This window comes from Syngnathoides biaculeatus, chromosome 12, assembly GCF_019802595.1.
Source record: "Syngnathoides biaculeatus isolate LvHL_M chromosome 12, ASM1980259v1, whole genome shotgun sequence".
Taxonomy (NCBI): Eukaryota; Metazoa; Chordata; class Actinopteri; order Syngnathiformes; family Syngnathidae; genus Syngnathoides; species Syngnathoides biaculeatus.
The window spans coordinates 16050203-16175098 of NC_084651.1; the positions used below are offsets into that span (position 1 = coordinate 16050203).

At 40.6% G+C, this 124896-nt stretch overlaps 1 long non-coding RNA gene across 1 annotated transcript; it reads right to left on the reverse strand.

Annotated features, from left to right (window-relative positions):
• Positions 1-19750: 19750 nt before the first annotated feature.
• On the reverse strand, positions 19751-101569 carry LOC133510226 (uncharacterized). Its single transcript, XR_009797552.1, has 3 exons — positions 101474-101569; positions 76523-76581; positions 19751-20332 (listed from the first exon to the last, which is right to left on the reverse strand). It is a non-coding gene; the product is annotated as an uncharacterized LOC133510226 (long non-coding RNA).
• Between the last annotated feature and the right edge of the window lie 23327 nt (positions 101570-124896).

The following is a 124896-nucleotide window of genomic DNA, read 5'->3' on the forward strand; positions in this document are numbered from 1 at the left end:
ATGTTATACTTAGCGAAAGAAGGCAAGATGGACATCTTGTGATTCTGATCACATTACATTTATATCTAAACCCAGGTTCGCCCATCCATCCATCCATCCATCCATCCATCCATCCATCCATCCATCCATCCATCCATCCATTTTCCATACTGCTTATCCTCACAAGGGTCAAGGGCACATGTGATATGAAATGCCAGTAGTACCTGACCAAAGGGCACAAGGTAAAATCCATATCCATACCACATAGAGCTATTCAATGTGTGCGTGCACATTTGCACGATTGTACAGTTGCTCTACCTGTAGTCCATTTCCTTCGCTACATTTGTGTGGCCCTGGTAATGTTGACTGTCACGGCCAATCGCCCGAGACATCCACTGATTTACACCAGTTGGCGCTTTGGGTATTGTCCAGCTGCCCTGACCTCTGACCCCTGACCTCTGAGCGCTACCCTGCGCCCGAGGTAGAGGAAACGGTTGGATTTGTTGCTGTGAGCAGAGGCAGCATGGGGATTAAACTAGCCTGAGTACTGAGTGGTTTGTGTGCGGAAATGGATACTCCCGCAACTTCTGGGCTCCTAACCTCAAAACTCTTGGGTTGATATTCATGCATCTCAACAACGCTGGAAAGGTAAGCAAGTACTGCTGACACTGTCTATGATCCACAGATACTTTATTTTGGGTTGAACAATTACACTGCAGTGGATTGTACTAAAAGCAACTTGAAGACATGGCTGCTAGTGAAAGCTGTCCTCGAGAGGATGTCGGGACTTGCTGTTAAAATCACTCATAAGTACACTTGCTGTGTAGTACGTCGTTCCTCTGGCAAAAGAATTATTCATCGTATTCATACATCTCGCCTGGGTGATCATAAACGAAAGAATCACTTCAGGTTCTCAGTACACCAGTTTAGCAAACAAATCGCTCAGTTTGCATAAGCCCCTCCCCAGAATGAATCACTCTTCAGTTCGTCAGCTCCTCAGTATAACAGTTTAGTGAACAAATCACTCAGTTCCTCAGTACACAAGTTCACTTAACGAATCACTCAGTTCAACGGTACACCAGTTCAGGAATGAATCACTCAGTTCACATAAGTCCCTGAGGCCAAGGAAAAAGAATGAACCATTTTAATGAACTGATTCAGTTCAGTTGGTTCACTAAGCTGATGTGTTCTTCTGAACAAGTTATTTGTGAATGTAACAACACGACACAGAAAGTGAGAACTATTTTGTGTGCTGAAATCTGAGAGCTAAGTATAACTTCAAAACAAAAATGGATAATTGACAAAATATAGTTCTTAAATGCAAGCATTTCTAAGCAAATAGCAGTAACCTTGGATATGTAGGGGTTTTAAATATATTGTATCTATAACAAATATTTATTCTAATAAATAAAGCGTTTTTTTTTTTCACACACACACCCCCCAAAAAAAAAAATTGGGGAAAAGTACAGACATCTTGGTATATTGTTGGAAGACGCGCAAGATTGATCCCTGGCTCGACATCGACCAATGAGACCGTGTGTGGATTTATTTTGTGAGCTGATTGGCTGCACATCACCGAAGCCTCACCTAGCAACTTCCGTTCCACCCTTTCCCTTGTCCTTTCTTTCTGCCATTTTCTATGGTGTTGGCTGTGTGATAACCTCTCGTGTTCACAATGATGCCAAAGCGCTGTGCTGATGCCAAAGCTTCCTTCAAAGAGGAAGAGGAAGATGGTGACGGTCAGCGAAAAAGTCCAACTTCTGGATATGTTCAAAGACAGCGGAAGTTACCCTTTTGTTGCGAACCATTATGGCGTGAATGAATCCACGGTGCCCTACATAATATCCGTAAAACCGCTTCAATAACTTTTAATAAAGACGCGAAATGAGTGGTGACTGTGAAATAATAGGATTGTTCCAATGGAAGCTGCATTAGCTAGGGGCAATTTCGAGTGTCCAATTAATGCATGTTTTTTGGGGGATGTGGGAGGAAACCGAAGTACCCAGAGAAAACCCACGCAGGCATAGGGAGACCATACAAACTCCATATAGGCGTGCCGGGATTGAACCCGGGTCCTGAGAACTGTGAGGACAACATTTCACCAGGCCCCCCTTTAATTTACAATTATATTGGGAATTTATAATACTGTATATATTATATTTATATGGCTTTATAATTAAAGATTTAACTAAATACTTGCTTTTGTCTCAAATATGCAAAATACAAATACTGGTTACATATTTTAAACGTTCTTGTACCCACATAAATATCCATCCTCCGCTACTTTGTGGATTTTCACTATTCAAGGGTGGTTCTGGTCCCTATTAACCGCGAAAACCAAGGGATTACTGCATACTATTACAGTAGTAATAGTAATTAGTTAACAGTGAGCAATGAAAATGCAAAAAAAAGGAACATAAGCGAAATTGTCTCTGTTATCTGCTCTGTGTTTGCAAATGGTGAGCAAATAGCATGAATCGGCTTTCAAAGTACGTATTCCAAGGCCAGGTGTTTGTTTGTCAGTGGCTCAATTAGTAAGGATTTTGATGTGAGCCTGAGGGCTAAGAGTTCAAATTCCATTGCAGCTAAAAATGAAAATGGAAACAAAAAAGGAAATTTGGATGCAGAATACTGTCGAGCTACCCTTGAGCAAAGGATTCCATCTCCCAAAATTAATTCAGAGTCACACAACAAGAACCCCTTCACTCTGGCATTCCTCCTTTCCTGCTTTGTGTGGGTTAATTTCAAGGTAGTTGTTAGCAAAGCCATTTCTCGGTAAATTTGGGGTGTTTAAATTGAATCCCAGCACCCCTACAATTGTAGATTTTTTTAATTATTTTTTTATATCCTTTGTTTAACAAGCTAGAAAAGTGGATAAACCTACAGTTCTGAATAGAAAGTATTTAAACAACAAAACAACACCATCCCCTTTGCTTTAAGAAAAAAAAAGGGGGGGGGGGCTGTTCCACCTAATCCCTCCCACCTTTCCCAGATCTTGCTATCCTGCCTTAAACCAGGTTATGTGGAACATATTTTAATTTGTACAACTCAACACTAACACGCTTATCATTACCATTCCTCATTTTTGCCATTTAATCAATCATTGACTGTTTTGTTCGCGTCTGACTAGATGCCCATGAACATTATAACTCGTATTAGAGCACAAAGAAGCAGGAGCAAATACTGTAAATGGTTTTACACATTACTATCCAAAGTATTCACAAAATCCCTTTCTGTTAATGTGTTTTATGTGTCGTGCAGTGCATTTCATATAAAAGTCTCAAAAATAGGTCCAAAGGCCATTTTTGGTATTTTGAATTGGCCCAGTCACTTTCGATGCCTGGCTTACTTCAGGGTGGAAAAAAAGCAGAATGTTATGTGTATGTAGAGGTTCTGATGTACCAAAATAAGTTATCCTCAGATTGAAACAAGCAGGGTGATAATTTTGTTTTATAAATCAAATCCATTCCTCTTTTGCTGTGGCTAAACATTCAACCTTTATCAGATTTGACTGTTTAGTCACAGACTTTCCCAAAAAGTGTTATGACACTTTTTTTGTAAAAACTGGTAAATGTACAAAACTGTGAAATTTATCTTCCCTGGCCAGGAGCTTTGCATGCCTAAACCTTTCATCCTAGAATTGCCTTTGGTTGACAGTGACAAGATCTTTCACAGTGTCTCTTTATTTGAATATCTTTCAAATCAAGCTCTGGGTTTGGCTGGCGACAGTTCAGGGCGTACCCGGCCTCCTGCCTGGAGATAGCTGGGATAAAATCCAGCACGCCCGCGCCACTAGTGAGGATAAACTGTATAGTAAATGGATGGACGGATAGAATCAAGCATTAGACCTACCTACACATGGATTCACGCTATTTTGCAAACTTCAAATCTGTAGCAATGTTTTTGGGACAGCTTCTTCCGCAGTGTGCTCCAGGGATGTTCATCATGGCTTAATGCTTGACAAATGATCGATTTGTCAACAGAGATGTTAGCATGTTGCAGGGATTTCTGTCTGTCTCGAGCCAACACTCGAGAATCTTTCTTCACTTCATTAAGCATTCTGAAGTGGTGTGATAGTCATATTTAGAGGGGAACCACACCCAGGGTAATTCACATTTCTAAAGTATGTTTCATTAAAAAGAAATTCTCAAAGTGCTTTATTCATCAGTAATCTTAATTTTAATCTCTTACCATGGACTGTTGAATGATTAGGCTATTAAGGATGACATTTTTTTTTTATAACGCTTTAAAGCTTCAGGCAAGTGGACAATTCTCAATCACTTCCTGAGAGAGCTCTTCTGCGAGTCATGCTTCTTGAGAATAAACAACTCAAAACATGTGTTTTTATGGGAGTGGAAATTTTAAACCACACATATTTACAACTCTCCATGATACATATTTGTCATGTGTGTCAAATTAAAGCATAGGAAATTGTCTGGAGAGTACAATTATACAGATCCGTTTGAGCAGACTGTTGTTGTCACTTTGATCAATATTAGCTCACATTTCATTTCCATCACCACGTTTCCTGGCTAGGGTCACGGTCCCACTGACTTTGGGCAAAAGGCAGACTCCATCCTGAACTGGTCGGCAGTCAGTCCCAGGACACATTGACACTGTCACTGAGTGGGAACTAAACCCATGCTGCCTGCACCAAAGATAGGTGAGTGTACCATGACAACATCAGTGACCAATATCAGATCACATCTGATGACCGATTTATGCCGAAATCCAGGTCACTTCTAAGGGTTCACTTTTTCTTGTAACTGTATTGCTCAATGTTATTCGTATTGAATCCAAAGCTTGTCTGTGTTCCCTTTGTCCCTCTAAACACAAGAAACCTAAAGTTATACACCTGACCAGATGTATTTGTCAAGTGACCTTGTAACAGTCAAAAGACCCATGGCATGCTTAAATATAGCTATTGTGTCATGTGATTAATGATTGGCGATTCTGATGCTCTGAACAAGACCTGATGAAGATGTGATATTTGCAGCAGCTTCTAGTTCACATACTGCATGTGGTGACCATAAAGAAGCACAAGAACAATAGATCTTAAATTATTTTCAAACAACCTGCTGACAAAGCACATTTTATCAGTTGTGTCTAGACTAAGTAATAATTTTGTTTTACATACTTGCAGTCATTAATAAATTATGTAGGAAAAACCAGGAGGTCAAGCGAGCATCTGTTTGGAACTCAAATTCCTTTCAACATTCACAACATTTCACCGTTTGACTTGTGCAAGATATTTATATCCACCTTCCATTCACATGCATGGCCAAATGGCTCAGCACTTGGTGTGAGGACCGTGTCGGTACATGATTGGAGCTGATGACGGATTGTAGGCAGACAGACAGCAGCTGTTAGTCTGGTTTGGTTACAGCCAAACATCAAATCCAGTGATACAGCTCACCAATACCCTTGTGTCTATGTCTGGGTTAGGAAACTCCAGAATTCTTCACAGTGGGCTTTAAAACCAGAGTAGTAGAAACCAGATTTAACAAAGATGTTTTTGTTTTGGATTAACCAATCACACTATCATTTTCTAATCAAAATATATCTTACCTCTGCCCCAGGGTAGTCACCTAGCCTTTAGTATCTCTTAGTCCCTACACGTTTGCTCCTGATAATGATTACCACTGATCCATTCCTGGATGAGTGTTTTCATCATCATCTTTCATCTTCAATGGGCATGACATGGTCTTGATCTCACCATTACTCAAGCTCAACAACAGTAATCCATCCAAACTACTGGGACGTGATGGAACCTGATGCTTTGGATGTGAGTCAGCAAATTTATTGTAAATTATGATAATGTAATGATTGTTAGTCCCACATTGGGAAAATTTGCATTCCTATTTTTTGTTTTTTGTCACCCTTTTCACTCAATGTGAGGTGTGTGTGCCAATTTTGGCACAGCAAATTGCTGGAGTGTCGGGCTTTTGGATCCACAAATGATCAGAGCCTGGGGGTGAATGCAAATTTGCCAAGACTAAAGTCGTTTGCCGAGATCATTTCAAACCGTGGTCTTACAAGACAACAGAAGAAGCAAGCAGACAGGATTGGCAGCTTTGGTCCAATGGTTGGGATCATCACCTGCCACTGTGTTAGACCTAGGTTCAAGACCCCAACTGGATCATCCCCGGGTCTCACGGCTGTGGTGTCCTTGAGAAAGACATTGATCGATACCCCAAACTGATCCCCGGTGCCTCAGCTTCCCTCTCTATGTGTGTTCATTGTGATAGGTAGAATGCAGAGGGGGAAAAAATTGTATGTATGTTCATAAAAAATAAAGGTGATTCTTCTTCGATAGGCTCCAGCAGAAAACAATTATCTAATATGCTGTCCTGACTAGTTTTGGAAAAAAACTCATTAAAAGACAAAAGTTGACAAGACCACGAAAGGCAAGAGCTGGGAGAAGCTGTAAAGAAAGCAATATAATTGAAGTTGTCTAATGTAGAGATGACAATGTCCTGTGCCAGCTAGACTAACACTTTATTTGGCTTGTATTTTAGCTTTTGCTTACTGCAATGTAATTAAGTGACAGTGTACATGCATGGAACCACAACAAAGTACTAATTATTGTCCTGTGTCACTCACAGGTGTAACTGCATTGCTAGCTGTACTACAGTAACGGTACTGTTAATACCTAAAGAAATGAGGCCATGCTGTTGGCAACATGATGAATCTTAAAGGGAAACGTCAAAGTACAACAAACACTGATTACCACGTCAGGGTTTCCATTTCACACTTAGTGTACATTGGCTTGAATGAGTAAAGGCATATAGCCCAGAGGTGGGACCAAGTCATTACTTTACAAGTCACAAGTCAGTCTCGAGTCTTTACCCTCAAGTCATGAGTCAAGTCTCGAGTTGAGACAAGCAAGCGCAGGTTCTCAAATTTCGAGTAATTATAACAACAAAGTAATAATATATTTGAGTATATTTAATGTTTGAATATTAAACACATTTCAAAGTCTTTGTTCTTCAACAAAATTAGTAGCAATTCCACCAATAGTAATGAGCACACATTACAATGATAACTGTAGGACAACAAAAACAGACAGCTTGTGCTGATCATTCACAGATCTGACAATTGCCATGTGGAATCCTTTAGATGCCCGTGCATGGTGATGCATGTTCACGTTTTTCTGTAGGCACACAGCAGCTGGAACCCATCCAGTGTCTGCAGCAGCCATGTTTGCACCATAAAACCCCATGTTACTTCCACCTTAAACATTTCCGTCCTTGTGAACAATTCAGGATGCAAGATCTAAGTATAGTGAGAAGACTTTTGCCGCCATTAAGTATGTTGGCGCACCTCTTTCTTGTGCCATTTTCATTATTTTACATTGTCATGTTAAGTAGGTCTATAGTGCCCTTTTTGATTGTTAAAGTAAATTGCCAAAATAAACTGAAACTCATGACCCATTACCTTTAAGTCATTTATATGCTAAGGATACAAATTTGGAAGCTTTACGGTACATTGCAGCCTGACAGTTTTACAATCTTTCTCTAACCAGACTGCAAACCAGTCCTTAACTCTACACACACCTTCCTCTAACACTAGGGCTGTAATTCAAAAGCCCCTCTTTGTGTAAATCGGTTTCCCCAAAACTGTGATTGTCTCATTGAAGATTCTACTATTTTTTTTCCTCTGTTTTGCCTGACTGGTAGAGTGTAGACATGGACCCACTGTCTGACTGGCAAAACAAACTGGTTAGAGAGCTGGAATAGATGTGCACTCCATCTCAAGCAGCATTTGGTGGCTGTTTGTCCCCTCTAACTTGATTGAAATAAGTGAATTATCATCTACATCTTTCTTAGGGGTACATTAACACATTTAGCTTTCAGGGTTACTGAATGTGCCAAAGGCAGAGACTGGTGCTTAAATAAAAAAGTGGTAATGGAAGGGGTTGTAAGAGAGATGTCTGGAGCAAAATAGGCTGCGAACATTGCTGTGTTTAAAGGCCAACAGGGGTTCAGATATGAATGGATATGAATCTCACCCAAGCATGGTGACCTATGACTTCCTCCCAAAAGCCCTGGGGGATGCAGAGCAGATTTATTGTCTTCATCTTTTTTTCCCAAACTCCTCTTGACCTATGCTGTCTTCAGTATGAAGAAGCCCAATACATCCATTTATTTCATTGCTAAATGTCTGAACATAAACTTCTTTTCTCCTCATATCTATTCACACTCTGCTGTTTTCACTCATTCATGGCTATGAACAGAGTCGTCGATTCATTTGCCGGATGTGACCACATTGTGTTAGAATGTGAGGATGAGAATAAGAGAAAAAAACTTTTGACCTTTTGGGTGATGTCAAGAAATGGAGAGTATTTCTGAGGTCAATGCGAATGAGAGAGAATGAAGAAACTGGGATCAACTAGCTGCTCTGTGTGTTGCAGGACATTCGGTTCCTTCAGGACATTGATGATTATTTGAAAGGACTGCATGCTCATTTAACCACAATCAATCCTGCACTGTATAGAATATTACATGAATGTAAAATTGTATTCTCTGTTTGTCATTCAAACACACAGCATTACTCAACTATTATTTGCCTAAAGGACATTAAAAGAATTCATTGTACGCCATTGTGAGAACATGTGGATAGACATACTTGTAAAGTACATTCTTTTTGTCACCACTCTATGTCTTCGCTTTTTGTTCTGTCCAGGCTGCTGTATAATTGATTGAACACACTGGAACAGACGCTATTAGTTTATCTTTTCAATGAATAAATGAATGATGAATATAAAATTAATGCAGAAATACCAATAGATTAGAATAGTATTTGAAGTCCAAGGAACCATATTGTCGTTAATAAAATATTAGTACTTAGATAAGAATGGTTACCATTTGACTCTTGTGCATATCTGCAAACTATCCTAGAAAGAGTAGAAGCAAAAATTCAAACATTTTTCACGGTCAGCAATCAATCACATTCCAATTGTATCATGAACCAAATGGTGTTAGAGCCCAATAAAGATGAATAAAGGTGAATCACTAGGAAATATCTGCTGATGTAAAAACAATGCACACCACCTTAAGAGTCCATTGTCCATGTTGAAGAAAAATGTAAATGGTTTGCAATCCCCATTGAAAACCATTGACATGTTCAAACAGTTGGAAGGGCTCTTAATGATGTGGTTCTGTTTTTTTTTTTTTTTCTTTTCTGGGGTTGGATGACAGGGTTCAATTTTAAGTGATCAAAAATGTTATGGAGGTCAGGGTGTGGTCTGTGTCATGTAATCCACTGGGCATCTGTGATTTGACGACTGACAGGACGTAACGTGTTCCTGCCCTAAAGATTCCTACGTATGGAGAGATGCATATGTACAAAGGTGTCTCAAAGTCTGCCAATGTGTTGACATTTGACAAAATTGTGTTACAGTACTGTGTTATCATGTTATTACAATGCCAAAATTATTTTTCTTTTTATAATTTGTATGATTTTTTTAATCTGTCCTGTATAGCTGCATGCCCTTGCAGAATGGTGACGGTGTATGCCTTTTTTGTTGGAACAGTTTTGCTGGGAGTTCGATAGTCCCTCTGTTTATTTATAAATATTTGAGATATTCTGATATCTGCTGAAAATGCACCTGTACAGAAAAGGGTTTAAGGGGACAGATAGAAGGACAGAGTGGACAAGAGCAACAGGGGCTGTGAACCACAGCACAGCAATTTTGAGACAGTCTTGATATTTGGGCACAATTAACATTAGAACAGACAAACCGTGCTCTTACAGTATTTATAAGAGTAGGGGTTATATTGGATCTCATCTATTCATATATTGGAAAACATAATAAATTCCACATTAGGACAGTGTGATCACAGTTTAAAAAAAAAAAGAATCATTTTTTTGCAATGATTTGCTGCATCACAAAACAACCAAAGAACACATTTTGGCGGTTGTCAAATGCAGTGGTCATCCCAGACTTATGAAGGCTTGTATTTAGTGCTTTTTTTCCCGGAAGAAAAACCTGGCCCACTTGCATGAAAATGAACATGTTTTTCAATAGTTTTCATCAGGGAGAAAAGAACGAAATTCATTTCATCTTTGCCCAAAATATGAATTAGTGCATGAGCTTTCATTCATTGAACACGTTCCGGTACAACACTGGTCTTGTCATTCAGCTCGTCCATTCTATGTACAGCCCTTTTTCTCTTTGTAGTTTATATGCATTTAAAGCAGAAGAAACAATATTGGCCTGAAGCGACTACGTAAGACCAGCCTCACATAGACAGAAACTCACCTCCCTCCGTAAAGGACCTGGTGCAGCCCGTGTCTGTGAGCCAGAGGCTTGGTACTAATGAGACTAAATGAAGCTGGAACCTCTCTGTGAAGAGGTCAGAGCATGTCAACAGTCAGCCATGCAGCTGGTAGCAATACGGGTTGGAGCACATGCAATCCAGTTTCACAAACTGCCTCATCAGTGAAGGAGCAGTGGAAACGGAAAATCTGGTTTTGCAGTCAGGTAACTTTGCGTCATTACTACAGGAAACTACTAGTTTGCTTGCAGCCAAAGATTTTAGTGGCTAGATAAGCAAAGAAAGACTTGTTCTACCCGTCAACCAACCTACCTGTCAGTTGCTAATAGTGTAGTTGACTTCTGACATGGATGTGCTGATTAAAAGCAGTGAAGGAGGGGGTCAGGACTGGGCTTATGAAAGGCAGGAGGGAGGCCAAGCAATCGTGACACAGGCCAGGCCTTGGTTTTCCTCAGCATGGGGCAGAAATGTGCTGACCATGTCTCATGGGGTGATTGGGTATGCGGGGGTGGGGGGAGCGGATTGAAAGAAGTTTATTTGCCTGTGGGTTATATAGGCTTCCTTCAAAAACAAACAGAAGTAATTTTGTTTGCCGCGTGTTTTAGCAGCTGTGACCCCCTATATGACTAAAGCTTGACCTCATCCTTGCAGCCTTGGGGGATTTCAGCTCCTTAAAAGTTCAGCAGTGAATGGATCCCATGTTTTCTTGCAGGTATAATTTTGGTGTCTTTATAATTACTATAAATGCTGTTTTGGTAAAGTGGGTAGGAGGCAGGACATGATGTAGAAACTTATTGTTGTCATTATTTAGCAAGTTCTTGTTTTGGGCCTAACACCTGTACCCGTGCATTCTATCTTTCAGGTGGTGGTGGTGGTCGTGGTAAGATTGAAATGCCAACAGTGTGCTCACTAGGCCATCGGACCTACGGATCAAGTACAGCTCAGGACATAAATGAGTGAAATCAAAACCTCAGTTAAGCATCTACTTGGACTGATTAAGATATTTGCTCTTTTGGGTGATGAAGGAAGCCGAAGTTTTTGGATGCTTTGGTTAAAGGGGTTTCCTTGATCAATTTAGACATTCAAAAAGCGACAAGGGCGAGAAATCTCTTTTAAAGGCGAAACCAGTATTTAGACCGGTCTATTTCCATGACTCAAGGGCTGAGAGATGATGATTGTGATGTTGCCATAGAGATTAATATACCCAAATATTGTGCATGAAAATTATGACAAAGTTTTGTAACAGATGTTCTGTGACAACAAACTTCAAGTAGATGATTCTTGACATTCAAGTTTTTTGTACCGAAACTCCTCATTTGAGTGACGACTGAAATAACAGGAATGACTTTTTAACATAATATTGGCAACTACACAAAAGACAGCCACATGGCATTTACGATCAGAGTAAGTTGACACTAAGCACAATAAAGTGATTCAGCATAGTCAAAATAATAATTTTCAAAATTGGTCTGAGCCAAGATTTCAAATCCTGCAGTCACGTATGAAGGAATGAGATATTTATTCATTTATTTATCTGAGTAACAGAATTTTATTTGTAATACGGATCTGGCGGGGAAAACAAAGCAAAATAAAAGCAAATACATATATTTTACTGTAGAAAAAAAAACTGTTCAATGTGACATATTTATATCCATCCATTTTCCAGGCTGCTTATCCTCACAAGGGTCACGGGAGTACACAGTTACATGTATATGTAATATATTCTGAAATATCAAATATACAGAAAAAAGTCTTCCTCTGAAGTGCAGAAACTCTAAATGGTGCAACTTCATGTGGATCATGTGACTTTTCAGAGGCGGTAATGTGTTAGGGTAACAGGACTCAGTGAAACCCCAGGGATAAGACTAGTATGTTGATTTAAATTTAAAAAAAAAAAAGAGAGAGAAAATGTAGCTTCAAATCCTGGCCAAAGCTTTGTGGAGTTTGTCTGTTCTTCTTGTGCCTGCTTGAGTTACCCCGGGTTCTCCAGTTTCCTCACACATTCCAAATACTGTATATGCATGGTAGGTTAATTAACTGAAGACTTTAAAATTGCCCGTAGGTGTGAATGTGAGTCTGAATGGTTGTTTGTCTCTATGTGGCCTGAAATTGGCTGATCAGTTCAGGATGTACTCCACCTCTTTCCCAAAAATAGCTGGGATAGGCTCCAGCATGCCTGTGACCCTTGTGGGGATAAGCGGTACAGAAAATGGATGGATGGATGTCTCTTTTAGAAAGCAATGTCATTTTATGATGCATTTATACATTGTTTTCCCAGGGGACACGGATGGCGCTGGATTCGGTGGATTGGTCCAGAATAACACAGTATGCAGGATTCTTCAGATTGAAGGCATTTGTAGTAAAAAAAAATAACTTTACATCATTACTTAAAAGCAAGTGGCTTGATTAAATATATAACGATGAGTCAATTCAGTGGTGTAGTAAGCTCTTCATCAACTAACAATACAGTAGATGTTTTTTTTAACACAGCATCACCTACAGTGACTGCTGACATTAATTTCGAAAGAAACAAAATACAGTTCAATCGTTCCAGTTTGCATTTTTTTTAACGGTTGCAATGGAAAAAATTGTTTATCAGTTAAGATAAAAACAAAACAAAACAAAGACAGGCAGCAAAAGCCGTGAGTTGATTTTGTTGTCCATCAATTTCCGCCTTTCCTTTGCCTCCTTTCTGCTTTTTTTTCTTCGAATGTGATTTAATTCAACTTCTGAGAGGCTCACGCAATACCACACCCTCCCACCCCACCCCCATCTCCTCAACTTTCTCATATGAAGCATAAAGGCTATGAAGAGAGTGTGAGTGTGACTGAACAGAGGCAGAATTCATGGTGGTTTTGCTCTGCTTCTTATCAATTTCCTGGGTCTCTGAATGCAGCTCTCAGAGGAGCGCCAAAGCCACTTAAGACCTGGAGAAAATCCCCGACAAGACAAAAAAGAAAACAAAAAACACTATCCACTGAATCTTGGATTTCACATACACAGGATAAACAAATATGTACTGATCTATCTATCTATCTATCTATCTATCTATCTATCTATCTATCTATCTATCTATCTATCTATATCTATCTATCTATCTATCTATCTATCTATCTATCTATCTATCTATCTATCTATCTATCTATCTATCTATCTATCTATCTATCTATCTATCTATCTATCTATCTATCTATCTATCTATCTATCCATGATTGGGTTCAACCCATGCAAACACGGTTAGAATTTGTTCAGGGGTGCGCATTCAAGTTTGATGTGAGGACACTTTTTCGAATAAACTACAAACTAGGGGAAATAAACTGAACTTAGACAAACTGGGGGACGTTTTATAAAAACGTCCGTTTGGAGACCTCGTTCATAAGTCATTGTTGAGTCATTGTTTAAAATATGCATACAGTAACCCCCAGATGAATTAGCATCCACACACCACCAAGAGAAAGTAACTGAAGCCCAGCCTAGTTTTTTTTTTTAAATCACGGAAATGCATATTACTAAGTTATTAACTTAAAATCCTTATTATATTGTGAAGTATGATCCCAAAACACTTTAATATCATTTAAACTCATTTTAAAACACCACTCTTGAAATAAATCATGGCTTGCAGATCATTTTGAAAAAAAGAACAGGACCCTGGTGTGTATGTTGTGGCTTCCCAACCTGTAAAAACAAAATCGCTATATTTTTCTTTTCTATCCCCATTTTATTGCATCTTTGTTTAAATATATATACCAAAAATGTTTAGCTTCTGTTTTCTGCCTTGCATTAACCCATTCATGGGCAGGGTGGCAATAAGGCAAAAGCCCTATTGAGATAAAAGTCTCCTAACAGGCCACAATCAAGGAAATAACTTCTTTTTCTTTTTCGTTTATGCTTAAGTTATGTGATAACTTTACTAATTTATAATCGTGTCCCAAAAATGGGACACTGTCCGCGAGAGGGTACTTGGGTTTTCATAGTAGATCCTCCCAAAAAACAGAATCAGAATTGGATTAAAACACTTAAATATTTTTGATATACTGAAGGATATCTTTTTCTTCTTCTTTTCCTTTCGGCTTGTCCCGTTAGGGGTCGCCACAGCGTGTCATACTGAAGGATATAATGCGTGAAAATCATGATGTCCTAAAAATGGGACGCTGCCCACAAATGAGTTAATATTAATTTATATAAGATATTAATTTCCGCTACTGTTGATTCAGTTTTCTTTACATCATCTTTGGACGTTCCCCACCCTGGTTTCTCTGGAGTCAACCCCACAAGGAGCCTCGACTTCCCGTAGATTGGTTTTATTGGAATCTTGCATCACAGGTCTTTTCGCGCTCAAGATGGCAGGCTTACAGCTGGTAGCCAACTCTAGGTACTCCTCTGCTAACGTGCCAGCATAAATGAAGCAGGACATCCTGGAAGCATTTTGTGGCCTTACAGAAAGCGCATTGTGAGTGACTTTATGAAAAGTGAACAGTGAATGGGAAACGGTTTACCATGTATTATGACAGCCTGTATCAAATTTCTGTCGTTAAGATGTGCTGATTTTCATAAAGGTCACTATTGAAAGAAATAATCTTCTATAAGTTTTATCGTTTCCCCGTTCTATTGTCTGTGATTCAAGCTTAACATGACTAAAGCGTCTACATATTAATGGTTGAGTATGAGTATGAACCAAATAAGGCCTCACTGTGAAATGTATGCACACTAGGATAGTTAATCATATAATCACCGGCATATATAATCGATCCAGATCCATGGTTCTTCCAAAAAACAATGCCACAATACTAGAATTTCCCGTAAGTGAACGAAGCCAATATGATTTTGGATTTCCTGATGCTCTCGCAAAGTCTTTATTGATGCTTATTTATCCAAATCACAGTACCCCGTACTTAGTGGCCTGTCTATAATGACGGGGCCCTAGTGCAGTTATGCACTGGTTAGGAACGAATAAAAGAGGAGGGATATTGGGTATCAGAAGTTATTTGTGGTGCAGGTAGCCCCCGTCTCCATCCCCCTGATTGTGTGTTGGGGACGGGAGGGGAGGTATTACAGGATATTAAATGGTAATGGAAGGCCAAAAGCACTACGGTCCATGGGAAAATGTCTCACTGCAGCCCAGCATTGGTCTTGGGACTCCGGGAGGCAAAACGAGGTCACCCTGCCGCAAGGGATCATTATAGAATTGGGTGAAGTGGTTATGGACAGAGTCGGGGGGTGATTAGGATGCCAGACCCACTCTCAACCACCTCCCCCATCACCATCCTTCCAAAACCAAAGTTTTCCTTGCTCGCTTGGTCTGTTGTTTTTTTGGGTAGAGCAGAAAAACACAAATGAGAAAAGAGGTCACCAATATGGTACCAAAATGCTTTAGTTTTCAACTGAAAATGAGCAGAATTAAATTATTGGTGTTTTTATGTTTCTAGAGTAGTTACGATGTGCTTACGATGCAACAATTGACCTTTGAAGCACTTTTGACAATGTAAGTATAAAGGCAACGTTGTCAAAGCAGACCACAATCACATGGACCCGAAAATCATAGCTGTAATACAGATGCCAATCACGTGGCTGTTTTTTTACTAGGTGCTACAAATCATACTTAAGTGGAGAATCACTTTAAACACAAACAATCCACCAGGGCAATGGTCCACCTCTGTTGTTTTGCTTCTGACATCCTCGCACATTCACAGACTGATGACCGAGAGTGGCAAACTGATTCTGTGTATGGCACTTTCACTGCCACAGTGTTTTCTATTTGTGAAAACAGTTGTTTGTTTCTACAATATGTGCCCAATTCAGGGTGTACCCTGCTCAAAGACAACTGGGATAGGCTCTAGCACAACTGCGACTCTTGTGAGGATAAGCAGCTCAGATAATGGATGTCTGTACATCAATGTGTGTCCACATACATGGGGTGTTTTTTTTTTCCATAAAAGAACAAAGTGCACACGTATACAGTACAGTATTTACAATTTTCATCACTAGTCCAGATTTGGCCTCAGAGTCAAAATTAGTTACGCTGCAGATTAGCTGAGCAAAATAAGGATTCATCCAGACTTGAAAGAGGTGAACAGCGAGACAGAAAAAAAAACTGCCGGGGACTAACTTGGATTTCACTACATTCCTTTTATTGAACTGTTCTGTCAAAACCCAGAATGAAAGCTACCAGCAGAGATGTAAGATCATTAGCCATCCACATTTGTAGTTTGGCTTTGTGTGTGTTGCAGACACAACAGTAGAGAAGAAAATGTGTTTGAATCACTCTCCCATCGTTTTTTTTTTTTGTTTTGTTTGTTTTTGTAGGATTTGGATTTAAAGCCCTTGTCTGAAAGAGGTCTTCTGAACAATAAATGTTTAAAATAGGTAGGAAGGTACAAAGGCAGACATTTTAACTCCATGACCTTTCCTACCCTTCATTCAGCAACCATAATTGTGTCATTGTTCCCAAAGTTTCCACTGTCACCTTGCCTCAAAACTATTGTGTTGTTCAAAATTTTTACATCATCAATGAAATAATAATGTTTTTTTATTTGTCCGTGCTATATAAAAGTAGATGTTCCCAAATACACTCCCCTTGCCTTTACCATCAATCGCTTTTTGGATATTAAATTCAAGATCGCAGGTATTTCCTGGATGAGACAAGTGACTGACTTAGGGAAAATCCTCAAATCATGTTCCCTTTCAGTCAAGACCCCCTCAGCCCCACCCATTCACCTAACACCACCCGTGACCCGTTCTTCCACCCTCAGTCATTTATAAAAATCCCTGCTGGGAGTTGAATAGAAGCTCCAAATTTCCACATGAAGAAAGCAGCCGTGGCACGTTTACTTGTCTCCTAGCTGTGAGAAAACTTGGTGGGGCTGCAGTTATGAATATTCATGCCACTGAGTTCCTTGTCAATCAGTCAAAGAGAGCTGAGGAGGGACTTTTCTTTTGGCTAAGTGACATGCTAACGGAGTTGCCAAATGTTTATTACTATTTTCAAAGTATATCTCGACCTAAGGATCAGCTTCACCCAAAAAAATAAATAAATCAAGCAAACTACAATTCCACCTTCTGTAAATGCAAACATTCATCCTTATAAAATGTGTGTGTCAAAACTTATGTCCTTTCGTTACATTCATAATATATTGCTTGAATGTTGACTGCAAGGACCTTCATGGTGAGCGTGATCTTTATCTCATGTGGGGCTGGCCTTGGAACACAAGAGCTTAAGGGGGTGTGGTGGGGGGGAGATGAGAGTAATGAGAAAAAGAATGGGTAAAGAGACAGTCAGGAAAAAAAGCTCTGCTGGACACCCCTCACAGAGGCATGATTCCAGCTATTCACAAATGGATTCAAATGCAAATCCAGAAGTGAAGACCCTGTGGCAATCCAACTTTTATTCGACCAAATGTGCCTACACCACCGAAAACGTGATCCACAACACAATTTGTCACTTAATGTGTGTCATATTGTGTACAATCACCTTTAGTTTCAAGTACAATGTAAAAAAATGGAAAAAAATTCACTTTTTGTGCTGTAGAACTCTTCAGAAGCATTGATTTTTTTCCAAGTGCTTTTCTTCTTTCGACTTTTAAGTGCAAATTGCTGTGTAGCCACTGGACATCCGTCCCAAGCCCAAATAAATATGGCTGGGTTGCGTCAGGGTGGGCATCAGGCATAAACTGTGCCACTCTGTAGCGACTCCTGATGGGGCAAATGAAAAGTCACAACAAAACAACTTTGGGGTGTAAATTATGTGTCATTTATAGAGGGTGATAACTGCACAATAACCTGCACATCCCACCGTGCACACTTTGGCTCATCCCTCTTTTATTTTTTCTGTTCCCACCTCCTCGCCCCTCCAGCGAGGGAATCAGAAATGAACCTGAACTGATTGGGAGTCAAAAGCAGTTGCTAGGACAGGTTCATTGGAGTAGAAGGAGTTGCCGGGGTAGCAATGGTTGCCATGACAGAGTTGGGGCTGGCTGGGCTGGCTGGGCTGTGTGGCTAGTCCCGTTGGTTGCTCGGGAGTGCCGAAGAAATTGCGTGAGTGCTATAGCCATTGGGGAATCCTTACCATATGAAAGGCGGAGGGGGTGTGACTGGCTAAAGATGAGTCCTGGGAGGGTAACTCCACCGTCAAACAGCAGGAGTCCAACAAAACAACTTTTCATTGGCTACTGCGCCACCCACTCTTCCCCCACACATACGACCTCCGCTCTGTGCTCTCGTCCTAGCTGAGCTTATTCAGACTCAGCCACTGAGACCAGAAAATAAGGGAATTCCCCCTGAAGTAATGGAATGACACCATGTCCAGACAGAAGACTAAAGAAAAAGACAATGTAAAACAGACTGTACTGAGCTCTGTGGATAGTCTATACTGTTGTGCTTTAACTGGTATTCAAATATATTAATTCACATAACTAGAAGTAACAGCTAACAGGAAGAACAAGCAAAAAGAAACCAGTGTGTCTGATTGTGTGTGAAGACACAGACCCATGTATAGGCAGCAGCATGGAGAAGGAAGAAGTGATAAAAGCCAGCCTCGGTTTCCTGTTCCTATAACAGGCTAATGGTGGGGATTTACTGGCCCTTTATTATGATTGCATCAATTAGTCGTAATACTCGCCAGTCCTCTGACTGACTGACTGACTGTCTCACTGACTTCTTTGTCTTCTTTGTCTCCCAGAGGACAACTGGTTTATACTGGACCCAAAGAGGAAGTGGATAGTATAATGCAGGATGGAATAAATAGTGTTCAATTTACAACCATTAGGGAATTAGCTTCTTCAACACCATAGCCGATTGTTATGTGTGAGTGTGCTAAACAAAAGATGAGTAACAAAAATACAATAGGTAAGGTGTATAGAAGAAGGAGGGGGGGGGGCATTGATACCTTCATCGCACTTGGTGACAATCACTGTGTGTTTAAGAGTTTGTTTTTTGTTTGCTTTTAGTTGTTTTTTATCCATATATGTGGCACTTGATCATCCCAAATCAAACCATCAACAATCTAAGCTGCTGAGGTCATTTTGTTGTACTAGTATTTTAAGGGACTTTGAAGTTCAATGATCTGCTCCAGCTGCAGCTCTTCGTGACTCACCACCGATGGCTGAGGTGGTTGAGGATTATTGGTCATTGGCGACTGGCTGATTTTATGGATTCCTCTCAAAGAACCATAAAATGGTTCTTTCTGTAAATGCAACAGCTGCTTTTTTGACACAGATGTCCTCACCTTACCTTATATTGATGTGAAACCTGTAGAACTGTTTTGTACTGACTATCAGTGTAGTATAGTACAATTGTTAGGTTTCATGCCATTTCCCATGTAGTATGTCGTGGGGAGTAGGGTGGTGGAAGCATGAAGTTAAACCCCGAGATTTCATTGTTATATTTCCTATTTTTCAATGTTTCTGCATGTGTGGGTTGCAGTCTTGTGTTATTTAACGTTTAAACCACCTCAACTTTGATTTATTGATTTTTTTTTTTTAGCTCATTTACAGTGTTACAAATTTGGTGTCAGCATTATGCTAATGGTCTTTGTAAGACAAAGCTACGTGATTGGTTAAACAGAAAACAAAATATATTAAATGTGTTTTTCGTCTTACAGTCAAATTCAACAGTGAGTGTCGATAAACAGCTTGAAGCAAGCATACTTTTTTAAAGCTTTTTTTCTTTTTGCAAAACTGCACACAGCATGGTCAAAGAGGGCATAACAGATTGCGTGGCCAGCTTTTCTCTTGTGCTCCAATTTGCTGTTCACATGGTTAAAAAGCTCTAGGTCCAACCACATGATGTCCATCCGTGTTAGTGTGACTAAGAGAAATTCAACTCAACACAATTTCTGTTGTACTAACGGTGGGTATACAAATTTCCATAATAATATCCACGCTGTCTCTCACAGGACAGTCCTGATTCGATGACAGACTGGTCCAATTTCCATATTTCCTTCAACAAGAGGATTCCAAATGTAGGCAATAGATCATCTGTGGCGCTTTTGTTGTGCCAGCGCTGGGTAGTGTCCAATTGCGTCAGTTAAAGAACCCTGACAACAATGGTGACTGTGTGGCAACAGCTCCTCGAGCAACCTGAAAGGGCAGTAGACAAGAAAGACATTAATTTGGAAAGATTAAAGATTTCCCAGGCTTGTATAATTCACATTCGGCATTTTTGTCAGTTACATCATCTCATGTTTTTAAGTCAGCAGTTTTTGTCTTAATTTGACCACGTTTCTGTTGCATCAAAAAGCATCTCGTCCCATAGAACAATTTACTCAAACATCACAATGTCTTGAATTCTTTTTGATTTGAGGTTTTCTTATTGTTTCCAGCAGTTGTTGAATTAGTTTTGTGACTCATTTATAATGGCATGTAATGCAAAAGAGAAAAACAACATCTTTTATAGTTTCTTTATTTTTCTTTTAAGTGACCGCTCAGTAATGCAATGAAGTTGCGGTCACAACTGATCCAACTCGCTTCTTTCCCGATTATGAGTCAGCAGTGAGGTCGTGAATGACTCAGTGTGTGTGGGACTAGCGTGGGCGTAAACCCTGCGGTTGGGAGTATGACTAAGGGGCGATTTAATAGTCTCCGGACGTTTATGTGAGTGTCAAGAGGGTGAGCAAGAGGGGTGTGTTCCTGATGCTATCGTATGATTGGTTGATGCCAAGGGAGGAGCCAAAGACAGATGTTGGTCATAATCGAATATAATAATTGCTGTGTTGGCAATATATGTAAGGTGGACATTATATGTGATCAAACTTAATGCTCTATGTGGTCTAGGTCTATTATACGTTTGTTGGCTGCTGGATTTAGATGTGCAAACATTTTACTTTAATCATCAGAATCATTTCATCCACATTCCAGCAACAACCATGCAGGTTGTGACAGTCTGAGGACTTCCACGTTGTTTTAGGTGTTGAAACTTATTCAGGCTTCAAATAAATTTGACTGGAATGTGATTCAAAATGCATTTTGTTTTAATGTATACATACCTCCGGCTCTATGGGCTGAAGTATGTGCCGGTAGGTTGAACATGATTTCCAAACCATCGTACTCTGTTTCTATTTATACTGAATACAATGTCACAACTTAATAGGAATTGGGTTTGTTTCATAAAATGTTTTTGTCTGGATCTAGGGTGTTTTTGCACTGGACTCGAGAGATCCCCTTTGGCACCTTCACTGATTCATATAGACACACAAGCATATGCGCACACACACAGCAGCAGCCAGAATGATTAGTCACGGAAGAGTCCCGTTCCCTGACTGTGTTTATCAATTAACACTGCAAACGTGGGAAAGAGAAACAGAAAAAAATCCAAGGGGATTAAACGCGAGACTGGCAGCAGCACATGTTGCCTGACTCTGTCCACATTCTCTTATTTTCCTGCGTTGTTGCCTTCCTTTTGGCATGTTATTTTTTTGTCCTCTGGCTTCTCATTTGTCCACCTGTCCATGGGTTCAAATCCCTCCCCAGACTCCTTGCCTTGCCTTGTTGCCTTGTTTTATGGCTTTATGTTCTTTATAGCTGTGGAGACCACAAATGAATTCTACTCTGAATTTTCTTTGCACTCACTTACTTGTATGAGACCATATGATGTAAAGATGATGTAAACATCGATGCAGATGTTTTGTGTTTTTAGCCCGAATAGAGGTTTTTGAAATGCATACTGTGGAAGCTCAAAATTGAATGTTCTGAAGGTCATCCAAAAAATTCTCCAATAATTTGACTCAAACCAGACAAAAAACCTGGAAAATCAAACGTTCCTCCTGTGTGATGTTATGTGGAATATCAGAATATCTCACTAGACTTCTTTTTAGCCAGCAATAAAGTTATTGCTGAATGTCTGTTTTGCTTTTTTCTCTGGCTTTTGTGGCACTTTTTTTTTTTTTTGCAACTGTTGAAGCTTGTGTCCCGGTGTCCAGAATTGAGTATTTCAGTGCTCCTCTATCTGGCGATGATGCGACTAGAGTTGGTGACCAATGAATGAGCCCAGTATGTTGAGAATGTCTGTACTTATAGTATAAAAGGGAGATTTCCATTATTTCCTTTCCTGGAAATCTGAACACATCAGAGGCCATCTGTGTCCAAGAATAAATTGTTTGGGGGATTTTAAGTTCCACTCTTTCCTTTACAATGCCTTTTTTCATGTATAAGATTAGAGATGAAGATCTGAAACCAAACTGAAGTGAATCATTATGTACTTCTTGGGGTATTTACCAAATAATGGGAAACTATTGGCTCAATGGTGCATCAAAAATCAGCTGTTCAAACTTTGAACCGTTCATCATGATGCAGAAATGGAGCACTAACAGACCCGTACAGGGTCAGTGGGCTCTTCCACTTACGGTTCATAGAGAAAGCTTCTCCATCAAGAATAATGAACCCAAACTTAATTGTTCTCATTTAAATACAACAAGTGAGCCCGACATTTCTGTTCATAAGATGCCGGCTTTGTTAAAATAATGACATTTTGATTAAATAGCAGCAGGTTACCATCCTCCAACATTGTCAAATGACCGTCAACCTACTCAGACATCCACACCAAGGGAACCAGTTTCCCTGTAACTTCAACAAGAATAACATCTCCATGTTTAGCCTGCAGAAGTCCTTCTTTTGTGTGAGACTACTTGAGACCAAGACTGTGGGAATGTTGTGGAGTTTGAGCTTCACTACTATTGTTACCATTCAACCATTTTGGACACATAAGGCCCCACTCGTAGCCAGCTGTTTATTCAAGCCCATCTAAGCTGTTGGTATTCGAATCAAATTGACCCACGAAGGGCCAATTGGGACTGAGTTAGGAATCAGGCTTAGATCAGTGGAGCAATTAAAAAAAAAAAAAAAAAAAAACAAGACAGCAGTGAAATGTTCTGGAATTTCTGCTGGTGGAAACAGAAAAAAATATTTTTTGGGTGTGTCTCTTCATCCCCATCTTAGTTATTAATTTACCGATTTTGAACATGTTGTTTTATAACCTGAGTAAAAGACAACTCAGACAGCCTTTGTTTGTCCAAAAGACAAAAGCATCTCAGGGGCTTTTTTCTGGCTGCTGCTGTGTTGTGGGGATAGAGTGTCATGCATACTGATGTTGTTTGAACTTCTCCTCACTATTTATGCACAGCCTGTCTCACTCTCAAAACTGGGATTAAGCCCCTCTGTCTCTCTGTCCGTCTGTCTCTCCTCTCTCTCTCTCTCTCTCTCTCTCTCTCTCCCTCCCTCATTCTCAGAAAGTTTAAAGAACAAAAGCAAACAAAATGTTTGTTTGTCTCCCATGATGACAGTGAAAGCAAACCTCCATGCTGTTTTAAATATCCAGATTTTATTGGCCTGTTAACCGCCATCTTTTTTTATTCAAGAAAGTACCTGTCGGACAAAGTATGCTATGCCATGATCCAAAGATATTTAATGACAAATGAGCTGGGATTGGCTCCAGCACTCATGAGGATAAGCGGCTCAGAAAATGGATGGATGTATGAGAAACCGTGACTGAAATCCATCAGTCTGGAAATGGTTATGAAGCCATTTTCAAGGGTTTGAGACTGTAACAAACTACTGTTATTGTCCATAAATGGAGAGAACTGGGAACACTGGCCAAATAAAATTACTCCAAGAATGAAGTGACAACTCATCCAGGTCACAAAACAATCCAGAAGGATTTCCAATTAACTGCAGGCTTCACTGGCATCAGGTAAAGTCAGTGCTCATGACGCAACCTTAGGAAAGACACTGCGCAAAATGGCGCCCATGGGAAAGCTTTAAGGCGAAAACCACTGGTGAAAAAAAAAGAAAAAAAGATTTATGTCACATTTGCAAATAAACACCTTGATTTTCTCCGAGACTTTTTGCGAAATATTCCTTGGCCTGACAAAATAGAAGTTGTACTTTTTAGAAATTCCATCCAGGTACACTTTGTGTTTAGAAAAAATAATAAATAAAAATAACATGCCCAAAGTCAAGCATCATGGTGGCAGTGTTATGGTCTAAGATTGGTTTACTCTTTATCCACTTGTGGTCAATAGTACGGGGTCTTTTCCGTTGTTTAATGTAACTGACGCTAGGATCTATGTGACTGACTGATGAGTGGGGTGACCACCCCCTAATGATGCCCCCGCCCCCTTCCCCAATATGATTGAGACAAAACAAATATTGCATAGAAAAGTAGGCCAAAAAGCAAAAACCTTCTCAGTAATCATCCCAACTGATTGATTTCAGTATTTGCTGCCAATGCCAACCAGATAGATTAAAGGACCAAGACAAGGTTAGATAGATTTTCCCCTTTGTAAATAAAATTGTTTACAATCCGCATTTAATATTTACTTTGGACATATTTGTGAGATATTAAAATCTCTTTGATGTTCTGAAAAAACGAAGGGTGATTTTAAAAAAGCAAAAACTTTCATGGCACAGTAGTGACTTTCCCACATCCTTAAATAGTTTCACAGTGTAAGCATCAAAGTGCATAGATATCTCAGGAAACTCTTTAAAACCTTGATGTCCCTCTTTGTCCTTATTTTGGGCCCACTACAAACACAACTCCTTTTTCCTCTAACCATCTCTCTCAGGGAGTAAAGGCACGTTATCATTTTCAAAGTATCAGACTTGAATATCGGATAAATAAGGGCAGGGAGCAAACACAATGCCTTCCTGCGGTAAAAAAAAGTCAGCAAAGATTGTGTGTAAAGGGAGTTGTACTATTATGTTAACCTCATTTAGGCCTTCCTCTCTGCACCGGGGGTCAGGGACCACAGTGATGAGCACAGATAAGTAATAACATGGAAGAGCATGAAATGGAGTGGGATACAAACAGCATGCAACATCCCTCATTGGAAACGTCTCCCACTTCCCTTGGAAGAATGAAAACAAAAACATGCTGATAAGAAAAGAAAGAATGGGACATCTCATCTTCCTGTGGGTATTCAGAACAATGGCGGTGATATGGCATAGTGTCGGAAGAGGAACACGTCAGAGATTGCATCTGGTAGTATCAATTGTAAAATAAAAGATGAAATGAGAGGATGCCTTAAAAGGTGAAGGTGGGGAAAAGTTTTGTGTGTGTGTGGGGTTGGGGGTCTTTCCTGTATGTTGATAAAGAAGGACAGGAAGGAAGCGTCCATGATGACCAGTAAACTCCATTTTCTGTGCCAGAGCCATTACTGCTGCATTGTTCTCCATCAGCTGCTGTTCTTAGCCCTGTTTTCATTATCTCATTGCTATTGTTTCAAGAGCTTTAAGTGATGAGCCACATTCACATGATAACATACACACACACAAAGACAGATGTGCGCACGCACACACACACACATAATATTGACCATGGATTGTGTCTTTCCTATGTTGTACTACAGTTGAAGCTGGACAGATGGCCACTGTTGAGTCGTGTTATTTTCCTGATGTATAGTTTTCATTAAAAAAAGGAAAAAAATCCTTTATCTGTTTGTCTTCTACTTCAGTGATTCAATTCTTTATCGCTGACAAAGTACCCAACAGACTTTCACAGAGGTTTGGTTTGTGATACTTTTCTGATCACATCAACACTGCTTTCAACCAAGCAAAAATGGAAACGCCAACAACAGCACATAGTCATGTAGAATACTCATTGTTCTGCCCACATGACGGTCAGGGAACTCAAAGCTGCAAAGCCTATGTCATTATGTACATTTTTAACAACTTGTCCCAACGAAGGGCCATATTGTCCTGTGTTTAAGTCAGAAAAAGCAGGCTGCTGCATGCTTTTCTGGCTGAGCCCCTTCTCCCGCTAAGTCAAATCTGTCATTTACCCACCTTCCCGCCATATACACACTCCGGGTGTAGCAAACCCTGAAATGTGGGCGTTCTCTGTCAAATTTAGCCATGCGTGCATTCTCCTGTGGACTTGACCATTTTTCCTCTTACACACTCTCAAGACTGTTGAAAGTCTAGTGGCCCGTGAAGGAGCGACATCATATTGCACATTTTAATCCCGCTTATTGCTCTGACGACTGGTGACGCGACTTTGGTTAACTAAATTTGTTTCAAAGTACCGCTCACATTAACTGCAGGCATCAGAATGGTGAAATGATGTATTTGATTTTCAATAATCTGTTTTTATTTAATCCAAGGCAGTCATAAAATCTGTTCAAGTGACTCAGCTGCTGTGCCGCAAGCTGGTTGCAGGGCACGGCTGACAAACAACGGCTGGCTCAATCGGTTTTGTGTGATGGAAAACCAAATATGTTCAGTTATAAGCACAGTATTGTGATTGCACTACTTTTGTTGGATTTCTTTCTTACTAAATCAAAAACGTGCTCTCCTACAAAATGTGTTGGAGTGGTTTTCACGTAAAAATCTCACACGCCTCAGTAGTGATGATTAGCTTCTCTATCCACTACAGAAGTTAATTTCACATTTTATGACAGATTTTCAAAATGGATTTCTATGGCATTCATAAATCTCAGGAAAGCTCAATGCTCCAGGAGTTACAGCCAGTCTCAGACTTCAATGAGTTCTACCTCATGGGCCTTTGTGTACGCATGAGCTGGTTATGCGTGGTAGGTGTGTCAAGTCATTTCAGGAATGTGCATATTTTGAAAATGTGCGAGCCAGGTGTGGGAAAAAAAAAAGAATTATTGTTTGACAGGAGAATATTGCCCAAAATCATCATGTACGCTTACCAGATATACCAAATATTGTACTCAAATAAGAGTGCAGTAACTGTACATTTGCTGTACTCAATCATTTGACTCCAGTTAAACTAAAAAGTAGTCCTCCGAATAATTACTTGAGTAAGAAAGTATTCAGTGAAAAGAAATACTCAAGTACTGTGTAACTAATGAGTAACTTCCATCCAGCCATCCATTATCTGAGCCACTTATCCTCATAAGAGTCGCAGGGTTGCTGGAGCCTCGACCAGCTATGGTCGGGCAGGAGGCAGGGTACACCCTGGACTTGTTGCCAGGCGATCGCACTAATGAGTAGCTTATGATTATTTTTTTTTTTAATAAGATCGTGAACATCAAATCAAATAAAAAGAGCTAAATAGAAAAATGTGAAAATTCATTTGCTGCACAATATCACAATCTAAACTATAATAAATAAAATCCTTGGAAAACCACAAATGTACTTTAATACTTAATACAACTAATACTTTAAGGTTGACCTAGAAATGAACTGATTTATTTTTTATCTTTTTGAGAGTGGAGGTGGAGTTGAAATAAACTTGCATGTGACTGACTTGGAAATGACATTTAACTTGCTGCCAGGTCACCCAATCCGTTGAGAAACTGTGTGTGAGTGTGTGTGTGTGTGTGTGTGCGTGTGTGTGTGGTGTGTAAGTGGGTTTGTGTGTGTGAAGGAGAGAGAGAGGGAGAGTGAGAGAATGAAACGGAACATACTTCAGAAGATGCATAGTTACTTATGATTATAAAATAGGGCTGATGTTTCCATATGAACAGCCAAAACAACAGCAAAAACATCTGCAACAAGGTGTTTTCTTAAGTTCGACTTGGGCTGAAATATGGACGTTTGGGCAGCGACTAAACTATGCTGCACGTTAAAGCTGTTATTTTTTGTAGTCTGGAATGTAAATACGAGCAGCAACCACGGCTCACGAGTTACCTTGATCGGTCTCCGAAGCCCGATGGAAGACTTTAATTACAGATATGTCTTTCTTGTGTGCTTTGTTTGGTGAACTTGAGTCAAACATCACTGTGGCAACGCTGGATTGGAGCAACAGCACCCGATTGGAAAGTCGAAAACCAAATTCTAAAAATAGATTGCACATGCAATTATTGATAAATGCATCCGCATCGGTCACCCGTAATATGATTGTGAATGTTTTGCCGCCTACAGGGTATTTGCTCTGTGATTGGCTGCTAACCAGTTCAGGGTGTACCTCTTAACAAAAGTCAGCGCCACCAAGCTTGCAACCTAACGGAGGACAAGAAGTGCGCAAAATGGAGGTTAACCTATTTGAACCTTCAATTAGCTTACCATGCATCTTTCTGGGATGTGGGAAGAAACTGGAGTACCTGGAGAAAAACCACACACGCCCGGAGAGAGCATGCAAACTCTATGCAGGCGAAGCCAGTCTTGACCAGTGTCCCCAAAACTCTGAGCCAGACGTGTGACTCTGTGGGTCATCGTGCCGCCTGAGACTGACTCATTATGAGATTTGGTTGATCTCGTAAAGCCCTGAGCTGAGATTTGAACCAAAAACCTCAGAGCTCTAAGAAAGCTGTACTAAGCACTAGAACAGTGACTCTCAACTTGTGGGTTGGTACTCAAAAGTAGACTTTTTATAGGTTGGTCACGGATTAGCATTTATAAAATAATAGGGGCTCCTCAGTTGACCACATAAAACGACATGCAGAGATGATGAATGGTGTCCGGTGAACGAGTTCGTGATTTTGATAAGCATGCGTCACAAAATTAATTACTGTATGTATGTATTTGCATTCAGTAGGTCTCTGAGCCCTACCTACGTGGTATTAGGTAAGAGATGACATGTACAATAAGTGCTTTATTTTCTATCCACAAGTCGACTCCTGGAAAAAGACATTTTTAACCATGTATTCAGCAACTGATGCATTGTTTTAGAAATAAAAAGCACTCATTCAAAAAAGGCACACAGACTTCAATGCAAAGTCCTAATACAAATAATAAATTACAGTCTACCTTATTTTGGCACACTTATGTGAGTGTGTTAAAGGGACAAGAGTGTGATTGAAGGTCACAATGTGCACATGAGTCAGTCCAAGAAATGTTTAATGTATACGGAAAACTGCTACCTTGACCCTTGTGCCTTTCAATCAGATTTTTTTTTTTTTTTTTTGGTCCCACGAGCAAAGTTTCCTGAACGTTTATGCGGTGCAAAACCAAAACCACTGCTTCTCATTCAGTCTCATTCTGAGCGTCGATGTGACTCTAATTTAGACATATATGAGTGTTTCATTATTTTTTTTTTAAGTTTTGGAGGAAAAGGCCTTTCAGAGAGCCACTGAGATGAAGATTTTTGGAAAGTAACTTTAAGTAGGGAAAAGAAGCATTTCAGACTCCCTAGTCCTCCCTAGTTTCTATCTCTACTGTATTTCTATCAGACAAGGAGTAGACCACAGAAGGAAGGGTACTGATGTTTTCCATGTAGCCATAAATAAGTCCATCCCTGGTCAAGCTTTATGGAATCCAGAACCTCTTTATCTCTTCCATGTGTTGCCCATGAGCCAGGGCCCTGAACTTTGACCTCAGAGCCTTTGACTCAGTTATCGAGAGCCCAAGGGAGACAGTGAATGTATGTGTATGAATGTGTATGTTAATAGGTGGAGTTCATCCAGGGTTTATTGTTCACCCCCTTGTGCATCACCTTACCTTCCATCCATGTATTATTGGCTATGAATGACACATGCACATGGACACGCTTCAGCTGACCTTCGTCAACTCACACTCTTTCACTCGCACGCCAGATTTAGGAGGGTCATCTTTCCTCTTAAAGAAAAACAAAGCTTAAAAATACATGCAAACACAAACATTTGTTTTCCACTACATGAAGTCGCAATAAACTGTGTGTTCAAAGTAATTGCAGTCCATTGCGACGAACCAGATTAAGCCACGTTTTCAGTATAATTTTTATTGCTGCATGTCAAACCAGTTGCCAGTCGGTGCAGGAGACCCAGCATTCAGGAGATACAAAGTCTTAAGACTGTGGAATTGGGCAATTTGTTGAAAGTGGTGTGTTTAAAAAAACACCATTGACTTTACAAATTCAAAACAATTTTGTACATTTTTTTCTGTTTGTAGGATTTAACAATCCCTTGAATCACTACACAAATATTTAGTTGTATGACCACAGTTATTTATAAATCAATCAACTTGTGGCACATTTCAGCTGTTATTCCACTTCAAGATTTCTTAAACAACATAAAAGCCACAATTCATTTACATTTCTTGGTTTTGCTTCAGAAACAGCATTTTTGATGTCACCCACAAATTCTCGATTGGATTTAGGTGTGGGGATTGGGCTGGCCACTCCATGACATTAACTTTGTTGGTTCGGAACCAAGACTTTGCATGTTAACTAGTTTCAAGGGCATGTCCTCCTCAGCATAAGGGAACAGGACTTCAAGTATTTTGACATATGCAAACTGATCCATGATGCCTGGTATGCGATAAATAGGCTCAACAACATAGTAGGAGAAACGTGCCCATATCATGATGCTTGCACCCCCATGCTTCACTGTGTTCACTGTGAACAGTGGTTTGAATTCAGAGTTTGGGGGTCATCTGTGACCCCTGGACCCAAAAAGAACAATTTTACTCATATCTGGCCACAAAAGGTCTTTGGCAAATTGTAGCCTCTTCTGCACATGCCTTTTTTTCCACATAATGACTTTGCGGGGGATTATTGTTAATAGATTCACTTTACACAGACGTCTTCTCACTGTCACAGTACTTAGAGGTAACTCCAGACTGTCTTTGATCATTCTGGAGCTGATCATTGGCTGAGCCTTTGCCATTCTGGTTTTCCTGCGTTCCATTTGGATGGTTGTCTTCCATTTTCTGCCATTTGTCTCTGGTTTTGCTGTCCATTTTAAGCCATTACAGATCATTTTGGATTTAGTTTTTTTGAACACACCCATTTCAACAAATTGCCCAATTGCACACCCTTTCGAATGTGTATATCATGGATGCTGGGTCTTGTTGGTTTTCTGAGAGCCTACTATACCTACTAGTAACTTGCTTGATATGTGGCATCAAAATATATACTGAAGAAGGGATTTATCTGGTTAGTCACATTGGAGTGCTGTTATTATGAACACTGCTGTATGTGGATGCCTTTGGAAATACGGGTACCTGGATTTTTGTATCGATCAAAGTCACAAGATTAGACAAAGAGATTTCTTACAAAAAACACACAATTCATATTTTACACTGAACACACGTCAATATTTGCAATGCCATTTGGGAAAGTGTATGAATCTTTAGATTCAATTGCTACTCCATTAACATCAGTAGCTTCAACAAACATTTCCCAAAGATGTAAATTCGACTAACACAACAGTTAAAAGGGATTTTGGAACATTCCTCTTTTTTAAAACCGTTTCAGTTCAGAAGTATTCTTGTAATGTCTGGAGTGGATTTCTCTTATGAGGACAGAACTTTGACTGGCTTTGGCTGAAGCCATTCTGTAGTTGATTTATTTCTATGCTTTGGATCGTAGGCTTTTTGCATAACCTACATACTGTTGAGTTTCAAAAGGTCTGTCTGAGCAACCATGATGCCCCCTTGCCCATGCCTCACAGTTGTGGTTGAGGTTCTGATGGTGGTGTACTGTACTTTTTTTTTTTTTTTTTGTCCACACAATGTTGTGTGTACCTTCCAAACAACTCAACTATGGTTTCAGCTATCCAGAGAGTGGTTTGCCACTGGCAATGTGCAACATCCACATGCTCTTTCGCAAATTTCAGACATGCAGCCTCCCATTACTCCATTCTTTGTTGAGATAAAGTTAATGGACATTCATTCGATTGGTAGGTTTACTTACTGTATCACTGATTTCTTAACAGGGAAGTTAGCATATGTCAGAGATTTTTGATTGTCTATAGCCAAAACACTAGGGTTCTTTTTTCCCTTAAATGTTTATTCTGCTCTGCTCTAGCACACCTCTTCACCATTTTAAATTTTCTCTTCATCAAAATAGTTGCACCACGGATAGATCAAAATCGAAGGTTTAGCGGGTCTTTGTAACTGTCCAGTTTCATGAAAGCCAACAATTTTTAAGTGCAGGTCTTTTGAGTGCTCATTAGTGAGGAGTGTGGTCCACATCAGGAAATGCTTTGAAATAAGAGCAAACTCAAAACCGGTTTTGTGAGTGTCCTGTTGAGCAGGGCAGCTTTAACCATGCCTCAAATCGCATCATATTGATTGAATTCCAGGCTAGCAGACTCAGATTAGCTATTAGGGAACCTAGTCTTCCCCCCACTGTATGAATACCATATGTATTTGTATGCTACTTGTGTTTGCATGTATTACTATGCTGAACTATATAATTAATTCAACACCGCATTATATAATTCCTTGAAACACAACCTCATATTGCTAGCTACACAGAAAGAAAGTTCCCATTAGATCCAAAATATTTCAGTTATCTGCGGAGGTGGTTAGAGTTGCCATCTAATGTACTCAAGTACTCATGTACTGTTACTTTGGAATGAGACTCAATTAAAAGTAAAAAGTAGTCATCCAAATATTTACTTGTGTAAGAAAGTAATCCATGGGAAAAAATACTTAAGTGAAAAGTAACTTGTGGGTAACTTAAGTTGTTTTTTAAATTGGAGCATGAACATAAAATAATAATAATAATAATAAATGGGAAGTGGTGGCACAATAAAGTGACCGGTTAGAGGATCTGCTTTACAGTTCCGAGGAACGGGGTTCAAACTCAGGCACGGGAGGAGTTTGATAAGGCCATGGAGAACGACTTCCAAACGACTTTGAGGAAATTCTGGTTCAGCATCTGGCATCTCAGGAGTGAGAAGCAATCCACCATCAGCACTGTATATAGTGCAAATGGGGTGCTGCTGATCTCAACTAGCGACGGTTTGTGTTAGTGGGGAGAATACTTTTAAGACCACCTCCATTGCACCAACACGCTTTCTCAGGAGGAGGGAAAGTCTGGGTTCTCTGAGGCAGGATCTCCTATCTCTGGGGTTGAGGTCACCAAGGTGGCTAAAAAGCTCTTAAAATGCCTAAAAATAGATCAACTACCCAATTGTTGATAAATGAAAGTACCATGGAGCAGGCCAATATTTTTCACAAATATTCAAGTAAAAGTACAAAGTATGCTTCATTAATACTGCTCTGATAAGTACAATTTTTCCCAAATGCTACTTGAATGAATGTAGCATGTTCTTACCTGTAAATTAACCTGGGGCTGATTGTGTTTCACAAAGGTTAGGTCAGACCACACCTCATACACAAACAGAAGGGGAAAAGCATGATGGACTCAAGTAAGGAGGCAAAAAAATATATATTTTCTGACCTAGAGACTGACCTGTTTTTTTACATAATTTCACTGGCACGTTAATAAATGAAGGCTGTAGGACCTCGAGCGATGCGGCTGATCCCGTTTGAACAAACAATGTGCATGCTTTGGGAGGTTTTTTTTTTTTCATGAATAACAGATCAGATCAGTCTCCAACTGTTTTTGTTGGGATTTAAAATTTTTAAAAGTTGCATCATCGGTGCACGCTGTTAGAACGTTATGGATTAAAGCCAACCAAAATGTACATAGATTTCACTCACGCTAAAAATACATTTCTGGGTGTTGACCAAGCAAGTCACCGAATGGCTGCCACATTGCCCCAAGCTAAAAAAAAAAAAAAAGTGGACTACATAAAGCATCAAATATTGCATTTTACTTAAACATATGATATTTGTAATGTGTAATGTACCCGTGGATGAAAAAGCCAAGCTTGTTACGAAAATGTGATAAGCACCTCACTGTGATTATTCAAATGAATGGACTCAGTAAGACTCCTTTCAAACATCCACACCATCACATCTCGCTCACGTCCACTTTTTTGGAGCAACCTGCTTCTTCCTTAATTGTTAATCTATATTAATGCAGTTTAAGAAATGTGATAAATACAATATACAGCATCAAACGCCTACACAGGCTTGCCTAACACAAACGTAAAACAGTACATTACATGTGGAATAGATAGCAGCCTGGTGGAAGGACACATTTTTAGGCTTTGCAAGGTTTATGTAAGACGGTCCTCATTCATCTTTGTGTGTTTTCTCTGCATGTAAATGAGCCCCGCTTTTGTCATCTGCCGGCCCCATCGCACGTCCCGGGTGGCTGCAGACCTGCGGTCCATAGAAAGCTTTCTTTGTGTCACTACGGGGCTGACCGGCCGCTTCTGCACTCTTGGCTCCTTCTCAAGCCTTGGCTGACCCACAGACCCCAGAAGCAGGCCAAGCTTTGCTCCTCTGTAGTTCATCGCAGACAAAGAGCCTCCACAGTGCTTTGACTCCTCTCTCAACTCCCTCCCCAGTTCTACTCTCTCTCTTCCATCTCAACATTTCAACATGCCATTTATTTGACATCAATACCTTCCATTGATCCAAATGAGATTTTCCCTGTTGCATGATTTCCAATTGAATTATGTAATTTGCCATTCAATTTTCAAGTAGAACACTGACCGTAATAATTTAATTGAGACGTGTTGTTGTGCCTTCACTCGTGCTTTTCTTGGTAATTGTCCTCCCTTGGAAAACTAAGCATGTGGTCAGAATAAAATGAATAAATCTCTTTGAAGATTTTGAAAATGGAGGTACAGAGAGACAGTGTTCTTTTCTAAATCACTGACTGTAATTGAAATGTAGCCAACTGAATAATAGTGGTTGGGACTAGGTCAGACACATACAGTATGCACACAAATGCACACATACTGGAGGAAGGTCAAAGGTCATTTGTGTTTTCGAAACATTGGCATTTCAAATGTGGTTTAATATTGTAGTGACAAAGGAAAATCCTTATTTCCATCACAAGCTGCTCATATTTTAACTCTCTTAACTGTCTTATGAATACCCATCCACCCATCCTTCCATTATCTGAGCAACTTATCCTCACAAGGGCTGAGGGAGTGCTGGAATCTATAAAAAGGGAAAAACCTATGTCAATTGTTTATTCCGTGAAATCTTTTCAGCCACAGCGAATCCTCTTCTTCCAGCTCTAGGTATCCTCCACATCTTCTGCTGAAACTCCTGCTGTACAACTACTGTATAGATATTTTTCTTTTTTCTTTTTTTTTTACTTTTGCTTCCTCCATTTTCAGCATTTTCTACCGATATAGCCACAGTCCCTCCTTGCATATGTACAAACCTCAATCACAATCTGGCCTCCAGTTATTTAGTTTTGTCTCCAGACCTTTCCCTAGCTCTCTGATGAGTTGTATTCATTTCATGTCCATCCTTGTGACTCCCAAAGAGAATCTCAGCATCTTCAATTGTGCCACCTCCAGCTCAGCCTCTTGTCTTCTACCAGTTGTAATTGCTGCCATCTGCAAACTGCACCTCATGGCTGGTCTCACTTCTATTTTAAAAACCCTTGCTTGTACTTTATCTCAGCATTATCTATACATTTTCCTCGGGCAGCTGCAAACAGAAAAATCTAAATTTAGCAAATTTTGAAATTCGTGGACTTTTTTTTTAATCCATCCATCCATCCATCCATTTTTCGTACTGTCCCCAGCTTCGGTAGAAAGGTGGGGTAAACCCTGGACTAGTCTCCAGAAAATCACAGGGCACATGGAAACAAATATTCACACTCACATTCCCCACATTGTACCAAGCAAACCACACAGGAAAAGCCAAATTAGAAACCATCCTCACAAATGTGATGAGGATTAGCTAACCAGTCACACAACTTCCCACAACTTTTTTAAACCATCTAAAATCAATCGATCAATCAATCAAGTAATTGTGTTGTTTTTGTTATTACTAGTTATTTTGAAAAATTATCACATTTAACATTTCATTTAATGTTCACTTTTATTTTTCCAGATTTTCAGTATAAGAGTCAGAATCTTCTTTATTTTGCCAAGCATCTCAAAAACACACAAGCGTTTTTTTCTCTGGTAGTTGGAGCCACTCCAGCACGAGAACAAACAAACAGTTGACATAGAACCTATCTGAGAACATAAAACAAAGTAATCATAAATAAATGAATAAACGGGCAGCACGGAGGGGTGACTGGTTTGAGTCTCTGCCTCACATTTCTCAGGACCGGGGTTCAAATCCCGGTTCAGCCTGTGTGGAGTTTGTATGTTCTTCCCGTGCCTGAGTGGGTTTTCTCTGAGCACTTCAGTTTCAGTTTAACCTCCCACATCCCAAAAACTTGCATCAATCAACGACCACAATCACTATTAAATAAAAATTAATTGAGGGCTGTTCACAATAAGGTTCATCAGAAAGGAACTAAGTTCAGTTCCCATTCGCCCAAAATGTGAATTAGTTCATGAAGTATTGTTTATTGAACTTTTTCAGGTACAACACTGGCCACCTGACACTTCCCCCACCTGCTGCATTTTGCTTCTATTCTCTTCATCTCTCTTCCAGACTCCCTATTGTGCTGAACAATTGATCTCAAGTAATTGAATTCCTGTACTACTTGCAACATCATTATTAACTTGTTTCACAATCAAAATGAATAAGAGTGTGAAAGTGAACACAAAAGAGTGGTAAAAGGGCGTGGTATGCTGAGTGCAGCTTACTTCTTGCATCATGGAGTTTAACATTCGTATCCATTACATATAACACAAGCAAGCGAGGGCAAAGTGTAGGCCGGTCACAACTCTGGATAAATGCAAAGGGTTGCAGCAGGAAGGGCATCCGGTTTAAAACAATTATAAGTATTCATTCAAAGAATTTCATAGCTGATCGGTCACAGCACCTAAAGGGTTCCAGTGGAAATTCAACTACTGTGTGTCGAAGAAGAAGGAGAGCGTGAAAGCTGGTTCTTAGCAGAAAGAGAAAAGGAAAGCACTGACCCTAGAACTGATAATTGGGACTTTGAATGTTGAAACTTTGACAAGAATATAGGAATTGGTTAACATAATGATTAGGACAAAGGTTGAGATATACAGTATATATAGTTAAACTGTCTAATTGTATTGGTCAAAACCGTTTTAACATAATTTGCGTTTATGTACAGGATGTGAATTACTACTCAGAGAATGTTCTGCACTCTGTGCGCTAATGCCATATGATATTATGCAGGTGGGGGTGCGGTGGAGGTGGGGGGGTGGTTTACTGATGAATGCACATCTGGATTGGACTTTACTTAATGGAGTTCATGCAGTAACTTGAAAAATTCTTTTATAGAGTGAATATCCCCTTGTGTATGCCTTGTGGAGCGCCTTCTGCATTCAGCAGAAATTGGCCCGCCGGTAAAGGCTTTACTGCCTCAAATTCTGTCTCAAATTGCTGCACCTCAATTATTTGAGCCAACCAATAATTAGTGTGCCATTAGTGTGAGGCGTGTCACACCTTTGGTGGGTGTTATGGCAGGCTTATATATGTTCTTCCCCCTTCAGCCTAATTTCTTGCAGTGCTACAGCTTACCATTGTGGTTTGCCCTTCATCTTTCAGCGTGATTTACAAGCATGTACGCCCACACACAGAAACAGCCTCAAGACATGCTCAATCCACTTCAGCAACCACATACTGAAGTTCCCTCGAGCAAGAGGTTAATGTCAAACCACCTCCAGATGCAGTGAGGGTAAGGTGCAATTTCAGCCACATTCATCACTGTGAAGATGTGTTGCTACAGCGACTGGCAGCCACATTAAATGGACATGCGACTGACAGGAGAGTGAACTACTACAGATCTGTGCTGGGGTTCATGAAGAAAAAACATGTAAGAAACATTCACGTACAGTAGAGCCTACCAGGTAACTTTGAAAAGTACTCTCTCTTAAGTCACAGTACAAACACTGAACACATTTGGGTTTTTTTCTCTTCCACTCTGTGGGAGTCTCTACCATAGACTTGTACATCTGGTTTGGTCATTTGGTACTATCAGCTCAGTTACACTGACTCAAGTCATGCGTGTGTAAAAATGAAAGCTTTCTTGTGTTTTTTTTTCCCCCCCTCTCAACACACATGCACGCACGCACGCAGGCATCCACTTTCTGAACAAAGAGTGTGAAGCCATGGAAAATCACCCCATACAATCACAATTCCACACAATCCTTGAAGATGTAATGCCTGTCAGAAATGGCTGTCAGAGGATATAGTCAGGACTTGTTACGCTCCATTGTAAAAAAAAGATAGGGGGCCCAGAGGCTACACCTGCACATCTATTCTCTGTTTTGCCAAACAGGTTCTCTCACCCATCACATTGCCCTTTTCAACAAGGAGGCCTGCTTTCCCTCCCAATAAAAAGCAGCCTACACAGAGGAGGGGATGAGAGAGGATGAGACAAACACACAAAGTTGGATTCAAGTTACGCAAAAGCACAATAAAAAACACTATCGTTCGCCACAGGGTCCGGAAGGCACAGTGAATGTGGGTGACGGGTTATTTTTTTTGCCATTCTTTTAGGCAAGAACAATAAGGAATGGTTGACTTGTAACATTATCCCTCAAAAGCTTTGATGAATTATAGAGTCACTCTTGTCAAGAAATACAGAAAATATGAAAATTATTAAGAAACGAATGTCTACACCTACGCACTTACCATTAAGCATTATGCGTCCCTTTATAGGGCAGAGACCACTAATTTATAACTTTAAAAAATGTCTCACTAAAACAACAAGAACCCTCCCAGCCAATCAGCAAAGAAAATTAAAATAATGAACTACTAGCATTACTTTATTATATGGAGTTACTAAGTGGTTACAGGTAAAAAAATTTGAATAAATTGCCTACATACATTTTACTCAAAACTAATATTTCACAACTTTTCACATACTGTACTAACTTCAATCAAAGAGTTCATTCATTCATTCATTCTCTAAGCTGCTTATACTCACAAGTGTCACAGGAGTGCTGGAGCTAATCCCAGCCATCATCGGGCAGGAGGCGGGGTACACCGTGAACTGGTTGGTTGCAGGCCAACCGCAGAGCGCATGGAGATAGACAACAATTGCACTCACAATCACACCTAGAGGCAATTTAGACTCTCCAATGAATACATGTTTTTGGGATGTGGGAGAAAACCCGAGTGCCCAGAGAAAACCCATGGAGGCAACATGCAAACTCCACACATGTGAGGTAAGGATTTGAACCCCAGTCCTCAGAACTGTGAGGCCAACTCTCTAATTAGTTGATCTACCATGCGGTACATCAAAGACTTTATTTGATATGGACATAACAAAGACATTAGACAAACTAGGTTCATTGCAAATATTCATAATCTGTTATCAAACGATTTCTGAGAGGTAAAGAACCGACAATCACTGTTACAGTTTAGCAGATCTTTTTCTGATTGTTTGTTATAATCCGACTCAACCAGGGACTGTGTACAGCCAAGAACCCCCGCCCAGGAAAATATTCTTGGCTTTCATCTGAGGCGTATTATACTCATCCTTTTCGTTCAGTCATATTGAAATGTATGCTAAAACATGTGGATGTGCGTTTGTCAATTAATGGGGGGCCCTATCCAGTGCATGTGTGTATTGCCCAGGTCAAATAAAGACCTGGAGGTGGGTGTAGCTAACTTTCCCTCGGGTCAGTTGCTTCGCAGAGCAGCATTCCGTCATATTCCCTCATTTGGGGGCCATTAGAGAGGAAATAGGGCCTCCGGCGTTCCTCCCCTCTGCTTTTCCACCTCTCCCCTAACTACCCCCCATGCTCTCAGTATCCCGTCCTCTCCCCTTATTCACGCTGTCCACTCTTTCTTTCTGCGCTTGTCACAGTGTTAACAATCAAGCAGTGGCCCCAAGTGTTCTGGGGCCCATCAGGTCGGCTGCTTGTGTTGATTGTGATGGATGGAGGGGGCTGGTACCGGACCCACCGTACATGCGTATTCATCTGCTTGCTGTCTCCTATTTTGTAAAAGAATGTATAAGAGTCAGTTGGAGATGTGTACCAGACCACATGCTTGGTTTTTATATTTAAGCCACCTCTTTTTCAAAAGCAAGCCAAGTTCGCACTGGGGGAAAAACTGAATTTAAATGGCCTCTGTGGACGATCTGCATTCCAGGACGTTCTTGGTCTGGAGTCTTCATTGTATGGAAATACTGGAGTTGGGGGTCACAAAACATGCAGACAGATTCTTATTTTTTTATTGAACTGAATGGGAGGTCAATATACCAAAGTCAACAGTCGATAGCTGTCTCTTGCAAGACGTGCAAGGGTTAGATCATAAACTCACCACATCAGGTATGAGCCCACTTGAGCCTCAGCAGTAACTAGCAGTTAAGAGAGAATGCTTTTCCATGTATAATCAATGTGTAAATGTGGAAGTACAGTCGAACTTTTAAGAAAACTATATTTCAAAAAGAAGCAGGTAAAAGCGTTTGCAATATGCATTGAAAGGCTATGACCTCCGTACCATATTGACACGAGAAAATAATGCAATACTACAGCAGATTGATCAAATGCATAATGATCACGGAGCTCAAGTGAAGCATTTTACTCCTGGCTGTATACAATACTACTTTTCAGCATCACAGAAGGCGAATGGGCCTCACATTTTAAGAAGAACTACAATCACAATCAACAATTAGCATTTTGGCCCACCAGCTAGTGACAGCCTACCATTATTTTATGGATGATATAAGGACATTGGTTACCTCAGAGCAGACAAAAGTGTAGTTGGCTGTTGTGGACAAACACATACTGATACTAATACAGAACCTGCATTTTTCAGCCTTAATCTCGGTTTTTGAAAACCGAGTTAGCAAAGTATTCCTCTTCAACCTAACTTGTCAATTGTGCAGGTGCTCCAAACATTGTTTAACCTTTTACCTTTTATCTGCTTTTAAAAGCAGAAAATAATCCATGAACAATGAACTTCATGAATTCAATAGACCACCATTTGGATGGTGTCGCGCTTGGGGCGCTTCACTATCAGTGGCTCGTCTTTGTTCAGGTGGTATGCTTACAGAAAGGTGAATTAACAATTATTTTGTCATGGGCACGGTTTGATAAGAAGTGAATATTGGTATTTCTGTTTTCTTATGCTGGGAAACATTTTGGAATCTCCCAAAATTAGGCCAACCTGGTCAACCGAGCAACATAAAACACCGTGCTAGGCTCTGCATACTTGACATGAATGTCAATCAGTGAAAACAATGGATTCTCGCAGTTACAGTTCCCACATATTGTTCTTTTTATTCCTAAATGTAGTCTAATCGTTATGCCAAAGACGTTTTTTTTATTCTCTAACTTTGAATGAAACCATCAGACAGACAAATTTAAATTTTTTTTGGTCCTTTATATGTGGCGCCTTGAGGCAAGGTAATGAAATCTTTTCATTCACGGCCAGTTTTAACTGTGTTTGCATACCACTTAGGGCCACTGGCGGGTTGTGGACCATTTGCTTATCTTTGGGGTGAGTAATGTGTGTTTCTCTGAGTCTGTGGTTGCAACCAGGCCCTGCCTGAAGCCATCAATCACTCCAACCTGAGGGCTGGAGGACTTTGCATGTGTGTGTGTTTAAGCATGAGAAAAAGACAGACAGGCAAGCAATTCACTTGCGTGCATGTGGGTGTGAGGTGGGTTTGGGAGCTTGAAGCAAGAGTGCTGGTTCAGATTTGCCTCTGTAAAACTTAATGTCCAAAGTATGTGCCTTGTATGACGCCCTTTGAGTGTGGCTCCATGACAGATCGTCACCAGGGATGTACTGATGGAGATTTTGGTTTATTGACAAAATAGGACTTCGTAGTGTATGAGCTCTGCGCGCCACCTGTTGGGTTCATCGGCAACAGATGGGGGGGGGGGGATATCACTCGTATCAAAAACCAGCCCTCTGGGTCAGTACCTGCAAACAGCAGTGCCTTAGAACTAAGTACGCACAGATAGATAGATAGATAGATAGATAGATAGATAGATAGATAGATAGATAGATAGATAGATAGATAGATAGATAGATAGATAGATAGATAGATAGATAGATAGATAGATAGATAGATAGATAGATAGATAGATAGATAGATAGATAGATAGAGATAGATAGATAGATAGATAGATATTTTGCACCATATAATGGTCATCTAGCCACTGCTCACTCTTCAGTTCTTGAGTTCTTCAGTACAGAAGTCACCAAACAGGTAACTATTCAGTTCTTCAATACTGTATACCAGTAAATCAGTTAAACTGAACAAAGCACTCAGCTCACTTAAGTCCCTCCCTTGAACGAATCAGTCTTCAGTTCTTTCGTTAACCAATGCAACAGTTCTCTTAACTAATCCCGCTTTAGTTCTTGAGTCCTCCAGTTCACTGAACAAATCATTCAGTTCACTTAAGTCCCTCCCCCACCCGTATGGAATTGCCTGACTCTCGCTGCTCATTGGTCACTTCCCAAAGTGAGTGACAACCCTGAGGAATCCTAATCCTCACATGGCTGTACATTTGATAAAGTCCCACCCCTGCCCAAATGCTGGGTGCTCATTGGTCATCCACTGAAGTTTCAGAAGTGTGTGGCAAAACGCTTCAGCAGTTCCGTTTCCACTCCCATAAACCAGCTGGCCTCACAGCAGCAACAAAAAAAAAATAATTTCATAACATGATTTAGTTCAGTTCGTTCATTACGAAGATTTGTTCTTCTGAAGATTATACCCTGTATTAAAACTTTAGGGGTACCAGTAAAACTGTACAGACTGAACATCAAAAGACTGAACATTACTCACTAAAATCTTCTTTTGATTTTGCAAAGGACACTTTTCCACTGCATGTTAACTACTTGATGCAACATGGGTCTACCTGTTATTGAAATGTATCCATTTGCAAAACCATGGTCCACCAGAGATATGAGGTACTTCTACCCCAAGACACTTTTTTTTAAACTTTATTGGTCCAGATAAGGCAATTGAGAGTAGTTTTTCATTTGCAATGCTGACCTGAGTAAAACTAAATTAAACTAAACATTTATAATCTTAAATGGGTAACATTTCAACATCTTAACTCCATAACATCTTTGAAGACGTGGCTGGAAGTAACAAACATTAATACAGCTAGCCAAGGAGAATTTCTCTGCTTTATCTCCATCTGCAGTATTATATTCAGGCTTTTCCTTACGTTATCATGGAGGTTTTGACTGCAGCTCTTTTTGTTTTCTGTGGGCCGGACTATCTGCTTACATGCTGCCGAGTGCATGCTTTGAATGAATCAAGAGAATCAGACCTGCTGACCTAAAGAAGGAAAACAGGATCTGATCAGAATCAAGCAACAGCTGTGACGGATAAAGAATCACAACAGGAGGTGATCTATTTCAGACTTGGACAGCATAAGAAGAAGGAAACATCCTAGGTTATTTGCACTGAGATGGAGAATCACTCTGGAATGGATTGAATGCGTGAAAGTGTGTATGCGTGTGTGTGCGTGACATTATCCAGAGACCTGGCGACTCAACACTCAGTACTAGTGGTGTTGATGTGGGTGGGCGGCGTCTGTAGGTTGAAGTGACAAGTCAGCCACTTGTTGGGATCTGACAGAAGGCTGGTGGTTATCTGACTGACCTGCTGACAGCAACACACAAACGCATTCACCCCAGTCATGCGTGTGTGTGTGTGTGTGTGTGTGTGTGTGGTGTGTGTGTGTGTGTGTGTGTGTGTGTGTGTGTTTAGTGCACTTTTGTGTCTGTTAATGCATTACTTAAACTGTCCATGATGTGTCAAAGCAAGTCAGGTAGTTTAGCAAGACTCATTGTTATGACATTATTGCTAAACATTGCAGATACAATAGTCATCTCCACACCATGTAGTTCTCCATTTGTTATCTACTTCATAAACAAACACACGTGTGTTCTCTTGAGTGTATCTTTTTATATATACAATTTCTCAGTTTGGAAATGTTTTAACACCAACACTCACGCAAAGTCGTCCGCACAAACCTTCAACATACAACTCTTCAAACATCAAACAACACTATACTATCTGTACTCACTCCTTTTACTTCATGTTTTACCTTCTGACCCTGTCCAGACCTTCCCCGAACACAAACACTTCTGGGCCTCACCCCTGACCTCACACCCACACCCAGTGCACTGCAAAATATGGGCAAGGCATTCCACCGTCATTCTGTTTGGCATATGTGGCGCAACACTTCCCTCCCTGTAGGTCAGGGGTTGGGAACCTATGGCTCGCGAGCCATACCTGGTTCTTTTGGTGGTTGCAAATGGCTCCCGGAGCCCTCATAACAACATACTGTGCATGTGATTTCTGTCTTGCAGAGAAGGTTTGTCCTAGTGGGGTTGCCGTAGTTTGGTGTGGGAGGCAACGCAAAGGATGCAGAGACAGTTTGGCATAGTGGGGTTGCCGTTGTTTTTGCGTGGTAGTCGATGTCCACAGGTGCAGAAGGGTCTAACGCCGATCGTGTCGGAACAAGTAATTATGGAAACGCTTTTGACAAAGGTCGCTCAAAGGAAAAAAACAGGAGTACCACCGAAGTTTTCTACAAGAATGGACAGCCTTTGTGGAGATGGGGGGGTTCTGCTGTGTGTTTAAATTCACAGATGGGGAGTACGCCAAGGCATTTCTACTCGATGTTGCTAATAAACATTTTGCCAAATTTGCATGAAGACAAGATGATCAAACGAATAAAAGACATGGCTTTGTCAGCAAGAACTGTTCTCCGTCGTACCAGCATGATGGCAAATGAAATTGAATTATGTTCACATTGAACGGATGGAGGTCTCAACGCCTGCGTGAAGCTTAATCTGGCGATGTATGGAACTCCAAAGCCATCAGCAAAACCATGAAGCACAAGCTGTCGCACCAATGGTAACAAGTACTTTTGTCATTATTGGTGAGGAACAGCGTAAAATTGTTATTTAAAATAATTAAGAGGCTTATTGTACTCTAAAACTGTTAGTCTTACATAAATGCACAAATACACTTGTATGTAGTTTTTAAATTACTATATGGCTCTTTTGAAGTTACATTTTAAAATATTTGCAATGATGATGAAGAAGTGGAGCACAAACATTGGTTGTTGGCTGGATGCTGATTATTGTTGCCATTTGGCTAAAATGCACAAGACTTAAAGTGGCCCAGAGCATCTTTGAAATTTGACACAAAACAAGTAAGGGAACTGTTAACAAGATGATGAAGAAACAAAATTGCCAACTATGCAACATTATCCTTCAAAATTAAGAAATTCTTTCACCTTCCAAACACTGTAGGCGTGTCTCTTGATGCTCTTAAAACCCCATTCTTTGGAATGTTCTGCTGTCAATCAAATATGTCTAGGAGCATTAACAGCAATGCATATTGCACTCGATGGGGCGAGGTTCACCTCTTTGTGAACAAATGCGTAAGACAATAGCCAAACATTTTAAGGACAGTTCTTCCTTAACGTGTAATTGCAAGGAATTTAGGGATTTCATCATCTTTGGTCCATAATATCATCTCGGCCAAAGAGGAAAAGAACCACCTGGATTGTTACCGATGCAAAATTCAAAACCCAGCATCTGTGAAGCTATCGGCTGTGTTAGTACCAATGACAAGGGTAACTTACATATCTTTGAGGGCACCATTAATGCTGAAAGGTACATGCAGGTTTTTCAAGAAACATATGCTGCCATCCAAGCAACATCTTTTTTATGTCCGTCTCTGCTTATTTCAACGAGACAATGCCAAACCACATTCAAACTTTCACTAGGTTAGTGTATCACTGACCTGCTGAATGAAGCATGTAATGTTTTATGAAGAAGAGTCGGGTTAATGATACATAAATTCGCGATGTCATGCAAGAGAAATTTCTCTTTGCCTATTTGTATCACATCAGACTTTTAAGACAGAGCATTGGGTTGAGTTAATCACCACTGTTTAAATGCACTTGTAGAAAATCGAACCGAACTCACTTATAAAGACTACAATGATATTACTCATGATCTTTCCAAGTAAAAAGTACTCTCCCTGCTTTACATGTGCAGTTCGATTCCACTATTTTATCCTGTTTGTTTTCAATAGAAAGTTTGTGAGGCGTCAAACGTTTTTGCATCGATCGCCAACGTTTCGCTGTAACTCTGACATTACGTCCTGCTCCGTCCAAAATCTTAATTCCATGTACATATCCTTGCGTGCAATAGTTGATACCTCTCTGTAGAACGCATTTGGCAAAAAACATACCGCAATATTATCTGGAATCTACATAGATAGAGAATCCACTTCAAACCTTTTTCTGCTCAGTCGCCATTTTGGAAGCTTGTAGGACATGGGAAATGGAGCTAAGAGGGGCGTAGCTTAAGATCGCCAGTCGGAAAGGTCCATTGGGTTTGTACATCACTCATGTACTCAGTAGTAGTAGTCTTGGCACTCAGCAGTACTTGCATATCTGTTGTTAACCAATACTGACCACTCAAATGCTTAAAAAATATCTGCACCATTTGAATAATTGACACTGTTCCAGATTATCCCATTACTCGTCAAACTGTTAAACTTCATCTTTTTTTCCCCAAATGGTCACTGTACCAGACTATTGTTCTATATTCATTTCAAGCAGGTCAAATTGCTAGAGGAGTCTGTAATTGCATGATTATCCAAAAAATGTATTGGCATTACTAATAACCTTGTATTGCTCAGTGACTATGTTTTTATTTCTCAAAAAAAAAAATAGTTAATTGTTCTCTGTTGTCCTACTAGAGCAGCTCCAAGTACCGGAGATTATTTAGTTTTTTTGGTGGGGGGATTATAACATATAAAGTTACATGTAAATTGTTTTTCTTATTTTTGCCAGTTTTGCTGTGGTTTTCCTCAACCATGTTCTTCTCAACCGTACAGTGTATAGTCCACAATATTTGGAATTGCTACCGTGTAGTTTGTGGGTAAATCCCATACATAGGCCACCAAATTTTCTTACACTCTATTTTGAGAGATGGATATATTATAAAATCTGGCATCTGCCACTTTGGATGTATTGTGCAACAGTATATAGCTTGTCCATGATAAATGTATCCTTTGGATGTGCTCACAAAATGCAAAACAAGGCTATGTGAAACAGACTGTATTTTGTATTTACATTTTTGAAACCCTGCAATCCCCAGGAGTTTTTTGAGGGTCTGCAGGGCGCCAAAGATGGACAACCTTCAGTTCCCATGGTCTTTAACTACAGGCTTGAGTTGCAAATGACCGCCTTAAGTCTGCCTCGACAACCCTCCATGGCGGCAAGCATCATAGAAGATTAATGAACGTTAGGCTGGTGACAGATGTGTGCTATGATTGGTGGGGGCCGTATTTCAGGCTGTAATTTGCAAAGTGGAAATGTAGGTGACTAAGGGTTTTCCATATATGTACAGTATGCATGTGTGTGTGTGTATGTGTGCGTGTTTGTGTCCATTCATGCGTGTGCGTGTGTGCGTGCGCGCGTGTGCTTGTGCATGCCTGCATGTGTATGTGTGAAAGACGTGGTTGACCGCCACGTGGGAGCACAGCACTCAGATTCACAATTCTGTTTTTCATCTTCTCTTCCTCATGACTCAAGCAAAATGTACTAACAGACTGTATGTGTGACACAAGTCATTACATCATTTCCTTTGTAATATCACTTGATTGACTGGGAGTGGAGTGTCTGTTATATGAGCACGCACTCTTCACCAATTGACTGTATTATGACAGTTGGGAGTTAAAAAAAACAAATCAAGTCACATATGTGTAACATTTTATTTGTGTGTGTGTGTGTGTGTGTGTGTGTGTGTGTGTGTGTGTGTGTGTGTGTTGTGTGTGTGTGTGAGAGAGAGAGAGAGAGACTCACATGGGCAAATCATGAAGAGGGGCACTTTTGTTTTAGGAAACACCGGTCAGCAAATCGGAAGGGTCATTATCATTTTTATTGAGGTGCCAGATAAGATGCCCAGCTGCAGTGCTGAGAGGTTGTGGAATCAGAGCGCACACACATGCGCACATGAACAGCCCAGTTCTCCACCTGTTTCTCCTTCACAATCGCGAGCTTTGATGCTTGGGAACGCAGGGGTGATGGCAGTGGACAGCGGCATTAGGATATGGAGCTACATGACCCAAGGGAGACACGGGTGTCAAAGACTTTGATCCTTGTTGCAGCACTACATGTAGATTACCGGTCTCTGGAGAAGTACCAAAACCTCTAAATCACCCGTCCTTCCATGATGTTACCCCAGACACCCCCGCCTTTGCCAGGACCCCTCAACTCCCCTTTATCCATCACCTCAGTCTCAGCTCCACTGCTGATCCTCAGGGACAGGTGAACCAGAAACCAAGTGGAGACCAAGCCAGACGCTCTCACGGTCAAACAGCGCTGATTAAATCAAAGTTGGAGCACTTACTGGTGATTTGAGCCAAAATACACCAAAGCATCATATGTCCAAACACAGACATTTATTATGTATGTATTGAAAGCAGAAATTTAAAATTTGTACTGAACTGAAGGCACACATAAACAACCATTCACACTGACATCCACACATATGGGCAATTTAAAGTCTAAAGCAGGGGTCGGGAACCTTTTTGACTGAGAGAGCCATAAATGCCAAATATTTTAAAACGTAATTTCAAAAGAGCCATGCAATATTTAAAAAACTAAATACAGGTGTATTTGCGCATTTATGTCGAACCAACACTTTTAGAGTACAATACAGTCTCTGAATTCTTTTAAATAACATTATGATGTTGCTAACCAATGATGACAAAAGCACTTCTTACCATTAATGCGACTTCAGGTGCTTCCTGGTTTTGCTAATGGCTTGACAGTATGTTTCATACACTGTCAGATTAATCTTCACGCAGGCGTTGAGATTTCCATCCGTTAATCGTGAACGTAATTCAATTTGATTGTCTATCATGCTGGTAGGATGGTGAACAGTTCTTGGCAACAAAGGTGTGTCTTTTATTCGTTTGATTATCATGTCTTGATGCGAACTTGACAAAATCTTGATTGGCAACGTCAAATACGAACGCTTTGGCATACTCCCCATCTGTGGATTTAAACACACAGCAGAACCCTCCATCTCCACAATGGCTGTCCATTCTTGTTGAAAACTTCGGTGGTACTCGTATTCTTTTCTTTGACCGACCTTTGTCAAAAGCGTTTCCATAAATAGTTATTCCGATAAGATCAGCATTAGACCCTTCTGCACCACTGGACTTCGACTACCACGCAAAAACTACGCCAACTCACTATGGCACAACAAAAATCACATGGACAGCATGTCGTTATGAGGGCTCCTTGCCGAGGTCTTCCTCTGTTAAGATGTCCATGGAACACGTCACCAGGAAGGTGTCCAGGAGACATCCTAAAAAGTTGCTTAAACCACTTCATCTGCTTCTCTCAATACAGAAGTGCAACAGCTCTAATCTGACCCCCTCCCAGATGGCCGAGCTTCTAACCCTATATCTAAGGGAGAGCCCAGACACCTTGCGGAGAAAACTAATTTCGGCTGCTTCCATCTAATGTTGTTCTTTCACTCGCGACACACAGCACGTGACTATTAGTAAGAGAAGAAACGCAGATTGGCCAGTAAATAAAGAGCTTCACCTTTCAGCTGAGCTCCTTCTTCATATCAATGGATGGATACAAAGTCTCCATCACTGCAGACGCTACACCAATCTCCCATTCAATTCTTCCCTCACTTGTGAACAAGAACCCAAAATACTTAAACTCCTCCACTTGTGGCATGATCTCATCCCTCATCCGGAGGTGGCACTCTCCCCTTTTCTGATTGAGGACCATGGTCTCAGATTTGGAGGTGCTGATTCTCATCCCAGCAGCTTCACACTCTGCTGCAAATGTCTCCAGTGAGAGTTGGAGATCACGGCCTGATGAAGCCAACAGAACCACATCATCTGCAAAAAGCAAAAATGCAGTACGAGGACCACCAAAATGGACACACTCTACAACCCAGCTCTGCTTTGAAATTCTGTCCATAAGTTATTAACAGAATTGGTGACAAAGGGTAGCCTTTGTGGAGCGCAACTCTCAACTCCCAACTTACTGCCAGCAAGGCAGACCAAACTCTAACACTCGTTGTTCATGGACCAAACAGCCTGAATCAGGGGCTTCTGCAACCCATATTTCCAAATCACCCCCCACAGAACACCCTGATGGACATGGTCGAATGCCTCTCCAAGTCCACATAACACATCTAGAATGTATGACTGAAGTCCCATTTCCTCCTAAGGACCCTGCTGAGGGTGTAGAGGTTGTCTACTGTTCTACGGCCAGAACGAAACCACACTGCTCTTGCTGAATCTTAGATTCCACTTCCCAACAGACCCTACTCTCAAACACCCCTGAATAGACCTTACCTGGGAGGCTATGGAGTGTGATTCCCCATTAGTTGGAACATTGATGCTAATCTTAAGCCATGCTGGATATTCTCTCAAGCCACCTTCACATCATCAGCCCATGCAGGTCTGCATTTAATTCTGTATGAGCATCCTTCGTGCGTTCCGGCCCCCTGGACCTGAGCTTCTTCTTTTACTTTTACTGTCTTTCAGGGTAGTACCTGCATCCTGTGATCACGCCCACAGGCATTCTTCCTTTTAATGCACTGGAGCGCTGGTCCACAAAATTGTCTACACTGGTCTAACCCATTTCTGTGCAGTGTTAATGTCATAAAAATGGACATTCCTTCATTCGATGCTGGTTAAGGTACAGTTTTCCACTGGTGATCTGTCTCATTTAGTACCAACAATGTATAAATCTTAAAAAGCAACCGTTCACTGCCAAACATATATTAATACGTGTTTTACGTGTTTCCACGGGAAGTGGTAGAGGTGGTGCTAACACAGCACCTAGAGCTCTTGGGAAGAATTTTACTGAGGCGCAACCAAGAGCAGAGGGTAGTGATACGCCATTTGAGGTTTGAAAAGCAGCCATCAGAGCTCTGATTGTATGCACACAGCAGTGTTTTCAGCCAAAAATGGTGGCGTGGACAGGCTGGAAGTCGGACGAGTTGAAGTATTTTTACACTCAAAGAGATAAACCACATCTATCATAATCGCAGAGTATGAATTGTGGTAGGTAGCACAATTGTGCGATTGTGTCAGAAGTGTGTACAACTCAGCTCTTGTATAGCCAGAATCACAGTTGCCATGTCAACAGCCAGTACACAACACAAAACCCCAAGATTGACGTGAAGTCCGGTGAGTTTGCGTCCTCAAAACTCATTATATTGCTAAATACTGTCCATGATAACTTTGCAATCAAAAGCCATTAAGTGTTGTTTAAGATGGATTATACAATGAAAACTTTTTCAGAAGTCTAAGGTGTGACAAAAAAATGTAAAAAAAATATCTAAGTTTCAATGTTGCTTTTGCAAAAATGATACTTTTCACAAAAAGCCAATTAACTCCATATTCCCAGACCTAAAAAGAGATCACTTGCCTGTTTCGCATGAAATCGAGTACATTTATCTTCTTGCAACTGCTAGTTTTATAATTCCTAAGTTACTCTTCAACAAGAAAAACTATGGAATCATGCTATATTTTCATCCATCCAACCATCTGTTTTTTTAACCACTCATCCTCACAAGGGTCGGAGGAGTGCTGGACCCTTTCCCGGGTATTTTCGGGCAGGTGGGTTAGGCTCCAGCATCCCGCAAAGCTAGTGAGGAGAAAGTGCTTGGAAAATGGATGGAGGGATATATTTTCTTTTTCCTTCAAATTCTAAGTGAATTCATGCAGTCAGGCGTGCTTGTGGGAGATGGATACCCACCCATTGACACACTGTATGCACATGCTTATGCAAAAGTAATTCAGTAACATTAGTGTGCCAGTGCATAATGTGATTTATGACTACGTGGTTCATACAGAGTTGAAATGTGTTAAAGGTGAAACTAAAGTGGTCCCACACAGTTGTAGCAACCAAATAAAGACTGACATAAAAAACAATTTGAAAAACTGATTTAAGGTAAAACTAAATGCGCCTCTGTGTTTGTGGGCTTGTGGTTTCAGTCAGTGCAACTGGAAGAGGGAGATGAAAAGTGATTGCGACAGAGGGAAAAGCACAGAAAGAAATAAAGTTCAGCGTGAAGAGGACAGGACTGCGAACAGAGCATTCATTGTCAGAGTGGCCTGGTTACCATTTTAATGAAGGAGCCAGTATGCTCCCACAAAGTATACACTTCCACAATGATTAACACTCTGTAAATATGCTCAGACAATACCACCGCTTTTGGCAAACCCAATGACACAAACAAATGCAGACATTTTTCAGGCAAATGCCAACAACAATATGTTCACGAGAGGACGCAGGTACCTGAGCAATGAAGTGCAGTGTCAGTGAAACGAGGGGGAAAAAATGTAGGATGGATGGATGTTGTGAGCAATAGTACGGTATTTTATTATAAATAGAGCATGAACAAAAATGTGCATACATTACATACCCCGGAAATACCTCGACGTGTACACCTTTGCACTTCAAGAATCCCAAGTGCCACATGTCCCATAATGCAACTCCATAGTGACTTTCATGGTCACAGCTGTGTCGTTCAGCATTCCCTTTCCACCAGAAGTACACTTGTGTTCCAAGCAGAAAACGTACATAGGCAAAACTAAAGAGATTTTTTTCTTATTTGAATCATTTGGATAACACTTACCACATTTCTTTCCAGAATTGCGGATATTGTATAATTATAATATGATGACATGGGCTTATGATTGAATGTTTATTATCCTAAGGAAGTCAGTTATGCTGGTGGCACAAGTCACGTTGTTACAGCAGCTGCACCGTGAAGGTTATGTGTACACTGCTGACCGAGCGTAACAGGCATGAATGGGAATATGGATACAGACGTATGTATGGGAACACACACATCCATGATGAACCCTACAAACTCACCCATAATGTTTTGTGTACTTGCCCAAAATAATATAGAAGACTGGGGGAGAGTGATTTCAACCTAAATTTGGACCATGGCCTCAGTGGCTTTTTCTACACATTTTCTTCTTCTCTTCCAAGAAATGTACTTTTCCATGATGAGCAGGCAATTTTGAAATTGTGGAACTGTGAATTCCCCCCTCGGTTCGCATTGAAGTAACTTTCAGAACTCAGACCAAGCTTGACCCTCTGGCAGATGCCCACCAAATTCTTAACATGCAGGAAGTGCAACATTCTCGTGGTGAGATGTTCAGATGCACATGACTGTCTTTCCTTTTAAATCAGCGTGCTCATCTTAACTCTGATGTAGACCTGCGAGCCAGATGTGACCAGTACAAGATGGGTTTCCTTTTTAGACCAGATGTAAATACTTGCAAGAGGAAGCTTTAGAAATAGTGTGTCACTGCCACTGTATCAAATTCACTCTTCCTCCATTTCTCACAAGCTCTCTTCCATTCTTCCTATTTTTTTTCTTTCTTTTTGTCTCCCAGTCACTCACCACATAATGTCTTTGGCAGCTGTCTCTCGCAGGCAGGTGGTGCGAGGGTGTTATGATGAAGAAGTGAAAGAGTAGAGGAGGGAGGAAGAAGGAAAATCGAGGAGGGCGGGGGGCTGAATGCAGAGGGGAAGTAAATCTTTGGGGTTCACTGCTACTGGAGTTGAATTCCTTCACACCAGTTGCTGAAAGCTTCCCTGTATGCGTGAGAACGAATACACAGGCAAATATATACACAAGAGACATCAGCAGTGATTGCTTCCTGTCAGCTCGGAGCATTCCCCTGTGACTCAAAAATGTCGGACCGCGGCATATGCGCGAAATTAGGGAGCTGGACCCGGCCTTTTTCTTTATTTGCCCTTCAGTCTTTGGTCTTCATTATCCAGGCTTAAACATTTAATAAAGCTGTTGCTTTGATTTTGATTCCCCACCCCCAAAGTTTCTTTTGGCACTTCACCTTTCATCAAACACACTGGCAAATCACCATTGAAATTCTGCAGCCTGGGTGATAAAGGGTGTGTGTAGCTGACAATAACTGGCACAGATCTGCAGTGATTGCCAGAATGTCCACTTTTTTTCTGCAACACATTGTATTCAAGAATAATGCAATGTTGTGCAAAGAGGACTGAACAGCCATTTTTCATTTGGACTGGACGGACCACAAAAATCTCGTTTACCTCCGTTCAGCTAATTGCCTTAACCCCCGACAAGCTCATTGGGCACTATTCCTAAGTAGGTTCAACTTCGGTCTCTCCATCCTTCCCAGTTGTCGTGATTGCAAGGTCGATGCCCTTTCCTGTATTCACTCACCACCCTTCAGCTCGGCAGAACAGGAAACAATCCTCCCGTTTTATTGGAAAAATTGAGCAGGTGTTCAAGGAGGGTCAAAAGAACCAACATGATCCCATGACCGGGCCTCTTGACTGCCTGTTTGTACAGGACTCTGTACGTTCGGAAGTCCAACAGTGGACTTAAGACTCAAAGCTACCTTGTCACCCGGACATCAACTGGACTGCCCAGTTCATTCAACAGCACTTCTGGTGCCCCAGTCTCATCTAAAACACCTCTTAATCCATCCAAGCCTGCTCCATCGGCACCCAAGGGATGTTTTCTCACCAATTTCCAACTGGCCTGCAGTGCCCCTTGGCAATTCCCAGGTGACTTTGGTCTTGCATAACCATGAATTTGTTATTATTCATTTACATCAAATATAACAAGACATGTACCTTCCAGAAGGCTCTTTTTTTTTTTTTTTTTTTGTCAGGGAATATATATTCTCCAAAAAGCCTTGGCAAGCATGGGCCAACCTCAGAGTTCTGAGGTCCCGGGTTCAATCCCTACCCTCCTGTATGGAGTTTGCATGTTCTCCCCGCGCCTGCATGTGTTTTCTTTGGGCACTCCGGTTTCCTCCCACGTCCCAAAAACATGCAACATTAATTGGACACTCTAAATTGCCCCTCAGTGTGATTGTCAGTGCGACTGTTTGTCATTATGTTCCCTGGGATCGGCTGGCAACCAGTTCAGAGTGTACCCCGCCTCCTGCCCGTTGACAGCTGGAATATTCTCCATCACTCCCCGTGACCCTCGTGAGGATATATATATATATATATATATATATAATCCAATACATTCAATTTCTCCACCGCATATCCTCACTAGGGCTGTAGGCGTGCTGGAACCTATTCCAGATATCTTCGGTGGAGGGGTGGGGTACACCCCTGAACTGGTTGCCAGCCAATCATAGGACACTCGATGAACGTCAAATGCTTTATTTCGGCACTGTTTCTGAATTTGTTTGGATTGTGTGATTTTGTGTAGCTTTTTTTGATTTTTGTCAAACAGGTTATGTTAAAGTAATATCTTGATCGAACAGTCTAGAAGTAATTAAGCTTGGCTGTTATCAGTGATAACCAAAAGTTGTGATTGGCCACAGTTAATTTTCAATTTAACACTGTGGGTAATTACTTTTTCACACACGGCCAGTCAATTTTTAATCTTTTTTTTTCACTTAAGAAATAAAATTACCATTTAAAACCAATATTTTAAGTCCACTTGAGTTATAGTTGTCTGATAACCCGCCGCCTGGCCAAAGATAGCTGGGATAGGCTCCAACACTCCTGTGACACTTGCGAGGATAAGCACCTCAGAAAATGTGATGGGTGATACATTTGCTTAATGATCTCAAGTATTAGAGTGCGGAAACTATGCATAAATATAAGAATTTGAGAAGGGGCGTAATACTTTTTCACAACACTGTTCCTTTTTTTAATGATATTGTGGACTTCTAAATTTCTTATAATTGAGAAATGTTGAACTTAAACTGTTGAACTATTTGCGCACAAAGTGGCGAACCTCGCCCCATCCTTGCTCGTAAACAACTGAGCCTTTCGGGGATGCTCCTTTAGACCCAATCATGACACTCACCTGGTTTCAATTAGCCTGTTGTGGAATGTTCCAAACAGGTGTTTGTTTGTTTTTTTTTTAACATTCCTCAACTGTCTCCATAATCTGCGGACCGTATGAAAACTTTTTGGGAACACGTTGCAGGGATCAAATTCGAAATGAGAGAATGTTCCCAAACAAAAAACAAACAAAAAAACGGTATGTAGATAAGTTTGAACATTAAATATCTCATCTTTGTACTGCAGGGTATTCAGTTGGATAAAGCTTCAATAGGATTTGCCAATCACCGTATTCTGTTTTTATATAGATTTTTCACAGCATCCCACCTTCACTGGTTTGTATATTACAATGAGCAAGCACTCACAATACCCAAAAATGGAGCTGACTCTTATCATTTACGATCAATAAACCAACCAAGATGCATTATAATCAAATGTTTCCGTAACGTGATTGAAGATATAGAGATGTTGCAGTGAGGTTGGAATGGTTTGCAACATTAAACTTTGGATTCTATGAAATTAGAGGGGAAATCCACTGGTTTGCATGAACAATGTATCCAATAGGTCATGTAATATGTACTTCATTTTGACAATGTGATGTTAAGTCCTCTCTCATTTAATAGTGTTTTGAGAAGATTTTTATCGACAATTACGAATTTTTGGGGGCTCACGGCTGTGTATGGAAGTATTCCTTTGTCTTCCCGATCAACCGATACTGCTATTTCTTCATCAGATGAGGATAAATTCGAGAAATCGGGGCTGGGCATAACTGGCGTCCCATGTAATTGAGCCTTTGTTGCAGCACGATACACGTCAAATCCGCGCACGTAGGTCATGTGACTTGTGAAAATGGCAGCGCCCCTGAAAATTGTTGATTAAAATCGTCTCAAAACTTAACACTTAAATGAGAGAGGATTTAATATCACAGTGTCAAAATAGAGTACATATTACGTGACCTATTGGATACATTGTTCATGCAAACCAGTGGATTTCCCCTTTAAAGGCTATTCTTGATTACACCATGATAATTGTGTAAACTTCACGGCAGAAAAAAGAGACACTTCCATATTTGTTATTTAGGGAGCCTAGAGTGTTCACAGAGCAGGTGGTGTACGAACAGACAAATCAGGAGTGTTTTATCAAATGGCAGCAACACAACATTTTTACACACAAACGGCACACTGTGATTGAGTACAGCTGCAGGCGTCTAGTGTTGTTTTGTGAACCCTATTGCAGCATGCAGAAGCGGCCTCATCTGTGGCTATGGCCCTCATTCTTTTGTGGCCACATCAAGGTTTCGCAATGGGGAGGTGGGGGGGGGGGTATCTCTCTACACCACAGTACAGCCACAAGAGCCTTTATATGCAGATCCAATGGAATCCCAGTTAGAGGATGTGGCTCGTAATCTCTGGTGCTGTTTATATAACCATAAGGGGCTGCAATGAACATTCAACAGTAAAATAGAGAAGAATTATTTTGTCAAGCCATTGAGCAATGGAGTCTGTTGTGCCTAACAGCCTTTCAGGGGTCCAGCGCTTACTACTGGGTTAAGGATCACAATCATTAAAGACTAAATGACAAAATTGGTTGATTGCATAGCAATGGTTATTTGTATAAACACAAAGAGTGCATGCTTCTGCCCGATTTGAGCCTTGCTGGTTTAATGTTGGGTGGGTTATGGGGCTCAGTCACACCGTCTAGTTGATGATGTGCCTCCATCCATCGTGCTTTGTATTAGACTGCCCCCTAGTGTTTATTTATCTCCTACTTCTCTGCTTTCTATCCAACTTTACTCCTTGCCTAAAGTTATCTAACAGGCACCACGGGGATTCTAGGTTGAGTGAAACCAGCAGATGTGGATGCAATAATGACTCTCGAATTCCTCTGATCTTTGGCTCTGTGAATTTTCCCAGACTTTATGTCCTCTTGATCAACTCAATTAGAGAAACAAAATGTGCCTGGGGAGTCATGACATACGGTTTAGATATGAATACGTATGGCTAGTGAAAAGATGGAAAGAAGATGTGACACACATTTCACACTTTTGTCAGTTCATAATGGTTCAGTGGTATGGTAACCAGCCATTTTTACGTGGATATACGACGACAACACAATAGTGTCAAATTGCAGGCCAGTGAGCCAGATCTGGCCCTCCATTATCAGTCTATGTGGCCTGTGAAAGGCTGCCCAAAATGTCTATTAAATCTCTATATCTATAAAAATGACTTCTGTTTAAGCTATAAAAATGATGAAAGTCAAAGCAGGAGTACAGTATGACATGGTGTGGCAATTATTAGGGTTCCTGCATGCACCAGGACAGGAAGTGCCACTGTCTTGCTCTCTTGTCACATGCCTAGTTTGCAAACAGTGCAGCTCAACTTCTGGAGAGCAGACATCATGGATTCGTCATGTGCTTTTGCAGAGGCATTTGGGCGACTGATTAGCACATCTGCCTCACAGTTCTGAGGACCCGGGTTCAAGTACAACCACGCCCGTGTGGGGTTTGTATGATCTCCCCGTGCTGGGGTTAATCATCTCTGCGTACTCCGGTTTTCTCCCACATCACAGAAACATGCGTGGTAGGTTAATTGAAAACTCGAAATTGCCCGTAGGTGTGAATGTGAGTGCAAATGATTGTTCGTTTTTATGTCTCCTAGGACTGGTTGGGAACACCCAGATCAGGGCACACTCCGCCTCTTGCCCACAGTTAGCGGAGATAGGCTCCAGCACGCCCACGATCCGAGTGAGGATAAGCGGTACGGGGAATGAATGAATATGCTTCCTTGATTCTTCAACTGGGCATGAATAAACAAAATGCGCCAGCATATCACCGTTTAGCTGTCAATTATACAAAATATAGTGAAATTATTGCTCTCTTTAGGGGAAAAAAATCTAAATTAAAACAGAATGTTTGACTTTAAATTGAGCATTTAATTTTTCAAACTAATCTTTCAAATTTACAGTTAACTTCTTTTACTTCATTAACATACCAATACATCCATAAAATACATATTCATTAGAGAACTGCAGTTTCCATATTACCCTTCTTGTTATAAAACGCCTCAATTTGCCTTCAAATGTCAGCATTTTATCCACCAGTTTACAAATAAAACACATGACACAAGAGTCTTCCGCGAGTAGAAAGAAAGACTGTGACTTTTCATTCCTTTGTGCATGTGAGGGCAACAAAGAGGAGACAGACAAAGTCATATCTCCGGACCAGGAATACGTCCCGACACCCTGTTTTTTTCTGCAACCAAAGACGGACTCACACACTGCACAGAGAGATATTGATGGCTGGATGTCAGTAGGCAGCAAACTACCTCACTCTCCCGTATTTCACACGAACACATTAGGTGGACCATCAATCAGTGTGTGTGTGGTTGTGAGGCACAAGCATCAGTCTGTATGAACTGTTTATGAACACAAACACACACACACAAAGAAAATGGACAGAGGTCACAGGTCTCTACCATTGACCTTGAAGACCTCATTACTACATCCAATCATGAGACAAAACATGCGGCTGATTAGTGAAAGACCTTCACAAATAAACTTCAAAAAAAGGCTGTGAGTGGGGGGGTCAGGGGATAGAAAGAGCTGTTGGACGTGAGATCATGTAGCCTAGAGGTAACAGGAGTGACTCTCCCGTACGGCTTAGCCTCATGCTCCCCTTCCGAGTTAATGTCATAGGACTTGTTAATATACAGTATCACTACTGGACATATAAAAAGCAAGAAAATATGGATGGTTCACCCAAAGTTTATTATTCATGTTTTTATCTATGTCTCTCTTTTCTTCCTATCACTCTCTCCATCTCTTTTTTCTCTCTCTGTCTCAAACAGATACACACACACATGCATGCATGCACACACACAGACACATAATAATGTCAAGACAGTCTACTCACAGCTGAGCGTTAAGTGTGTGTTTTCATCCATCAGTCCTTGACAACATTATGGCCCAGTCCTCTCCAACAGCTTGAGTGAGTTATATAAGACTTGGCAAACGCTTCAGCAGTGTGTAAGTATATCACTGTATGCATACACTGCGTGTGTAGAAACAGGTATATGTGTCAGTGTGTCCTGCTGTCGGCCTAACACACACAAGCACTGAATACGAACGTGATCATCACAAAATGCGCATGCACACACAACAAGGGCAATAAACGTTTCTCGAGTTGTAGGGTTCCACCCTGACACAAAAGCAGTGTTGTGAATGATATTACAAGAGCTGAGCTATCTGGCTGCTGGATACGGTATGTTCTCCATTCCCCCATCAATCGTTCATCTTGAAGAGTGAGAGGTAAATAGAGACTGAGAGAGAAAGAGATACGTGCCTCATTCACCGTCGGGCCGTAAGCCAAGAACATTCTGTCCTGTTTCATTTGAGGGAAGAATAGAAATTATTCTTTCTCTCCTGCTGCATCTCTGTTCACGTACTACATTATCTGTATCTGTAATACCATAGCTGATGTCTTTGCTCATCTCGGGGGATTCAGTGAAATCCTGTGCATAATAACAAATGGCAGTTTCCCTTTTAATCAATGCATTTCATGACAATGATTTATCATAGCAATGCCATTATATAATAGAACACCTCAGTTTACATCTACTGATGTGAATATTTTAATTGGTGGGTAGCAATTATGCAACCCACTTATACCAAATGTGGTTAATTGCATACGGTGGTTTGTATTGTGGTCTCATACCAATGACTGGCTTTGCATCGAGGCTCAAATTTCAATTTGGGCCTTTCTGGAGAGAGTTTGGGTTCTCCTGCAGGCGGCTTCCCTGGATCCACTCCTGGTATTTCGGATTCCTCATCCTGGCTGAAAACATGTTAAGTTAACTGAGTTTTGTAAGAGTTATAAACTGGGGGAAAAAAACGCAGCTGTCCTGGCTGTTGCTGTATATGGAAGAGGGACGTGCGTTAAGTACAAAAATGTACAAGTATGTATGCAATTCTGCCTTTGCAGGAAAGTGATTGCACTACGACTGCATTTATTGGGGCTCTTTTCCTTACAGTTGTTCCACGTTACAAACTCAAAATTCTTAACTGACGTACCAACTGAGATGGTTGTTTGAAGGATGGATTTGAACAAGACCTGCCCAATTCATTAGCACAATCCCACCATCCACTATCTGAGCCGCTTATCCTCACAAGGATAGGGGGCGTGCCGAAGCCAATCCATTTCCCATATATCATTGTGAATTGTTTTATAGTTACGCAATACCCCTGTTAGAGAATACTAGTCAGACAATACTATTGTTATGTACACAAAAAAGCTCATTATGTAATGTACAGCATATATACACTATGTTTGTGTGATTGTTTTTGGTTCACTTTAGATTAGATCAGCAGCCAGCCCGAGGGCCATATGGGTTGCCTGTTGGGCTGCTCTGAAATTACCAATAGATCACAATGATGGGACAAGGTGACTCTAGGAATGTCGTCGAAGTGATCATTGGAAAATGTTAACATTTATCGAAATGGAGGATTACGGTTGCTGATCCACCTGGTGTTGTGCTATTCCTTTTTTTTTTTATTCAAGTGTTGCATATTGTGATTGTTACCGCAACGTCTTTATATCTCAATTGACTTTCTGTCTGTTGTCGCAGAGACAAATTATTTGTATGTTTCTGACATACTTGGTAAATAAATGAGATTCTGAGTCAATTTTTTTTCCGACTGGGTTCAATCATTGTTGATACATGGTGTGAGAGAACATTTACATCATCACTTGCTCTTCACTTGCATCAATATCATGAATGATAATTTAAAGGTAATGTCTGAAATTTTTATCTTGGGTGAATGAGTGGAGTGTAGGTTAACTTTTTAAGAGGCGGACTAACGGTTCTTTAAGGACCAGAAATTTTGCGGATTGTCAGGTGTTCAAATACTCACATGCAGCAGTAACATGCAAATAAATTATTTTTAAAAATCATACATTATGTTTTCCAGATTTTTTTTTTAGATTGTCACTCCTACTGGACATGCACCTAAGATGAACATTTCAGACCCTTTGATGATTTCAAAGTGGGAGTACTTGCAACATCGCAGGGTGTTCAAGAAAGTGTTTAAGAAAGTCAACTGTGGTTGGAGAACATCTGACTGACATCACCCCAGTGTGTCTATACCAGAGAAGGGTCACAAGTTAGTCTGTTTAATTGACAAATGTCAAAGATACCTTCCAATAAAAGGTGAATGTGGTGGTGGTATGTCATTTTTTATGAGTTAAATAAATTTGTTTTCAGGCTGTGGTACAGGCTGACCAAAAACACCATCTAGTGCGTAGTATGCCGATTCAGTGTATTGACATACACTACGTTTTGAGTGTTAGTTAAATCAATTGAACCAATGAAAGACAGTACAGATTGGTAATAAACATTTGTTAAACGGGGCAAGTTTTTAAGATTATGGATCATGAGGTAAAGCAGTTCCCTGCAAAGTTCTAGGCTTGTTCCATAGTTCTAGAAGCAGTGCTAAAAGACACTCGTACTGTTGTCAAAATGTGTCAAGAGTGGGCCTTTACCGGGTGGTCTCTTAAGTGAATGCAGTGAGTACACATGTAGAGTATATCAAAATGTTTCAGCGGAAATCTGAAGGTGGTCTTGGCCACTCGATACCAATATCTATTTGTAGTCTGATTACAAATACCGGTAGCACCTGTAAGAGTTTTAAAGACCACCCACTCAACTGCCATCTTCTGGAAAAGCTCTTTACTCTTTCAGGTAATTTACGATGGAGAAATGGTTAACTAAATGAAAAACAGATTGGCAAATCAACCTGAAAGGCTTTTCCAAATGAGGAATTTCAGGTTGGGTTGCATGTTGACAAATTAAACATCGAGTTCGTGTTGGTGTACTTCTTATGGTAGTCCTTGTTTACAATGCGGGTAGTAAGCAACATTCATGAGAAGTATTTTTAACACTAAATTGTGTGTAAATTGATTAATGCAGTAGCGTCATGAAGCCGATGTCAAGGGATGCTTTATAGCCCCCGTCCCTACCCCCCATAAAAGGTTCATAAGCTTCCCTAAATGATTTAGTTTACTTTTTTTTTTTTTTACCCCCTAAAACTCTTAACTAGGTATGGACAAAACACCAATAAGCCTTCTTGGGATTAGATTACCCTAAAAAAAAAAAAAAAAAAAAAAAAAAAGAAAACAAAAGAAAGAAAAAAATCACCAGATGAATCTGCCGATGACTAATTGACAAGCTAGTCATAGCACAAGACTTGGCAGGGATAACTAGTTGTTTGTACCACTAGCGATGCAGAACCCAGAACTCTTGGTGTATTGCATACTATATGTTTGGCCTCTTACAGCTCTGCTCTGTCAACCTTAGGCCTCAGGTGATATTTCAGATTCGGTAGAGATTTCAGCACAATGACAGATGCAATGGTAGGAACTTGACCGACTGACAAAGAGGAGAGCAAACAACATGCTTTGTGCTTGAGGCAAAAAGTTGGATATTCGCACTTCAAGTTGAGTCTTGAATTCAGGAGAGGTGCAATTCAACTTCATGGAATCCTATAAATAAAAATCATGTACTTTCTCAAGCAAGAACCATTAAAAAAAGGTAACTCCATAATGTCCCTCGTAATCATTTCAACACTACATTGTGCAAAGGGATATTCTAGTTACCTCTGAGTTTTACAAAGCAAAATGCCTTTAACATATCTTAAAATCCGAACCAAACAATGCTTTATCACTGTTTCAAATTCCCTCACCACATCCTTGAGCACACACAAGAGGTTCAGTGTGTGAAAGGCCCACCTTTCGACTGCCTGAACGTTCAGCAGCTGTAACACTCCGCTGTTGACTTCATGTTGACTTAGCCATTAAAGGCTGGAGCATGTCTGAAATCAAAACCTGCACAGCTGTTTAGCTTGGACTGAAAATACCGCATTACTACACACTTGAACTAGGTGAAACATCTGTACCACTCAAAAACACCTCTCACAGGTTTAGAGTGTATCTACGAGGGAGAAATATGTCACTCGGTTTAACGGACATTACTTACTGACCATCATAGAGTGATGAAGAGTGACTCGATCATCAAACAAAATACAAGTCAATCTTTTAGGGTCAACAATTACATCACAAACCTGTGTGCTGAAGAATTATTGTGAGATGGATTTAAAAATTATCCAAAGCCAAATGGAGATTGTCCATTTAACCTTGAAATATTATGAGTACGACTGGCAAACACAAACATCCTGAGAGCAACATTTCTCGGTTGCTCCTAGAAATTCTGTCCATTAAAGTTCTGAACAAAATTGGTGACCGACAAAGGGGCACCCTCACCGGAAATTAATTTGACTTACTGCCGGCAATATTCCAGTCCACTGTTCCACGGCCAGGACAAAAACCACATTGCTCCTCATGAATCTGAATTCTGAACCTGAAAAAATTAATAATGTTGAATGTTGAAGTCTCCTGTTATGACAGAATAGTTGTAATCAGTACAAATCATTGACAGCAGTTCTAAAAATGTTACCTAAATGTTCTATTATCTGCTGGAGGTTTATAAATAACGACAAGAATGGAAGCACAGAATTCAGCGGTACGATGGTGGTCAGTGGTCCAGCTGGGTGGGTGTGGTATGTGAAAGTGTCCTTAAATCTGCAGTAAAAGCTGTTGAAGTTGTTGCCTAGTCTTTTATTGTTCTCGACTTGGTCGCTTGGAATTGGTTCGCATTATGCGTGCCAGACTGATTTGGAGTCGTTAGCAGAAAACTGTTTTTCTAACTTTATTGCTTGGTTTCTGTTTGCAATCTTAATTTTTTTCGTTCACTTGTTTCGAGCATGATTATAGAGGGCCCTATCTCCACTTTGATATGTGTCCTCTTTAGCCGAACGAAGTTGGCAGTGAATCATGGCTTGCTGTCATTGAATGTGTGGAATGACTTTGTTGGTACACACTTCTTCACAGAATTTGATGTAGGATGTGATAGTGTCTGTAGAGTAATCCCTTGTTTTTCGCGGTTGATTGGGACCAGAACCACCCACGGAAAGTGAAAAACCACGAAGTAGTGGGGTATGTGTGCTTATGTGAGTACCAAAATGTTTAAAATATGTAAACAGTATTTTTAGTTTGCATATTTGAGACAAAAAGAGGTATTTAGGTAAATCTTTAATTTTAAAATCTTATAAATATAATATGTACAGTATTAAAAATGTGTAATATAAATATAAATTATAAAACACTTACTGTATTATATTACTATATAGTTACCATTCATCACTAAGAGACTTCTGCTCCAGAATTTACACTTTGAACACTGCATACATACAAAAATCACAGCAGTATGTGTCTAGTTAAATAATAACAATAAAATAACACTTTTATTGCAGTACAGAAACTCACAAAGCTAAGACGTGATGTCTTCTCATGTAGAGTACCGAATGTCCTCGACACACTTGTGACGTCACTTCCATCGTGCCGCTGTTACATCAATTCCATTTCGCACCCCCTCCTCGAGAAGAGGAACTTTTTCTCGCAAGGAAGAACGTGGGCTGTGTCTCTCTGACCCCAATGACGTGTTTGCACACGCTAATGGTTTTTTTAGGGATATCTTATTTGGTCGCTGTTACACGCTTTTCGTGCGTTAGACACACTTTAAGTCATGCGTTTGACACACGTTAATCACACGCCACATGTGTCATCCGCGTTTGAGAACGCTGAAAAATAGAACGATTGAAATGTTCAGAGGACATTGACCAGAACATCATGGTGTGACACAGCCTTAAAGTAACATAATAAGTACTGTAAGCCGATTTGGCTTTTTTTTCTTTTTTTTTTTTTTCTTTTTTTGGAAAGGGGGGAAAAAATACTTGATGCACTGAAGCCCCCATAGGTGAAGCATGATGTAGAGAAGGATTACTGTATATTCATCCAGCCTGCATTCTGATTTTTTTCCAAGACACTCCAAGCTGTGCAAACTTTATAGCTTTGAAATTCTACCTTTGCTTTGTTGGTCCACTTTTTCACTGTAGGCTTTGTGCACTAAGGTTCTCACTTGTATGTTGTATGAAGTGAATTAAGCAGTGACCAGATGATCTCTGATGTGTACGAGGTGTGGCAGTTTATGCGTATTTAATGTAATATAGCAGTGATCTGATGTTATTCTCTCTGGCAGAACAGTGGATGTCCTGTTTGTATTTGGGGAGTTTGTGGTTGAGGTTATCTTTGTTACACTCCGAAAGAATAATGAGGGGTGAGTCTGGGTGTTTCTTTTCTTTCATTTACTTGTTCGGGGAGCGTTAGCACTGCGGCATTCGTGTTAGGTGGAAGAGGAACATAAACACCAATGAGAATGAAAGATGTAAACTCACAAGGTGAGTAGAATGGTTTACAGTTCAAAAACAGTGACTCTAAAGCTAAGCTGCAGTGTGTGCTGATGTCAGCGTACCAAGTTTTGCTGCTATTGAAGCATATCTTGCCACCTTATTTGTTTTCCCCGATAACTCTGTGATTCAGTCTGCCCGGTGTATTTGGAATCCCGGAAACATTACAGCGTCTTTGGGGATGCGTTCACAAAGCCATGTCTCCATAAAGCACAGGGCGGATGTCTGTGTCCGAAATAACATTATAGATTACGGAACAAGACTTAACTTCAATTTAACAAGTCAACAAATCACTGTAAGGGAGTCATGCAGTCCCACTAAACCAGACAAGCAAGAACTTACAGCCCAAGACACACAATAGTGTAAACAAATCTCTGCTGTAAAAATACACACATGATGTGCCAGCTGACGTAAGACCGTGTGGTTCCTCATCAGACCTCCCACAGCTTTGGCATACCAGAGAACAATACAGACTGGACCATAAAAATACACACATTCACACACTCAATCAAATTGCCCCACATCTACACACTATATAGCCTTCTGGCATACCTATGCAGACAGTACATGCTGTGTTTGAGAGAATACATGTGGTTATCTCTGCATTCGTGTAAAGCACGTTTGTAAGGTTGTATACCTACTCTGGATGCGCGAGTGTGGTGTGGGTGTGTGAGGTTAATTGTGTTAGTAAGGAAGCAGCCATACAAAGAAACCTGCGGTCTGCTCTGTAAAAAGGGCAATTTCCTGGTACACACAGCCTGATAAACGCAACGACAAGTTGAGACAGAAGAGGGAACGATGTTTTGCTCTGTTAACTCAGTCATTTGTCATTCAGTCAGTCATGGATGAGGAAAGTTTGGATAAAACAGCTGAGCTTTCTGTTCTCTCAGTCATCTGACTGGGCAACACCAATTAATACTGGCGTCCCTGAATCCGATTTTATTGATTTAGAAATATACTGTAAATATTTTGGGCAGAAGATATTCATCAATAATTATTGGATCACATGTAATGACTGTGATTTCCCATACAACCAATCTCCTTAATGGATCCTTATATATGTCAGTTTGCATTTCTTTCCATCTTGTTTCTATCTTGAGGTCACATGATTCATAACTGAAGCAATTACTTTATGTAATATCATCAGCAATTATGAAATCACAAAGCATAAACATCCAAAAAGTAGTTGCTGAGAATGGGAGGAGGAAAATCCCCACTTCTAAATGTAAAATCACTGTGTATCTCACATGGACGTGTGATTTTAAAAAAAGTGGAGTAATATCAATAACACAATAAATAGTAACTCTCGCAACCCTCGTAAGGATAAGCGGCTCAGAAAATGGATGGATGGTTAGCATGTAGTTTGACGTTAGATTTCTGAGAATGAAATGTGGCAGCGTAAGGCTGAATGTGCAAACGTGTTTGCACATGCAGACCATACTCAAATAACTGAAGGGATATGAACAATATCTGTGGCTTGAAGTGACTCATTCTACACATACACACACATACAGAGAAGGCTAAAAACCGGTACTCAGGTTTGACTGTACTTAACCTGAATTAAATCAACAGTGCATTTCCTATATTTATTCTGGAGCTGGACCAAATATTTTCACAGCCTACATGTCTTGACTTTATAAAGTGTCGCTAGTTCAGTTTTGACTTGCGGATAAGCGTTGCATGTTCACAGACACACACACACACACACACACACATGCGCAAGTCATTAATGTGCAACCCCAAGGCAAACCCTTACAGATTACTCTGGAGGTAAGCTTTCTGATGATTTTCATTTGAAGTGCAGAGAATTTGCCTCAGTGCAGCACATTAAAAAATATTTTCAAAGCTTAATTTACAAACCTGGTTTGAGGTTTTTCTTCATGTCTGCTTTGAAACAAAGGAGGCTTGTGTTTCTGCAGGCGGGAGGATTATACTGTGGTAGTCTTTGATTACTGAGGCTCCGTTAGAACAGGACAAAGAGGGAAGACTGACAGATGGAAGGTGAGAACATGACCCAAAGCATGGGACGGTTTACCATGATGCGAGAGCTTGTACAAGATAAGTGACAAGCATGTCAATTCATGTGTTGTTTTGTTATGCCAAGTTTTAACATCATCTGTACAAACTGGCACCAGAATTTTTTATCTGTGGTATGAACAACATCTGCATGCTGGTACAAGATTAACTTAACTGACATTTAAAGGTACTGCGACGGGTCATATTCACTGTGGTAATGAGTAAGGACTATGGGGACATTGACGATTACAAAATCTTGTAAAAATCCACTGTTTTTTTTCCATTTGTGTTATTGAAAAGTGTCTCGTACAGACATAGTGGAACAAAATGCGACCCCCTCCACCTGCCACCCCTGCTCTTTTAGTCAAAATCAGCAAAGGCCTGACTATCGGTTGGAGGTGAAAATCATAAAGGGTAAAAATGTTCGATATTTTCAATCTCAAATCCTTATGTATGTGATCAGAACCAAGTTTAACTATCCCATGAACTGTCTGATTGTGGCTTGACATAGGACGGTAACTAATTGGACTGTTGGAGCAATTGAGTGTTTGTACGTGTCCTCAAAGTGCAGAATGCACACTCGGAATTACAAGAAGTGTTTGCAACCACAATCAAGTTACCAGATAATGTCACAGTTGACCGGGCCAATTCTATTTCTTTCTTTTCTACGCTCTCGCCTTCTTTGTTTTAGCCATCAGTCGGGATTCCCAGTTTGCACCAAGCAGCCTCTCAAAGGTAGGTCTATGTACTATGACAGAAAACTAATTAGAGTGAGAAGATTCAGGACTGTGGTGGAGACACAATAGATATGTGTGATGCGCCGTGTTGGTCATCTCGCATACGCCATACACCATAAAAGCAGTTAAAAAAATGTGTGACGTCTCAAATTTTCCATTAGAATCTGTCAGAATTTTTAAAAAATATATCTGGGTATGTCATAAAAGTAAATTGTTCCTGTTGAGTTTACTATGCAAAGAAACAGGTCAATTCAACATGATCATATTTGACTAGTATTTCAGAAAAGTTTGAATCCCAAGACTTAGATCGATGATTTACAAGCTCATATTGCTTTTGTTGCATGGTAGCAATGGAGCTTTCAGAGGAGGAGTGATGTATGCTCTGAGATAGATTCCAATCTCATAAATGTTCGGATTTCTCTGATACTTTTCTGGGCCCCGCTTTTGAACTGCAGTATGTGTAATATACTCTGAACTCAATACAATTTCCTGTCCTGCTGAGAGAGACTTTATGATTGCGCCACACAATCAGAGTTAAATGTGCACATAAACCCACAGTGCATACACTTTATCTTCTGACCAGCTGGAATTGCTATAAAGACACAGTATATGCTTTGTGGAGCTATGTGGAACATTGAAAGAGAAGTCTTACTCTTACAAGATCAAATGTAATAATCTCTAAAAAAAATGTTCAGATGTACGTACAATGTTATTATCCATAAACTATTTCATTACCATTGTTCATTATTGTGGTGTGCAGGCAAACGTGGACCAAAGCCACAGAAGTGAGTTCATGGTATCCTCAAAAAAGTATTTTTCAGCAAAAAAGGAAAAACAAAATTACTCAGTTCTAATAATGAATTCTAAAATCCAAGAAACTGATGGTTTTGGCCCCCTGCCATAAGCGACAGGTAACATGGCACGACGCAGGACATGTGCCATTTGACATTCTGTAACAGTCAGAGACCGACTGAATGCAACACATAGAACTAAATACAGTGATGAGACAAAGTGCCACACCTAGATAAGACAAGTGACTGGAAAGAGCTGAATCGTTGACGCAAGAGGACCAGGAACGGCAAGAACAAGTGGAAACAAAGACATAATTAGCAGATGCGAAAGACAGGCAAGCCAACCAAAAATATATCACAAATAGGAAACTGAAATGACCTGGACCAATATAAAACCATAACACAAACTAAAAATCATGACATTCCAAAACTCAATAACTATGATTAAAATCTAGTCAAATACTCTTGTAAAGTCAACTCAAAGTACAGTCAAAGGTCTTCCAAAGTGCTGATTAAATGCTCATGTATTCTTCAAAATAAGAATCAATTGATAAATTGAATTGGTAAAAATACAAGTGCAGCTTCATTCAAAGTGCAGGACATGATGACCAACTCAGATTTTTTTTTTCAATCTGATCCCTTTATGTAGTCTTTCACATTACAAAAAAAAAAAAAAAAAAAAAAAAAAAACTGATGCGACTTTATACTGAGGATGGAATGTGTCCATGACCTCACATGCATGCACACAAGTGCCAGGTGGCACATTTACAGAAATATTGGTGGCCGCTTGCGGAGGTCTCAGCAAGACGCATGTGTGGCAATTTCAAGGATTTTGTGCAACAGAAAACCACATTTTCTCATGTTTATCAGTTGAAAAAGGTCTCTGCTCCTTTGTCTGCCATTTGCTTTTGTGGTGTGTCTGTTTTGTGGAACAGTTGTGACGTTTGTTGCCTTTTGTTGAATGAGCATCCACATTGCACTCGCATCGGATACATATCTGATTCATATCCACATATAAAATAGGCCTGGATCAGATTTGAAAAAGGGTCAAACTGTTATCCACAGTGGAGGTTTATTAACCATTTATTTGTTTTCCAAAGAACTTGTTGTGTTCAGGGTCGCGAAGAGCTGAATCCATTCCCAGGTGACTTCAGGACAACAGGCACGTTACACGTTGGACTGGTCATCAATCAATCACAGTGGCACATACGCACAGAAACAGAACTTATCAATTCATCTTGCGTCATCTGCGTGATGAGGTCACACGCTAGAAAAGCATTTTACGTCTGAACTTTTCCAAAATGGCATCGAGGCAGAAGTACTCAAAGTTTAGCCATATTTCACACAAAAATATGTTAATTGGGCTTCTTGCAACACTTGTAAGAATGTAATTTTATCAAAGGCATCCAATACCTGTGCGATATGTGTATTGTCAGACTTGATTGTTTATATTGTAATTTTAATAAGTGGGCTATTTGGTTTTATTGCCACACAAATATAGCGCCTGAGATGGTTACACACCTGTCATTTTTCTATCACATTATCCTTGTGCCTCACACTTCAGGCAGGACCAGACCAATCAAATCACACTTAACAAAACTTTCATACTCTTATATTAGTCTAATGGCAACACGGTTTAGTGATAGTTAGACTAAGTTTTATTAATTCAACACTTCATAAGTGTGTTGATTAGGCATAGTTATCAATTATTAGCTGCAAAAAATTGTGGAAACAGAATGGTCAAGATGAAGTGCATTATGCTGCAAAAGTCTGCGTGATGAGGTGGAATGGCAGATTGATTAGCAGATCTGCCTGACAGTTTTGAGGACCTGTGTTCAAATCCTGCCTCGCCTGTGTGGAGTTTGCATGTTCTTCTTGCGCCTGCATGGACTTTCTGCAGGTACTCTGGTTTCCTCCCACATCCCCCAAAAATGCATGGTAGGTGAATTGAAGACTCAAGATTGCCCATAGGTGTGAATGTGAGTGTGAATGCTTGTTTGTTTCTATGCGCCATGTGACTGGCTGGTGACTAGTTAAGCGTCTATACTGCCTTTTGAGCTGAAGATAGCTGGGATAGGCTCCAGCATGCCTCCATGTCCCTAGTGAGGATAGATTTGGAAAATGGATCGGTGAAATCTATGTGATGGTCAAACTCTGCCTACAAGTGCATCACGGCCTTTAAAAATGAACTTTTCTCCACGTTTGTAAGTCGTGCCTTATTCCTCCCTACATATTCAAATACTCATTCCTTAAATCCCTTTCCCCCCTTATCTCCCGAGCCCTCTGTCTTTGTCTCTGTAGCCTCAGGACTGATAAACACTGTTGATCCTGGTACAGTGCTCTCTGAATGGAGTGTTCGACGGGTAGCCTTTCTACTCAGAGCCTTGTTTATTCTGCCCTCTCCCCATCAACCGTGTTTAATGTCACCGTGGCTTTTCTCTCCACTCCAAAACACAAGCACGTTCTCTCATTTTCTCTCTCTTTCTTTCTTTCTCTTTCTCTCTCTCTCTCTCTGGCTCTCGCACACACACAAGCGCGCACAAACGCAAACGCACACACACACTATTATATAAGGTGTCATTGATTGAGACAGGGAAAGCATATAGTGTATAGGTACACTATTTATATACTGTAATGTATATGTATTCAATTTGATAGTGGAAAGGTCAGCATGTGTGTGTGTGTGTGTGTGTGTGTGTGAGAGTGTGTGTGTGTGTGTGTGTGTGTGTGTGTGTGTGTGTGTGTGTGTGTGTGTGTGTGTGTGTGTGTGTGTGTGTGTGTGTGTGCATGCACGCACGAGTGTGTGTGTTGAGGGGTGTTATGGGGCTTATATGCTGAGTGAATCCAGGCATACAGCAACTAAGCACATGCACACAGTTTGGGCATTTTTCTTTTATTCAGAAAACAGCATTCCCTCTATTCCAAACATGTGTGTTCATGTTTGTGTGTCAACAAAACCTGTTTAACCTGTAGGTTAGTGTGCTGTCAGGCTAAGGTGTTTGATTTGTGTGGCGTGTGAACACAGTTAATTTTAAAAGTGGATGGAGACCGACAACTGTCGCACTCCCAATTACGCCAAGGAACAAATTAGAGTCTCCAATTAATGCTTAATTCATGTGGGGCAAAATCCGAGTTCTCGGAATAAAAACCAACTCAGGCACTGGGAGAATATGGAAACCCCACACAGGCGGGGCCGGGATTTGAACCACGTCCTCAGGCCAATGCTTTACAGCTGCCCCCAACGTGCCGCCTCAGGTGAAATCCCCTATGGCAAAATGGATTTTTCTACTGTAAAAGAAACAACATGTTACTCAGCAAGGCTTGCACATATAATTACTTGATGAAATATATCGTCAAACTAAAGTAATTCATCATCATTCAATCTTGGGAATAAATGTTCATCATCAATGTAAACAACAACAGGTTACAAAAAAATGTTGTATAGTATGCGCACCATTACGGCTATGAGCTCACGTCATAGACGCACATAAACTTTTTTTTAACGTATACGTGCACATCGAAACTACAGCCCAAATTTCAGATCCTATCCCCATTCCTCCACAACTGCCGGGTTTCCAACTAATCTGGTAGTCAAGTGGGAACACATCTGCAACCTGTTTGAGTTGTTGTGTTGAGCTGGTCAAGGAGTTGGATTGGACCACACATCCAACCCTTCTACCTTCTGGGCAAAGAGGCACAAAGAAGATATCAATGTTTTGTTCCTAAATTCATTAAATATGTTTGAAGTGGAGCAGCAGGGAAAGTGTTGGCCTCACAGTTCTGAGGACTGGGTTCAAATCCCTGCCCCACCTTTGTGGAGTTTGCATGTTCTCCCCGTGCCTACGTGGGTTTTCCCAAGGCACTCCGGTTTCCTCCCCCATCCCAAAAACAGACATTAATTGGAGACTCTAAATTGCCCTTAGGTGTGATTAGGAGTGCGACATTTGTCGGTCTCCATGTGCCCTGCAATTGTCTGGCAACCAGTTCAGGGTGTACCTTGCCTCCTGCCCGATAATATGCAGGCGCAGGGATGACATGCAATCTACTGACGAAGAGGGCTTCTACTTCCAGACCCACAGCACTACACCCAGGAAACACCCACACCCACCCACCCACACACACACCCCGGCTCCCTGAGTGTGGGAGGTGGGCTCCCCCCTAGACCAGGCAGAGACAAAATTGGGCCCCACAGTACCCCCCATGGGAAGAGGAGAGGAGGCAAGCGCTGAGCGACGTACGGAACAGAGAGTAAGCAGTCCCAAGGAGCAACAAAGAGGCCCCACGATCCCTAACAGCAGCCAGAGTGGAGGATCCAGGAGAACGCCAGCCGGCACCATCCCAGCATTCACAGAACATGGCGACGGAGCCTTAGGCCATGGCCTCAGGGAGGCTTAAAAGCAGGTGGTAAAGAGGGCTGATTAGTGAAAGGGAAGGGAGAGATTGAGAGGGTACAAACTCCATCCAGGCTCTAACAGTAGAACTGCAGGGCAGCTCATGACAAAAGTGACGTTTCATTTGGCCATGCTGCTCACTTGTGAGTTAGCTATGCTTATCTTCCATAACAGGGCCCATTTACCACTCCAGCATGCAGTCAGTAAACTCACGATGGCTTCACCCAAAAATGTCTCTTTGCTGGATACCCCAATTTACAGAACAAGCTCCACTTCCTGGTGTTGTGCGGACTCTGATTCTGAGGCCAATGACTGTGGTATTATTTACACACTTCAGCAATTTGACAGACAGGTGTGTTGAGGTGCAATCATCCATGTAGAGAAAAATGAGCGGAGAAAGTACACATCCTTGGCGATCCGCAGGGCTGGTGGTGTGTAATTGTGGTGGTGTCACTAGCATGAACTGCTGTATCTTCCGCGTTAGGAAGCTGTAAATCCACTGGGAGATGCCTGGCGAGACACTGAGAAGCTTGGAGAAGAGGAGTTTGGGGAGGATAGTGTTGAATCCTCAGTAGATGTCCACGAACAGGATCCTCGTGTAAGTACCTGTGCTATGAAGGTATTCTAGAATGAAGTGTAGTCCCATATTGACTGTATCATACACAGACCTGTTTGCTTAGCAGGCAAATTGCAAGGCATCCAGTAGGGGACCTGTGAAGCTCTTGAGGTGGTGCAGCATTTACCGATTTCATGACCACAGATCTAAGGTGACAGGCCGGTAATCATTCAGATCCAAGGTTGCAGGTTTCTTGGCGATTGGGACAATATTTGAAACAGGATGGTACTTCACACACTTCAAGAGCCCTTTTGAAGATCCCTGTGAAGACTGGAACGAGGTGTTCTGCATAGGCTTTGAGGCACGATGAGCTGTCAAGGTCTGGACCCACCGCTTTGTTGATCTTTTGTTTTTAGTTGGAGTCAGAGGTGTGATGGAGGTCGTTGGTGTGGCTGAGTGGGTGTGAAAGTGTCCTTTTCAAATCTGCAATGGAAGGTGTTTTAGTCGTCAGCTGGTCCTTCATGGTTCTCCGCTTGGGGGGATAGTCGCCTGTAGTTGGTTTGCGATTGTGATCCACCTCAGACTGACTTAAAGTAGAGGCATTTCCAGCTTTTCTACATAATTTCGATTTGGGATGTTCAATTCTTTTGTCACCTGGTTTCTAGTACAATTGTACAGGGCTCTGTTGACATTTTGTAAGCTGTCCGCTTTAGCTTGGCAAAGTTGCTGAAGTTTGGCAGTGAACCCAGGTTTGTTGTTATTGAACATGCAAAATATCTTTGATGGTACACACACTTCTCAGTATATTTGATTGTATATTTGAGACTGACTGTCTAACTTGGGCTTCCTCGTACTGCCCTGTTGTCGTCAGGTGCTGTGTTCGGCTGCGACAACTTGGGTAATATAACTTGTGTGCTTGTTTTTATCAATATAGTCCACAATAACCATCCAATATTAAAGTTGCCCTTCCTAACACGATCATACATTGTATAAGCCAGTAGTTTTACAATTTGGGGTGGGGGGCAGCGTTATGATAGGGGCTGCTAACTTGAACACTTTTCATTATTAAGTTACACCCAGGTGTTGGTCATGTTTTTGTTCATTTCCAAGGAATTATGTTTGGAAATTTGAGGGTTGTTGTGGCAGAAAAAAATTTCAAGCAGAGAGGGGCACTGAAAATTTCATCTCCAAAAAGAGGGATGCTGCAAAAAAATTTGTGAACCACTTGGCTAAGCTATCACCCCCCTCACTGTGTTTGATTCTTTTATGCTCATCTATTCGACATAGCCACAGTAGAGATTCAAGTTTTGAATATTCTTAGTAATTTTTAATTCATTCAATCTTGGCAGGATTGTTAAAATGACTCTTCTCCCTTGCATGTCAAAACATGACCATTTTTGGGGCCTTTTTAGTGCCACTTGAATGGATTATGATGCATGCTTGTGTTTGGTCGTCAGGAAATCCATTTTATCTTCAAGAAGCCCCCCCACCCCCACCACCACCACCACCATTCCCCACATCAATGGCCGTCATGTATACAAAAGTGACACAGTTGGAGCGCTGGGTATTTGCATGTTTTATAAATCTGCTAACACTATACTTTGGGTGGGCCTGTGTGTTTTAGTGTGCAGTGGAGCATTTATATTTTCCACTATTTTGGGAATACGATCTTGGAGGAAAGGAGATGTTCTGTGAAACCACAAAACAATCCAGTCAGAAATTAAAGAAACACACTGAATATTTGGGTGGCCCTATCGTATACAGTTATATTAACGAGGTTACGATTGTGCTTGCTTGCGTGTATATGTGTAAGAATGGCAATGCCTGTGTGAGAGCGAGAGGAAATGTGAGAAAGAGGGAATAAACAGTGAGCGAGTGCAAAAGGATTACTCCGCTCCAGGAATAGCCATCAGTTTCCACACTCCGCACCTCCTATTGACTCCAACTGGGTTTGAGCCACTCTCTGTTTGTATGGACTACGGCTCCCAGGATTACAGAAGCAGGGAATGTTGAGGACAGCAGGTGAAGTGTCATTACCTTTTTCCATGACATGGAGCTGGTGCTCTTTGCAAAGGAATCGAGGCAGTCACACAGACCTGCAATAAGAAAAGAAAGGGGACCATTGGGGGTAATAAAGAAAGAGTCATACTGTCAATTTGGCAAGCCACTCCATCCTTCATTCATAATCTAAGATGCTAGAATAAATGTTTATACATCAAGATGTATCACATTCACTGATATTGATGAAGTGACAGAGGATTACCCTTTTTTTTAATCTATGTACTTTGAGTCATGTTTTGATTCTCTGCCTTAACGATTCCCAGCCACTGTGTCATGGCACGTTATAGTGTGCCAGGAGGTTAGGTGTGCATTGGGTGACGGGCATAAACGAATTATGTGTTTACCTGGAATGATATCTGTGTTCATCTATTGTATCTGTGCCAGCAATTTATATTGACGAGCCATTGAATGGTGTTTCACAAGATGCCTGTTTAACCTGTATATCTATCTGTTTCCATTCATAAATAGAATGAGTCATACTTTTTTGCAATTTATCAGCTTTATGTTCAATTAAACCGTCTGAGAATTCACACAAAGTGCCGTATATTCGTCAGTGAACTGAGAGCAGATAGATTTTCATTATGATCGCAATGGAAAATAGATGATGACGGTTTTGGAAGAAGTGAATGGAGTTGTCCAAGTAAGTTGCATTTGGTTTGTGTTTAACCTTTGTCTGTGGTTGTAATCCTTTTTGTTGAAATAGCTCTCTTTATAGTGCAGGCATGAACTGCATGATGACAGTTTTGCAATACATGCGTGAACTGACTGTGCGTCCTGTGTACCTCAAAGTATACGTCAGAGTGGGAGTTGAGTTGAAGTACACAAATAAGTACAATAAATAAATAAATGTACACAAGTGCTCATAGACAAAACTCAAATCAAAAGTGTTGACATTCAGTACTATTTATTGTTGGAATAATTAATGTAATGGGCCATGTGGGCAAAAAAAAAAAAAAAAAACACAACCAATCACTTTCCTTGCATGAAAATGCATGAGGAGATTCAAACAAAAGAATCCTAAATTGTGAATTAGATGCAGATGAATGTATCACGACACAAAACTGAATTTATGATGTTTTGTCTCAAATCTCAAATGTTTTCATTCTACAGGGAGAAAAATGAATTGATTTCAGTTATTCTGTTACTTTTGCACAACTGCAAATTATTACTATACTCAACAAATAGCAGTAAATTTAAAAAGAAACACTAGAGAGAAATCTAAGGATGTATCAGAGGCACTGAAAATTTGGTGACGAAAAAACATCCTTTCACGATCTCTGAGGGTTACAGTAGCTTCTCTGCATGTCACTTGTTGTACAAATGAGGAAACCACTGTACAAACAAGATATGATCCCTCACTGCTCTGACTCATCGTTCTTGCTTTTATCACAGACAACACTTTCCCATGGCCGTGTCGAAAGCCATGTGCACTATAAGCAGCTTCTGGAAAAGAGGTCACAGTTTTAGCCATAGTCACGGACAATAATTGAGGATCGGCTAATGCAGCAATATCCCCATTTTTCAACTTATAGTCTAGTCTCTCAGCAAATTGATTTTACAAAGCAGTACAGGTATCCATGATCAAACAGAACACAAAATACAGCAGACCAGATAATTTCAAAAGCATCTAAAGTTTACATTGGTATTCTACAAGGCCTCATGATAACATTGCAGAACTATAAAATGGAGTAGTCGCTTACATGTGCATTAACTTAGTCCACATCACATTTTGGTACGCCACTTATAAAAATTCTAGAAATTCTAGGATTTGTTTACCCAGAGCCATAACTTCAACAATGTACCTGGTAAAAAAAAAATCACACACGATTATTGGAGCATTTAATTCCCATTGAGGAGATTATCTCAGTAGCAGCAGGTAAAGGTTTGCTATGAGCCAAATGTGAAAATTCAGCAAGAATTTACAATTCCGAATGCACATTTTTACCCACTGCAACCAAACAGTAGAAAAAGAATGTCTTGTAAATTTAACACTTCACAGAGAAAAGTCGTGTTAACAATTCTGACAATGAATTAATTAATTTTGAAAAATGAAGGGTATGCGATCAGGTTTAAAAATGGTCAAGATTTGAGACATTGTTTTGGCTTTCAGACACTGTCGGCATGACTCTTGAGAACTCAGAAAATCCCCCCTCTCCTGTCAATTAAATAAAGTACATCTACCACCTTCCTTCTCTCATGGCTCTTTTCCAGCGACCAAGATACCACACGCGTTCACGGGCTTCAGAGAAGGAGCCTCTGAGCCAGCATAATGACCACAAACCGCACCGCCAGGACACTTTTCCCTCCTTTGAAATTCAGCGAGCAACAGGCTTTTGTGGCCGCCGAATGGCGCTCCAGAAGCAATCGAAACCCCGTGACACACTCCGGTCCCCCAAATAAATGTTCCCCTCCTCGTCCTCACCCGAATGAGGAGGCTGTGAGTCAAACTGTTGTTGTGCTGGACTTCAAGCAGCTTCCCTGACCTCCACAACACAATGAGCATGGTTTTCAAACGGCAAGACACGCTGCCCAAATAATATGAATCATAATAAATTGCAGGGAAGAGCTGCAGTTTTTTTCAAGTTATGGATATAGTTTCATTGCTAATTGCACTCTATACACTTATTGTTTTTAGCCCCACATTCGAACACTCTGCAAAATTTGGGACGATGAAGACAGAACTAAACATAGTCTTAGAGAAGAGTAGTTTGGAGAGTAAATACAATATGAAAGGGGGAGGGGTATTAAAAACAAAGCCAGAAGCTTGTCTTCATCATTGAGTTATATAAGATACCGAAATCTGCACTATCACACTGTTGAAGCTGAAAGACATACCGGTACAGTAGCAAAGCAAACATTGTGCAAAAATAACAGAGCAGAGGCAGAGTTTAATGGTTCCTCATGCTCAGTCACATTATACTTGTTTGTGCTTGCACTATAGTACTTGTACTTGTACTATACTTCTATTTTTGAGGATTTCACTTCAAATTTGCATCCAGTAGCTCCTTCTTTCTCTTCACATGATATTATTTTAGTGGTCTATGACCCATTCAATTTCTGTCATTCAAATTTAGTTGACACAAACATGATTTAACGACAGTCCCATTGTGTCGCCGATCTGGTAATAAACATATTACAGATTCTCTTAAACAGGCATTTGTGCACATGTGAATAAAAATGGTAAAAATTGTGAGGCTAAGTGTGCGTGGCTATTTTTGATTTTGTTAGCTCTTGACATAGATAAAGAAGATGGAAAAATGTGAAGGTTTAGAATTTCACCCCAATAAATGCAACTTCCCAAATGACCTGAAGTGTTTGTTTTTAGGGATGCGTGTGTGTGTGCGCGCGTGTTTGTGTGGATACTTGTGTTTCAGAGAGCCAGCGAAAGAGACGCCACAGAGGCCAGGCTGTAATGGGCCAGCTCAGTTTGTTTGCGCAGCCACCCTGCAGATCTAGCAGGACTACACATTCAATCAGAGTGGATGTGGTTTCACTTAACGCTTCAGTGTTTGCTACGATATGAGTGTTTTTTGGGCTGATGGGGCCTTAAAGTAGATAACGTATGCGTGTGTGTGTGTGTGTGTGTGTGTGTGTGTGTGTGTGTGTGTGTGTGTGTGTGTGTGGTGTGTGTGTGTGTGTGTGTCTGTCTGTGCGTGCATGCGTGTGTACGTGGGTGTGTTCTTTTGTTATCTTACAGTCATACCTGCATGTAAGGGATGCAGGCAAGAGAGATTTTGTAGTTGGGTTAAGTTGCAACCCACATTGATGTTTTGTCAACACATGGCACCGTTTGAATGTCCGTAAGAGTGCACTCATGCGTGGCAATTTCTGCTGTGATTGGACACACTCGACACCTTAAGTCAAAAGATTGTTCGACTGGTGTGCATCCTGGCCCCAAAACATTTCGAAAAAAATTGCCTTGGCTTGGTGCAGGTGCTCATGACTGACACGTGCAATAGACACGGAGTGTAATCAATGTTAACGTTTTGCCTGACATTGTTCATTTTCTATACCGCCTGTCCTCATTACGATCATGAGTTAACTGGAGTCTAACCCACCTGACTTCGGACTATTGGCGGAGTGCACCTTCATCATCAGTCAATCGCAGACTACTGTAGCAAGCATGGCATTGCCAACGAAGTTGACACAGACTTCTCATGGCTATAAACAACATTCTTTGATACTGCCCCACAGTGAGATGGTCTTAGTGGCTCCTAAAACTAATTAACAGCTATCCTCGAAGTCTGGACTCACAACTGTTCTGCGCCTCTCACCATGGGCAACTCCAGAGTCGAAGAGAGTCCAACCCCTCTCAAGAGGACTGGTACCAGTGCTTTGTCTGGTCCCTCACCTTGGACCTTTTTGACATGGGTGACCCTACTAGGGGCGTGAAGCCCCAGACAACTTAGTTCCTCAGATCTTTGGTACACACAAACCTCTCAAGGAGCGGAGTATATAATAATGAGAAGATGAAGAAAAAAGAAAGATAAATAAAATAAAACTAAAAATCATGATAGCCTTCAGAATAATTTCGACTTAGTCACAATTTCAGTAAAGTTACGAATTTGCAGTGCCATGTGTCAAAGGGATAGATCTTGGAAACAGAAGCATAAATCAGTGTAGTTCAGCGGGTGACAGAAAGCAATGCTAACCACATCAAAGCAAGCTACAGAACAACTGGCCCAGTGTGAGCCCACTAATGTATATGTGTAGAACTATACCACTACACCTTCAGAAGAACTCTAATGAGTAATTAGAGTAATAATGTTAATAATTGAGTTCACTTCTGGGGTGCCATGCCCAATGTTGTAAGGCACTTAATGGTGGACTTCCATTAAGCCCTAGACATCAGTTGATGAGCGTTTGTATGTGTTGAATTTTAGCTGATTCCCACATTTTCCACAGCCACCAATGATCGATCACTCTACATGTAAAAAAAAACCCAGTGTCAAATTACTTTTCTATAAATGGTATATAATTAAAGACCATGAAGAAGTAACTTAAGAAAAAAAAATTAAGTAATGTTATACTCGTAGACTGTGTTGCCTATCCCCTAAAGAATATCAATGGTTATACTGAGTTAACAGGTTTTGAAGACTGTTCTCCTCCCCACAGCTTACACCCAAGACTGATGAGCAGAGGAAAATGAATGAATCTAGCTCAAAAAATTTCCACAATCAAATCAAATGCATCTTCTTACACATTGTTGCACTTTGCTTCCTCTAAGCTTCCTTTAAAACTGTTGAGTTACAACGCTAATCATCCACAGTAACTATGATGATGGCAGTCATTCAATAAACATGAAGGTCAAAAGTCAAAAGATGAAGGTATGCCACCCGGCACAAGCAATAGACTTGGGCTGAGATACAACGATGCTGTGACAGACATACAATATTAATTTTTTTATTTTGCTACTTCACTGAATGGCTGATGAAGCTGGACAAAGATGACAAGTAAAGAAAGACATTTCAATGGTCCGGCTGTCTTTGGTTCAATCGTTTTCCAGGTTTAAAGTCCCTTGCCATACGAAAACTATTACAAGTTCATGTTACTTTCCATTTCAGCTCAGATGAAAATCACTCTGGCATCAGCAGCGACCATTTCACTAAAGGAAATGTGGTTGCTTTGTGTTCAACAGTTTGTAGCTTACACATGCAGCCGCTTGAACTGAACTTGCATGTGCTTCTTTTTAAAGAGACATTTTGATGAACAGACTCAGTGATTGTCTTCCAAAACTCCCATGGTGTCCTTCTTCCTACTGGCCAAGCCTGCCTCCTTCTTCTAAAGTTACAGTTGTCTATCTTTAACATCTGCAAGGAAAATTAGACCCTTGAAAAGATTTGCAATCTTTCAGATTGGACAAAGAACCCCAGTGACTTTCATAGTAAATTACCTATATCAGTGTATATATATCTTTGCTATATCCGCCACTGCTAGCTTTTGCCCTCAGTGAGTATTCATTATGAAAACTCTTGAATTTCAGCACTGCAACTATTACGATAAAGACTTCAAGGTGGAAATCTAGAGCAGAGGCCATTTTGTTTCTTCAATGGGACGTAATGGAGGCCATTGAGGGATGCCTGGACAGGAAACCAGGGGCCATTGGGGGTCGTTAACAGGCGTCACTGATTCCCTTCTGCACTCATCTGTAGAGAAACTAGAGCCTTCCAGCTGACAACACAGCATCTCCACATATACACAACTGGTCAGAGATTGGTTGGTAATAGCTGAGGAATGATGATTGTCCCCCATAGTCAAGTTACACAGGAAACCTTCACAGAAGGGAGTGGGGGAGGGAGAGTGTCAAACACTTGGTGCAGGTCAGCTCAAATCAAAACTCAACAGGAGTTTTATATTTGAGAAAGTGTTTTGCTAAACAAAATTAATCAGAGTTAAAATACCCCCTGTTTGATGTAAAAAAAAAAAAATAGCTTGAAAAATTAAATGTAAACACAGTAAAAACCCTGTTCTACTTGAAGGTTGTAAGTTATTGATTCAAACAACACAGTGCTCATTAATCACAGGCCTAACATAATCAGATACTGCTCTCACTAAACTTGTGCATTAATCAAAGTGAAGTCACTCTTTTCATGTACAGTATACGCTTCTTGTCACAGATATATTGAAAACCAGCCCAGATGCAGAGAGAGACGACTACGGTGGAGAATAACTTCACAAACGTGTGTCATACTGAGATAGACAAGTTCACTGTCCATTGCGCAAAGCACTTTCGTTCAGAGCAAAAGCAATGATGGTGATACCATAAACAAGTCATTCCTTTTGAGACAGCACTCTTTCCTCCCCCAACCACATATATCCTCCCATTATTTGTGTTTCACCAAAGTATGTCTCCATCTGTTGGCACTCTCCTGACCATTAAAGTAAAGTAAAGACCTCCCCAAATATTGGAGCGCAATCTGTTGGCTACCTTGCTAGCATGGCAAAAGTCGATTTGGTCAGCACAACAGCTCTGTTTTCTTTTGTGTTATTATAAACTATTTTTGTGGAGAGTTGAAAAAACATGCAGTAAGTTCCGCACACGCCCTGGTCTACCACTGAGTCAAAATTTGGGGCAGTGGGAGGTGGGTGCCGGGAGATAGCTGTCTAGAGTCCCTGAATTTGATTAATTGTATACAAATATAGTATGTGTCATAATATACATATTACTAAAGGCATTCCCCATGTTTCTACATTGAGAAACATTTATTATTTAACCAAATAAACAGACGGTGAATCTCAGTAGTCAGTAGCCATTCACAGTATGGCGGAAAATGCTTAAGGGGAAAAAAGCTAAAACCGAAATACTTGTAAGACAAGAAGATATTGAAACATTCACCAATGCTTTCAAAGAACATGATTTTTATGAATGAATTGCTTGAGGGGGAGACCAAACCTATCCATGTTGAATGTCAAAATGATTTACAGTCCAGTAACTCATTCTCCAAATTTCTCTTATGTTGATGTCAAGATACATTCACCTTTATTAGACCACCCTCTGAAATACAATCTTAGCCATACAAATACAACTAGGTCCAAACCATTGGTGAGAGATAAATCTGAACATGAAACCTGCTGTGTCAACAGGCTTTGAGGGGTCACTGATATAGGGGACTTATTCTTAATGCCTTTGTTGCAACAGCAAACATGAAGTCAGACAATGATAAGAACTTGAAAAGCATTTTTTTGGATAAAACAGCTGACTAAGATTTTAAATCCTGAACCAGCAATGATGCAGTAGCTACGAAAGGAAAGCAAAAGGGAGCGAGGCTTGACAAATTTGATTTCGCTGTCCACTGAAATGTTGCAACAAATAAGCCTACAGTATATTCTAGAAGACTTTTTCTGTCCTTGTGCTATATTTGGAAGCTCACTGGGACTCCTTGTTAGTCCCACCTCATTCGAGAAAGGCCATCTCACCATGGGTGGCTTTTGACTCACTCAGTGAGCTAATGGGCTATATTTTTCAGTTATGACAGACAGTGCCATTGATTGATCGGGCCAGGATGTTTCTGTGACGTCTACCTGTAAAGATTTTAAATCTTAGTCATTTAAAAAAGATCATTGACAATAAAAATCTCATCCATCATTGATCTGTCTACCAATCATCAATAATCTTGAACGACAAACTAAAAACCTCACACAATCAAGCGTAATCTGACATAGCACCCAGATTGGCCTTTGAGAAGTAGTAATGGGTCCCATACCCAAATAGAAAACAAGAAGTTAGGCTAGCTGATTGTAGTTCTGTTCAGTCCAATGCATCGTCAGCTCTTTTCAAAATCATTTCTTTAGGGATGAGACTCGGAGGGCACATCATTTCCTTTCAGACTTTTCATCCTAGCTTTCCCAGCTTGCTCTTCTGTGTGAAAGGTAGCTTTTCAAAATAGGGAGTTGAAGGCAATCTGCAAATGTTCTGCCGAGAGACGTAATATCAGAAGCAGAACGGGATCCACGTATAAAGCTAAACCTCGATTATTGCTTCTCCAGACTGGTGACGATGTTGCTACACATCTTATTATCTGAATGCTGTGAGAAAGTACACTATGGACAGAGACATTTCCCATTTTAGTTCTGACTGAAAGGAACAGACAAACATATGCCAGCTGTCAAAGCAGCGTCATTGAGGGTTAGAAATAAACACACAACTAAAGGAGTTGGTCTTTCATTTCTGAAGTCCATCTCACAACTCATTTCCTGATTGGCCAGGACTATGTTACAGCATAAAGACCGTGGTTAAGACCTCCTGGGTGTTGACACCATACACGATTCACAATTGTAAATACTGAAGATCTTCAACATTAACGAACATTTTCCCAAGCAGATCAGGACACACCACCGGATAATTTGTCAGGATAATCTTTGGGGACATCAATCAGATAAGAAGGGTGACATTGATTGGAAAGGGAATATTTTTCCATTTGGCAAGATTATTTTTTCGTTTGTGTTCCTCTGCAGCCGCCAATTCTGGTTAAAGGAATGTTTGCAACAATTTTAAAGGAATTAAAAGCGCAATGTCCATTTGACTAAATCTCAGTGAATTAGAATTTGAGTAAGATCTTTTGCTTGTTTGTTTTTCTTACTATACTGTTTCGTACATCTCTTTGTTAAAAGTGGACCTCATGCTAAATTCTAAAAAAAATTAAAAAAAATCATCATTCAAACAAATACCTTAAATTTACAGAAATTTTATTTTATGTTATCTTCAGATGAGTTGTCCTGATTCTAAAATGGAGAATAACACTCGAGTAAATTATAGTAAAGCTTTGCGAACATGTGCTAGCTTCAATAAGAGTGCGAATGTACAGGCTCACACACACACACACACACACACGCGCATGCACACAAACAAAGCAGCTGGTGGAAAGCTGTACGCCTCAAACACTGATAGAGCTCCATTACTTTAATATGAAAATTAGAACCACGTGAAATTTCTCCCATGGTTGAAACATACAGCAGCTGGCAACCGCACTGTATGGCAGCCTGTCGATCCAGTTGTGTTTTTTTCTCTCCCCTCCTCCCGCAACTCTCGATCAGGCACTTCAAGGTCTGCCAACCATAACACAGTTGGCACAGCATCTGCCCCCGATCACTGCCGTGCACGCTAGTGTTGTTTTTCTTCTTTTTTTCTTGTTTTTTCCATCATCTGTTTATTTAGCTTTTTCGTGTCTTTTCCGAATGGAAATTTTGAGGTTGACTGATGTTGCCTGTTCCTAGTGAACAGTTGTACATACAAAGGGTAAGATGAGGGATAGGCAGAGGTTTGGAGTGAGACAGTAACAAGTCACAAGGGGAAATACAATTTTAAGCAGCAGTGAGGGGGTTTCAGAAAAGCTCCCACATGTTCTTTATTTCAGCTGGGGTTGGGATTCAAATGGAGCAAGGCGAGCGCTGGCTCAAACCTATCCAATGCACAAGTACTGACAAATACACTAAAACACGTACTCTATATTAATGGTCCTTGTCTATCAAACACCATTATGGTCTATAAAGCAATCCAGCCCAGAGTACTATGAACCTTCCTGTCATTGTGTTTACATTTCATTTCATGGGCAAAAATGCATATTCAATCTTGGTATATATTTGATAAGAATGAATTCCAAATTATTGCTATTTGAATTATTATTCAAGATTTCTACTGTTGTTACAGTCTAGCCAGGGTAAAGTCCTTTGGACTTGCTGCTTTGCTTTCCATTGTCAAGAGGGAAGATCGTGTAGAGATCGTGGATTCTCAATGGGTGGTACGATTAATACTAGTGGTACATAGGCTCTCTCTAGTGGTACACAAAAGAATCACTGAATTAAATACGATTAAAATTTACATTCACAACATGAAATACAATCAAATATATTCAAACAAACCTTGTAGATATGCAAAATCTTGGGCAATCTGTTTTTTTTTTTTAAGCCAGCGTAGCTCTTGTATTTTTTTTTTTTTACTTTTCCTGTACAATACAATTTCACAATAGTACAGTATTTTTTTTTGTAAAATTCAGTTAAGATTTATTTTAAGTACACTTCCGGTAAATATGCCTTTTGGAACTAAAATATTTGCCTCTGTATTTTTTTAATTTATTTTATTTTAATGGTGATGCAGCACTTGGAAAGCCAAACCCTTTTTTTAGGTAGTATTTAAATGTTTGAGAACCACTGCTCTATTGGTAAATGCCCTGGTGCTGTTTGACAGTGGAAACGATAATACAATTCCTTAATGTACGTACCACAAAACATTAACTGCTTATCATTTTTTGAGACACTCATTAAGTATGACTTCTGCAGTGGAACTTCAAACTAATCATTTTGTGACGTCATCATTATAGAACTTTAAAACAATCAAATATGTACAGGCAAGGTTTTAATTGATATTTAGACACTGTTAACAGCTCTGGAAAAATCCATCTTAACCACTGCAATAATAATACTTAAAACAATAACAACGCTCTTACTGTATGTAATAATATTTTTCCCATGGTAATCACAACTTAACACACACAGTTTATCACAAAGGCATTGCTACTGTACAGTACCTTAGCGGTAGCTTCAACGTGCACTAAGGGGAGTCACATAAAGTTTGCTGTGCGTAAATCCAATGAGTTATTTCCTAGTGTCGACGAAATCGATTGATTACTTTTTAAAATGGTTTTAAAATGATGTATTTATACGGAAGGTGAGTGTATCCAGCAAAGGTCAATAGAGTTTTATTGGAGGAATATGTATCAATACCTCAATATAGCGGATGAATCGTTATAGCCCTAATAATGATGGTTCGACACATCAGTTTTTGGACAAATGTTATGTAGTTTGTTTTATCAAAATGTAGACTGAATTCCAAGAGTACAGTATATTTTAATAGCTATAACTTTTTATTGTTTCCAGTGGCTCAACACGTGAGCTTGATATACTGTAAGCTTACAATAAGGACAGTGTTGGTGATGAAGTGTGTATGACTAAATTATTGTGCTCATGAGCAGCCAATGAGACTTGCAAATTCAAATAAATGTATGTGTTGTATCATTGCTCTCACTAATTGTCAAACAAATGTTTAGTTTCTTGCTGCTGGAAGGCGATGTCGTCATGGAAACGAACATATTGCAGATAAACACAGGACGTGAAGCCCTCTTTAGTTTGTTCTGCTCTAAACATGAAAGTACTTTCATGCTGGTGGATCGGAGCAACGTGTATGTTTCTGTGTCTATGTGTGTGAGTTTGTATATGAGTGTCTAAAGAACACAGCGTCTGTTTATCATCACCCATGCACTTGTCAGCACTTTTGCTCAACCTTGACAAATCAGTGAGATCGCGCAATTATATTCTAGAGAGCATATTTAGGTTTCTCTATGTAACCTGTAGGAAAAATATTTCAGAAATATACTAAATAAATTAGAGCTATTTCAGTCTTGGCTGTTGATGTGAAAGGGCCAATTCAGAATGTCCAATTAATAAAGGTTTTTGGGACGTAGGAGAAAACCCTCACGGGCACGGGGAGAACATGCAAACTCTACACAGGCGGGGGTGGGATTGAACGCAGGTACTCAGAACTGTGAGGCCAACGCTTTATAGCTGCACCATCGTTTCGTAGGCAATCTATGAACAAATAATCATTTGCACTCACATTCACAGCTATGGGCAATTTATAGTATTCAATTAACCTACCAATGCTTGTTTTGGGGGTGCCACAGTGGATCAGCAAGAAAGCATTGGCCTCTCAGTTCTGAGGTCCTGGGTTCAATCCCGGACCCGCCCACCCATGTGGAGTTTGCATGTTCTCCCTGTGCCTGTGTGGGTTTTCTCCAGGCACTCCGATTTCCTCCTACATCCCAAAAACATGCAACATTAATTGGACACTCTAAATTCCCCCTAGGTGTGGTTGTGAGTGTGGCTGTTTGTCTCGATGTGCCCTGCGATTGGCTAGCAACCAGTTCAGGGTGTACACCGCCTCCTGCCCATTGACAACCGGGATAGGCTCCACCACTCCCGCGACCCTCGTGAAGATAAGCAGGTAAGAAAATGGATGGATGCTTGTTTTGGGGTCGTAGGAGGAAACTGAAGTACCGGGAGAAAACCCACGTCGGCACATAGAGGACAAGCAAATCCTCATACACGAAATTTGAATCTCAGTCCTCAGAACTGTGAGGCAGACCAGTCATCCATCGTCCTACTCAAATTCTGCTCCAAGGGTGGATCGAACTCACAACCTCAGCATTGCTCGACAGAATATTCTCGTATAAATACTGCCAATTCTGTCGCGATTACACGGTGTAACTAGGTTTGTTTTAGCCATAATTTGTTCAAAACGTCATTTTTTATGACAATTTCATTTTATTGACAGGACCTCCATCCAAAATACACAATTGAAGCACAATAGCAGCTGTTAACATTTCCTTAACGGTTGAAACAATGTGCAAAACGTGAAAGTCCAGTCTAGACATACTGTAAAAAGCTTGCATGTGACTAAGATTATGTACTTAATCTCACAGAAATGTCCAAAGATCACCACTAAATTGGTGGAATTATAGTCTGGACAGTCATAAACATAACTATGGAGTGTCGGATGACTGGAGTCTCCCAGGAAAAGGTATGGAACAATGGATTAATGGGTCATACATCGATCACATCAGTTCCTGGGCTCTCACGTGCTGTTTAAACGCATGCACACCCAATTAAATTGGGCCAATCATCCTGGTGACCAGTTAACAGCAGAGCACATGTGGCTGAAATGCCGTTTCGCTAGACTTCCATAGGAACACCCGACCGACTCCATGCAGCAGAGCTCTTTCAACACCTCATCATCAACGTTAGAGCCACCGAGGCATACCAGTCAAAACCCTCGGCGTGAGAAATTCATTCACCTTCACTGCAGCAAGTGCAGGCACTCAAAGTTTGCAGGCCGAGCAGCGGCACGATAGAATCAAACATTTGGATGCTTTATCTGTCTAAGTTTTGGCAGTTGTGCCGTCTGGCTCTTTTGTTTGTTAACATTGCTATGGAAATGTTGGACATAACAGTTATTATCATAACGGGAGTCATGATGAGGGAATTTCCACTGAATGAGTGCGTGTGTGTTTCAGTGTGCATACGCATGCGTGTTTCTGAAAAGAAAATGCGAGCAGAGATTGAAAAGATACGTGTGGTGATAGGGGTGGTTTGGACATGAGAATTATGCATGTTTGTACAGCCCAGTCCTCTTTATCTGACCCCTGGATTTATTTTAGGAATCATCCTGCATTTCATTCCGTGACCTACCAGGTTGTGTAAAGGAGGGCTAATATGAAACTTCAATTTTTTTTAAAAAACAAACCCAAATGCATTTCTACTTTAGTAGCTCTTATTTACTGGTCTGTGTCCACCTTATGCCAATCATTGTTTGAAATTAGTAATAAGATCTTGTGCTTATGTTACAGGAAGTCATTTCAAATCCACTTCACTGTATTTGAATGATGATGAGGTAATAATGGGGTGGGGGGGCATGTTAGATGGCTACATGTATTATACTGATCCCATAAGAGTAATTATCAAAAAAAAATCAGTATGTACATTCAGTACATAGTATGCGCAATCACTTTTCCATATGCTTGTACTCATACTTTGTGGATTTTTGACATTGTGAGCTTTGACTGATTGTTAACTCGAGGATAATTTCATGCTCCACTTCCATTGCTCCTCTGCTTCTCTGAACTCTGCAACACTGACCTTTGAAGTCACGCAGGCACTACGTCTTGGAGTAACTAGGATTTATTTTGTTGTTACAGCTTTATATTTTTCTTTTGTTGTTGTTTGTATTAGGCTTCATATGGAACTGTGCCTTTGGTTTCAGCATCCTAGTAATTATTGTAAAATCATCGACAAATTGAGGGGAAAATGTAATGAATGCACCAAGTTGTATTCATTTAATCTTCTTCTTCTTCTTTCCTTTCCCTGTACAAAAGCCTTTGTTTTCAATAACAGTTTCAAGATGACTCCTGTATGGAGAAACTAGTCGCATACAATAATCTGGTGTGATTTTGGCCCATTCATCCACACAAGCAGTCTTTAAATCATTCTGGTTCCATAGGCCTTTTTTATAGACCTTGAGTTTCAGTTCTTTTCCATAGATTTTCGATTAGATTCGAGTCAAATGATTGGATGGAGCATTCCAGCAGCTTTTTTTCTTTCTTTGTAACAAATTAAGAGTTTCCATGGTAGTATGTTTTGGATCATTATCCAACCATAATGTTCACCCTCATTTCATTTTCATCATCCTCGTAGATGGCAACAAATATCTGTCGAAATATTTTCTCAGTACATTTGCCCATTAATTCTTCATTCAATGATGTGACGTTTACCAGTATCATTAGCTGAAAAGCAGCCCCACACCATAATTTTCCCATTTCTGAGCAACACTGCTGGTGTGGTGTTTTTGGAGCAATGAGCAGTGCTATTTCTCCTCCAAATGCAGTGTGCATTATGGATTCCAAAGAGTCCAGTTTTGCTCTCATCCGACCAGATGATATTGTCCCATTATTAAACTGGCTTGTCCAAATATTGTTCAGCAAACGTTAAATGAACTTTAACGTGCTTTTTTTATTCCAGCAATGGGGTCTTGCGTGGCCATCGCGGTGGAGTACATTGCTCACTGTATGGACTCCTTTTCTTTTATCAAAACAGCAGTATCTAACAACTTTCATGTTGAATTACTTGAAGAATAGCTTCAGGGTTGGATGCAAGGAGAAAGTTATTCCCTATTTATTGTCTCCTTTGTTTTTTTGTTTTTTTTTTTTGCTATTGTATTGCACGCTGATGGTGACTACAACAGAACCCACAGACCTGTTCACACACAAGCACAAACACACACTCAGATACACACGCTAACACACACACACATCCTGCAATCAAGGGAAAGAAGGAAGGATTAGTTGGACATCAACTATGATTAATGGCAAAAAATGTACAAAAGGCAGCCAAATAAAGCATTGACTTGGCATATTGGTGCTGCTTTGAAGAGGATTTCGCTTTTTTGTTCTTCTTGTGGGCACTCCGCAAGTAAACGCACACGAAGCAGAGAGCACACTCACACAACACAACGCGGGTAGCTCCATAGACATGCAAACACAGTTCCCTGCGCAAGATACACTTTTCCATCTGTGGACAGCCTTTCACTCTGACTGAGGCCCTATAAATCAAATGGTTGGAAGAAAGAGGAACCCTGGGCTTGTGCTTAAGCATGGTTTAAAGTGGCAGCATGTGCAGATGTGTGTGTCTGTGTGTTTGTGAATGATTTAAAGTGAACTGGAGAGCCCCCTGGAAGAAACCATGGGCAGACATTCATTAATCTCTTTTTTTGCAGGCCTCTATTGGAGCAACTCAGCTAGAGTGCAGTCAAACACACCTGAGCATGTGCACGCAAAAATACACATCCTGCTGCATTACCAGGTAATAACCTGCCTCTTTACTACATTTGTGAGTGAAATGAGAGCCATGTGGAACTAAAGATTCCTAAAAGAACCGTTTTCTGCACTGTTTCATGTATCTATTACAATAATGTGGAAAGAGAAAAGTGAGTGATTTGCGTGTATGGCAGGATGTTCCCATGCTATGGAGTGTCAGGCAGCTGGCTGGCTTGTGGCCAAGCCAAACCTGTGACCAATAGAAGGAGAGCAGCCCAGTACTGAGATCTCAGTTCCTATTATACAAATCACCGGGCAAAAAAAAAAGGGAAGGAAACCTGATGAGAAGTCTTTCCTGAATAAAATTGATAGATCTGGGAAAGCAGGATAAACTGTCTAGAAATGTCCACTGTCTGTACAAAAGAAAGGCATGCTTAAAAAAAAAGCAAGAAAGCATTCCTGCCAAGTCTTTTCTTCTTCTTCTTCTTGTCCTCTCAACAGCTTATTAACCACTATCCCCATGCAAAAGGTGGTCGAGGTTAACTGGCGGAGGAGCTGCGCATCCCCTTTCGAAGCCATTTTCTGTCTCTGTTGAGAATGTTTGCATGTCGTGTGGCGATGAGTGCAGTGATGTCACACATTGGCACACTAATGCTGTGTCAGGAGAGTGGGGGCAAGAAGAGAGAAGGGTTGCCGAAGGGAGCGGGAAGAAGAGAGTGAACTGCTGAAACGCCAGCTTTTTTTTTTTCTTCCCACCACACTGTAAATTAGTATGCTGGTTCCTTGATGGAAAACATTTGGGGGGCTGCACAGAGGGGGCCTCCGAGACCCTGGAAATGCGAGAGCCGTGCTCTGTCAAGGTGGGGGAGGTTCTGGTTTTGGTGTTCTTTCAGTTGAAAGGGCTGAGGTCCCAGTAGACAAACCAGAGCCTGAGAGAGAGCAGATGAGCCCGGCTGCTTCTAATAAAGTCTCTACAAGCTCCATATTTTATGGAAAAATCAGAGGCGGTATAAACAGCCTGGCTTTGCACTCTGCTGGAGATAATTAGGTCAGAACAGTCCAATTTCCACTGTCTAATGTTGACTGTTTCTTGAAGTGGGACATGCTGCAATCTTCATGATACTCCAAGTATATTTTTTTCATCAATCCATCAGTCAGCAAGCTGCTGAGTACAATCAATTTAACCAGGGAAAAAAAACTGGTGGACATTTTGCATTGGTGTCAACCACACCATTCAAAAAGTACAATTTTTAAAGTTTATTTTTCACAAGACATTGCCTCTTTTATCTCATCATTAATCATTGATCATTCATGTTGGTCACTAATTCATTTTTTTTAAACAACCCAAAGATAATTAATGGAAATGTAACTTGCCCTTCATTGTTTTTTTTTTTTTTTTTGTCCCACCATCTGTGATTGTGCAATGATGAGGGGCGTCGTTTGATTACTCAGAATTTAAAAAAAATGGCACAGTCCCATACGCAACATCACTTTTTTTACTGTGTTCAGCACACAGAACAGTGGCTTTTGCATCAACCGGCCTCTTGACCTCACAAAACCTTATTAAGAGGTGGCATGAACTATCAAAAAACACGGTTTTGGAGGTTGCCAACAATGGTGGGATACTAAAGAGACCATGTTATTAATAGAATAGAAGCGTAAACAATTTGTCTGCTTGCAACGTCTTACATCATTCTGCCTGTTCCAGGAAGTATCTTGCTAACTAATGACGGATGGACAAACATGCATGATGCTAGTTTTTCACTTTTGTAAACAGTTTGCACATTACTGGAGATTTGTGGTTTAATGAAAAATATGTAACAACGCCTCTTTATGAAACTCATTGATAACCAATGGCAGACAAAGTTGTGCTTGACATTTTGACAACAAAATGCCACCAACCACCAACCAGGTGTCGGAAATTACCTCACAAAGTAACTGACAGTTGGCACGCATTTTTGAGCCTAGTGAAGAAAAAAAAAATTACATCCAATAAAACCTGACAACTGTGATGGTACAGATTACAATCTCCACAGCCTGCTCCTGAATGTTTCCGTACAAGTTTTTGTAGATATATGGCACTATGGTCTCAAAATATGACTTTGGGCAGTAAAATAACGATGATAATAATGAGTCTCAGTCGTACTTGTCATGTTACAAAAAAGTTCAAGGGTGGTGTGACTCTCTATTATGCACACCTAAATTTATGCCTTTCCCATAGGCCAAGCCCAACAAAGATTCAGGAAAAAGGCTCGTGGTTTAGTGTGCTGTGCCCTCACAAGGCTGTTAGTGTGAAAAACAACAGGAAACACATGTGGAGGACTCCATGCAGGGAGGAACAGAAATGCAATGGAACAGCTAGGGACCAGTCTGAGACCCAACCTGACATGGCCTGTTCCTACTGACACTTCCTTATCCGCTCCATAAGGGCAAAGGTCGGGCCAGTGGGATGCACCAAGTTGCTATCAGTGCTGAGCTCAGCTGCAGGAAGTGGCCTGGCACAGAGTGATGGATGGAAACAGAAAGAGGAAGGAATGATTGCTCCAAATGGAAAGAGCCGTCTGTGGTATTGTTTAACTTACATAACCAATGAACACTGTGGCTCGTGAGGTATTAGGGATTGCCACCTGACTGATGGAAAAAATTAAAACACAACCTTCTTGTACAATGGAAATATAAATTTCATTCCAGTTCATTTTGTTTCCAGCACTCAGCAATGGTCACAAGTTTTAGTAAGTGTATGAGATGACCGTGGCTGTAAGGTGGCTAACTGCCCCACTTTTCTCTCACGCTGCAACCGAATGGGAAGCCACAGGCATCATGTGTCATCACATTTTCTCAGCTGCCAGTAAATAAAAGGCTTCTCTAAGAAGATTTCGAAGCAGCTCTCTTGTGTACCTCAGACTCAATGTCATTAGCTAATCCTTTTCATGATCACATTACACACTGTAGGTTATCACTTACAGACTGAATATTTGGAGGCAAAAGTATGGTTTCATACCTGGAGATAGTACCATAGATTAATTTTTTGCTTTGAGGATGTTGATGGAAAAGTACAAAGAAGGTCAGAAGGAGCTACGATGTGTCTTTGGGAACCTCGGGAAAGCGTATGACAGAGTACCCAGAGAGGAACTGTCGTACTCTTTGTGGATGTCTGCAGTGACAACGAAGTATATTAGAATAATACAGGACATGTGATGGCAGCAGAACAGTGGTGAGGTGTGTTTTAGGTGTGACAGAAGAATTTAAGGTGGAGGTGGGACTCTATCAGGGATCAGCTCTGAGCCCCTTTCTGTTTGCTGTGGTAATGGGTAGTCTGACAGATGAGGTTAGACTAGAGCAGGGGTGTCCAAACTTTTTGCAAAGAGGGCCAGATTTGGTAAGGTGAAAATGTGTGGGGGCCGACTATTTAGCCTGACATTCTTTGAACCATTAACATTAAATACAAATTAACTTTTTGGGATTTTTTTTAATTTAATTACAAATGGCATACTTTTACTTTTACATTTTTTTTTACATTTAGGTTTTTACCGAAATCACAAACCACAAAAAATTAAGAAAACTATAAAGGATATCTAAGTTCATGTGAAACATTACATATTATTCACTATTATATGCTCACTGTAGGAAAAGTGCTGAAAACAAAACAATGATCACTGCATATTCAAACTGTGATTTTGACCATCACAAAAAAATTAATTAACTGAGATTTAAGAATTTATTCAACTCAGAGGACTTAACAAAGGTCTTGCCTGCACTAATGTGAAGGGTGATACTGGGATCTTGACTGCAGTATGTAGTCCATGTCTGGCTCAAGAGCAGTGGTTTTGATGCGCAAGACGTCACGCAGGTGAGAGTCACTCAGTCTCGTCCTCATGCGGCTCTTGTTAATGTTCATAACGGAGAATGTCTTCTCGCACATGTATGTGGAGCCAAACAAGCTCAGCATTTTCTTAGCAAATGTCCGAATTGCTTGGAACCTGCCTTCATCCAGCTGGCGGTAGAAGTTGACAAGAGGGAGCTGTTGGTGCCGACTGCGATGCTCGGCGTCACACTGCAGCTCAATGAGCTCCAGTTGCAGGTGGTCTGGAGCGTCATCAGGGTCCACGGAGAAAGGACAGGAAAAAAGCGTGATCTCCTTTTCAATAGCTGCAAAGTCCCGAAAGCGCTGCTGAAACTCCTCAACCAGAGATGAGATGTCTGCTGTATACTTTGTCATTTGCGCACTGATATTGATCTGTGGGAAACTGGTCACAATTTCCTGCAGCGACGGGAAATGTGCGGTATTGGGCTGCGCCTGTGACAGGTGTCTTTGGAAAAGTAGCAGCTTGGTCCGAAAGGCTTTGATGTGTGAATACAGTTGGCTTACCACTGCATTTTGCCCTTGAAGGCTTGTGTTCAGCGCATTCAGATGTCGCGTTATGTCAACTAAAAATCCCAAATCAGCCAGCCAAACAGGATCATTTAATTGTGGCATGGGTTGTCCCTTTTTAGTCAAGAATTGTCCAATTTCCTCCCTGAGAGAGAAGAAGCGCTGCAGCGCAGACCCCCGACTGAGCCACCTTACGTCGGTGTGATACAAAACATCTCCGTATTCAGCCTGGATGTCGAGAGGAAACTGTTGAAACTGGCGGTGGCACAGCGCTTTGGAGCGAATATAATTAATAGTCTTTATCACCGGTTTCATAACATTATCATATTTCATATATTTGGCACAGAGAACTTCTTGATGAATAATACAGTGGAGTTTAATAGCGCTGCCTCCTTCTTCGCTGACTTTGTTACAGACAAGGCTTGATAATCCACTCCGCTCGCCAGCCATGGCAGGTGCGCCGTCCGTAATAATCCCGGTGACTTTATTCCACTGTAGTTTCATGTCATCTACGGTGGAACAAACAGAAACAAATAAATCCGTTCCTCTTGTTTGGCCCTTCAGACTCTGGAGGTCCAGAAGCTCTTCACTCACGTTCATGTCATTGTCCATTCCTCTTAAAAAGATCAGTAACTGAGCGGTGTCGGACGCATCCGTGCTTTCATCGCACGCTAACGAGAAAAAGTCAAACTCAGTTCCTTTTGCCTCTAACTGTCTCTTAATATCTAATGAAACGTCTTCAATTCTCCGTACCACAGTATTACGAGCCAGGCAAATATTGGCAAACTCTTGCTTCTTCGCGGGACAAATTTTCTCAACCATTTTCATTACACAGTCTTTAATAAATTCACCCTCAGTGAAAGGTTTGCAGTGCTTTGCAATCAGCGTTGCCACTTCGTAGTTTGCCTTTGTGGCATTTTCATTTGACTCACGGACTCTTGTGAAAAAGCTTTGCTGTGCCGTTAAAACAGCTTCCAGTTGCTTCACTTTTTCACCGCGTTTGTTCCCAGTTAGCTTGTCGTAGCTAGCATGTTTCGTCTGGTAGTGCCTCTTGATGTTGAATTCCTTGAAAACAGCCACAGTCTCTTGGCAAATTAGGCAGACACAGTTGTTTCGTATTTCAGTGAAAAAATACTCAAATTTCCACTTGTCCTGGAAGCGGCGGCCCTTGCGGTCAACTTTCCTTTTTTTGTTTACAGACGCCATGTTAGAAATGGGCTGGGCTGAAACGATCACGCAAGGTCAAGGGTCACGGCGGCCAGAGTGCGGCCACAGGGCTACTGCCATCTTCTGGTGAAATGAAAAATATGAAAAATAGCTTTTTGTACACATGTATTTTATACTGTGGTCAACAGTGCTGGCGGGCCGCATATTATTGATTTCATGATAGAGGCCGCGGGCCGGTAAAAATTTGTCCACGGGCCGCAATTGGCCCGGGGGCCGGACTTTGGACATGCCTGGACTAGAGTCTCCATTGACAATAATGTTTGCAAATGACTGTGATCTGCAATGAAAACATGGAGCAGGTGAAGTAACAATTATGAAGGTGGACGCATGCACAAGAAAGTAGATGAATAAAGAATATTCTAAGTAAAAAAGAATATACAGTATGTGCATGAATGAGAGGGATTGAAGAATGGAAGAGTGAGGCTCCATGGAGAAGACATAGCGAGCGTGGATGACTTCAAATACTTGGGGTAAACAGTCCAGAGCAATGGTGATTGCAGTAAGAAGTGAAGAAACAGATCCAAGGAGGTTGGAATAGATGAAGGACAGTGTCCAGTGTGTTATGTAACAAAAGAGTCTCTGCTAGGATGAAAGGCAAAGTTTATAAAACTGGAGTGAAGCCAGCCATGATGCATTGATTAGAGACAATGGCACTGAAAAGACAAAAGGAAAAAGCTGGAGATGGCAGAAATGAAAATGTTGAAGTTCTCTCTAGGAGTAAGCAGGTTGGATAAAATTATAAATGAGCTCATCAGAGAGACAGTCAGAATTAGATGTTTGGAGACAACGTTGGAGAGCGCAGACATTGGTGGTTTGGAGATGTCTGGAGAGGAAAGAGTGAGTATAGGTAGAAGGTAGAAGGTGATGGCAATGGAGCTGTGAGGCAAGAGGAAGACCAAAGAGTTAGTTGATGCTGTGAGGGAAGACGAAGGCAGTTGATGTTAGGGAAGGGGATGCTTGAGATGGTCTTACTTGGAAAAGGATGACACACTGTGCCAACCCTCAACAGGATAAGTCGAAAGGAAAAGACGTTAATCACTGCTGCGTATGGAAAATCAGCTCTTACTGCCTGTTAATCATTCAGTGTGCTTTTAAAATTATTGTTACTTGATTCAATTGCTCTTTTTGGTGGTCTCCAGGTTTTTTTGGTGTCTTGTTGGCAAAATATTCCAGTTGACATGAGTGGGAAGTAGGGTGTCCCTTTAACTATACACACCTATGAACAATGTTGTCTTCAGTTAACCTACAAAGTGTGTTTGTTTTTTTAATTTTGTTGTACAGGAGGAGGAAAAAAACCAAGACAATCACATGGTGATTGTGCAATAAATATGATCCACTAAACTGCAGCTTGTTTTAAATCTCTAATGAATTCTGATTCAATTGTTTTCCATTTATTTTCCGTCATCATCAATAATCTTGCAAAACAATTCCAGTGTTAAAGAAAATAAATACCGGTCTTGGGAATGTACGGTGTGGCAGTTCCAAGAGACATTCATCTATGAAGTAACATTCTCCTTACATAACAGCCCCTGGTTGGATTCAGTTCTTGTCACAGTTTATTTAACTTGATATCCCTAAATAGGAACCGTATTGCATTGCATAAGTCCTCAATGGACCAAAGGAGGGGAATGATGGGAAGAAGGTGGGTTACAAATTCTGTTACAAAAGGCACACTTAGACATCCAGTGATAAGTCCTACCATGGCTATGTTGTGCTGGATTTTTCCTTCAGTATAGGAGAATAACTGCAAACTGTCAATGCATGGACTTAAAATACCACATAAATTAAATTGCAAGTGAATTTTATTTTTTTATCATTACTTCGTCAAATATTTTACATGTGTTGTCAAATTTCTGTCACGTATAGTTTTCAGTGTTTGAGGGCCAAATATTGTGCAAATATCTTGATGATATATGAGCTTTTTGCTGACACAAAACTTAACGTTCCTTAGACCTTCCCACGCCTGCATCTATCAGAGTACTTTTGCAGATATTTGGCTGCACAAAACCTGTGGTCAGTACATCCAAAATAAAACTGCAGTTCCATTTCTGTGAGACAAAAACCCAAGTATCAGTCTGATGAGTTATTCAGAAGGATTTTTAATAAGATGCTGCTGCTGACACAGCAACTGCTGCGCCGATATTTCCACACAGATTGGCCTCTTGATCCCTGATGCAGTATTGCTCAGTCTGACTTGACCGCACTCCCAAGACAAACAAACAGGTGTCTGGAGGGGACACTGTGAGAAATCCCGTTAGTGTAACGACAATGGTGATAGATGGCTAAAGCCACAGGTTTTATGTATACTTTCCAAGGACAACGGTTTTCTCCCACACATCTTGACTGGTGAATAGCCTTCAGTGTGGCGTGGCGGCTAATCTGTCAGCACATCCGGATGGTGAGGCGATTTCACGGGGATTTTGTGGGTAGATTCCGGAGTGGCCACTGTCATATTTCAGGATTAGTCACTATGGCTGATAGTATGTTAATTTCATTACACGAAGATGGATAGTACCCTCTGGTCTTTACTCACAATGAAGGATCTTGATTCTAATTGTCTCTATCCTTTCATTATGTCCTGATATTTTCAAGTTAAAAACTGAGGGGTTTTGTCTTATATCTTTGTTCTTGGATCCTGCTCAGATGTTGTACGGAGCCCTGATCACTAAGACCATCACTCTTTGGAGATGTGATGTGATGAGCAGTGAGAAGCATGTGCACTAGGAGATTGTCCTCTGATTCGAGTGATGAAGGTCTGCTGGGGAGTTTTTGTGGCTTGTGAGGAAACATGCTCAAACCAAATGCAAGCATGAAAAAAACCCCTCATCTTCTCTTTCTCAACATCTGCAGACACTCAAAGTTTCCATGTTCTGGCTTGATGAGCCACAACACATGTTGAGTCTGAGGGAACTCTTATACAAGCACAAATCCACACACACAACGAAGAGGCCCTTGTGTTTGTGCACACTAGAAGTCAAGGCATGATATTCTTGCCAGGGTACAATCAGGAATCAAACATATTGCTTGGCCAAAGACTTGCCTTGTTTTTGTGGGCCCAGGAAATCACATTTTTTACTGGCAATGACTGAGAAACACAGACTCCAGCCCAGGCTTCAGCCACAAACTGCATCAACAGCAACAAGACCTCGGCCTCCAAAATACTATATTCTCTGAAGTGGTACTTAACAGGCTCAAAAATGTCATGTAAATTTGACACACCGCAGAGAAAAGTAATGATAACAACCCTGCCCAATCTGAATTGATCAAAAAGTCACTAAGTTTATAAAATCGGGGTTTAAAACTTGAATAAGGGCCAACCCTCTATTGCTATACCATATGGGTTGCACCAAACATACTGAGGGGTGACAGCTTGTATGATGTTCAATACAATACAATGTTAGGAAACTCAACTTCAAGATTGGATAGTAATTGTGAACTATACTCATAAAAATAAGCACGTCAACTTACCCTCGTTGTTGCTGACAATGTCACAGCTGAAGACGGCCTCTAACGAGAGTGGGAGGTAGCCCAAATAGTTAGACGGTGGTCAATGCCCCATTCACCAGTATCAAGTTACCCACAAAGCCACGTTGCCTCTGGTGAACATTTACAAAATAATTTGTTGGCTGGTGGTGTCACGGAGCGGCAATATTGATTGGTTGAGACATTAGTTTCCATGTGTAATTTATTAAAGCAGACACACAAGTTTAATAACAGCTTTCAATTGAGATGGAACCATTAATACTTTTAACATATGGCCTGGGCAACTAATTGAATTATAGTTGTGATTTCAATTTCGGCTTTTCACAATTCTAAAAACATTTGAATCGAAGAAAAGGGAGTAATGTGTGGCAGGGACGGATGGTGTTTGTAGCATGCAGGTGCAGGTGGTGTTTGCTGCCTTCCGCCCACTTGAACTTAGGCGCAATCTTTTCTTTTGCTGCCAACCTCTCAAAAGGGCGACATGTTCTGAAGTTTCATGAGCAGCAATCAACGCTCAGTCACCAGCACATGGACACTGGCACAGTCTTCTACAATGAGGAAAACGGTTTATCATCAATAAAACCCAAAATAATGTGGCAAACTTTTCTGAGGTTTTCCTGAGTATTAGTCATGATGTACTTGTGAATTTTGGTGACAATTTATCAGTTTTGTGGCATTTAACATTCATCATTTTGTTTATAGTTTGGGGAGGAAAATGCTTTAACATCCATCAAAATCCAAAATGTTGGGGTGATCATTTTAAAATTTTCAAAGAGCAAAAGTAGAGATGTCCACATAAATTGTGGTGACCATTGATTGCAGTTTCACGTTTGATTAGCCAGGGTAAATGTAAGGCGGCAGACAGTAAGGCGGAGGGAAGATGCATCAGGCGTGACGACCGTGGGAATGTCTCTCCAGAGATCAGAAAAACTGTAATATGAATAGTCAAAGCACCACAGAGGACAGCTGTGGGGTACACATCCTGGGAACTGAAGCGCCTGGACAGAAACAAACCCGCTAGCAGCTCAGACACAACACTTTGTCTGGGAGTGCATTTGGGGGCCAGTCAGTGGAGGCCCTCATACCTCCAAACTCCCCACAGCAGTAGAGTCAAGTGTCAGTGGTGTCACCGCTGCCACTCACTTAACTCTGTAATAAAACCTGTACTCTGGGGAGCACTAGGCAACCGCTGCATTGGTGGGTGGGTGTATAAATGAAGAAGTGTTATGGTATCCCAACGTTGCAGAACAGAGGGGTAAAATATACATCAGGCCTGATTTCACGACACATTTTGGTGCTTAAATTGAGTTCCAATGACCAGAACCCGTTTGCCATGCATTCACACACAGACACACCGAAGCACACACACTTGAAGTCAGAAGTCATAATAAATACAAGCTATTGTACCATGATGGCTAACCTAGTTTTTCCCCTTCTTTTTCCTGTCCTGAAAATTACATTTAAAGAGAATCAAAAAGCTTTGTATCAATCATGAGCAGCAGAACATTTTGCAATCAATTCAAACTATTAAATCAGCGGATGATGTTGCAGACAACAAAGTGATCATTCATTGAGGGGGAAAAAGCTAGAAATTGTGTGCACAGAAAAAAATAAGTATGGCCTTTTATTTCAGCTAACTCGCTCCACTTGAATTAGACATAATTACAACTCTGAATGTAGTTACTGGTACTACTCAAGTACAAACTTGCCTTCTTATTTTGTGTCCCATACAATTCCAAATGAATATGTTATCGTCATGGGTAAAACATTCAATCCTTGAAAGGATGAAGAACATCTGTTTGAAACCATGAAGGAGAATATCTATCCATCTGCAACGCTTGTCCTCATTCGGATCAAGCTTGAGGAGGAGTCTATCCCAGCTCACATTGGGCATGAGGTGGTGTGTACCCTGGACTGACTGGCTGGCAGACAATCACAGGGCACGGAATAATATTGACATTCACATTCTCACCTATGGACAATTTAGAGTCTTCAAGGAACCTAATATACATGTTTTGGGAATGGGAATTGGGAGGAAGCTGGAATATGCGGATAAAATTCACAGAGGCACAGGAAGAACATATAAACACTTTTAATGCAACTGTGTCATCAAAGCAATTTTATCAACCAGACACCATCCATCCATTTTCCGTGCCATTCTTTCTCACGACAGTTGCAGACATGCTGGAGCCAATCCCAGCTATCTTCTAGTGACAGGCAGATTATTCCAGGGCACATGGAGATAGACAACTATCCAGACTCACAATCACACCTATGGGCAATTTAGTCTTCAATTAACCTACATGCATGTTTTTGGGAGGTAAGAGAGAACCAAAGTACCCCGTGAAAACCCACGCAGGCAGTGGGAGAACATACAAACCCCAAACAGGCGAGGCCGAATTTGAACCGTGTTCCTCAGAACTGTGAAGTGGATATGTGCTAACCAGTCACCTATCGTTCCACCTCAACCACGCACCCGTATCATATTTTATGGTATTGTCCTTGAGTGATTGACAGGAAAAAAGAATAAAAGACTTGTGTTTGATGTCTTGCTTGAAAAGAGCAATGTGCTCTGTACTCATAATTGATAATGATTGAGCAATCACTTAGCAACTGCAACACAGCAAAAACAACAGTTGCAGAACAAATCAGTGTAGGACTGTGAAAATTCATGGAAGAGGCTTTGAAGCTTTCAGTGCTGCATGCACTTGTGAGTCTTGATGGTGGTCATGTTTTTCAGAATAGGTCACACAGCACAAAGTATGCAGACCATAACATCATTGTCTTAACATATAAAATCAATTATTTATACACGCTCATATGCTACGCATTTTATTTCTCACACACATTCATGCAACAGCATGAAACTCTGTTACAGCTCCCAGCGGATGAAGTCTGTTTATTAGTGTCCAGTTGTCCACTGGGCAACCTTAAACCTGGCTGTGCTGAGTTTAAAAAATAAAAATAAAAAAAAACAAGCAATGACCTTTCCGCCTCCCCGCTTGGCATTAGACTCACACTGGCCTCAGATTGGCCCCCATACTGGAGGCATGAATTCCAGCCTTCTGCACTTCACTGTAATCTTGGTAAAGGTATTGGGAATTCAATAAAAATAACAGCCACTGATTTTTTTTTTCACTGGAATTACAGGGTTGAGTATGGGGCAGACTTGGGAAGAATGAGTGACTGTAAAGTGTGTGTGGGTCTTGAGAAGTAATGTACAGGATGTACAGTTAAATTCTGAGTGTCTTGATTTGACCATAAAGTGACCACTAATGAACTAAACCAACACACCGCAATCATTCAGCACTACTTTTAGTTTGAATAATCAATGCAATAGGATACATGCGAGGAACAAAACACACCTGTTCATCACATGTTCAAATACCTCTGCTCGTTTGCTCAAAAATGACTCAAAATGTTGACACTATAAAACATGCCCCCGCTTCCAGTGGTGCCCAGATGACAGTGGGTGGCATCACAAAAAATCCAAATGGGCTAAAAAATAAAACACTTGTGGAGTTTTGATGTCATGTATGATGACAGTGTGAACTGCACACCGTTTTTGACATATTTACACCATTTATATCGAGCCTTGTGAAGATAAGTGGCTCCGAAAATGGATGGATGGGTGGATGGATATTGAATCTCACGTTTTAATATTTACATACAATATAGTTCAAAAATACCGACTGGAGGACGACTGCAGATTGTCCTCTGCGCAGATAGCCTGACAGAAACTCCTGAATATATAATCCAGGTACATGTTGGAGCATCATGCTAGCACACTGATATCCATTCAGGCTACAACGTTTCACATGGAAATTCCAACTCGCTTCGTCGTTAAGTTTGACAGGAGGCCAGGAACCCAGAGCCAGCAGCTGTTTCTTGTTTCAACTCATCACCCCCTCCTCCAATCATTTCACCCAACCTCCATCAGTATGGGAATTGCACAGCCTATTATAGCCTGCCATAGTCAGTAGCCATCAAAATCCATTAAGATATAAAACAATATGGCTCAATGGTCATTTATTTATTATCTTTGCAATAATTACGTGTGTTTTTAATGAATATAAATACTTAAATTGTCTGCACAGCCAAAGATATGGTATTTCCCCCACTATAGTAGTAAGATTACAAAAACACAAACCCTCATTTTTTTTCTTTACAATCAGTATTTTTTTATGATTTCTATAAATGTTTTTTTTTTGTTCCCTCCATTAAAAGAATTTTTTTTTTTTTAAGTTGAAGCCTGCTTCTGGCATTTTGTACTTTCAAGTGTGTGTGAAACACATACTGTGAATGACATCACTGCTTCATGAAAGAAAACGCCCTTGTAGGCTCTTTCCATGAGACCTCTTGAATCCATCCATTTTCTGAGCCGCTTATTCTCACAAGGGTCATGGGAGTGCTGGAGCCTGTCCCAGCTATCTTCGGGCAGGACGCGGGGTACATCGCGAAACTCATAATGTGTCTTCCTCAAGTGAAGCCAAAGCTGAGATGGAGCATTCTCAACCTTACCGTACCTTAAAACTGGGATAAAAAATAAAGATGAATACATGGATGGAAGGCATTGTTTATACATTGCTACTTTTAGTTGAAACACATTATCTTGAAGATTCAAGAAGCGAAAAAGGCCCTGGACTGAAAAAAGGCTACGTTTGCAGTCTGAAAACCCGCATATTGTACTGTACCTTTGACTTCTGTCGTATGCTATTTTGAAATGTTCCAATAACAGTTTCTAAGAAGGTTTAAAAATAGGGACAATTTAGACCCTGTAACAAATTATTCAAAGTATATTTGATCTACACTGGAAATCTTGCTTTAAAACACAACCACATCAGAGTTGGAAAAGTCACAGAACATATTGTGGTCATTGGTTTGTCATAATATATTCAGTCTCATCTGTTTTGAAGACAGTCAGTGGTAAATTCTTTTCTGATGATTATGGGTTACTTTGAATTTTTGAGTCTTTGATTTTAATAATGACTCATCGACAATAGATCTTTTTAATTGACCAATCACAGCCAGTTGTGGCAAAGCCATCTATCCATCCTTCCATTTTCTTCTGCTTATCCAAGGTCGGGTTGCAGTAGCTTTAGCAGCAACGCTCAGATATTGCTAGCCCAGCTATTTCATCCAGCGCTTCCGGAGGAATCCCAAAGCGTTCCCAGCCCAGGTGAGGTACATAGTCTCTCCAGCCAGTCCTGGGTCATCCCTGGCATCTCCTCCCAGTGGAACATGCATTGAACACCTCACCAGGGAGCCCTACAGGAGGCATCCTAATCAGATGCCCTAGCCACTTCAGCTGGCTCCACTCTACTCTGAGCCTCTCCTGGATGACCAACCTTCTCACCTTATCTCTAAGGGAAACCCAGACAGCCTGTGCAGGAAACTCCTTTCAGCTGCTTGTCACCGGAATCTTGTTTTTTTCAGTCAATACCCACAGCTCGTGACCAAAGGTGGAGGTTACAACGTAGATCGACCAGTAAATTAAAGCTTTGCCTTTGGGCTTTGCTTCTTCCTCACCACAATGGACCAATAAAAAGTCCTCATCACTGCAGAAGCTGAACTGATCTGCCTGTCGATCTCCCCTTCTATTCTTCCCTCACTTGTGAACAAGACCCCAAGATATTGGAATTCCTCCAATTGGGGAGGGATCTCATCCCCAGCCTGGATGAGGGCATGCTACCCTTTTCTGACTGGGGACCATGATCTCAGAGTTGGACGTGCTGATTTTTATCCCTGCCATTTGACACTCACCTATGAACCAGTCCAGTGAGAGTTGGTGATTACAGCTTGATGAAGCCAACAGAACAACATCATCTGAAAAAGCATAGATGCAATATTGAACCCACCAAATCAGATTTCCACAACGCCTCAGCTGTGTCTCCAAATTTTCATCATTAAAGTTATGAACAAAATCAGTGACAAAGGGCAGCCTTGATCAGCACAGAAGTTGTGTTTTCAATGTCTTGGCCCATGTAATCATTGATGTCCTCCAGCAGAATGACTCTTTCCAGCAAGGCTTTCAAGGACTCCAAAAACAAATACACTGAACTGCTGTTTGGTGCCTAGGCACAAACAGTCAGGACTCTCAGCATGGGCAACTCCAGAGTTGGAGAGAGTCCAACTCCTCTCAAGAGGACTTGTACCAGAGCCCAAGCCATATGTGGAGGGAAACCCAATTATATTTAGTCAGAACTTCTCGACCTCACACACCAGCTCGAGCTTCTTCCTTGTCAGAGAGGTGAAGTTTCATGTCCACAGAATTAGCTTCTGTAGCCAGGGATCGGATCACCTGTGGTCACCGGCCAGCTCACATTTCACTGTCCCACAGGTGGTGGTACCACATTATAATGCATTTTTTTACAATGCAGGATTTTGCTTCAATCCCTATGATCAAAAGATGACATATTGTATTTTGTTAGTCTTTTCAAATCCTTATTCTTGTTAAACACTTTATTTGAACACTTAATACTTTCTTATTTATCTGCTCTTATTTTGAAATTCACAGCTTTCCTTGTATGAAGTAAATGAGAAAAAAACACAGTTGTGCTCCTATGTTTGATAATTCAAGCAGAATTTTAAAGATAGGTACAGTTCTTTAAAGAAAACGTGATTGGCCAGGCAAAACACGTTTCTTAATAACTTAATGGGAATTTGTGTGTTCTCTGCTTTGATTTTTCAGGGCATGTGGAAATGTGAGTACAGTAGTTGTGTGTAACGTGTCTGTTGAAATACAAAAATCAAGGTAAATGCATGTAAAAGAATGGTGACAGGTCCAATTCTAAGTGCAGAGGTCTGGTTTTTTTTTTCTTTTTTTTTTAGAGAGAGAGCAGAGCAAGTAAGCAAAATCATGCTCAAACATGAAATCCTTGAGAAATTCAGATTGTCAGTGAAGGTTCCAAACCAGTCACAAACCGGTTCTTCCGTCAATTATATTTCACCCACTTTCTGCTCTATGATCAGTCATGCTTGCTCTCTCAGTGTCACATGTACAAACAAAGCCACAAATAAGCATCTTTGTTCTTTATCTATTTGGAGAGGGCAAAAGATAAAACAAGCATTCATTTAGGGGAGATGAAAGAGAGCTGGAGTGAATAAGAGGCGGAAGGAGAAGGTGGAGGGGCAGGGTGATGATAAGAGCTTACTGTAATGATAAACTGTAGATAGAGCCTGTTATAGCACAGTCGCCATGATGAAACAGTCATTACTGAGTCTGTTAATTAGGAGAGAAGAAAATCAGAGAATTTGACATCTCAAACTTCTAGCCTGGATATAATACGCTATTATTTTAATTTGTAGGGAGGGTGTATTGTTTATCTTTTGTGGATTAGTCCAATTCAAAGAACAGCATTTTTCCGGAATTGTTTGACTTCATGCGTACATATATAAGTGCACACAATTCTGACAACAATATTAAGGCCACTTGTCTGTAAATGTCATTGTTTTTCCACATACAGCAGCTCGAGACTGCCAAAAAAAATGCCTTAAGAGGAATCAGTTGGCTCTCTCTTTAGCTATAAAAACTGAGTATGTTATTGTATTATTTGCTATAACAAGTCTAAGTGGACATATCAAATGTAGACTTATCATATCAAAAGTGGACTTTCAGAGATACACTTTACTGGTCACCAGCTAACAACAGGGCATACCAGTATATCGACAAAAAAAAAAATCATCCATACTCAGATTCAATCTAGAATTTTCAAATCCATGTTTTGTTTTTTTTTTAATGTAGGAGGAAGCTGAAGTACTCAGAGAAATGTCAGCTCGTGCAGAATGTAAACACCACACAGAAAACTAAAATCTATCTATCTATCTATCTATCTATCTATCTATCTATCTATCTATCTATCTATCTATCTATCTATCTATCTATCTATCTATCTATCTATCTATCTATCTATCTATCTATCTATCTATCTATCTATCTATCTATCTATCTATCCATCTAGACATATACATATATATATTTTTAAATGAAATGTCAATAGTATTGTTTAATATTTAAAAAATGATGTGGCAAATTACGTAAAAACGAGGTCTTGCAACACACAGGAATAACACCTTTTTTTTCCCAACAGCAATATATTTCACTTTTGTACCCTAAGTCTCTTCTTTAATTAGCAAACAGTTAAAATATTTAACAATTACAAGTATTGTAGACTATCTTCAAATTTGTTGCATTAATGTAATTACATTATATGGTAAACAAATTGGATTATGTGCGATACATTGTGGTTTTCCGTAGCAAATCTCTAAATAAATCTCTAATAAATAAAATGTATGTCAAGAACCTCTTTTCCCCAAGCTGCCTGTGTTAAAAGGAATCATATGGGATGGTATGAAGAGGAATGATTTTGCAGTTTTTCCATATGCGGCTCCAATACTGGTATTCATTTTTGTTTAGACCATTTTAAGATTTTTTTTTTCTTGAGAAAAATAAATGTTTATGCTTGTTGTTACCATTCACACCCAGAGGCTATTAATCACACAAGAACCAAACCCAAACGGTAAACTGCCCCTAGGTATCAGCAAGTCCTCAGTGTGTGTGCATGCATGCTTGCACGTGTGCGTTCGTGCATGTTTATACATGCTCGCGTGTGTTTGGGGGTGACTATAAGAGTTAATTGTGATAAGACTGAACATGTTTGGGAGTTTGTTTACATTACGAGTAGACTGTGCTAGCTGCTATCCAGACCATCTGAGAGTTATCAGGACCTGACAGCGTGTGAGCTTGCATGTGTTTATTTGGATGACCAGACGTCCTCTTGCCCTCGGACACATTCACTATTTATTTACATATAGAAAACATCCATTTAAGAATTTTCTCAGTCAGAATGTTTTCTTCCGCTGTGCTGTGAATCTCTAGACACTTTAAGTACTGCCTTGTGGCACTGTCTGACTACTGTCTTTGGGTTGCTATTTCATGGCTCACACGTCAGTCATTATAGCAGGACCAGTGGCTGTTCTTGATTGCACTTAATGTGTGTACATGTTATTCATTACTGTCATTAAGCCAGGTAATACAGTTAAATGTCAGCCTGCTATCTTGTAGCTTTAAGTCATTAACTAATATAATCATGCTGAAATACGGTATGGGTGCTGCTTCAGTTGTGGAGCAGGGCAGGAACCAACAGTTAAAGTAGGATCTTGTGCTGTTGTGTTTTTTCCATTCTCTTACTTTCCCCATCTTTACATGCTCTGATGCTTTTCATCCTCTCAGATGGTGATTGCTGTCTATTTTTCAAGCACCAACCAATCTTTCTCTGTAGAATGGGAGGCTATGATATTTAACAGCTGTATACACATGTGTGTGCACTTAAGTTTGCCAATAGATTTTCCACTAATCGGTTGTTGGATGTACCAACATACCTCTCAGTGGAAGACAACTGAAATGTTGGTGCAGGCCTCATATCAACCATCACCATAGCAACCACAGAGCTGAAGTATGTGTGCATGTGCAATATTTGAACACATGCGTGTACAACCCTCTCTTGAAGCCAGAGTTCCACTCCGTTTGCCTGAAAACCGATCTCAACAAGCCTTCATTTATTAACCAAAGAATTCTTTTGGCAATCCCATAAAAACCCCTATAAAAGACTGTAGTCCTAGTTAAACACTCCAAAATGTTTGCCTCATGTGTTACCTCAGATCCACAGAGCTTTGACTCGCAACCACCATCGAATAAACATATACACTAGTATAGAGATCGTGCACCTACGTCATAAAAGCACGTGATTTTTGTTTATGTTGCCATATTGCCCGTCAAACAAAGCATTATCGAAAGTTAATTCCATTGAGACGAAACAAAAAATATGTCTTATAGCACGACACCCAGAGTTTTGTCCGATACCATGTAACATTAAAAAGGTGATAATAAACAAAGGTACGTGGAAAAATTAGAGATACTTCGCATAGAGGATCCATATTTAATGCCAAAGTCGATGTTTTCGCCGATAAGAAATTTGACTGTTAATTTGCTTTTGCTTCTCTGGGACAACTAGATACACACATGTATCTGGTGAATAAGTCATCGAGATTTACACAGAAGAGTTTGAAAGCGTGTAAAAGTCTGGACGCATACAAATACTTCATTGCTGGATCTGTTCTCAATCAGGAATAAATACCACATAGTGATGGACCCACTCAGATTTTTTCAATACCGATATTTAAATAAACGACCCCGGGTATTACACAAACTCGCCTTCATTAACTATGATTGGGGAAAAAAAGGGTGGCATGGTGGATCAGCTGGTAAAGCGCTGGCCTCACAGCTCTGAGGACCCGGGTTCGATCCCAGCCCCCCCTGTGCGGAGTTTGTATGCCTTTGTGGGTTTTCTCTGGGCATTCCGGTTTCCTCCCACATCCCGAAAATATGCAACATTAATTGGACACTCTAAATTGCCCCTAGGTGTGATTGTGAGTGTGGCTGTTTGTCTCTATGTGCCCTGTGATTGACTGGCAACCAGTTCAGGGTGTACCCTGCCTCCTGCCCATTGACATCTGGGATAGGGCACTCTCCGCGACCCTCGTGAGGATAAGCGGCAAAGAAAGTGGATGGATGGATGGATGGATGGAAAAGAAAGTTGGGACAGGAAGTCGTCTACTTCGTACACGGAAGCGTATTGCTGCCACACGCTTACCTCCGTAAACAGACTGTTTATTTATTTTTTTTAAATATGCATTATTCTCAAATGAGTCAACTTGCCGTTATAAATACTTATTGATCATTTGAGATTGAGAAGAACAATTCCTACCTGAAATGAAATGATCACTACACAGGCGTGTATATTTCGTTGGGCAGCATCCATCCCGTTTAATTTCCAAAATCCAAAATCTTTTCTGGTCTTTTTAGCTGGTATTTCATAGAATGATCTATTTGAAGAACTGTCTCGTCTATTATGACAACCAACAGCACAATAGGTCTCGGGCATTGTGAAAAATCTGCTTCGGTTCAATGACTCCCATACTGCCAAACAGCTTTGTTTGACCAACAATCCATCGATCTTTTCTGGTCTTTTCAGCTGGTAGTCTATAGAATGATATCTTTGAAGAACTGTCTCACCTATTGTGACAACCAACAGCACAATTGGCATTGGCCATTGTGAAAAATCTGCTCTGGTTTCACAACTCCTGCACTGCCGAGCAGCTATGTTTGACCGGCAATATGGCGCCATGAAAACTGTAACGTCACGTGCATGATTTTTATACTGACCAGTAAAGAATAAAGCTGACAGGCAGACTAAAAGGCAACCAGCACTTGTCATTCTAGTCATTGTTTTCCCTCAGCAGTATATTTTAATTCTGTTTGATGTTTACTTTAAATATTTCAAAAATCCAACTTTTTCATCCCACCTTGGCGGCACAATGTCACAAGCCAGATCAGGCCCACAGGCCTTGATTTTGACACATGTGGAGTGTATAGTGTGGAACTAGACATAATGCTGTTCATTAAATGGTTGACAGAGAATATGTTCTTGGTACAATAAAATTCTAAAAAGGGAATTGAAAGGAAGTGAAAAAAAACAACCCCATTCAAACGCTACTGTGAATTGTGACAAAAAGAATTTAAAGCCATGAGTGCATTACTTACAGATAAAGTCATCGCAAAGCATTATCCTGCATTCTGTTTCTCCTTTTTGGGCCGCAATTTTTCTTCATTGTGTTTCTCTTGCCTGCAACTTCTGAAACACCAGCTAGATTGCAATTTACTGTTGTAAACATAACCATGGCTAACTGTACTGAACTTCAATGACTGATAGAAACATGCAAAATCTTACACTTCTCATGTCAAAAAGGTAAACTGAAATTGTATCTGCTCATTCATCAAAAAGACAGAATTAATTGCTTTTATTTCATTAAGCAGTTATGTGGCCCTCTTCTGAGAATATCTTTATATCATATGAAAGGATACATTTTTCCATCACCCATGTATAGGTAGATCCAGTAAATATATAACATGCCACAATACTGTATGGCAAGATAGACGCCTGTTGGGGTGTGTCTGTTATGAGTACATTGTACAGGGGGAGTTTAGAACAATAAAATAAAGTGTGTTTTGACAATAAAGTGACGGATTGCTACCTGTGTCTCTGGCTGTAGTGCAAACAAGTAGTTGTCTTTACTTGAGGGTTAGGTGTCCTCCATCCAACCTGTGACTAATGAACACACACAGAGAAAACTGCCATGATATCTGCTGTGCATGCCCGGGCCTGTTGGAAGTATTGCAGTCATTAGTAACACAGTAACTGGACTCAGGGGTGTGAATCATAAAGTTTTTCTACACATCTGATGTACTGTATATGAACATACTCTACATGCATGGATGTGTGCAGAGTCTGTTCTGCCAATGTAATACATTGAACATCTATGTGCGGCCAACTATACAAATGCAGTGAAGGGAATGAAGACAGAGCAGCTTATGATACTGACAGACAAATTCATGGTGCATGTATGTCAGATAACGCGACTGGGCAACATATTGGAGAGCCATGAACAGCGTAATTAGATTTCTTTGGAGATGTTCCATGATCAAGAAGCTATTATAAGGTCCCATATTTTGGCTACTTAGGCCTTCATAGAATGACTGTCTTACGTGGACTTAGTAGAAAAGTGTCAGTTTCATTAAAAAAAAAAACCCCTTCATTTTGTCATGAGTATGCAGAAAAGGCCCCTCTGACAGCCATCCATGTTTTGTATCCTCTTCGTACATATTTGACTGAGACCCCCCCCCCCTTTCTTCTGATTGGTTGCCTCCTTTTCGAAGACCCACTTGTGAAGGTACATGTGTTTGTTATGTTGACAGCCCCAGCTCCAAGCAGAGGGGTTGGTGGAAATCTTTCCTCCTTGTGACAAAGAAAAGCTTGAGAAATTCAAATGAACAGATTTCATGCCTCTTGGCAGAAAAACACCTGGAAGTCAAGAATGCGTGGATGATTTTGATTCATATGTCACGTTTACTGAGGCACCTTAAAGCCATTGTGAAAGAAAGAAAGAAAGAAAGAAAGAAAGAAAGAAAGAAAGAAAGTAAGAAAGAAAGAAGAAGAAAGAAAGAAACTAAGAAAGAGGAAAAAACCATTACAACAAATAGAAAGCAGAATTCACCTGGCTCTGTCAGGTTAGGTAGAGTTCAGGCTATCCCGAATGGTGAGAGTCAAGTTGAACAAGCAAACTTTTTAATGGTTTTCTTATCTTCTGGAACTCATTGTATTGTTCATGACAAATGCCAACCAACAGACACAAGATTAAACACCTCAAATTATCAGCAAAAAAATATTTGACTTTTTTTTTTTTTTTTTTTTTGTGGCCCTTATGGGAAGCAAGGAGAGGACAAATGGAAGAATGATATTCTTTGCAGTGAGTTTCTTGCTCCCCCAGTGGGTGTGCTGAGGCGACTCCCAGGCTCTCCAAATCTGTTTGTCATGTTCTTATCTGACATCCATTAAACCATAATGGAGAGCAGATGCCCAGGAGATGGATAGCTTACCATAACACCCACCCACACATACACGTACACACGGCTAAAACACACATCTGCAGCATCGATGGAACTAGGTCTAATTACATAACACTTACCTCGCTCACCATGGAACATTAGCAACCATGCCAAGCTTTCCTAAATCAAGAGATTCTGGAGTGATACACACATGCACACACTTCCTGACTGTATGCACACTCATACAGATGTAATCAAAAGGACGTCTATGAAAATGATTTTACGCAGGTCAGCGGAGGAAAGTGGCAAATGCACATAGTCCAACTCATTCATACTATATGTTCAGATGTGGTGAAAATGACAAAAAATGAGAGGAACTTTTTTTTTCAGAGAAACACCTGTAGACTGAGGGCCATTGGCCAGGAATAACTCATGAAGAAAAGAAGGAAAAAAAGGGGGAAATTTGCTTCGTCACTGGAACTAAACCACCAGGGTGCCAAGAAAAACAGTCATCAATGCAGAAAGCGAAAGAGAAATAGACCAGAATGGAAACAGTCAAATGTATGACTAGAAAAAAAGTTAAAGGACAAAGGAAAAACATAGATAAGGAAACCAGGGTTAAATTGTAGTCTGCAGTCAGTCTGCAGGTCAAGATAAAAAGAATGAAATGAACTTCCATTTTGATGCAATGTTGATGATTTTGATGGTGGTAGCAGATTGGAGGTGAAGGACAAACTCTATGGGGAGGGGGTCGAAGCAGAAACCCGTCGGCATGGAAACCAGCATTATTATGAATACACTTAGTCCCTTGATGTCATCCTGGCAGTCTTTTCTTTCTTGGGATCCAGCCATCCTGTCCATATGTGGCACACAAACATGCACACATTAACAGAAAGATACAGTGGCATATAGAGTAGAAATGGTAGTAGTGCTCACATATCTAAAAACACTGACACTTTTACCATGTAATTTTCAGAACAATGTGGTGCTTACACATGAAACCTGTAAATGTAGAATACATAGCTCTTAAATGCGTCAATGACCTAATTAAATATTGGACTAGATTCATTCTCAATCTTAGCCACACAATTTTGACAACTTCATGTGTCCAACATTAGGACAGTTTCGGCATTGGCCATCAGCCATTTTCTGTTCTGACCATGAACACTGAGAAGTAACAGGTCCCGATCTGTTGTCCAGAGTGTTATTGAATGATATGCTCAACACTGGACAGTGCCACTAATCAACAAAGCGTAAATAAGGTACTGTAATGAATTGGAAGTCAAGCTTATTTAAAGGTTTTGGTCTAAAAAAAAAAAATCAACATAATCGTATACCCTAGCTATTAGCAAGAGAGACTGAGCTTGCACAAATACAGTAGATGACTATATTATTATTATGTTAAAAATGATTGTAACTATACCACAAATTATGATGCCCAAGCCTTTTAATAGCTTTTCAAATGCTTAAAAATTGCTGTACCCTTAAAAATACAGTCCAGTATAGTAAGCAGTTTACAGTTATGCGCACACAAACACAACGTACGTACACATAAAAAATTCTAATGATGAAAGATTGATGTAGCGATCCGATTCAGTGTAAAGCAATGAACATACTCTACTGTACTCTATGATTGCAAACTAAAGCAGAACAGTTACAGTGGATGGATTGTGCTAATGGCCCTGCTTCCTCTGTGTCAGAGTCTTTGCGTTAAGACTTTCTGGTAGAGTGGTTTGCCTTCTCACAGCTGATGTTTTGGACCAAGTGGATGTTCTTTTTCCTGCAGTCCATAATCCAGACAGTTGAGGTAGCTTTATCGCACGCTGCACTAACCATTTTAAAACAGCTTTAAAAGCTCTGTAACAGTTGATTTAAGCGTAAGCCAATTATTCGTGCCTGGAAAAAGATGATGTAATAAAAAGACGACTGTCGTTGGGTTACGCTGTTCATGTGACCTGAGTTAAACATCTGAGTGTGACTGAGTCTGTTTGTGCACTCCAAATAAGAATGATTTGGTGAGTTTTTATTTGCAGAGTGATTGCCTTACACTTTGGATGCTACATACTGTATCCATATACCGCATTCCCTTGTTCTCGATATACCCTGGACCAGCAGTCCCCAACCATTTTTGCACCATGGACCGGTTATATGTACACACAGACACACAGACACACATTCACATGATAGTCATAAAAATTCAACTCACTATAATACATAGCCGTTCTGGGTTATCCTCTCAAGTAACTGTGCGTCGACCCTGCTATTTCATTTAGTCTCCTTATTGTGGTCACCGAAAACGGGATGTTTTCAACCTTTTTTACTGCAGCCTCTCCGAAAGGTTTTCTGCAAATGTCCTTTGTTGCAGGCAAAATCAGTTCTTTCCCAATAGTAGGGGGCTTCTCAGCTTTAGCAATGGGATCCGCGACCAGGAATGATGCTCTTAGCACAGACATACAGTATTTGTGCAAGTAGTGGCCTTTCTTTCTCTCCTTCATGTTCCCATTTTCTTCTTTCAAAATCTTCGAAGGGCTTTTCTCTCAGTGCTGGGTGTTTTGTCTCCATGTGGGGTCACAGTTTTGATGGTTTCATTAGCAATTTGGTCACCACATATTAAGAGTGGTTGTTGGTCTTGTGAATCGCCTGTTGCAATGAACCCGTAACGCAGAGAGGAATCTTGGTATTTTATTTAATTGCAGCTTCCTTTCTGCAGCCAGTCCGTGATGGTTCTGTTGTCTCATCATTGTCTTGTTTACCCTTTCCAAAGAAGCTCTCCATGAACTGTTTCTGGTTCATTTTATGAGGGCTAGCTTAGATTGCCTTTGCAAGAAAAAGAAGCTAAAAAGAGTCAAGTGCGGAAATGAGAAGAGGGCGGAAGCAGTGTTTTTTCAAAATAAGACATCGGGAAGAGAAACCATTTAATCATTTATTATTCATTCTTTGCGGTCCGATACAAAATGGTCACCGTACTGGTACCAGTCCACGCCCCTGTGATTGGGGACCCCTGCGCTAGACTGTCACAAATATTCATGTGTAGTAAGAGTATTTGATCACTGGATTTGCTTCAGTCAAATTTGATCACTGGATTTGCTTCAGTCATTAAAATCATGTTCCAACATGTGGTAACTTCAAATAATTTTACAAATGAATTAAAGGCCTCTATATCCCTGCTGTACATCACTACAGCTCCCTTTGCACGTAGTTTGCCTTTGTAGTCCTGGTAATCCATGTGTGCTGTTTTGAAACAGTGCTACAGTTCTTCTCCAAGTCAGGTGTGTCGCTACGGCTCGTACTGGGTAGGACGACATTGCAAGGAGTTTTCTCAGCACATTCTGGTAATTTCCGGTCGCCATTTTTACTTTCCTTTCCGTAACAAGGAAGAAAGCAACAACAATCGTGACTGTGCAACAGTGTCTGCTTTAACAAATGGACCTAAATGACCAAATGATGAGGTTAATTATGCTGCAAAATCCATCAAGAAGACAGTGCCGTAGGGGGTATGTGGAGCCGGGAGCAACGGTGAATACTTCGTCACAGTATGTGACTGAAACGGGCCAATCATGAGGGTTGCACGCCGCAGCTCTTGCTGCACAGGAACTTTTTTGGACGTGAGCGTGGCATGCTACACAGAAGCTCCACAGAGATGCTGCAATGCAGGCGTTGTCGACCGCATGACCGTTTAAAGTATTAAAGTAATATAGTAATTTTAAAGTATAAAGTGGCCTTAAGTCATTAGGCTTAGCCTTTGGTGTTACCAGCCAGCCCGACTCAGTGCCAGTTCCAAGCCAAGATAGAAAAGTGTTGGTGTCAGTAAGGGCATCCGTCCATTAAACCTGTGCCAAAACTCTAAATAGGGAAAAAGCATAGCTGAAGATTGTGTTGTAGAGAGCTTGGGAAATTTTGACATTGACATTTTACGCTGACAAAGAACGTCATATTTTAATATGCATGAGAGCCATGATTGAATCCGAATGGCACTTCTAAAGCCCGCAAAAAGATGCATCTATTATATTTTAACTTGAGTTGTAACTTGTCAGTTATTGTGCGAATGCGTTCAATGATCTTATTGGTAAACACATTTGTGTCATGTAGTTCAGCTTGTAAATACAAGCTCAAAATTTAGTGCACATACCTTCACAGCTTTCTCAAGGTGGAAGGTTACCGGTTATCAATTGACGTTCACAGGCACGATCAGGCATGCGGTAAACAAAGAGATAATGACTAACAGACCAATAATAGCCTGTTTTTGTGTTCAATTCTTGGCTCGGGCATTCCTCTTTGAAGTTTGCAGGTTCTACCCCGTGCATGCCTGGGTTTTCTTCTTCTAACATTACAAAAACTTACATGTTGGGTTAATTGAAGATTTTTAAATTAAATGATCATAGAAGTAAATGTCAGTCAAATGGTTGTTTGTCTACTACAATGTGCCCTGAAATTGGCCAGTGACTAATTCATGCGTAATCCACCTCCATCCCAAAGTCAGCTACTGTAGGCACCAGCTCACCTGCTTAATCAGTACAAGTGATGTAAAAAAATAGACGAGTCGATTTTTTCTCATTAGCTGCTATTTGTGTCAAATTCTTAATCTGCTCACAAGATGAGTGATAATGCTGATTTATGATGGGATCTCAATCGATGAGGAGGGTATAGAGTACACATTATTTTCAATGGTAACAGTAGCAACTAGACTCTGGGTTTTGAGTTTTAAGGTTTTATTTTAACAACATTCAATAAACATTTGGGAACTGAGGACATTAATTGTTGAAGCTCTGTAGGTGGAATTCTTTCCCATTCTTACTTGATGTACAGTTCCAGCTGTTCAACAGTCCGAGGTCTCTGTTGTTGTACAGTAGTGCTCAAAATAATAGCAGGCCAATGTGATTAGTTAGATTAATCGACATTTTCAGTATATTTTTTATGGCTGCATGTCAAACAAGTTACCATTAGGTGCAGTAGATTCTCAGAAAACCAATTAGGCCCAGTTTTCATGATATACACATTCTAAAAGTGCCATTGTCATGAAATGCATGGTTTTTAGTATGTTATTAATGAGAAACCAGCAGCCGACATGGACCCATGTGTTTTACCAACAAAACATGTTTTTTACGTATACAGCTTTTTGTAACTCCCGCCATGAAAATCCTCTCGAGGGATTTGTTTTCTAGAAGAAGGACAGACCCGCCCTCAAGTGGACACGTTTGTTTCCATTAGTTTTACCTCCGGGAAGTTAGCTCGTTGTTCCTTCGAGTTAACGCTCGGGAAGATTCATCTACCCTTCATAAGTTTGCAAGAGACTCAGTTCATCGTGACAAATGGATTGCATGGGTGCAAAGGACGAGAGTTTCATGGGTTCCAAATGACAGGTGGGTGTGCAGCAGCTACTAAAAAAAAATTATAGTTTGGGTCTCTCATAACGTAACAAAAGATTTGTGTACAAAATGTGTTAATGTGCGCGTCGGACGGCGTCGGGCTGCTGTGTCGCTTCGCCAGCGAAGGCTGCAATTCGGGCTCGCGGACGGCAGCAGCTCTGAAGAACGCTTCCACAATGCAGCACTCAGCCGAGTGCGACGACAACGCAGTAAAGCGCCCTGGTTCGACCGTGTTGTTCATCGCATACTGCGGCGGCTATGAACAACCCCCTAAAGCAGCCTGGCTCGGCTCCATTATAAGCAACCACGGCGCCGAAAATGAGGCACACCGGCCGGCTGCGATGAGCCGCGATTGCTCATCTCCGCCACGGAAGTGGATCGGACGGGAGGCGGTTTGGCCATGATCGCATATCATGTGAATATGGCTCGAAACAATCGTGTAATATTGCCCCGGTTGTGTGATGTTCTCCTTTTTCGAAAAGAGCTTCCGTGTCAGAAGGGGCGTGTTCGTCTCCCATAGTTAGGGTGCACTGCGTGTTTTCATTGCCGAATGTCCGGGTGATGTCACGGACAGAGGATGCAGCCAATATGGCGACCACTTGGATGTCGTAGAATGACACTTCTGCAAGTTTGCGCATGGATGACGCGCTCTCCGCTCACATTTATTTTTTCATATAGACATTGAAGTGAATAATGTTGTATGTATTTTTCATTACAATATTTATTTTGGAATATTTATAGTGATGACACTTGACCTTTAAGGCTGTGCAATTAGACAATTTGTTGAAAGGGGTGTGTGTGGGACACAATCATGAAGTGGAATGAAATTTATTGGATATTTTAAACTTTTTTAACAAATAAAAACCTGAAAAGTGGCGCGTGCAATATTATCCGGCCCCCTTGCATTAATATTTTGTAGCGCCACCTTTTGCTTCAATTACAGCTGCAAGTCGCTTGGGGTATGTCTCTATCAGTTTTGCACATGGAGAGACTGAAATTCTTGCCCATTCTTCCTTGCAAAACAACTTGAGCTCAGTGAGGTTGGATGGAGAGCGTTTGTGTACAGCAGTCTTCAGCTCTGCCCACAGATTCTTGATTGGATTTGGGTCTGGACTTTGACTTGGCCAATCCCACACCTGGATATGTTTATTTGTGAACATTCCATTGTAGATTTGGCTTTATGTTTTGGATTATTGTCCTGTTGGAAGATAAATCTCCATCCCAGTCTCAGGTCTTTTGCAGACTCCAACACGTTTTCTTCCTGAATGGTCCTGTATTTGGCTCCATTCAGCTTCCCATCAATTTGAACCATCTTCCCTGTCCCTGCTGAAGAAAAGCAGGCCCAAACCATGAGGCTGCCACCACCATGTTTGACAGCGGGGATGGTGTGTTCAGGGTGATGAGCGATGTTGCTTTTACGCCAAACAGATCATTTTGCATTGTGGCCAAAAAGTTCAATTTTGTTTTCATCTGACCAGAGCACCTTCTTCCACATGTTTGGTGTGTCTCCCAGGTGGCTTGTGGCAAACTTTAAACATGATTTTTTTTATGGATATCTTTGAGAATTTGCTTTCTTCTTGCCACTCTTCCATAAAGGCCAGAATGTACAGTGTAGGACTGATTGTTGTCCTTTGCACATACTCTCCCACCTCAGTTGTAGATCTCTGCTGTTCATCCAGAGTAATCACGGGCCTCTTGGCTCCATCTCTTATCAATCTTCTCCTTGTTCGAGGTGAAAGTTTAGAGGGACGGCTGGGTCTCGGTAGATTTGCAGTGGTCTGATACTCCCTCCATTTCAATATGATAGCTTGGACAGTGCTCGTTGAGATGTTTAAAGCTTGGGAAATCTTTTTGTATCCAAATCCGGCTTTAAAATTCTCCACAACAGTATCTCGGACCTGCCTGGTGTGTTCCTTCATCTTTATGCTGCTCTCTACACTTTAAACAGAACCCCGAGACTATCACAGAGCAGGTGCATTGATACAGAGACTTGATTACACACAGATGGATTCGATTTATTATCATCAGGCAACATTGGAACACTCAGAGAAAATAAAGGGGCCGAATAATGTTGCACTCCCCACTTTTCAGTTTTTTATTTGTTAAAAAAGTATAAAATATTCAATAAATTTTGTTCCACTTCACAATTGTGTCCCACTTGTTGTTGATTCTGGACAAAAAATGAATGTATTATGTCTTTATGTTTGAAGCCTGAAATGTGGCGAAATGTTGAAAAGTTCAAGGGGGGCCAAATACGTTCACAAGGCACTGTTTGGCAGTCTGCCGTTGACTTTACGAACTCAAAACTGTTTTGTACAAACTTTTTTGTGTGTAGGATTTGCCAATCATTGAAAAAAGTTTTTATTCATGTTTAATACAACATCTTAACTTCATTAGAATTGGGTTGTACTCTACATGTAAAGACTGAGAGGAATGTCAGTTGACGTCAGCATATGCCATATTAATGTAAACCATTATATTTTTGTTGTTATTGTTATGATATGGTAAGAAAACACAGTTTGACCCAGCCCAGAGTGGCCAAACATTCTTTAGATTCCTTCCAACAGTCTACCACAGCAAGCTGTCTTTCATGGCACTATAAACATGGCACGCTTGAAACATATTGAAGCAAGCACACAAATCCACAATTGACTTCCCCTGACATCAGCACTACATTGTGGGATACAGTGGGAGTGGACACCAGGTTAGAGGAAATTTGACTGGCAGCCTTCGCACTCACCCATAACAGTCCACAGTTGAGAAAGCAAAGACAAAGGCAGATGTGATAAACTGTGCAGTGTGTTGACCTTCTGCAGACTATGTTGTCGGCACCCTTTTTAATGTCTTCATAATTACAGAAACATTTTTACTTTGAAATCCCTCTGCAGCCGCTCATGTGGAGATGAAGCAATGTGTCATTGTTCAGTTTGTCATGAAGTTCAGGGTTACGTGTGACCGGTGAACTTCTGCATTGTGTTGGTTTGATTAAAGGTGTGACACTGGGACTATTTTGGAGACGATCTCCTTTTATTCTCTCCCACAGGAAGATTGTAGAAAAGGGCAGAGGCTAAATATTTATAGTGGGGAATTTAGAAGAAACAGATGACACCAAACTACATAGACACAGTTTACACTGGATCAGGAGGCATTTTCTTGTCAGGCAGTAACAGATTTTGTCTAATGATATATCAACTTCATTCAACACACAGATTAACCCGGTTACACGTGTATACAATCAGGCACGTGGATAGATAGACCCCTAGTGGAACGTAACCGCTTTTGTCCTGCATGAGAAACGTGCCCATTCTGCTTTAACCCATTTTTTTTTCTTAATTGATCAATATTTGGAAAAATAAAAATAACGCATTCTGTTCTTAGTTCCCCCCGAGATTCAGTTCTAGGCAATGAGAGTCACCAGGCTGTTGAAGCAGTCCCTACTCCCTTTCTCTTTTACTTTGTGGAGATTTGAAGCATTCTTTCCATTGATCATGATGGGAAATGTGAGGTGTTTGGCCAACAAAACGGAAGAACTAATGGCTCTTGTAAATCTGCATTTGTTTGCTTACATTCAAACATCAGCTGCTGCAGCTAACACGACTGACCTCATGTACACTGTGATCACCAGTTTACAATTTCAGCATCCCAGTGCCCCCATACAGATCAGTGGAAACTTTCATCATTTTAATCAACTACTTTACACAAAATGTAGACTATGAAATAAGAGGGAATAAAAACTCTACACCTCCTGTATCCCAATGTAAAGCGGGCTTGGCTGTGCCATTATTAGCTGTCTTTCAGACAGAATAGTATTTAAAGACAAAAAAAAATCAGACATCACAACTCGTCTCAGGTTTGATAAAGCACATTGCATGTCTTAAATTCACATCTTTACCATGATTGGCAGAGGGAGTCCTGGATCCTCTGATTTAGTAGATCAGCTCCCACATTTGTTTGTGTTCACAGTTAAGTTTTTTGCCCCTTTTTAGTAAATCAACCACTATGGCTCCTTACAAATTGTAGAAAAACATGTAGATAGTGTTTAAATCCACTGTCTGCCTAATATCTACAACATGAACAGTCATCTTGTCAACCAAGGCGTGTTATTTTACACAACATACGTAGTAAGGTAACTGAATTGCTCCGTGGAATGTTATTTTATGACAGACTTCAGAATGTTTTTGGTTCAAGTGACACAATTCAGATCCCGTAAGGCCCAGCTCGGATGTGCTCAGATAAGAATCAGGCCTCTTCCAAATGTGGATACAATCTGTTATGTATTTTGGCTATCTGCCAACATGACAGTGTGTAAGTAGACAGATCAGGTATATATCCTGTCAATGCGAGCCTGGTAGTCATCAGTCCAAGGCAACAAATCAATATATAACATTTTATCTGTTTTTTATTTTGTTTTGCAGTTTTTCTCAGTTGCTTTGGTACTTTTCAAAGTCATCCTTGACATTTGCAAAACAGTAATGAGAAGTCTTTGTCTCATTGTGTATGGATATGACAATCAAATTGCAGAGACCTTTTGTGAATATAAAAAAAAAACAAAAAAACAACCTTTTGTGTCTTCAGTACTTCCTGGACAGATTTGTCAT